The 144,179-nt window shown below is 36.0% G+C and overlaps 5 protein-coding genes and 2 pseudogenes across 7 annotated transcripts; 2 read left to right on the top strand and 5 right to left on the bottom strand.

Annotated features, from left to right (window-relative positions):
* Window positions 1-5,292: 5,292 nt before the first annotated feature.
* LOC143632724 (small ribosomal subunit protein uS8my-like) lies at window positions 5,293-8,151 on the bottom strand. Its single transcript, XM_077101159.1, has 3 exons — window positions 7,997-8,151; window positions 6,799-6,959; window positions 5,293-5,471 (listed from the first exon to the last, which is right to left on the bottom strand). The coding sequence occupies exons 1-3, from the start codon at window positions 8,124-8,126 to the stop codon at window positions 5,373-5,375; spliced, it is 390 nt and encodes a 129-aa protein (XP_076957274.1). The 5' UTR covers window positions 8,127-8,151; the 3' UTR covers window positions 5,293-5,372.
* Window positions 8,152-36,880: 28,729 nt separating this feature from the next.
* LOC143632723 (putative carotenoid cleavage dioxygenase 4, chloroplastic) lies at window positions 36,881-40,144 on the bottom strand. The gene is made up of 2 exons (XM_077101157.1): window positions 38,724-40,144; window positions 36,881-37,320 (listed from the first exon to the last, which is right to left on the bottom strand). The coding sequence occupies exons 1-2, from the start codon at window positions 40,142-40,144 to the stop codon at window positions 36,960-36,962; spliced, it is 1,782 nt and encodes a 593-aa protein (XP_076957272.1). The 3' UTR covers window positions 36,881-36,959.
* Window positions 40,145-47,436: 7,292 nt separating this feature from the next.
* Window positions 47,437-48,718, bottom strand: LOC143632738 (uncharacterized). Its single transcript, XM_077101170.1, has 3 exons — window positions 48,578-48,718; window positions 48,363-48,427; window positions 47,437-48,022 (listed from the first exon to the last, which is right to left on the bottom strand). Exons 1-3 carry the CDS (start codon window positions 48,716-48,718, stop codon window positions 47,437-47,439), a joined length of 792 nt encoding a protein of 263 aa, XP_076957285.1.
* Window positions 48,719-50,372: 1,654 nt separating this feature from the next.
* LOC143632737 (large ribosomal subunit protein eL13z-like) lies at window positions 50,373-51,619 on the top strand (annotated as a pseudogene). Its single transcript, XR_013153566.1, has 4 exons — window positions 50,373-50,402; window positions 50,448-50,507; window positions 51,097-51,255; window positions 51,348-51,619. The product of XR_013153566.1 is annotated as a large ribosomal subunit protein eL13z-like (transcript).
* Window positions 51,620-54,932: 3,313 nt separating this feature from the next.
* LOC143632736 (tyrosine--tRNA ligase, chloroplastic/mitochondrial) lies at window positions 54,933-56,337 on the top strand. The gene has a single exon (XM_077101169.1). It carries the CDS (start codon window positions 54,933-54,935, stop codon window positions 56,331-56,333), a length of 1,401 nt encoding a protein of 466 aa, XP_076957284.1. The 3' UTR covers window positions 56,334-56,337.
* A 22,782-nt stretch (window positions 56,338-79,119) lies between these two features.
* LOC143632735 (pollen receptor-like kinase 4 pseudogene) lies at window positions 79,120-81,971 on the bottom strand (annotated as a pseudogene). Its single transcript, XR_013153565.1, has 3 exons — window positions 81,317-81,971; window positions 80,019-80,603; window positions 79,120-79,844 (listed from the first exon to the last, which is right to left on the bottom strand). The product of XR_013153565.1 is annotated as a pollen receptor-like kinase 4 pseudogene (transcript).
* Window positions 81,972-83,657: 1,686 nt separating this feature from the next.
* Window positions 83,658-88,647, bottom strand: LOC143632730 (cyclin-dependent kinase F-4-like). The gene is made up of 17 exons (XM_077101164.1): window positions 88,577-88,647; window positions 87,177-87,413; window positions 86,557-87,065; window positions 86,392-86,470; window positions 86,218-86,286; window positions 85,853-85,942; window positions 85,633-85,771; window positions 85,442-85,544; window positions 85,290-85,342; window positions 85,136-85,202; window positions 84,924-85,032; window positions 84,741-84,806; window positions 84,585-84,653; window positions 84,423-84,486; window positions 84,216-84,338; window positions 84,034-84,135; window positions 83,658-83,946 (listed from the first exon to the last, which is right to left on the bottom strand). The coding sequence occupies exons 3-17, from the start codon at window positions 86,562-86,564 to the stop codon at window positions 83,750-83,752; spliced, it is 1,338 nt and encodes a 445-aa protein (XP_076957279.1). The 5' UTR covers window positions 86,565-87,065; window positions 87,177-87,413; window positions 88,577-88,647; the 3' UTR covers window positions 83,658-83,749.
* Between the last annotated feature and the right edge of the window lie 55,532 nt (window positions 88,648-144,179).

The raw sequence follows: 144,179 nt of genomic DNA, 5'->3' as shown, positions 1-144,179 counted from the left end.
CAAGAAGATGTGACTGTCAGTTTAAAGAACTTGGGGGTAAGATTGGGACTGGTTTGTTTTTATTATTGTTGGTCAAAAAGTCAATAATCTGAAATTGTTTGCGTTTACTTTGTGTACAGCTGCAGGATGTTTCGGAAGGCGTTAAGGATATCGAAGGTTCAAAAGTTGAAGGAGAGAATGTGTAAACGAAACCAAGAATCAAGAATTGTATCATGTGAGGCGGAGGCATATTGTTAATGTTCTACTTAGTATATGGTATTATCATATTGGTATTATGATATCCATGCTTTTGATGATTTTGAACATGTTCCAATTGTATTCATGGATCTTGTGATTGTATTCCATTTGACCTAATTATATTCATTGTAGTTTTAAATTTTAATGGGTATATTTCTCATTTTCTATCATTTTTATTATTATTACAACTTTAATGGCAAAGCTATAATAAAAATAGGTGGTGTTTGGATATGCTTTATTGCTGAAAATTGCATCCCTCAAATGGATGTATTTGGGGGGTTTTTGGTAAACAAAGTTTGATTATGATTAATTTGGAAATGTTAAAAGAAAATAGATGAATTATTATAAAACTTGATAACATATAGCATATCCAATTAGACGACCACCCCAGGCACCTATTACTAGGGGTTGACAGGTTGGCGGGTTAGTGTGTTGAGATTCTTCAACCTTAGCCTAACCCATATATTTATTTGTGTTTGTGTCGTGTCGTATTCGGGTTATGTTTTGAGTCAACCCATTTTACGTTTGTATACGAATATAAGTAATATCTAGTGACTTAGTAATATGTTAAAACAATTAATAACTCTTATATTCATATAAAACATTTGTTATTGATCTAATTGTTTTTTATATTTATCTCCTTCCCAATTAACAAACTTAGGTTCACATAATTAACTCAAGATAAGAACAAACGAATGAAAATAATCAGATAATAGAAAGTTAGAGCTAATAAATAATAATTTTTAGAAGTAAAAATTAGATAAAAGTAGTTTAAAAAAGTAATTAGTTTTACATTTAAAAGTTAATTGATGGATGAAAATTAAAATCTAACTATTTAACTTTAAAATTTAAAACTTCTTGTCTTTAAGTAAATATATATTAACTTCTCTAAAATTCTTAAACAGGTCAACTCACTTTTTAATTGATCGTGTTAAGCAACCCAAAACCTATATTTTTTCATGTCGGGTTTTGGGTCATGTAAAGAATTGACACCCCTACCTATTACCAATTTGTGTTGCCATTGTCACATGCTAATGCCCGCTACTTATCACCGCAACTGTCGTTATTGGAGGGGTATAAAATATCTGGTTCGACCTAAAACCCGAAAAATACCCTGAAAGCCCGGTTAAAACTCGGACAAATACCCGACTATATACCGAGCCAGTTTCTACTTGGTTCTGGTTTCTGAAATACCCGATTTGTGCACCTCTAGTCATCATCAAGTGAACCCATTTTTCATAGTTTTTTAGGCTCATTTGATGGTGGTCTCACTTTCATTATGACGTTTTAAAAAAACTACATGTTTTGACTGGAATTTGTTTCGTCTTATAGCTTCATCCAAACAAAGTATTCAGGTGCTTCAAAACTAGATAATATTGATAACCCACAAAATAGTTAGAATATTCAGAAACCATTGCAAAAAACATGTTGGAACGTTTACGATTTAAAATTTTGAGAATTTGGCTAATAATTAAAAAGGGAAAATCAATTACAAAAGGGATTAATTGAAGAGTTCACAGAACTCGACAAATTATAATCACAAAGAGATGATCGGTTATTGACATATAACATTCCTTTTTATAATTTGACATTTCAAAGTTCAATATATTATAGCATCTAAAATTATTGTCTAGTCTATTTTATTGTAACCACCCGGTTAAATTTTCTTATAAGTTTTCTAAATTATATGAATGAAGAAGAGAGTATTGATAGCTCAAGCAGATAAAATCAAACAATTAAAGAGAGATCAGACGATCGGTTGGACGTTGGTGGCTCTTGTCAAAATTATTAATATTCTTAAATGAATGTTATATTTCGTTTTTCTTTTCCATTCTCTTAATCTTAAAATATTAATATTCTTAAATGAATTAATATTCTTAAAAAATAAAAGATTATTATAAATTTAAAATCTTAATCAAATTTAAATATCAATTTTTGTATTTATTTGTTTAAAAATGATTAATAAAGATGCATAGAATTTATGGTAGGATGCGTTTTAGATGATCTTTACTAATATCTCTATGAAAACAAACGATTAGAGAGGAGGACACCTTAATACCTTGGTAACCTTGGCAGGCTGCATAAAAAATGTGAGAAATCCTCACCAATAGGAGGAGAGATGTCGCCATCAATCCATTGCAAAGGAACCCCATGAAATATTCCTCAGGTGGTACTAAAAATATCTCGTAATTTAGCAGAATAGACGTTAAGCAATAATAAACAAAATTTTGTAACTAAAAGATGTAATATCTTCGCATACTTACATATTCTTAGTATAATAACTTATATACGAACACCGCCCAAAGGATATTGATGGTTTCAGTTTTTGAAACACCTAGATGTTTTTGTTTGTGGCTTAATGTTCTACTTAGTATATGGTATTATCATATTGGTATTATGATATCCATGCTTTTGATAATTTTAAACATGTTCCAATTTTATTCATGGATCTTGTGATCGTATTCCATTTGAACTAAGTATATTCATTGTAGTTTTAATGGGTATATTTCTCATTTTCTATCATTTTTATTACAACTTTAATGGTGAAGCTATAATAAAAGTAGATGATGGTTGGATATGTTTTATTACTGAAAAACTGGGGATTTTGGGGTAAATAAAGTTTGCTTATGATTAACTTGGATCTGCTAAAGTTAAACAGATGGATTATTATAAAACTAGATAATCTAAAGCAGATCCAATCGGATGAGTGCCACCTATTATCAATTTGTGTTGCCATTGTCACACGTTGCCGCTTGTCGCTGTAATTGTCACTATCATATGAACCCATTTTGATAGTTTTAAATGACTGATTTTATGGTTGCCTCGTTTTTATTGTGACCTTCTTTAGGCTTGAATTAAAATTTTGTACGTTAAAACGAAATGTTTTGATTGAAATCTGTTTAGTCTAATAGCCCACTTGAGTGCTTTCCATGACTTAGAAAAAAACTTAAAAGACTTAGTTAAGAAGTAAGAACAACCTAAATCTATATTTTTTTTTTACTTTCTTAACAAAAGCTTCATCCAAACTAAAAATATCTAGGTGTTTTAAAAGCTAAACAATAATGATAAGCCACAAAATAGTAAGAAACATTGCAAAAAATATGTTGGAACGTTTCTGATTTAAAATTGTGAAAATTTGGGTAATAATTTTTGTATGAAATATATGATAGTAAGTAAAGATTAAAATCAGTTAAAAACGTTATTAATTGAGGAGTTCACAAAACTCAGCAAATGACAATCACAAAGCGGCAATCGGTACTAAAAATATGTAAATACAGTATGATTTTTACACCTTTTTGTTACAAATTCTTTCTGTTATTGCTCAACATCTGTGTCTTGTTATGTACATGTACGAGATATTTTAGTATCACTAGGGGAGTATTTTGTGGGGTCCCTTTGCAACAGATTGATCTTCTCCTATTGGCGAAGATATCTCACATTTCTTTTGCTTCCTAACAAGCCGTTAAGTGGTCCACCACTCTAACCGTTTGTTTCTAGAAAGATATTGTTGAGGATCTTCTAAGACGCATCTTACCATAAATTCTATGCATCTTTATTAACCATTTTCAAATAAATAAATACAAAAATTAATATTTAAATTTGATACATAAGTAAAATTTTAAAGTTCTAATAATCTTTTAGATGTTACATGTCAAATTATAAAATTACAACGATATTGGATACTCCAATCACAACACAAAAGTGGTCGACTCTTGTGTTCGTAGTGGTGTTAGGTTGCTCTGTGTTTGCGGATTAAGGGTCGAGACAGAAGCGATGTTTGCAGATTAAGGGTCGAGACATAAGCGATCCTACGATTTGAGAGATATATGAACTTGAAAGTGGATCAAAGACACATAAACCCGAGCATTACATGTTAAAATCATTACAACCTCAATCTTTTAGACCATTGCATGATAGTAAATTATCGATATGGTACGATTAGGTGCTAGGTGCTTATCGAGTGTTCAAGGTATAAAACTTTTCAAAGAGAAAGCATAAGGTTTTTCTAGTGTTTAATGCTTACCGAGGCCACAAGGCAATTTATAAGGTGTCAACTCGTTACCTCAATTACAAACGCATCAAAGCTAAGCAATCCTTTTTCATTTTTGTATTTGTAAATCAAAATATGAATCCTTTGTTAGTCGTTTAAAATAAAAAAAAATCAAAATATGGAGAGTTAAAACTTGAACTTAGTAAAATTTTTACTTAAGTATTTAATATTTAATAACCATTGAATGTTTGAACCACCTTGTCTAACATGTTTTGTTCATATACATTTATCATTTATGATCAAGTTATTCACCACGTGAGCCTAGTTCGGTTCATCGGTTGGTAACCCTGCTACCCCATTAAGTCTAAGTGAGACCATCCATGACATTCAGACTACCACATCTTCACATGTCAGGGTCAAATGAGCAGAGCTGCTCGTGAGCTACTCAAGCTCGGATTGATAAAAGGCTCAAACGAGCTTCAACCGAGCTTAGAGTTGGTTAAGATATTTCTCCAAATATATAAAAGTAATTACAAAATTGTATATAAACTAATTAATAAATAATAAACAAGTCAAGCCCGAGCTTGAAAAAACAACTACAATAGACCACCACAATATAAAGACATATATTAGCAAGTCAAGCTCGGGCTCGGCTCGCTTACACCCCTGTTCACATGTGTTCTGAGCATACATAGACCACTACAATATAAACACGTATATTAGCATAACTTGTTCTCTGTTGGGAATTCAACTGTATACCTCATGTTTATCCAAGTTCCATTTTGATATTAGACATTTAATTACTATACTTTGAAAATTCTAAATTCATTACAACGACGATTTATAGACCATTGTATAATAGTAAATTCAAAAAACAATGTTATTAACAACACAGTTGCTGATAACAGTCCCATTTGCCCTTTCAATTCAGATATCACTTAAAATAAGATTGATAAAAACAGGAACATTGTTAGGTATTTTCATACCTAAAAACTGCTATTACTAATGAAATAACATTTGCTGATTTTCATACTAATGAAATCAGCATTTGACGGTTCTTCACTTATAAAGGCACTAGTGTCTACTTGGAACTTCATAATCAACCCTAGCCTGCAGAGAGAAAGCTCTTACAGATAATTTAGTCTCAATAAAAGTAGCCCAGAACCTGACCACCAACGTTCTGTCGAATAGCCTCTTCATGGTCCAGTACGCCATTCGGGGTTGTTATCACCACATAGCCCCACTTCATAAATAACAAGAAAAAATATATTAAACGTATACTCAACCACTAGATGATGATGATGATAATAATAGTAATAGTAACAACAACAACAACAACAACAACAACAACAACAATAATAATAATAATAATAATGAATTAATGATGATGATGACAACGATAGTCGGGTTAGTTTTGTAAATATGACCAACTTTGACCCAACTGTGTCAAGTAACCAACTTTGTAAAACTCCCAAACTTTCAAAAGTTTGATTTGAAGCAGTCTTCAAAGCTGACATAAAAAGCCAACATGGTCAAAGGTAAAAAGATTACGTTAAATCAAATTTTTCTAGGGTTTTTAACAATATCTTTTTAAGCTTAAAGAGTTTATTCTGCAAGAAAACAATTATTGCCTTAAATTGTTGAAAGTAAGTTGTTCACGTTTTTATGCAATTAAACCGTAACATGCAGACACAATTAAGAAAATTGGGAAATAGTCTTTGACCAAAAGATTTTAATTGTAAATATGGGTCTTGACCTCTAGTCTGAAAAGAAGTTATATGGAGAGATGAAAACCTCTATAAAAAAATAAATATGTTCAAATATTACAAAAAAATGAGAAGGTCGTCGCTCTATGCATGCTTGCAGCTTTTAAAAACAACCATTTGTGCAAAGTTCTTGCGTCTCACTGTCTTTTAGCATCTCAATAGGTCTTACAAAATAATGCTTCATTAACAATGGACAAACAGATAAATGCAAAGTGTGGGTGCTTACATAATCGTGACACATGCAAGTTCTTTAGACTAAATATCCAAAAAAATAAGCTGAAGCGCTAAAAAGAACACCCACACATGCAATTATTTGTAAGCACACCCACACATTCGTATTGACATATCCAATAACCAGCATATCATAAATATCAAATTTTCAATGCATGACGTGACACTTACTGATTATACTACAAATGTAAGCATGCAGATAGAGAAAAACTGGATTGTTACAATGCACTAATACAAATCCCTAGTCATATTTGAATTTCAATATCCAAATGCAAGCATTTTCACACTGAAAGACCTCTTAGGTGTTGAGCCCTAATAAGCATACACATATGTCCTAACATGCTCTACAAAGTGCCTTCACATTCTGTATTAACCAAACTTTTTCCCAAATGAACCCAACCAAATAAGCTAAATCGTTTAAAATAATGCAAGCACCATTAAAAACAAACTGGCATCATGGAAAGCCGGGCATACATAACAAAGAAATGAAATGCATATAAGTCAACTCAAGTATGTATCATAGACAAATAGTCATATAAGTTAGAATGGTGTGTGAAGTTTTAGATGATAAACCTGTTGTGTTGGAAGGGTACGTAGTCTATAATTCTCTATCTCATGAGCTTTGATGTCTTGCCTATACGTAAGAGCTCGACAATCTTTAATCCTTCCCAGAAGTTCAACGTTTATCTTTCCCACTCGGTGAGGATCGTGCACTTCAAAGTTTTTCACATATCCTGTCATTCAAAAAAAAAAAAAAAAAAACTTGCAGCCTGATATGCGTGCACAATGACATCTAGATAATGTAACATGTTAATAACTCAATACAATAGAGTTACACATACTAATTTTACAAATATGCAATAAGATGAATTCTAAAATCATATATATATATATATATCATATATAGGCTGTAGGGTTGTAAACAAGCTAAGGCTAGTTTAACTTACAGAGAGCTCAACTTTGGCTCGTTTCAAGCTCTAGCTCGAGCTCAGCTAGTTTCAAGCTCCATTTCAAAATCTTGAGCTCGGCTCGTTAATTTTTTTTTCAAGCTCAAGCTCGACTCACTTCAAGCTCTATTTCTAAAGCTCGAGCTCGGCTCGTTAATTTTATTTTCAAGCTCAAGCTCGACTCACTTCAAGCTCTATTTCTAAAGCTCGAGCTCGGCTCGTTAATTTTATTTTCAAGCTCAAGCTCGACTCACTTCAAGCTCTATTTCTAAAGCTCGAGCTCGGCTTGTTAATAGTTTTTCAAGCTTGAGCTAAGCTCGTTTGTTATTAAATAATTAATTATGTATTTAAAAACATTTCCACATGTTTTCCAATTACAGATATTGCATATATTATTTACTTATTTTCATCATAAGTATATAAATAAAAGTAACAATAATAATAATAATAATTATTACTATTATTATTATTATTATTATTATCATTAAATAAATATATATTTATAAAATATATTAATAAAAATGATATAAATACTTAGGCTTCTTCGCAAGATGGCTCGGGCTCATGCTCAGGCTCGTTTATTTGACAAACACATACTTAGGCTCGAGCTTTAGAGCTTTTTGCGAGGCAATCTTTAGCTCACGAGCGGCTTGGCTCGTTTACACCCTAATCACAATTAGACTATGCAACAAAGTCATGATTTCATTGTGACATTTTATAATAATAATAATCGAATAAATAGTGTTAAAACCCTAACTTCAAATCATCATATCATAATCAAATAGGGGATTGGAATTTATGATGGTGTGTGTGTGTGTGTGTACCTCTATGTTTCATGATGGTGAGAAAGGAAGAGATGACATTGGAAATCGGCTGAAGCTGAGCCGACGCGAAGCCTCTCTTCTCGGCGTTCACTATCGTCCTCAATGCGTCGTTCAATATCCGCCGACCCATTTCGATCTAGTATGACAAACAAGCTCCAGAACAGAACAACCCTACAAAAAACACCACACCCGAACCTGCCCCACACAAATATGGATATTGGGCTCGCTTATATTTCTTACCCGACTAGTCACCTGGGCTGGGTGGATTCAAAAAGGGGTAGCGGCGCAGCTTGTTGCCCGTTTGCCTTCTGTTTTGATGTAATCTAAACATTAATAAACTAGTACTTTATTCGTCCGGTGGACGGGTATATCAACACAAGAATGTGATGACTACATTAATTTTAATATGAATGAGCGGAAGGAACGTTTGGATGAGATACCGAGGTCGTAGGAAACAAAAGTGTATCCATAGATGTATTTCGACGTGTTAACAGGTATCTTTTGGATTATTTCTTGCTTCGGTGTGTAATCCGTAGATGAAGTGATTGGCATGGCACGTCAAGAGTACTAATGTCATCAAGACTGGTAGTTTAATCAAAGTTTTATTGTGGCGATTTTTGAGAAGCAATGCCCTGCGATTAGGCTGTATTGTCACGTGGAGGACACACAGATAGATAATAAAACAAAAATAAATAAATATAATAATACAAATAACTATAAGCATTTTCAAATCCTATAACAAAAAATTAATTACAACATTTGTAGATGTATTTTTATCAAAAAAAAATAATATTCTAAGAAATTCGCTACTTTTTACTTTAGATAACGCTATGTTTTCGTGTATTACACGGGTATAAATTAAAAATTACATATAATAATCCTTGGTTTTATATATAAGGAAATCACAATACTAAACTCGTTTTCATAATTAAATCATTATAAATGAATTTCATAAACGCAATGGCTCGTCACTTTAGAAAGAGTGGAAATGACATTTAACGTAGGCTGTCGCGGTCTACTCAAATAATCAATTAAAAAAACTTAAATACCTATAAAAAGTACAGGTAAGTAAGGTCGTCTTCTTAGGGACCCAAGGAAAGTGCAAGTTTATTTAATTTATAACTAATTATTTAACCTAAGCGGACAGACGATGTCAAACAGTTTTTAGAAAAAGATTTAATTAAAACTAATGATTACTTAAAACGATTTATAAATAATATTAACGAAAAGTATTCATTCTAGGTTCGGGATATGTGTTCCATACGTTAATCACAGATTCTCTCGTCTTCGGTGTTATAATAATTGCTAGTCTTATGGTTTGATTTATGATGACAAACGTACCCTAACCGAATTGTTGACACATATGAATCCGGACACCACACCAATTCTATGTCTAGGACAATTAACTCAATGATAAGGTTTGATGATTCTAGTCCAATGACACAAAAGCTTAACCCTAAATTTTGATGAACAAACAAACAAACGTTACACAAATCAATAGTTGCAAACACAAACTTTAATCAACCAAATAACTAATTAAGCAAGACAAATTATATAAAATCAATCGAGCTATAACCATTAAGCATTAGAATCTGATCAAAATAGTACTTTCCACAAAACCTTAGCCTAGAACGAACACACACGACTAGCCGGACATCGACATAATCGTTAAAACACTTATCTTGATGAACATACGATCGTAGGACACACCGGAAGCTTCGGGATGCTGAAAATCGTCCTTGAGCACCTCTTCTGCCTTTGGAAGTCGTAATAATTCGAATGGGGAGGTTAAAGGGTTTATATAAGGCAAACCCTAATTTTTGCCGACTTTGAGCATCTTTGCGTATCGGGAAGATGATAGGCTTGCTCCTTCGCGTATCGCGAAGGACAAAATAGTCGCGGCCAGAATCTTGCAACTTTGCGTATCACGAAGTTGTTCCCCTGCATCTTCGCGTATCGGAAAGATGCAATTTTTTCAGATTTATTATTTTCTTTTCTTGACTACCTCGTGATGCGTGTACTTCCAATCTCTCACTTCTCGATCTTCATTACAAGCCCGTAAATATCCTTATTAAGCTCTATAGCTTCCAAGTTCCTGAAAACACATAAACATACTTGAAGTACCAATGTTCATTCGATTATTTAACTAAAACTAACTAACTAATATATAACATAAACTAAATTTTACCCAACCATCACATCCCCACACTTATCCTTTTTCGTCCCGAAAAAGATTTTGCAATGAAATCAGAATCAGAAATCATTCTCAAAATACTTCATAGATTATCTTAATTAAGCACAAAGAACACAAAAACCACGATTGCGATCCACGCCTTAATACTTATCGGGAAAAATAAAGTGCGACAGTTTTATTAGTTCATATGATTAAAATGGAACCCACAACTCAAAGCCCTGAAGCCGCCTTACCATGCTTCATTATAGTTTTACCTAACCAGACCACCCCAACTTGACTTAAATGTTAAAATTAGACGATCAAAATTTTGCACATTTGTACAATTTTTCAATCCCATATGTAATAGCTAAGACAATCTTGGATATTTTATCGAAACCAAAACCTAAACTTAAGCATTAAAGTCTACCAAAATGGCCATTAGATATGATTAAGGTACAATTAGGTAACCAACTAATAGATAGCCCCCACTACATGACATACCCCCGTTATCAAGCAATACCCCGAAGTCCATCACCATACGTGAGTAGGCACTAATTCATCTGTAGGGCTTACATATGACATGTCCCGTGTGGTCCGTTTCTTAATGGTAATGAGACGCGAGCACGGGGACCCATATGACTAACAGCGTGGATGATCAAGTCAGTAGTGAATTTGTACTTTTAAATCACTTTTTGTGATCATGTTTAATGACTTATGAATTGGCAGATAAATTGCGGGTTTGCTCTTTTTTAAGCTTATTTAATATGAATAAATCCAATTAGGATTTACGCATACCAGATGATAAACCGCATACCGACCCATGGTCTCCGTTCCCCGGGGCATCCCATCAATACAGGATTTAAGGCAATAAAACCATACGCCTATGAAGTGTTAGCCACTTAACATTAGCATACTCTAATGTTAAGCCTATCCAACCATTGTACTATAGACTATTCATATTAAAATATATTTTTGGTGATCAAATCTAATAAAAAGGCTTGAGTATGGCATAATCTTTCATTCCAGTCCTTACACAGGCTTAGCTAAACAAACAAAACCCTGAAGACGTTTCCCACTAAAAAATCAAGCATTTTAAAATTCAATTAAGTCTACAACCAAATTATTATTTCATTCTCAAGGATGAGCCTACAAATACATCCTAAATTAAGTGTGTTCCCGTTCTATTTATCTCATATTATATAATAATTTGGAAAAATAACCCCCAATTTTGCTATCATTTTCCATTATTGTGCAAAAATCTTAATTCAAGGAACATTAATACTTTTAAATTTTTTTCAATTTCTCCCCCATCCTCACACTTGAGGCAAACATTGTCCTCAATGTTTAAAAATATGACAACTAAAAAGAAGGACGGGGTTAAAATTTACTTTGACAATTTTAAAAACCGGGCCTAATGTGATGGTGGTTATTAAATATACAAAAATACAATCACACTCTTAACACAAAAACTAATAAAACAAAGAAGATTATGACAACGAAATCACCTGATAGAAAATAAACTCTCATGTGCAATTCTCGTGCCCTCAGTGAACCTTTCCTCCTCAATTCTCAAAATAAAATCTACAAACTCACACTCGTGTAGAAGCAAGCTTTTCACAAATGTTAAAAATATAGGTCTTTTAAACCGTTTGCAAAACCATTAATATTAAATCACCGACCGAGATTAATAAATTCATAACCAAATTTGTTAAATGAGTAAAAATATTAAAAGACCTAACTCTCTTTCGTTGGAATCACGGTTGCATTTAGCGTATGCAACAAGCCCTTTAAACCCCCCGGTAGCCCGGGTGGACGAGTATGGTCTCGTGAGCATTTATAGTGAACTACACTCACAAAGTTCTAATACAACAAAAATATACACGTACCAGAATACAAGGCCGGGTTGCCTCCCAGTTAGCGCTAAGTTTTTGTTAAGGTCTTCAGCCAGACCGTTACCTCATTTGGCGGTTATGGTGGTCTAAAGGAGTGCTTACCTTCCTCCATCTCGTTCTTCTTTATCCAACATAGTGGTACACTGTCCATGACACTCCATCTTAGCCCGAAGCATGCCAATCTTCTTTGTTCATTTTCAAACCCTGGTGGCTTCCTCACCTTCTCCTTCTTTGTCGATTTCTCCTTACTTGTCTTACCTATCTCATCATGAACCACCTTTTTTCTTACATGTTTGAAATCATCACCTGACTTTTGCCACCTCTGCAACACGTATCTCTACCGCATTTAGCTCCTCTTTTTCTCTCTCCTATTTCGACCTATCAAACACAAAACTTTCTTCTTTTGTGTCATACTCACTTATATGAGGAAGACACATGTTAGTAGAACCTGACCTAAAAGATTTATTTTCAAAAGAATAATCAAATGAATTTGAAAAGATATGCAAATCTAACTTACGATTACCAAAGGTCATACACACTGTTTCTTCTCGACAATTGATTTGCGCATTTGATGTTGCCAAAATGGTCTCCCAATATCACTCGCGACTCTTCTTCATTCTCTACCGGTGTATAATCAAGAACAAGACAATCTTCAGGATAGTAAAAATCACCAACCTTTACTACAACTCCAACCAACTTCCCTCGGGGCCGCCTTCGAGTGAAATCAGCTAACACCAATGTGGTGTCAACTTCTTGTAAAAGTCCAAACTCAAACCGGTGATAAACACTCCCCGGTAGAACACTTACACTTGCACCATAATTAACTAGCGCCTTGGTGGTCTTGAACTCTCCAATCTAAATAGGAATAAGTGGTGTCCCTGTTTCAAATTCTACAACTATCTCGTTCACTCCATGATCTTCAATTGTGATTGCACTCACGTGTACGCTTTTACCTTTTGATGAACTGCTACTATGATGGCTTGGATTCTTCACGGTATCACTTGGTAATTTGGATGGATTTCTCTTCAAACTAGCCATTTCTTCTGCAAGCTGGCTCACTTGTTTATCCCTCGCAGCATTGGCTTTCTCTTGGAGCTCTAATCTCTGATTCACGTTTTTATTCTGAGCCTCCTGATCTGTCTTCATTTGTTTCAAAAAATCCATCACATCCTTAATCGACTCCTCCTTGTTACCCGAAGAAATTCCTTGACCTTGAGCCGCCCCTTGACTTTGTTGACCCTACTGATAGCTCTTTTGATAACTCTTGTTGTAACCCCCCGACTCTCTTTAATTATACTCGCTTTGACCATTACCCCTCTCATTCCCATACAGCCTCTGATTTGACTGATAACCTGCTTTTTGGGAATTACCTTGAAAATATGGGCTTTGTTGTGTGTTCGGGTTCCCATAACTGAAATTGGGGTGGTTACGGAGGCCCGGGTGATAGGTGTTTGAATTTATAATATTGTCGTATCTCTTCTCACCCTTAACAAAGTTCACATCCTCTTCTTCCTCTTCTTCGTCTTCCATCACAACTCCACATGTCGCCACTACATGGCATATTCCACCACAACCCTCACAAACTGGATACGCCTTTCCTGACTTGCCTTTCTCTTTCACTCCCACACCCATCAATTGATCCAACTTTCTCTCCAACCTAGCTGTAACACCCCGGCTTAAGTGGAAACGCCTGAGTGTGACGTACAGATTGTTAAAACACACGTGACACTATTTCGTGACCATAATAACATTAATTCATTAATAAGCCAAGTAACACAAGTTCAAAAGTAACAATACAAGTTCAAACCAAAACATAACCATAACAATTGATCTTTTATTTAAATAACCTAGATATTCTAAGTGTCTTCTAGTCCTTCATCCTCTAATCACGGTACCAGTAACATATGTATAAAATAAAGTCAGCTATATATAGCCGGTGAGTTTCCACAGTTTTAAATACATAAATAAAAACCGTATAACTCATGGACAAGTGATAAACGAGGAAGTAAGTCCTTTCCAGTTGGTAACAACCAACGTACTTGAGTAATCGCGCAAGTAAGGTCATTTCCAATTGGTAACAACCAACGTACTTGGATAATGAGGCCCTTTTCCACTCGATACAAATGGACCGGAGTGCAAAGGGGGGCGTATGATCATACTTAATGAGGCTTCCCAACGTGCAAGTAATATTCGTGCATGTAATACAAGTAACACACAAGTCCATATACGAATTGTAGTTTTGTAATAGAATAAACAATACTTGAATTTTTATAAGGATACATATGCTACCCCAAAACAATAAAACATTAAAAAGGGGTGGTGAAAAACTCACCTTATGACTAAGGTAATTAAAGAGGCTTGTAAGCGTTGAAGAATGCAACAACCGAATACGTCACGAAAGCCGAAGCGTGTGATCAATACCAACTAAAATAGATAGAAACAAGACTCTATCGATAACCTTACGGGATTGTATTTATTGTAAAACTTGTAATGAACATTTTATATTATTTTCTATTCTTTGATTATAATATTATTACTTATGTCTTAACGGAAAATCGGTTATTAATATGATTTAAGTATTCTAACGTCGGGAAAATGAAGTTTAAACGTTCGAAATACTTGAACCATTGTTTATAAGTCGTAATTATAATTATTGCGTTAACGGAACGATTTCTACTAAATTAAAGTTTACGTTAAAATTAGTAGACGATTTTTAGTTACGGTTTACGAAAACGAGGAACTCGGTTTTTAAGTGTGAAATGGTGAGTTATGTTTTATATTTAATTTAGATAATTTTTATTTAATTTAAAAAGATTTTTATAAATTTATTTTGATTTTTAATTGATTAAAATGATTTATTTATTATTAATAAATTGGAAAAATGTTTAATAATAAAAAAAATATGGGATTGACCCGGGTTCGAACCCGGGTCTTGGTGTTAAAAGTTCTGGGTATTATCCAACCGGTCTAGATGGGACATTCGTTAAGATCATGGTTTTAAATATATATTTATATATATAGTATTATATTTTAATGGTTTTAATTAATATTAATAATGATAATAAACAGGTTATCAAAAGAAGAAAGAAATTTCGCTTGACCCGGTTTTCGAACCCGGGTCTGGTGTTTACAATACAACAGACTTAACCAGTTGAGCTGAGTGAGACATTCGTTATAATGTTAATAAAGAATATATATATATATATATATATATATATATATATATATATATATATATATGTATATAGTATTTTAGGTTCTTCTTCTTCAAGAAGAACCCTAGATTTTGCAATTGGGTAATTCGTTCTATGTTTGATAAATTAGTTTAGGGTTATTGTTTGTTGATTTAACGCCATTATAAAGCATATATCAATTACCTTTTAACGTTTTGATTTGTCGGAGAACAAGGGTCGTCGGAAAGTTAACGAAGAAACTCCCAATTACAGAAAAATCCGTGTATTAGAGGGGGATTAAAAGGAATGAGCGAGTTGTTTAGGAGCTTAGGCATCTATTTATCTACGGGGTGAAGCGTTTGTGCATTAATTCGTTTGATTTGGGTTGCGTGATTCGCGGATTTGATTAACGCAATTAAATAGTTGGTTATTTATTAATATTGACAGAGAATCGTTTTTATATAATTAATTTGCTAAAAAATGTTTTAAGGGGTGTTTGGAGTTCGCCGGCGCCGCCACTCCACGCGACCGGACTGTCGGTCGGAAAAACGTGGGGAAGGGACGGGGGAGGGTTGGGTTTGTTTATTTTATTATTATAATTTAAATAATATTTACACCTTGGCCCCTAAATTATCATAAACCTTTCAAGTTCTTTTAAGTTAATAATAAGTATTTAGAGTTTACATTTTTAGCCCTAAAGTTTATAATTAAATTCTATAGTCTTTGGTTTTGGATTATTTACGCGTTTTAAGCGGGTTATCGATAAGCCTCGTAGTAATAAATGAAAGAACGTTTGAACATAAATGTCGGAAATTCTTTATTAAAAATCATGAAAAAAAATTTACCAAATGACCCAATGGGTCGGGTTTACAAATACAAATACGAATCGAAAATTGACGAATGTCACATCATTCCCTACTTTTAAAAATTTCGTCCCGAAATTAGTTTTAATAATCCGTATCAAACAAATGGGGATACTTAGTTCGCATTTGGTATTCCTACTGCCAAGTAAATTCAGCGCCCCGTTTAGATTCCCAACGAACCTTTACCAAGGGTATACGGCTACGTTTGGTCTCTTTGTCCTTGCGGTTCATAATTTCCACCGGCTTCTCAAAAAGTGCATAGATTCATCGATGCGCACTTCGTCAAGTGGTATGTGGATATTTTCCTTGGCTAATCATTTCTTAAGATTCGACACGTGAAACGTCAGACGAACATTTGCGAGTTCTTGCGGAAGTTCAAGAGTATAGGCCACGCTACCAACACTATCGAGAATTTTGAAGGGTCCAACATATCGAGGAGATAGTTTACCTTTCTTACCGAAACGAACAATACCTTTCCAACGAGATACCTTGAGAAGAACACGATCACCAACATTAAACTCGAGAGGTCGTCTACGGTTATCCGCGTAGCTCTTTTGACGACTACGAGCGGCTAAGAGATTTTGTCGAATTTGAGCAATTCGATCAGTGGTCTCTTGGACAAGCTCGGGACCAGTGATTTGAGTTTCACCAATCTCATTCCAACAAATAGGGGAACGACACTTACGACCATAGAGTGCTTCGAACGGAGCCATACCGATGCTAGTATGAAAACTATTATTGTAGGAGAACTCAATCAAATGCAGATGAGAATCCCAGTTTCCACCAAAATCCAAAACACAAGACCTAAGCATATCCTCAAGCGTTTGAATCGTTCGCTCGGATTTCCCATCGGTTTGAGGGTGATAGGCGGTGCTAAGGTCCAAACGAGTTCCCAACGCGGTTTGTAAAGATGACCAAAAGTGAGAAGTAAAACGACGATCACGGTCGGAAATAATACACAAGGGTACACCATGACGACACACGATACGTTGAACATAGATTTAAGCCAGTTGATCAACCGAGAACTTTTCATTGATTGGAATGAAGTGTGCGGACTTAGTCAAACGGTCAACAATAACCCAAATTCCGTCGTGGCGGTTTCGAGTGGTTGGGAGTTTAAACACGAAATCCATGGTCACATCTTCCATTTCCAAATCGGGATGTGCGGTTGCACGAGTAAACCAGATGGTCGCTGATGCTCGACCTTAACCTTAGCGCAAGTAAGGCAATTTGCGACATACAATGCAATGTCTTTCTTCATACCGGGCCACCAAAATGTGGACCCTAAGTCGAAATACATCTTATCCGCACCGAGATGGATGGAATATCGCGACTTATGAGCTTCATCCATGATGAAAGTACGAAGATCGTCATGATTGGAAACGCACAAACGATTAAGGTAATACAACAAACCATCACGCTTAGTTTCAAGTTGAAGCTCAGCGTCACAGGACATTTCGTCATGCATATTACCCTCGGTGACAGAGACATGTTGGGCTTCAAAGATTCGGAGTTGGAGATCGGTTTGAACGGTCACACTATGAAGCAAGATAGATTTCACATGAGTCTTTTGACTAAGGGCATCGGCTACAACATTCGCTTTACCGGGGTGGTAGCGAATTTCGCAGTCGTAATCACTAAGTAATTCGGCCCATCGACGTTGCCGCATGTTAAAATCCTTTTGGTCAAAAATGTGTTGAAGACTCTTGTGGTCAGTGAATACCACACATTTTGTGCCATAAAGGTAATGTTTCCAAATTTTCAATGCGAAAACAACAGCACCGAGCTCGAGATCATGCGTCGTGTAGTTCGTTTCATGAACTTTGAGTTGTCGTGAAGCGTAGGCGATGACTTTACCTCGTTGCATAAAGACACAACCGAGGACTTGGTTAGAAGCATCGTAATAGACAACAAAGTCCTCGTTGCCCTCGGGGAGAGCAAGGATCGGCGCATCGCAAAGCATACGTTTGAGAGTTTGGAAGGCTTCATCTTGCTTTGGTCCCCACACGAAAGGCTTATCCTTGTGAGTCAAAGCGGTTAGGGGCAAAGCGATCTTGGAAAAATTGAGGATGAAGCGACGATAATAACCCGCAAGGCCAAGAAACGAACGAACTTTGGTAGGAGAGGTTGGAGTTTTCCAATTCTTAATGGCTTTGATTTTGGCGGGGTCAACATGAATACCCTTTTCGTTTACTATGTGCCTTAAGAATGGAATTTCGTTCAACCAGAATTCACACTTCGAGAACTTCGCCCAAAGTTGTTCCTTCCTCAAGAGATCAAGGATGGAATGAAGGTGCTTTGTATGCTTGGTTTTGGACTTAGAATATATGAGAATATCATCAATAAAGACAATCACGAATTTAACTAAGTATGGCTTGCATACGCGGTTCATGAGGTCCATGAATACCGCGGGTGCATTGGTTAACCCAAAAGGCATAACCCTAAACTCGTAATGTCCATATCGAGTTCGAAAGACGGTCTTAGGTACATCATCTTCATGCACGCGTAGTTGATGATAACCCGAACGAAGATCAATCTTGGAGAAGCAAGAAGCTCCTTGAAGTTGATCGAAGAGATCGTCGATGCGAGGCAAGGGGTAACGATTCTTGACCGTAAGCTTGTTGAGCTCGCGGTAGTCGATACACATACGGAAGGAACCATCTTTCTTCTTGACGAACAACACAGGTGCGCCCCATGGAGATGAACTAGGGCGGATGAACCCTTTTTCCGAAAGTTCTTGGAGTTGGGTGGACAATTCATGCATCTCGGAGGGTGCAAGACGGTAAGGGGCCTTTGCAATCGGAGTTGCACCAGGCACAAGATCAATGCATAACTCAACTTCTCGAACTGGAGGAAGACCAGAAACGTCATCGGGAAACACTTCGGGGTACTCACGAACAACCGACATGTCTTCAATCTTTTGCTCCTTCTTTTCAACAACGTGAGCCACGAACGCTACATACTTCTTGCGCAAATATGTTTGGGCTTGAAAGCAAGTTATGAGGTTAAGGCTCGAAGGAGAGGGCTTTTCACCAATAATACGAAGAGTTTGACCATCGGTAATCGGTATACGGATAATCTTCTCGAAGCAAATGATTTCGGCACGGTGAGAGGACAACCAATCCATGCCTACTATGATGTCGAAACTTCCCAATTGCATCGGGATGAGGTCGATTGAGAATGGTGGCCATTAAGATTCATCTTGCAGCTTCGAATAACGGAATCGATCGTCACGGATTTACCATTCGCTACTTCAACAGTGTACTAGCTCTTAAGTTTAGACCGAGGTTTAGCAAGCAAGGACTCAAATTCAAAAGACACAAAACTCATATCGGCACCGGTATCAAATAAAATGGTTGCAAAGTGGTCATCTACAAGAAACGTATCGTTCACCGCATCACCGTTTTGTTGCACTTGGTGGACATTCATCATGAAAGCACGCCCACGGTTATCTTGAGAAGCTTGAACGGCTTGAGCGGCTTGACCCTCTTGAGGTGCAGGTACTTGAATAGCTAGCAGTGGTGGAGCTTAATTAGCCATCAATTGAGGAACTTGTGGCTGAATCGCTTGGTAGGCTTGGTACGCTTGGAGCTGGAATTGCGAAGCAGGAGCCAGTCGAAGTGTGTTCACGTTTGCGAGTCATGGACATGCGTTGTAGAAGTGGTCAGGGTCGCCATAATTATAGCAATCTCTCATTTGGTTAATGGGTTGGACATAGGTACGGGTCGAGGATTTGGTGGAGCAGCCCGCGGGGGAGCCGCTGTGGTGGTTTCACGACAAGTGGAGTTATGATGCCCGTAACGGTTGCAACTGGTGCACTGTCGGCAAGAGGCATAGGCAGGATGATGACGTTGGCAGGTGCTACAAAATGGGCGAGGGCCGCTATAGAGTTTCTTTAGAGGTGGTGCGAGGTTGGCTTGAGGTTGGGGTTGTTGAGTTAGCGCATAGTTCTTGCGCTTCTTGTTGCCGTTGTGGGAGGAGTATGCAGGTTTGGATGATTCGGGTTTGGGTTCTTTGGGTTCAGCAGCAGGTTTATCGGTCGGTTTCTTGGACAATTTTAATGTTAAAGTGTCGACTTTGACATGGTTGTCGGTTTCTTGGCCAGATTGATTGCGTCGCCAAGTTCTTTAGGCAAACTACTGAAAATACTGTCTTGGATCTGTCTCGGTAGTCCCGTAATGTACTTGTCGATGGCTTGTGAGCTAGGGGTAACAAGATGCGGCACCAACACACTAAGTTCGTTGAAACGAGAGGTGTAAGCGGAGTGCTCACCACCCTCTTTCTTGAGGTTCCAAAACTCAGCCTCCAAATTCATAAGCTCATTTGGAGGACAAAATTGTTGGGTCATGAGATCCTTCAATTTGTTCCAGGGCAAGGCCATGGCAGCCTCAGTACCGTGGTTCGACTTTTCCTTGACCCACCATGTAAGTACGCCTTTCTCGAACATACCTGTAGCGAATCGGGTTCGCTTATCATCAGGACATTCAATTTGGTAAAACACGCTTTCCGTCTTTTCGTACCATTGAAGTAGGGCAGTTGCACCATGAGTTACATTAAACTTGGTAGGTTTGGCATCAGTAAAGTTCTTGTAGGTAACAACGGGAGCTGAAGGCGGGGGAGGAGGAGGAGGGTTAACGTTAGCCATGATGTTCTGGTGAATCTGAGTCATGATATTGGGGAGGATCGCTGTCAGGTGCTTAGTGATCTGGTAAGTTATCTTGCGGCTAGAGGGTCTAGATGATCGACGCTTAAGGTTACGGGAAGCCATTCTGCGAACAAGGGAAACGAAAATCATGAGACTCGGAATAGTGCATTATATATATAAAGAAAATAAATCTTTTTGTAAAGTTTGTAAAAAAATGTGAAAACCATAAATATAATATAAGTGTTGTGAGGGACTTAGAGTTTCATGAACCACCATGGACTATTATGTTCCAACACAAAATCGAAATTTTGAAAATAAATTGAACCAAAAGCTGGGGATTCATGTATCACCATGACTTGATAGGCTTTCGGTTAAAACACATTGTAAAACATTGAGGATCGGAGTCACACGTTACATGAATCACCATGACTTGTGACATCATAAGGGATGCAACCATATCCTTATCACAAAGAGGACATGATCATGGTTGAAAACATAAAGTGGTGACTATTATGGCATTTGGGTGGTATATTTTGGCCTAATAAGTTCCATGCCCTTCTCGAACTCTCCAAGAAAGCAACCGGGTTTAGCATCTGATTGGATATATGCGCATTGCTTATCCTAAGGTTTCAGGAACCTTGGTGTCAAGAGTTCGGGAAACAAGCACGTCCCCCTTCTCGTTACTACATTCCCGCCATGACGAATCATGTTTATGCAGAAGAATTATCGGAACACCCAAACGAAACTTGTTTGTAAATCCTTTGAAAATTTTGAGTTTTTTATGCCTAAGCCTTGGACTTGTGTGTGCTTTTGTGTACACGAGGCGTAAACGAATTAAGCAATATAGCAATAATAGTAAGTGCGTTCAAACAATCAAATAAATGCCACATAATTTTCTAATCATGCAACCTAAACAATTTAAATAATTAAGCTATAGCTAAACTAGAACACTACGTCTAATGTCCTATCTTATAGCCACGGCTCTGATACCAATATGTAACACCCCGGCTTAAGCGGAAATGCCCGAGTTTGACATACAGATTGTTAAAACACACGTGACACTATTTCGTGATCATAATAACATTAATTCATTAATAAGCCAAGTAACACAAGTTCAAAAGTAACAATACAAGTTCAAACCAAAATATAACTATAACAATAGATCTTTTATTTAAATAACCTAGATATTCTAAGAGTCATCTAGTCCTTCATCCTCTAATCACGGTACCTGTAACATATGTATAAAATAAAGTCATATATATATAGCCGGTGAGTTTCCACAGTTTTAAATACATACATAAAAACCGTACGACTCATGGACAAGTGATAAACGAGCAAGTAAGTCCTTTCCAGTTGGTAACAACTAACGTACTTGAGTAATCGCGCAAGTAAGGTCCTTTCCAATTGGTAACAACCAACGTACTTGGATAATGAGGCCCTTTTCCACTCGATACAAATAGACCAGAGTGCAAAGGGGGGCGTATGATCATACTTATTGAGGCTTCCCAACGTGCAAGTAATATTCGTGCATGTAATACAAGTAACACACAAGTCCATATACGAATTGTAGTTTTGTAATAGAATAAACAATACTTGAATTTTTATAAGGATACATATGCTAACCCAAAACAATAAAACATTAAAAAGGGGTGGTGAAAAACTCACCTAATGAATAAGGTAATAAAAGAGGCTTGTAAGCGTTGAAGAATGCAACAACCGAATACGTCACGAAAGCCGAAGCGTGTGATCAATACCAACTAAAATAGATAGAAACAAGACTCAGTCGATAACCTTACGGGATTGTATTTATTGTAAAATTTGTAATGAACATTTTATATTATTTTCTATTCTTTGATTATAATATTATTACTTATGTCTTAACGGAAAATCGGTTATTAATATGATTTAAGTATTCTAACGGCGGGAAAATGAAGTTTAAACGTTCGAAATACTTGAACTATTGTTTATAAGTCGTAATTATAATTATTGCGTTAACGGAACGATTTCTAGTAAATTAAAGTTCACGTTAAAATTAGTAGACGATTTTTAGTTACGGTTTACGAAAACGAGGAACTCGGTTTTTAAGTGTGAAATGGTGAGTTATGTTTTATATTTAATTTAGATCATTTTTATTTAATTTAGATCATTTTTATTTAATTTGAAAAGGTTTTTATAAATTTATTTTGATTTTTAATTGACTAAAATGATTTATTTATTATTAATGAACCGGAAAAATGTTTAATAATAAAAAAAATATTGGATTGACCCGGGTTCAAACCCGGGTCTTGGTGTTAAAAGTTCTGGGTATTATCCAACTGGTCTAGATGGGACATTCGTTAAGATCATGGTTTTATATATATATATATATATATATATATAGTATTATATTTTAATGGTTTTAATTAATATTAATAATGATAATAAACAGGTTATCAAAAAAAAAGAAAGAAATCGCGCTTGACCCGGGTTTCGAACCCGGGTCTAGTGTTTAAAATACAACAGACTTAACCCGTTGAGCTGAGTGAGACATTCGTTATAGTATCAATAAAGAATATATATATATATATATATATATATATAGTATTTCAGGTTCTTCTTCTTCAATAAGAACCCTAGATTTTGCAATTGGGTAATTAATTATATGTTTGATCAAATTAGTTTTGGGGTTATTGTTTGTTGATTCAACGCCATTATAAAGCATATATCAGTTACCTTTTAACGTTTTGAGTTGTCGAAGAACAAGGGTCGTCGGAAAATTAACGAAGAAACTCCCAATTACAGAAAAATCTGTGTATTAAAAGGGGGATTAAAAGGAATGAACGAGTTGTTTAGAAGCTTAGGCATCTATTTATACTAAGGGGTTGAGCGTCTGTGCATTAATTCGTTTGATTTGGGTTTCGGATTTTTCGGCGTAATTCGTGGATTTGATTAACGCGTTTTAGGATGATATAACGCAATTAAATAGTTGGTTATTGATTAATATTGACAGAGAATCGTTTTTATATAATTAATTTGCTAAAAAAAATGTTTTAAGTGGTGTTTGGAGTTCGCTGGCGCCGCCACTCCGGCGGCCGAACTGTTGGTTGGAAAAACGTGGGGAAGGGACGGGGATGGGTTAGGTTTGTTTATTTTATTATTATAATTTAAATAATATTCACAACCGCCCCCTTTTAACCATGCGATTCGACTGAGCTTGCCTCTTCGAGTTCATTGCATGCCTCTCTAAGTGTTGCCAATCTTCATTCTCATCATTAGTTAAAAATGACCCATTTGTAGTTGACTGAAGATCAAACTGCAACACCTCCTTGTCTCGAGCAAATCTCGTATGCATCAACCTAAAAGATTAACTGAACACACCAAACAAGCACACCCCACGTAAAATCAACCAAGAAAAGAAATTAAACTAAAATTATGCTAATTTAAACTAAACTAGCACTAAGCGCGTTGAGTCCCCGGCAACGGCGCCATTTTGACGTAGGCTGTTGCGGTCTACTCAAACAATCAATTAAAAAGACTTAAATACCTATAACAAGTGCGGGTAAGTAAGGTCGTCTCCTCAGGGACTCAAGGAAAGTGCAAGTTTATTTAATTTATAATTGATTATTTAACCTATGTGGACAGACGATGTCAAGCATTTTTTAGAAAAAGATTTAATTAAAACTAATGATTACTTAAAACAATTAGTGAATAATATTAACGAAAAGTATTCATTCTAGGTTCGGGTTATGTGTTCCATATGTTAATCACAGATTCTCACGTCTTTGGTGTTATAATAATTGCTAGTCTTATGGTTTGATTTATGATGACAAACGATACCTTAACCGAATTATTGACACAAATGAACCCGGACACCACAATTACCAATTCTATGTCTAGGACAATTAACTCAATGATAAGGTTTGATGATTCTAGTCCAATGACACAAGAGCTTAACCTTAAATGTTGATGAACAACTAAACAAACGTTACACAAATCAATAGTGGCAAACACAAACATTAATCAACCAAATAACTAATTAAGCAAGACAAATTATATAAAATCAATCGAGCTATAACCATTAAGCATTAGAATATGATCAAAACAGTACTTCACACAAAACCTTAGCCTAGAACGAACACACCCGACTAGCTGGACATCGACATAATCGTTAAAGCACTTATCTTGATGAACATACAATCGTAGGACACACCGGAAGCTTCGGGATGGCTGAAAATTGTCCTTGAGCACCTCTTCTACCTCTGGAAGTCGTAATAATCCGAATCGGTGGGTTAAAGGGTTTATATAAGGCAAACCCTAATTTTTGCCAATTTTGAGCATCTTCGCGTATTGCGAAGATGATAGGCTTGCTCCTTTGCGTATCGCGACGAACAAAATAGTCGCGGCCAGAATCTTGCAACTTCGCGTATCGCGAAGTTGTTCCCCTGCATCTTCGCGTATCGCGAAGATGCAATTTTTTCAGATTTATTATTTTCTTTTCTTGACTGCCTCTTGATGCGTGCACTTCCAATCTCTCATTTCTCGATCTTCGTTCGAAGCTCGTAAATATCTTCATTAAGCTCCATAGCTTCCAAGTTCCTGAAAACACATAAACATACTTGAAGTACTAATGTTTATTCGATTATTTAACTAAAACTAACTAATTAATATATAAAATAAACTAACTTTTTACCCAACCATCACATCCCCACACTTATCCTTTTTCGTCCCGAAAAAGAGCAATGGGTCATTTAAAAGAAGTGTTAGTTTGGTTCGGGTCATAAAAGGGTGACAACCAAACAGATATTGTTTTTTTTAATTAACCGTTATGACTTGTTGATTCATTTGAGATGACCCAAATAAACCCGGAAAACTTACTAAATGACTTGAAATTAACAAACCTGACATAACACGTGACTAGAAAATAACATTTAACAACGGGGCATTTACATATTTCCCCTTCCTAAACTTTGAAATTACATATTTTTCCAAACCATGCTTAAAGAGCATTGTATATTTTGCATTAAACACTTGTATTTTGGGGAAATGTAATTTCAAAGGTTTAGGAAGGGGAAATATGTAAAAATCTCTTTAACAAACACGCTATCACACCAACATTCTGCAAAACCTCCATTTCATATTTAAAAAAAGAGATTTTTGCATATCCCCCCCCCCCCCCCCCCTAACACAATTAAATTAAAGATTTCCCAACCATAAAATTAAATTACATTTCCCCTTTTCTTGTCAAATTACCTACGTATCCCTGTTCAGTTGATAGCCAAACTACGATTTACTTTGCTCGACCTTGAGAACCAAGACACACAGCTCTTGTTCTTCTCTCAAATTCTTTTGTTCTTTGTTCGATTATAGGTAATTACGTGGTAAAGGTCATCGATTCTTTTTTTTTGTGTGTTCTTTTTCAATTTGAATTTAGGGTTTTATTGAGTGATTTGTTCGTTTTCTGTTCATCCATTTTTTTTATTAGTATGCGTTTTGATCTTTAATTCCTTCTATGATTATTTGAACTTTCTTATGGAATTAACGGTATGGATTTTGAACACTCACGTGCCCTCCATGTGATGAGGAGAGAACTACATTATGAAAAAGTTAGTTTACATCTGTGGTTCCCAATTTTGCATCTGCCATGTTTCTCTAGGCTAAAAAACTATCACTCAAGCATTGAGAAGCAGTTATAATAATTTGTTTAGGGATGAATTAGTGATGAAAACAGCCATTGGAGTGCTTTGGGTGAGTGAGTTTCATCTCCTTCAATGTAGGGATGAGCTCGGTACCGTACCAAAATTATTCGGTGCGGACTTACGGTACCGGTACCAAAGGCAAACTTTCGGAAAAATACCGGTACTGTACCAATCCCGAAACCTCAAAAAATCGATACCGAATAGGTACCGACCATACTCGAGCTCATCCCTTGCTCAACACCTTTTCATTTGCCGGTTTTTGTATCATATTCTTAAAGTCAATGCTTATTTTTAAAGGTATTTGTCCAGTGTATGCTGCATATTTATGAAACAACAATAAATATAACTATTGAATAGTGGTATGAACAATTGATGTCGACATATTTTGTGCAAACACAAATTTAATTTAAAAAAATGAAATTATAAATTATAAAAAAAAATTAACCCAACATATTGGATATTTGTATCCTTAACACAAAGGCAACTTTTGACTTTTGGAGAATTGCAAATAATTTTCTACCTTGAATTATTGTTTTGTGTTGCAACAAATAACAGCCATATTTAACTACAAAATCTTCATTTAATTTACCTTATCCATGAGAGACATACGAATTTGACAGAAGCACGGGAAGTTGGGAACTAATGGCTTTATTTTGATACGAGGCGAAGCAAATACTTGTTAATTAATCATCTGAAAATTATTTGGAAAAAAATGTCACAATTCCATAACCAATAAGTGACCTCTAGCCCATTAATATCAGTTACAGTTGGTAAACTGAACAGGTCAGTGAGTTGGTAAACTAAACAATTGCGTATTACTATCTGCCCAAATGGGCCAGGCCATGTTGAGCCGACCCATTAACAGTCAATACTAATTTGGGACGATGAGCCCGCACACATACCTGGACCACGGGCCTTATCCCGAATGCCTTAACAGCTACACGTATGTTAGGATTGTCTTCCCATAAAAAAAAGAAGGTTACATTATCAACTCCCTATCCTCCGCTGCATAAAACTTTCATTCCCGAATCACCATATAACATACACGTTATAACTGACTAATCTTCATTTTATTAAGTTTCAAATTTTAATTCAGAGTTATTTAAAACCTTGAAATGTATGTGGTGAGGCGCCTATTGAAAGTGAAAATAAACTTGAAAGAAAATTCAAACAATATGTCTATATCACCCTTAAATTCAAATGCCTACTCAAGCGCATCAATAAATAATAAGAAAAGAAAAGAAAATTCAAGCAACTGTTTATACAATTTACAGCCAAAAATTAATTGAATAAATTGTGATTCAAATACAGCCCCATTGGGACTCTCGAGAACAGGGATTCATATTTGTGAAAATCATGTACTTTAATTTATTTAATAAAACTTTCCATTTTAAAAGAGACGATTAAGATCAAACAAAAAAACCATAATTTATTTAATAAGGCTTTTCATTTTAAAAAGAGGTGATTAAGATCAAACAAAAAAACAATACCTTTCTAATAAGGTTCATCTTAAAGAAACTTTCAGTGATGGGTGACCACAAACATGGTGACAAAAGCACTATGGATGAAATAAGGTATTCATGCAACCCAAATAACTGTTGTAGCCAATATCGCGGTGAAAACCATCGCATATTCTGAAGAATAAAGATGCATTAAACATTTAAACAAATAATCAGCGTCAAAGTACTAACTGAAAGAAAGATAAGTACCTATATCCCATGGGATTATATTCAATATGCACATAAGATATGATGAATGAAAGTCATCCATATTTGATTTTGCAAGATCTTAATGCTTGGTTTCCACTCTTATCCTGGAAAATGCATCCGAACTCAAATGTGGTGTGTTAAAAGATAAAACATTAAAAATGAATATTAAAAGGATTTTCATAGCATTGACAATTTACCATTTGGTTTCCACAACCGTTGGTAATTGCTCGATCTAATTCTCCTTCTTTTTATTCTAACTGCATTGTTACATCAATGGATATGAAAAACAAAACCCAATACCAAAGTAACACATAAGAGTATATGCCAAGGTTAGTAGTAAATATATAACAAAAATAGCTTAGTGAAGTGTACTAAGTTTGTATTTAATACATTAACAAAGTTCACATATTTGTGTATAGATACTCAGCCCTTCTGTTTTATCACATACATTTCAATTCTAAAACACTTATTGTTTTATAAAGCTAATTAATTTACTTACTTGGTATGTCAAAGTCAGGCTTGAGGTCAACAATCAACTAAATGTGCCTGAAGTGTTTAACATGTTCATCCACTTGTACTGTAGCTTTTTAATTGATTTCATGTAGTCCATCTGGCATTTCATTTTCTCCCTATACAAGAACATGAAACATTATAGATTCAAGTATCAAAGTACCAAGATCTGCTATCATTTCTTAATAAAAAAAATGCATATATATAAACTCACCTGAAAGAAAGGAATGGATTGTACTGATGCAAATGTCACAACTTTTATCACTTCAACTGTGTCTCCTTCACTTGCTAACCTTGCAACGACTGCTGATCTCTGCAAGAAAATAAAACGTATATTGAAGTAGATTTTTAGCATCAGCCATTAAACTATTGGTATAAGAGAAACACAAAACAAAACTCAAACAATGAATGAAAGCTCAGACTTTTTAATTGATGAACTATTTTCTGATTCATGGAAAGCTGCGCATTGCAGCACTTTAAGTAGAGAAGAAAATGCATAAAATAAGCAACAAACTAACGGTCACAAGGATAAACCTATTGACCGATTATTAAGCAACTACCTTCTAAAGTAAAGGACATGTACTAATGACTTATTCTTCAACTTTCCATGCACGTTTTGAGCTTCCAAATCAGCAACATTTTGAATCACTCTTCATCACACCCCCTTGATTCAAATTGTGTCACTCCCAGCTGTGATCTGAAATACCCAAAATTTTCCCTTGTCAATGACTTGGTAAGAACATCTGCTACTTGCTCATGAGTACGGCAAAATTCCAGCTGCACTTTCTTCTCATCAACCATCTCTCTCAGGAAGTGATACCTTAGTTCAATATGCTTTGACCTACTATGATGAACCGGGTTTTTTGACAGACTTATAGTGGATTTATTATCACAATAAATCAAAGTAGGAATTTTCTGTTCTAGACCCAAATCTTCAAGAACTCTACGCAGCCAAATAGCTTGACAAGTGGCCCCGGAGGCTGCAATATATTTAGCTTCTGTACTGGACAGTGCTACCGTATGTTGTTTCTTTGAGCTCCATGATACAGCAACACTACCCAATGAGAAAACATAGGCCAAAAGGCTCTTGTGATCATCAATGTTACTGGCCCAATCACTATCACTATAACCTTTCAAGGTGATATGATTTGACTTTGTGTACCAAAGCCCAAAGTCAAATGTCCCTGCCACATATTTAAGGATTCTTTTGGCTGAACCCATATGAATTTTAGAAGGTCTCTGCATGAATCTTGAAACTACATTAACTGCATAGGTTAAATCAGGCCTAGTATGAGTTAGATAGATAAGACCCCCACCCAAGCTTCTAAAGCTTTCTTCATTAGCTTTTTCTGCACCATCTTGAGCACTTAGTTTTTCATTACTATTCATTGGAGTGATTTCTGCTTTCTTGCTTACCACTCCAAATTTAGCCATAAGGTTCTGAGCATATTTTTTCTGGTGCATGAAAATACCTCGAGTTGTTTGTTTGACTTCAAGACCTGGAACAACTGTAGTAGTCCCAATTCGGTCATTTCAAAGGTGTTTTGCATTCCTTGCTTGAATTCTTTCATGAGTTCATCACTGGAGGATGTATAGATAATATCATCAACATATAAACAAATGTAAATAATATTACCTGTTGCAGTCTTCTTGGTATATAACGTTGGCTCATTTATGTTTTTTAGATAGTTATGATTAGCAAAATAACTATCTATTTTTGAGTACCAAGCCTTAGGCGCTTGTTTAAGCCCATACAAGGCTTTGTGCAACTTATACACCTTTTCTGAATGATCTTTGGAGATGAAACCTTCAGGTTGGTCTACATAAATTTCCTTGGTTAGTTCTCCATTGAGGAAAGCCGTCTTTACATCAAGTTGGTGAACACTCCAACCCATATGAGCAGCAATAGCAATGACCAACCTAATGGTTTCAAATCGGGCAACTGGGGCAAAGGTTTCCTAGTAATCAACACCATGTTGTTGTGAATAACCTTTTGCCACAAGCCTTGCCTTATGTCTGAATGGCTGCCCATCAACACCAACTTTAGTTTTGTACAACCACTTAACACCAACCGTTTTCCACCCTTGTGGTAGATCAATAAGCTCCCACGTACCATTTTTCTCAATAGCTTGAAGGTCACTTTACATGGCATTTACCCATTTGTCATCATGAGAAGCTTGGTAATAGGTAATGGGATCAGAGATGTTTAGAGCAAAATGGCAGGAAGTGAACTCGGTTTCTTCTTCTGAAAGACCCTCCCCACTGCAATAGTCGGTCATCCATGCAGGAGGTCGGGTTGATCTGCAAGGTGTAGGGTTTTCTTCGTTGAGGACAGCAGGGTTCGAAGGGTTCAAATTGGTTGTAGAGGCTGCTGGTGCTTGAGTGGATGATGATGGGTTTTGATTAGTGGATGGAGAAGAGGTTGAGTGTTGTATGGGTATAGGTGAAATGTTGGTAGGGCTTGGAATAGTAAAAGTAGGTGTACTATCCACTGTAGTCTCACATGGGAATGGGTCTGTGAATATAAAGTTGTTATCTGCACATGCCACATTAGTATTCCATTTGACATGTTCAAGAAATTCAACATCTCTCTTGGTACTGAACCTTTTTGTATCCGGGTTATATAGACGATACCCGTTACTTAAGGCCGAATATCCAATAAAAATATTGCGTTCAGACCGATGATCTAACTTCTTTCTTAACTGAGGAGGTACTAAACCGTATGCAACACAGCCAAAAGTTTTCATGTGGGAAACAGATGGTTTTTTACCTGACCATGCATGCATTGGTGTTTGATTTACAAGAGCCTTAGTTGGTGACCTATTGAGCGTGTAAACAGCAGTTGATACAGCTTCTGCCCAGAGGAAGTTTGGAACATGCGTCCCATGCAACATGCTACGAGCCAAGTTCATGATGGTGCGGTTCTTTCTTTCAGTCACACCATTGTGTTAGGGAGTGTAGGGAATAGTAAGTTCCCTTTTTATCCCAGCTGCATTACAAAAGGAGTTAAATTCTTTGGAGCAATACTCACCACCTCTGTCTGACTTGAGCACCTTGATTGAGCAATTGGCTTCATCTTCAATCATGGTTTTGAAGTGCTTAAATTTCTCAAAGGTCTCACTTTTTTGGGTTAAAAAGTACACCCAGCACATACGAGTGAGATCATCTATAAAGAGAAGATAATACAAACTCGAGGCAAGGCTGGGTACTTGCATTGGTCCACACACATCTGTGTGAACCAGTCCCAGTTTTGCTTTGGCCCGCCATGATGTTGAGTGGTGTGGTTTCTGAGTTTGTTTACCTATAATACAAGTTTCACATTGTATTGTTGGAATAATCTTTGGTAGTCCTGAAACCATACCTTTGTCATGAAGTTGCTTCAGCCCCTCAATATGCAAATGACTGAATCGGTTGTGCCACTTGAGTGTTTCTTCATCTTATTTTGACAATGATTGACTTTGTTTGGCAATGAGGCATGTAGCATCGACTACAAACATATTGTTGGCAGCCACAGGTACTTCTATGATGTTTACATTAGAGCCTTTGAGTTTAATGGTGCATGTGTCATCTTCAAAGAGGATGGAATACCTTTCTTCATCAATTGCCCGACACTGAGTAAATTGTACTCAAGGTTGGGAGCATAGTACACATTTTCAAGTAGCTTGTGAGTATTATTTCCTGTGAAAATTTTGATTGTTCCCTTTCCTTCAATAGCTAGGTGTTTTTTGTCACTAAGTTTCACACCCAACTTAAATGACTCATCCATGGTCACAAAACTTGTTTTGGATCCAGTCATATGGTTTGAACATCCAGAGTCTATGAACCATAAGTTGTTAGGTTCGGTTGACTTTTCCGTTACCGCGATTAAGAGAAGCTGATCTTCAGCCGATTCTTCAAGGTCATTAACAAGTGCTGATCTTCAGCTTTTGGTTCCTCCCTCTGATCTTCATTTTCAGCGAGATGAACTTGAGCCTCATCGTTATACCAACAATCTTTTTTCATGTGGCCGTATTTTTTGCAGATGTGACATTGAGGGACTTTGTTGCTATCAAATGTACTTCTGCCTCGACCTCCTCCTCTTCGAGTATTACAACGACCACGACCTCGACCCATAGGGGCTTTGGCCTGATCTTGGATAGTCGAGAGGGCATGTTCATCCGAATGTTCAGCCGTCTTGGTAACCTTGCTGGTAGGTGCCCGGTTATTCAATCGTTTTTCTTGGGACTGCAGTAGTCCCATGAGCTTTACCGGTGTCACTTCAGCCAAATCGAAGACAACTTCTATTGATGGAATAACATAGTCATACCTTGACGATAGGCTCCTTAGAATTTTTTCCACGATTTTCTGATCAGTGAGTTCTTCATTGTAGGAACGTTGCTTACCTACGTTGTCCATAACCCTAGAGAAGTAATCTCCCACTGCCTTATCATCGTTCATGTTAAGGTTTTCAAATTCACATCACAGGCTCTGGAGTTTCACAGACTGAACCTGTGAATCTCCTTGAAACTCCACACATAGTGTCTCCCATGTTTCTTTAGCCGAATCTGCAGCAGCAATACGAGAGAAAAGGTGATCATGCACACCTTGTTGAATAATGGACATGGCTAAAGCATCCTTTTTCTTGGCCTCTCTATGATCAGGGTTACCCACGTCGACCTGAAAAGGGGTGATGAAACCTCCCTCCACTCCCATGGAAACTGTCATTTTTGTGACCGGTCAATATTTAATCTTGGATTCTATTTATCATATGGTTAATATTCAATCTTGGATGTCCTTATCAGATGGTTAATATTTAGTCTTGGATTTACATCGGACGGCCAGGATTGAAACTCACTCTATGGTAACCTATTAATATAATTTATTAATCATAGCACGTGTTGAATTCAAAAAATTAAAAAAGATATTTTACTCGGATTGATCCCACCAGGCCAGGGTGTTTATTGTTCGGTTTTAAGCCGTGAAACCTTCTAACAGGTCATTGGTTTGGTTTTACGGTTGTGTTTTTTCATATCTTTCGGCCGGCTTTAAAATTTTCAAACCGTATCGAACGGTCTAATAGAAAAGCAATCGTATATAACCTTACCGGGCTGTAAGATTTATACATACAACGAGCTAAGCAAGTCATGAGTTACTCAAGGTCGGCTTGTGAAAAGGCTCGCTCGAGCCTTAAGTAAGCTCGTTTAATTCCCGAGCCCAAACTTCACTTGTCGAGCTCGAGCCGACTCACAGGCCTATCACTTTTATAATTTGTATCTCATACACACACACGCACACTTAAATCATCAATGAATGCAGGTGGACGTGAGGAGAGCACCACTAGGTGACCTCATGGGAAGTCTTAACCTGGATAACCAAAAACAAATCTGTGAGTTCTTCGTAAGCAAAACAAACAATATTGATGGTACAAATGACCAGATGTTACAATTTTGTACGAAAATTATAAAGTTTATATCTAGTTAAGGCCTTAAGTAGCTTTATTAAGTATAATATTTAAGTATGTACTTATAATGACGCTATATATTTCTCATATAAATATGAAGTTTTACAAGTATTTAAAACAGTAAGATTTGGATAGATTTCAATCTATAGATTTTGCTTCATCAATCATCATCAATTTTGTTTACTTTATTTTTAACCGAAAGGTTTAGGATTTCAAATCTTTGTTATCGTTAGAGTTTCGAAGTAAGAGGTTAGGTTATTGAAAGAAACAAGAACAAACAATAATAGTTGAATAAGAAAACGATTTCTTCTTTAGGTTTTCACATCATCTAACCTAGATTTGACGGTAAACAGTATCTACACTATTTACTTTCGTAAAAATGTGGTGACAAGGCATGTCAATATTGAGTTTCGACCTTTTAACCCAATTCTAGCATAACTAGTCAGTTTTAACTCTACAATATGAGTTATAAAAAAACAAGAAAAAATAAATAAATAAATAATAAAAAACTCGAACAAAGTCCGACTAAAAAAAACACACGTCACATATATAATCAATCATCTAACGATTGATTGGTTGCAACATAAATCATAAGGTTTATTGGATTTTAATAATCCCTATTTACTGGTATTAATCGATAATAATCCTTATTCATTTTACCACCGCTGGCGGTCCCAAATTTGAGAAAGTTGGCCCCCAATGGTCCCCCGTTAAAAATGATTTAACGGAGTTATACTTTTTTCTGAATTTCAAACTATTATTCCGATATAGGATGCGAGTCGATTGGCGTAAAACTTAGCTAGAAACGGTGATCCAAACGACTTGATTTTTGTTAATTGTAAGTTCAAACAACCGAATTGAAGCATTGTTTCGTCGTTTTGGAGCACCGTTTCAAACGAAACTTTACATCGATCGACTCGTATCCTATTTCCAAACAAAAGCCCAAAAACATTAGTTTGAAATTCGGAAAAGCCGTTAAGTCATTTTTAACGAGAGACCATTGGGAGCCAACTTTTTTAAATTTGGGACCGCCGGCGGTGATAAAATGAATAGGGGTTATTATTGGCCAATACCAGTCAATAGGGATTATTAAAATCCCATAAACCTAAATCATATGATAATTTTAAGATTATTTATTATTATTATTAGTATTTATTATTATTATTTTTGTGATGCGTTTGTTGAATAGAATTACACAAGACTATTAGGTAGTGTTTGGTATAAAAGAATGGATGTTGGAATAAAATGGATCATTCCAAAGAAATAGAATTAAGCATGTTTGGTTGTCATGTATCAATGAAATAGATCATTCTAAAGGAATGTAATCATTTTCATTTTTTTTCATTCCTTGAGATAACGTGTTTTTTTTTCATTCATTCAAGGAATGAAATGAAAGAAAGTCATTTATAATAATAATAATAATAATAATAATAATTAATATCATAATTATTATTTTATTATCAATATTATTTTTTATATCACAATATAATTATTATCATTATTATAATTATTATTTTGTTATCGATACTACTTTTCTATTATAATATAACTATTATTGTTATAATTATAATTATAATTATAATTTTATTTATATTAATATATCATTGTTATGTTATTTCATCTATTAATTGATGAAAATAGTATATGTGTGTAGTTTACTATTTAAAAAAATAATATAAAATGATTATTAATTTTATTCCTAGATGGTAACCAAACAAGATAATGGAATGGTAATGATCTACTTTATTATTTTGTCTATTCCATTACCACGCTCATTTTATTCCCCCATTTATTTCATTACCTCGTACCAAAGATAACTTTAGATGGTTATCATAGGACGATTTTCAATCAATGAAGGATTTTGTGATCAAGAAACAACACTGATTCAAACGAATTATTTGAGCATCTCCACCAACAACTTTTTGTTATAAAAAATACTAATAATTTGAAAAATTTTGTTTAAAAAAAAATAATATATATATGAAAAGGATACAATTATCCAAACCAAATTATGTTAAAAATAGAAATAGTAGATTTTCATAATCATAACTATGACCTGTTGGTCAATAATATGGCATGTTTATAGTTTAACCAATAATAATCATAACTTTCACTTTTGTTGCAAAAAAACAATTCCAATAGCATAATCATAATAGATTTATAATTGATTTTCACTTGATTTCTCTTACAATGATGATTATGAACGAAATAGAGAAACCTTAGTGAAATAGAGTGTAAATCAAATGTAATCTAAGTGTAAAATTTATGGTGACTATGCTACTAGGATTGTTTTGAAAAATAAGTGAAAGAAACGGTTATCAATGGTCAAAGTCTAAGTATGAGTTATTATCTCCCAATAAATAATAGTTTGAATTATTAAGATTCAATTTCTTTAAAATAAGTATATATAATATTTAAAGTGTGGTTTGGATATATGACTATCATGATATTCAAAGGTTTTAGAGATCGATCGACGATAACCTATTTTATTAAAGGTTGAACTCGAGCTCTCCTAAATAATACTAAACGAGTTGAACTCAAGTTTAAAGAGGTACTGGCCTCTATTTGTTCGATAAACTACTTTTTGGGAAACTTAATCACCGATTTACTAAAGTTTAATTAACGACTTAATTTTCTAGTTAAGAACAAACTTATTTATTCTAGTTTAACATCAAAAGTCGTTAACACATACTTAAGTAATAATAATTCCCATATATACTCGGAACATATTTTACATGAAAAATCCAAGTGTGTTTTACATTATTGATTCGATCACAATTGCAATATGTATATACACATACATGTATATATGCATATATGTGGGTGTGACTGCAAAATATCTATAGCATCTACTTTTTACAGTAATTTTGGATCATTCATCTTTCACAACTTGTTAATGTCACTTTCCCTAACAAAGAGTCCATGAAAGCCATATGGCACCCGTTGTGGCAGCTTCACGGCAGCAACGATCTCAAGTGTCGGTGACTTAGCGTCCATCACCACAAACCTCGACTCACCAGTGTTCTCGTTATGCACATAAGAGACCACATACCCATCATCCTCATCGGCATCAGGGTTGTCTGGTTCCCTAGCCACAAAAAATGGTTCACCCCCGAAACAACCAGGGCCGAACATTTGACTAGCAACTATGCATTCACGACGGTCTACTTCTGATAGTGACACGTCTAGCTTGACCACACCGGAGATCTTAGGCATTGGATCACCAACACCACAGTAGATATACCTGCATGATTCGTATCTCATCTCAATATTAAGAGACTAATTCTAAAACTAACATTTATTTTATATATGGTGATATCCTGTAACAGAAGAAACAAATCTAAATCGTTTAATTTTTCTCACAGAATTTCATAAGTATGCTTCATAAGTAAAACTAGCTATCATATTAATTTGTTCATATATGTTTTAGTTTTGTACTAAAATTAATCGATCAATCAAAAACTAATTTATTTGTATTAAAATTTTTTAAACACTCAGAAATGAAAGCGAGAGATAATAGCCGTTGAAATAATGCAAAATTTTCCAATTTTATATCTAACCAAGTGAAAAAATATCTAACCAAGTGAAAAAAATATAGATGATTTAGTTATTAAAAAATATAGATGTTATAATAGAAAATATGGTTTTTGTAGGAAGCATACGAAGTAATATAGTCCATTTATTTTTAATATGGATGGTTGAGATAAGTTTATTGGTGAAATCATGTGTTACATAAAGGGAAGGGCATAATAGAGATAGAACATTTATTGACTTTTTCTCCCCACATGCAAGACACATATTAATTTTTCCATCATTTTAAAACATTAATAACTTTTTTATACGAGATTTAAAAAAAAACAAAACAAAATCACCATAATAACAAGTGTTTTTTAATCTTTTATATGAGTACCATATTGTTATATAAAAATAAAAAAAAATTAGTGAGTTTTTTTACAAATTGTGTTTTATCAAATTGTGTTTCTCATTTTTTTTATATTGTATTTTTCAATAGTGTTTTCCATTGTGCTTTTTCCGACGAATATTTTCCTACAAAAATTCCCGGCGACTTTTCCGGCCAAAAAATTTCGATGACTTTTCCGACGAAAATTCTGATAACTTTTCCTGCGAAAAGTCCTGGTGACTTCTCCGGGTAGGTGGTGCGGTCGATGATGGCTGTAGTAGCGATGGATGGTGGAGTGGTGGTGGTTATAGAGGATGAGTGAAGATGTAAATAGATTTTTGAGATTTACATAAGTCCGTTTTCGAGATAAATTAAATAGGGTTTAAGATTAAAATAGTGAAACAAAATACTGTCATTTCTAGCCTTTCTAGAAAAATTAAATTTTTTATGTAAACCCAACCAATAATATTCTTTAAAAATATCTTCTAGGCAGTAGGAAAGATGGAAACATTATCTTATGTAATAATTATTTTCTCCCCTTTTTGTCTATATACTCATTATTGTGCCACCAGTTTTTAAAACATTTATATTCATTCAATATTTAAATAAATGCCTTAAATTTGCAATTCAAGAAACAAAAATAAATTATCTTATGCAACAATTTAACGTTGTTTAATTTAATAAAATAATTTAAAAACTGTGTTTATAATGTTAATAACTAACCAACCCCTAAAAAAAAAACAAACCTGTTCTTTGAGGCAACAAAGGCCGGATTAATGACAGCAAAATCGAGATTCCGAGTTGAAAGTGGGTGCCTAGATACCATCCCAGTTTTCAAATTAATCTTAACTTTCTCAACTGATGCATGAATCAAATCCAGTCTTTCCAACGTATGTTCAACCGATAATATGTTCGGTGCCACCATCGCCACCGTATCTCCGCCGTCTTCCTCCCACGCATTGATACAATGTATCACATTAAACCCCGGAACCTCGAACCACTTCATCTTGGACTCGTCCTTAGCGTACCGAGGGATTAACCCGAGCCGCGGTATCTTCCCAGAGTCCGCACTGACTGGGGACCCTCCCCTGAGCATCTCCATCGGGCTCATCCCGATTTGGATCTCGGGGAAAATGGCGTAGTTTTTGGATATGGCGAAGTCGTGAAGAAACGATGGGCTCGTCATTGAAAAGATCGGCACATCTGCTTGTTTTTCCCCGTTCTCGTTGAAACGGAAAAATGTTAGGAACGGAGGAACAGGGCCGTAACGAAAGCCAAAAGCTTCTTTCGTTACGGGGTCCACTTTTGGGTGAGCAGTCATGCTCATAAATAGCTTGCCATCAAAATCCTCGCGTCCGAGAGTGACAATGTCACCATCGGGTGCGAGCTTGACGGCATATGGGAGATCTGACTCTCCCAGTGCAAAAAGCCTGTTGCCAAAATAGGCCAGACTAGTATTGGCTAGACCAATACCTTTTGTAGGGTCAAACTGGCCTGCCAAAAATCGGCCAACTGTAACTGCCATGCGTGCAGCAGAGGCGGTCACACCATTAAACCCTGAAAACACATTTGGGATAATTGGGAATCCCGCTTCTTTCTCTATCGAATATTTATACGTTTTCACATATCGGCTACACAACGTAGCCCTTCCATTTGATATACGAATCGCGTGGAGCATGCCGTCACCGTCGAAGAGGTGGTAGGGCCCACGGGGGAGGAATTGCGGGTTTGGACCGTTACGAAAGTAGGCACCGTCTAGACTACTTGGAAGAGCGCCCTCGATGACTTCACACTCAATCGGAGGGAGCTCGTCAACGGGCGAAAAGTTATCCGACAAAACATGTTTGGGATCAACCGATACCCTAGTTGGCGGATCAATGAAGTTGTTAATAATGCTATCGAAAGCATTGAAGAGGGTTGCGGGTAGTGACTGATCCGCCACAACCAGTGAACTTTCACGCTTTTTGATAGTCGTCAATGAGGTTGTTGGCTTTTTAGTTCTGGTGGTGGTGGTGGTGGTGACGACGGTAATCTGTGGTTTTTCTTCGGTTCTAACCGCTGAAACCCTGAAAATAGACGGTGACGTCGATGGTGGTGGCGATGGGTGGGAAACAGTTGGATTTGGTCGAGGAAAGATTGAAATGAAAGATGAGGAAAGAGAATCCATTGAATGAGATTCCACATATTGTTAGACACATGTTTTTATAGCAAAACCTTGAAAAGAACCCATCAACCATACGAAATACTTCCCTACTACGATATTTGCAATTATTCCTTCAGTAATTTGTTGTATCCATACAAAATTCATGAAAATATTTATGATTCTACGGATATTTTTGTATCAAATTTTGTCTAGTTGTTTTATTTACCAGAGATCTTAAATGTGGTTATGAGGGCGCATATATATATATATATATTAATGTTGCAAGTATATTATAATTTTAAATGGACTTCATTTGGCTAATATGTTTCATTCATACAAATGACAAGATATTATAGATGCAAGGATGTAAATGAACCAAATGCTTACTCAATCTTCTTCATTTGAGTGAATATGAAACATGTTTGGTTTGATTTTTTTATGTTCGTTTACATATATGTTAAAATTAAGTTAGTTATTTATTAGCAATATGAATTGGTCTATCATACATCAACCTATCATCCAAATCAAATTTTAGAACCAAGTCTCGAGAAATCTGTCAACTAATTTATATTCTTTGTTCGCTATTGGTTGTTTCATTTATATTTGTTTATGTTTGACATTTACGCGTTGGAATTATGGACCGGTTCGGGTAAGTTAATACGGCAAATCGGGTTATGACCCGTGAGAGTTACGCAATAAGGTAATGAACAATAAACCCGCTTAAGTTAGTTAACCGAGATAGACACTTTAGCAAGATAAAATTACAAGGAACTAGGAGCAAGACATGGACTTATTGGTCCATTGGGTTTATAACTAATTAGATTAGTTAAACTTAATTGAGGGTTATATAAATGGGGAAAGTGAATATGGGACTGTTAAGCATCTAAGCTTAAACGTGAAACTATCAAAACGACGTAATTTTGATTAAAAGCTAGTCAAATCTTAATTTAAATTCCTATTTTTATGTGCAAACAAAATTGCACACGCCAGGCAAGGTTTTCTCTTGATCCCAATGATGCTCTAATTCAATTATAATTCATCACTTCCTGATGATACACATAATCCATTCTTCATAAATAATTCATCACATCCATTCTAATTCTAATGCACAAAACAAAATTCTTCATAACCACATCTGGGCATTAAAAACTGAAATTAAATTGATATTACATGTCGTCGTAAATAGTTCTTAAATCATATTGATCAAAACGCGTGATTGGTTTACCTATATGGTCAATCAGTCGAAGTTTGCAAGCCTTTTTTTTTTAAAAAAAAAAACAATCCTGATTTTATCAAAGAGTAGTCTAGACATGAATCGTAATCAAGTTAGGGATGATCGGATAAGAATTTCAAGATCAGACTGAATTTGTAACCCGGGTAATTGAAGATCAATTGTGATTTGCAAATTGAAGAAGATGAATTGCTAGACATAGCTGCTTATGATCAACAAATGATATTAGGCATTTATGAAGTTTTCCTAAATTAGTGGAGATGGAACAGGAACAAAATAAATAAAATGATTTTCTTTGCACATAAAATAGGAATTTAAATTAAGATTTAACTAGTTTTTAATCAAAACTACGTTTGTTTTGATGGTTTCACGTTTAAGCTTAGGTACTTAACAGCCACATATTCACTTTTTTCTATATAAATATATGATATTTTATAACCTTAACCTTAATCCTAATACAAGTCCATAACTCCTTCCTCCTATACCCTAGCCGCCGGTCAACTCCACCACCGCCACCCCTTCATCGCCGGCGACTGTTCACCGCTGCCGCCCGTCCAGCCATCGCCGCCGGACGCCACACCGCCTCCAGACACTGTGCCCAGCTGCCGATGCCAAGCCGCCACTGCCTCCAGCTTCCGCCGCACTCCACCATCGCTCCCGTGTTGCCGTAGTACACCGCCACCATTGGTCGTTGGTCTTGTTGTGTCACCTAGCTCAGTTCGTTAGCCTTCGGTGTCTCAACTGGTTATTTATTAACCGAGATAAACTTAAATATATCGTTAGTCTTAATTATATATTTATTGTTTGACTCGTACTCGTATTGTTGGTATCCGGATCCTGTTTGGTTTAGTTTCGGTACTGATATGATTACTTTTCGCTGCTTATAATTATTAATTAATGAGATTAATTATTATTTGCCATGTTTATTGAACCGGTTTTAATAAACAAAATTTTAACTGATCACCACTGAAACCTAACATTACATTCGTTCATTTATGTTCTTTTAGAAGATAAACGAGCAAACACAACAAACACGTTCATTTTCTTACAAAAACACTCAAGTTTTGGATTTCATATCTGCATGACAGCTTTCTGAATCGTGTGATGAAAGGGGATGATAGGAATGATGTAGACATTGATTAGGATCGGAAATGGTTACCGCTTATGTCTCGAAATGCGGAAAACAACGAGATTGAACATCACAAGTAACATTAAGCTCATATTTCATTGATAATAACAAACGATTACAAGATAGACAGTTTGGACACTTTCTCTCTCTAACAACTGAAATGAATGACCTAAAAGCTACTACTAGCGCATAAGATCACCTATTTATAGGTTTCACATTAAATCACATAGGGCGTATATCTTATATGGCGCATATGTTATGCGCTGCATAACATATGCAGTCCTATGGCGACTTATACGCTAATCATTCAACACAATTGACAATTTAGCATACTACCTAATATAGATCCTAGCTATAGACGTATATGATCTAAAAGACTCTCCCTAGGATATAGCTAGATCTATCTTTCGAAAAACTATACATCAAAATTTTCTTTAGAAATTATAAGTGGTCATCTACTGATGTAGTGTTGACAGCGACCAGAAGATTCAGTAAGTAAAATATGATCAGATTATATATATATCTGATCTGTGATATTTTCCTCCATTATGTGCTTATGAAGATGCTTAACAAAATATGATATTGGAAAATAGAAACTTGTTCTTTCTTTGTAAATTCTAGAATTCTCATTTCTCTCAACATATTTTCATCTTCATCAGGATCATCTTCTTCATCAGCCATCATCTTTTAAACCTGCAAAAACAAAACAGTCCCGTATAAGTGTTTGTTATACATTTAGGCTCCGGATATGATATGTTTACGGATAAGTTGATCAATCACAAATATGACTCTTGTATATATCAACGAAAATCCTCAATTTCAGTTTACATCAAGATCTAAGAACTTATGACTCTGACCATCAGAATTGTATCAAAAACTGAAATTTTTATTTGAATACAAGACACTTCATTCTTTAAACATATTCAATCAATTATATATCAAGAATTAATACATGGTGTTATAACTCAGACCTGCAGATATGCTAGCTAAAATTTCATATAGATTGAGATTGACAGAACTAGATTACTATATAAAGAAATATCTATTAATAGCAATATTCATAACTCTCAACTGCTTATCACTGTTTCAATTGTGACTTTTATTGCATAATAATCCGCATCTGTCAGCACACCAACTTAACCATTTTGTTTGTATGTGCGACGGATAAGTTTAGTATAAACCTCTACATATGCGGCGCATAAGTCAGAAACTTATGCGGCGCATAACTTATGCCCCGCATAAGTTATATGACTTATGCGTTGCATAAGTATGTCTAAATGATTCTTGAAAATTCATGCAATTCACACTAATGTGATGTCCCAAGTACAAATTAATGTCCTTGTACATCAAATCAATAACTTAAATAAGCTCATTTTGAAAATTCACTGTTTATCAAGTCCAAATTAATGACCTTGAATAAAACAGATAAACGTTTTGATTTCTTTTGATTTGATTTGAGAAATACAACAAGTTTCATTGTTCATGAAAACCCCAGAGATAGTTCACCCGCACATAAAAAGTCGAAAACTAAATCATAAATAAAATCATTTTGGTTTTTCAAATAAGAACAATAACAAGTAATCAAATGAAATTCAAAGCTATTTACAAACATTTAAACAATTTACATATTTTTGTGAGTTTGAGCAGGGAATTATATTGACCAAATTGTCCTTCCATCACAGTTTTATTTTTAGCTTTTATTATGACTGGTGTTAAGTCAGTCATTGATATTGTTGTCCACCTAAATCTTCCAAACAAATGATTCAGGAACTTCTGTGATACTTTTAATTGGTTCAGTTAGGCATAAGATATCAAGATTTATCAGTTCTAATCTTGATTCAGACATAATTTGATTTTTACACAGTCATTCCAACTTGACTTAAATCTTAGAATCAGAAGATTAAAAGACTTTCATTTTTAAGCATATAAGCAAATAATCACCACTACAAGACATACCCCCGTTATCAAGCAATACCCTAAGGTCCTTTCCCATGGATGAGTATGCACGATTTCATCTGTCGGCTTGCATACACTGTGTCCCTTGTAGTCTGCTTCTTAATGGTAATAAGACGTGAGCAAGGGGACAATGTATGTCTAACAGCGGATTTTGATCAAGTCAGTAATGAATTTAGTACATAAGTACTTATGCGATCAAGTTTAATGACTTATAAAGCAGCTTAGACTACGGGTTCACTTTTTAAAGCAATTTTAAATATTCATCGAAATGAATACCCAGATGATAAACCGCATAAAGACCCGATGGATCCAGGAACCTTAAAGCATCCCATCAATACAAGATTTAAGACCATAAAACCATAAACAAAGGCTAATTTTAATCAAATAACTCGTTTAAGATAACTCAATCAATTAAAAATTAATCAAAATTCGTTCTTGAGGAAGGGGCTAATGTATGTGGACATCTACTAATTCTAGGAGGGTTTTCTTGGAGTTTAAAGCACACGATTTGGTCCAAAAATAAGCGATTTAGCATTAAAACACGAGATTAAGACTTAAAATAACAAAGGCTTGCTGATCTCATGGTCTGGTCGCGCCACGCGACCAAACATAGCCTCCCACGTCACGTGACGCGATGTGGTGGTTACTCTGATCTTTCCTTTTTGTCCATTTTGGTCCCTGATGTTCCTAAAATGTCATTTTTTTGGCATTTTTAAGAGTTTTTAAGCAAGAAATGGTAAGTTTAAATAACACAAAGAATATAAAATGAAAATACATCAACAAATACTTATAAATGCATGACGTCATTGATAATAAAGATCTGAATCACGTCCCCGAATTGATAAAACAATTACAAATATGATTACAAAAGATCCGAAATATTACAAAACGTCCGCGCAAACTCTTCTTGGTGCAGACTTGGCCCCTCCACTTCTGAGATCTTCTAAGGTCTGCAGAAGGTTAAAACACTACACCCTACCAACACTCACTGTCCACCACTACTTACCGTTCGCCACCACCACCATCTACCACCACCCACCGTTCGCCACCACCACCGTCAACCGCTACCCACTGTTCGCCCCTACCACCACCACCACCACCCACCACCCATCATCCGCCACCACCACTGTCTACCACCAATGTCCACCACCCACCACCGCCTTCTACCACTGTCACTGTCCCCCACCACCCACTATCCGCCACCACCACCCACCACTACCACTATCACCATCCAGTAGCACCACTATCCACTACCACAGTTTTTATACCACTACCAGTTTGTTTTAACAATCTACAGACGTTAAAAAACAAACAGTTTTCTTCTTGCAGACTGCAAAGGTTTGGTCTACTTCTTCTTCTATAAATCTCTACAGATATGGTTCACAGACTACAAGCATTTTACCTCTAAAAAAACGACCATCACCTTCTTAGTAGTGAAGAGAAAAAGATAAGATAATATCCGGTTTTACAAATGATTTAATCAATAAACAAAAATATTTTAATTCCAATATTGTCTTTTCATCAATCTTACAGATATTTATTTTTTGAAGAAACCCACGCTCCACATATTCATGAACTAGAAATATGTCCACAAAATTTTGATTTTTCATGTTATTGTGGGCCACTCTCGTTGTCGCAGTTTAAATAAATTAATGTCACCATGTAAACCATTTATCTATCCAAGTTGGCTGGTAACGTATTCTTTACTTTCAAGATAAATTATTATTTTAATTAAAATTACATTTCTAGCATGGCCTGCCTTTACTTTAAAAAACACGTCTTATAAAAGCTACTGAAATTAAACTTGGTGTAAATGTGATAGACTAATAATATTCGCATCATATGTAGCAGAATTAATGTGTTCTAGTATTAGATTTAATTTAGCGTGTTCGAAAATTCTAATTTAAGTTTTAAAGATAAGAAATTTTCATTAGCTTTCAAGTTATTCTTTCATCATTTATTATTTTCGTTGACTTACCCAATTTAACCCAACCCATTCCTCTCTATCCCACCCTTATCCAAATAATAATAATAATAGACACACGCCACTAGGTGTTGGTGTTTGTGCAGGGTGGCTGACGATGGTGATTTTTTGATGATTTAGAAGCGGGTGATCGATTACAGGTATTGTGAAACAGGGGATACAAGTTTTCATTGGTGCAAGATGGTAAAGGGCGTCATGGTGGGGTTAGACAATTCGCACTCAGGGCGTCTGTAAGCTCATAAGTGGCATGCGAAGGATATAGATTACCCATTTAAAGTCTAGTGTATATATTTTTAATTTTTTTTTGAATATGTGTATATCAATATGTATTAAAATTTAATGAAATAATTTTATTAAAAAGGTGTATGAACTCTAATAATTTTTTTATAAACTTACATTATTAATTTATTTAAAAAAATGTGTGGAAGATTACGCAATGGAGGCGATTAAAGTGAATGAATTAACTCGTCTGATAGGTACGAAGAAGGCAAAATCCAAGAGATAATTGAAGGGTGAATGCATAGTAGATGCTACTCTACTTGATAATTTGTTTGTTTTGAAGAAGTCAGATTGTTGATTGATCGGTCGGGTTAACCCACCAATGTGCCCACAATCAACCGAAATTATTCCGGGGCATTTTGAATTGATTGGAAAAAACAAACTTGAAAGCGAAGTGATCAGTTTAGAAGCTGAAATACGCAAGAAAAGAATAATCTTGTTCTGCCAGCCTTAAGATTATTAAGGGCGATAATTGTTCATCTTTTGTAATGTTTCATTGATATATTTGGACAAAACCATGTAATGACAATGTTGATTATTGTAATGGCAAATGTTCCTTCTTTGTGATGAAAGACTCTTCTGTTTAAAATTCAACACATGTTATGAGAGTTTTTCAGCAACTAAAGAAAGTTAATTAAATAAAACCACGAAAACTAAAATTCAAAACGTTACATTTTTTTAAAGATTTATGAGTTAAAAGACCAAAAATACAATATTAGTATGAAGAGACAAATATCCTAATCATCCTCTGCTTGTGTATCATCTGATGTTAGAAGATGACCAAGAGCAACCTTTGCCTTCTTAGTTCCTACACTTGCCTCATTCGTTGCATCATCTTCAACCTTCCTCTTGTTAGACACGTCCTCTTTCCCATCGTCACTTTCAGAACCCTTTGTTTGACCTTCAGAAACCGCCTGCGGTTGACCACCATCATTCTTTGACTCAGCTCCATTCTTATCGTTTTCTTTTGCTTCAACAGGGCTCGTTAACAATGAACGAATCTCATCAGTGGTTGCAAGATCAAGCGGGCTCTTCCCGGCTTTATTTTTAATATTTATGTTTGCGCCTTTTTTAACCAAGTATTTGATGAGATCAGTATAGGATCCTTGCACGGCATAGTGAAGTGGAGTCATGCCCTTACGGTTTGTGGATTTTACAGTGACCCCGGATGAAACAAGGGTCCTAACAACTTCTAAATGGCCTTTTTGAGCAGCAAAGTGCATTGCACCTATGTCATCCATGGCGGCTGCACCAATATCTGCCTTGTTTTTGCAAAGGATGTTCACCACCTGTGTTTGACCAGCCCATGCTGCTAAATGTAATCTAGGGGTTTACATGTTTAATTAAGGAAATGAACAAAACACATTCGTTAAATAGCAAGCTTAACCCAGGAAGCTACAAATCAGTCAATTTTGGTTACGCCTTAGCTCTAAAGCACAAAACAAAGAAAAACCAAATAGCTTAGAAGAAAACAGATCAAAATTCATCCAAAGTGGGACTTTAATGCAAAAAAAGCCTACAATCTACATCAATTCTTGATAGTATGTGAGAGTCAACTTAAACCATCATGTAACAGTATTTATAAAACTGAACTGTCCTGAAAAAGTACAACTATTAATGTTCGAGAGGAGATATTTAGATTAGCCGTTTTCCTAAAATTTACCTTGTAGTATTAGTCAACGAAAATTCTCTGCAATATAATTTCTTGCCTATCATTGCTCGGTTAGACTAAAAAATGTCAAAGGAAGTTGTCTCAATGTATAAACAGCCGCCTAGTCCTTATAATTCAAGTAGGGATACTTTCCCGGGGTCCAAACACATATAAAATGATAAAAATGAGCAGCTAACTTCTAAGAAAACAAATACCTGAAAACTCACCTGATCTGTTACAAGTAGGGATGCTTTCCCGGGGTCCACATATATTGGACTCGCTATAAATTGCATTGGCTCGGTCAACCAAAGATAGCAAGCTAGTATGTTACCTCCAAGAATAGGCATTTGAAGCCGTTCAATAGTCATTGGAGAGCGGGCATGCTTTAGAAGGTGTAGGACAGTAAAGCATTTAATCAAGAATTTAAGCAAACGAGTAGATTTCATAGACAAATAAAATACTACGAGTACTCTATTATCACTAAGCGTGCCCCGCCAAACCGAAAAGAACAAACTAACATCCAAACCTAGCTAGATGGAGTGTAGTATAGGGCAACAAGAAGAGCATAATAACTTAACGCAACGACTACAAGAAGCATACAGATTATGTACAGAGTACCGAAAACAGACGATTAATCTTAAAGTGCCCAACCTAGATGCATAAGCAAAAAGCTTGTGTAAGTGTATTATCTTACTGGGCCTGTAATTGACAATTAGCACAGAGGCAAAATCCTAAACACCCCCTTCAGTTTTTAAACATCCAATTCATTACGATCAAATATTGAAGTTGAAAACTATCTTAAGTAAATGTGAGAGTAGAGAAGAGGATACGGGGTCCTGGAGTTAACAGACAGAGGATTAGAGCTGATAATCGTCTGTACGGCAACCACATCACCTGCTCCGTGTATCTCTGGTGTCGAATTTGAGGGTTTTTTCCCCATCTTTTTTCCTTTCTTCTTCTTCGTCGTCGTCTTCTTCTTACAGTGAATGACTGAAAATTTTGAATTTTAGGGTTTGTTTTGTTTCAAAGGGTTTGACCAGTTCTAGGAGTTTACAAGGTGAGATTTTGAGTGGTCAGAAAATTTATTTATTTTTTTTTGTAAATTTGGAAAAAGTGTGGTGTTTTTTTTAAATTATAGGGTTGAAAGAGAAAACTGTAATGAATGAATTACAAAAAAAAATATTATTTAATTAAACGGAATAAATAAATGTAATATGTTTTAGTATAATTATAGAGATGGGGATAGAGGATCGGTTGAAAATGCTCTAACTTCATAATGTTTGTTAGTTGTTTTTCCCCGAAAATAGCATATTGAATCGAAAACAAACTGTCTTAAAAGACCCTAAAAATCATATTTTGGTTCAGAGTTTGAGTCAAAAATGACCCAAATCTACTCGTGCACACCCCTAACAATAATATTGTCCCCAGTTGCTAACTAACACGACGTTTCAAGTCCACACACAAATGGACTAAGTCCAAATGGGGTAGTTTGGGATCAACAATCATAGTTACTCCGAGATACTATGATCCAGACCACCAATTATAGACTACCGATGACAAACTTATTATGGTACCCAAACCATATACTGACTAGCGCATGCCAGGTGAAGACAATTACCATTGATGTGAATAACATGGAAAATTTATGTGTCAATTTTCTCCATTCAAACTGTTATAAATACATCAATTGGAATTACTATCTGTAAAAAGGTGGTGGTGTGTTAGTTTTTGTGCAATAAATATTTTACTCTATTATACATTCAACTCTTAACAAGTAATGAATGGTTCATCTTGTTTCTTTGCAGTCTATAAAACCATGCTACTATAATAATAATAATAATTTTTCTATTGGGCCGTGTGTCAATTAATATTCGACTCTGCTTGGATGATATGTTAGCCCTGGGCCATAAAAGCCCAATAAGCAAACGAATCAGGACCGTTGATCAAAACATGGTTTAACCAGCCTTCTCGCAAAACAAGGAACAAACTTTCAGATTGTTTCCTTTTGTATTAATTTTTACAATGGCTTTTGTGTCGCACCTAATGTTATATGTAAATTACAGCTAGACAAGCTAAGGCTGTTAAGGTTTTCCCCAGGTCCATGGTCAAACTTTGAAGCATCACGAGGGCCGTGGATTCTCTCTCGATGAGTTGAAGGTTTGTTTAATTTACACTTTTCAGTTAGTGCTATGGCTATAACTTTTGGTTTTTTGTTTTTACAAAACCGTTTGGCTTCAGGTTTTGCGGTCTTGCTAATTGGGATAGTAATTTTCAGGCCAAAGATATTTGACCCATGATATGTTATATTGGGCCTATTATTTATTTAAAAAAATTGTTAATTGACAGAAAATTGTATTTTTTGGTCTAGAATTTAAGATTTAATTATAGTTACTTACATTTGAAATGATTTAATCTCATTTAAATTGACAAAACATAACCTATTAAGTATTAACATTAAAAATAAAACAAATATCCAAGTTTATAAAACATAGAGGATTCAGTGAAAAAGTAATTCAACAAATTGGTTTTTTTCGGTTTGCTTTTTACAAAGCATAAACCGAACCAAAACCGTATTTCGGCTTGTACTAAAAATCAAGACCAAACTGTTGGTTTTTAATTTAGTTTAGTTTTTTAGTTTTGAGTTGGTTTTTTTGGTTTTGTGCACCTCTATTATTGCATTTCAAACATTAAGTTTAATGTAACTTCATTGGGCAACCTTGTCTTAAACTTGTGTGTTGTTAAATAGGCTGCAGGTATCCCAAAGAAACTTGCTCCTACCATTGGCATTGCTGTTGACCACCGTCGCAGGAACCGCTCATTGAAAGGTCTTCAAGCTAATGTCCAGAGGTTGAAAACATACAAGGCTAAATTGGTTGTTTTCCCAAGAAGAGCCAGGTAGATTAAGGTGAGCCAACATTTTTAAATCATTATATTTTTTTTAACTGTTTTGAGTTTGCAAGATTAAACATTTGGGACCCACTATTTATTTTGATGCAGGCTGGTGACTCGACGCCCGAGGAGCTTGCAAACGCCACCCAGGTTCAAGGACCAGTGCTGCCGATTGTCAGGGAGAAGCCAGCAGCTGAGTTGGTGAAGGTGACAGAGGAGATGAAGGCGTTTAATGCCTACTCTAAGTTGCGTCTCGAGAGGACCAACGAGAGGCACTTGGGTGCAAGGCTCAAGACGGCGGCCGAGGCCGAGAAGGAAGAGAAGAAGTAAGAGGTTAATTATCTGCTGTTGGTTGTTTTGTTTTGGTGATATGTCTTTGGATTCGTTATGTTTTTAGTTTGGATTATGGTATGTTTCGTTGTATGATTTGAACTGATTGTTACATAATTTTGAATTTTGTCTTGGATTTTATATCTACATGGTCTTTATCTCACATTATGCTGATGGTTTTTTGTATAAAGTTTGAAACTTAAGATGAATGCTATTATTGAAAGAGTTTTTAAGGCTTAAAGAGTCTTTATCTTGCATTATGCTGATGGGTTTTTGTATAAAGTTTGAAACTTAAAATGAGTGCTATTATTGAAAGAGTTTTTGAGGTTTGAACTAGCTGCATAACTGGATTTTTCACATATGCAAGATGTGTAAATCTAGTGGTTAAACACAGCAAACAATTTTGTTTTTGCACTACAATAATAAATGTTTTATTGTAGCTAAGAAGTGGTAATATTGTTGTAATTGACAAGACCAGTGTAGGTGACAGTAAAATATGACTTCATGAAATGAGAGAAATACACTGGGGCCAGGGTATAAGTCAGTTAATTACTGGAGGGATAAGCATCAAATAAAACACATCTTTTGATTGTCTTCTTCATATAGATGTTCTTGAACACAAGATTTTTTGAAAGGCGGTGTTGTACTAAAATTTTTTGAAAGACGCTATTGTGTTAAAACAGGGGACTAGTAATTGTTAGTCACCAAACACAAGCATATATAGTGCGTGACTTCTAGATTTATATACCATTTATTCCAATTAACTCCAAAGTTCTTTGATCTTGAGCTACATAAGCTCAAGATAACTAAATCAATTGAAAACATAAGCTCGATGATAATTAAATCAGTTGAAACTGAAAGAAAACAGAGTATATGATCTTGCCGTTGAAAGTAGTTGTGTTCATTATACTTTTAGTAGATATTTCTTTATGTAGTAAAGATAATACTAAGAAACTCGTAACCAACAGGTGTTCATAGAACAAGAACGAAATAGCATCTCAATACGATAAATGCTAATATAGTTTTTCTTAATACTTAACCTCTAATACATTAATTTTGTAATATATTAAACTCTAATATATTATATAGATGAAGTCTAAAATATATCTGATGGTAAATCGGTAATAGTGTATTACCAACACCTTAAACCTTCACTTCCTAGAGTTGTAAATGGCTTCTCTCAATGCTGTCTGGATCAATCACCCCTATATTTCTATTCATCGATAATTATTACCTGATAGGTATCAAGTATATCAGTTAAGTTGCTAAATTTTATATCAATCACACGATCATAAAGTAAAGAAAATGTTTACAAGTATGGTTCAGGTAAACAACTATTTATGTATCAAGTGATGTGTCATGCCTCTAAAAAAATATTTTAAAACCAATCTCATATCCTATACCCGTATAAGTTGAGATATTTCAAATCATGTCCCTATTCTTGCGTCATGTTAATGTTTATGAAAAACGAGAAATGATTTGGCTCGTTTTAGTATTCTGGAAAGCACAACCAACACTACACAATCTATTTTATATTTGGAGCATCTCTGGATGATAAATCCATATTTAAATGTTGATGGTTGAAAAATTGGTGTAGTTTCTCTTTACAAAAGTTAGGGTGTGTGTGGTGTGGTTTTGGGCTAAAACCAAAACTTATGGTTTTTGATTTTTTGAAATCACCCGGTTTTGGTTTTTTTCAGTTTCAGCTTTTCGATTTTCATTTTGGTTTCGGTTTTCTTGGTTTTTGCCATTTTGAGTTTGAAAATTTTAGGCCGAAAAAAAAGCTGGACGAAAATAATGAATTTATGTATAAATAATTTTAAGTGTTTACAATGTATTTGGGCAAAAGTATTTGAATTACATGTTTATTAAATTACTTAAAACAAAAAACAAAAAATAATAATAATCTAGAAATTCGGTTTGGTTTTTTTGGTTTTTATCACGCGCAAAACCAAAACCGAACCATTAGTCCGATTTTTGTGCTTCGCGAGAGATTAGGGGTGGCGAACATAGCAGACAAGATAAGAGAGTGGAGATTGAGATGGTTTGGACATGTAAAGAGAAGACAGACGACGAATCCTGTTAGATCCGTAGAAAACATTACTATAGAGGGGAGGAGGGGTAGAGGACGACCGAAATTGACTTGGGATGAGAGGATTAGGCATGATTTGATAGACCTAAACCTCTCTGAGGACATGGTTGAGGATAGGAATTCGTGGAGAAGTAGAATTAAAGTTAAGGATTTTTAGAGAGAATTGAATACCTTAGGGCTTAGACTTAACTTATTTAGGTCACATACCATAATGGTATTTCCCTTACATACTTTATTATTATTATTATTAGCTTTTATATTGCGGTTAAACTGTGACCTTTTTATTAATATTATTATAATTAGTAGTAGTTTTTTATATAACTGTTAAACTTTGATTTCCTTTTTTTGCTTCATACACATGTTCTTAGAGCCGAGGGTCTCTCTGGAAGCCACCTCTTTATTCCTTTGGATAGAGGTACGGTGTGCCTACATCCCACCCTCCCCAGACCCTACCTATAGCTCTGCTGTCGGTGGGATTTTACTGGGTATGATTGATTGATTGATTGATATAGTCCGATTTTTACAAAAACATACATCAAACTGTTAGTTTTTATTTCGGTTCGAAATTTTTGATTTTTCCGGTTTAGAATCGGTTTTTTTCAGTTTCTTATGCATTACCCATGACAAAAGTTAAGGGTATAGGGCCTATACGAGTCGTATAGGCCTAGCATATTAACATGCGTACGTAGGTGACAGGTTGGCAGCTTTTTGCAGTCTATACGAGCCGTATAGACCCTATACGAGTCGTATAGATATTCTTGTTCGTATAGACCTATACGAGCCGTATAGGGTCTATACGACTCATATAGACAGCATGTCAGCTGTACTTTGGCCAGATATTTATAATTATTTTATGGTCTATGCGAGCCGTATAGATAGTATACGACCCGTACAGGCCAAGTATCAGTTTTTCTTGCTCCAAACTTAATTATTTTTATGGCAGTTATATTTCAAAAGCTTATATATCTCACATGGACGTCAGCCAAAATGGATTGCATGACCACATATATCGTTACTCAAAAACGCTCATGTTGTTCGTATGTTTTTATGTATATAGCAAAATATTTACTTTTAAATTACGTGTTTCTATTTTGTAAACAACTTGGATGTTATTTTTAATATTTTGTAATTTTAAAAAAACCAAAAAAAAAAAATACTATAGGAGTAAAACAGACTCTATATAAGTGGCTAAAACGAGTGGTTTTTATTCCAACTTCCAAATGCGTCGTCATCTCCTCCTTATCCCGATCTTAAACTGTAAACCCACACCAATGGCGGCCACTACCTCCATTCTTAGGTCAGCCTTCTTCCTCTTCAAACCAAATTGCATTCCGACAACCCGAACCCTCGGCCGCCGCCATTTCCAACCCACCCGTCAATTCTGCACCCGACCCAACGTCATCCAAACCCTAGAACAACGAGGCCTCCTCGACTCCCTCACCGGCGACAGCCTCCGCTCCATCTGCTCCCACTCACCCGTACGCGTCTACTGCGGCTTCGACCCCACCGCCGAGAGCCTCCACCTCGGCAACCTCATCGGCCTCATCGTCCTCTCCTGGTTCCTCCGCCACAACCACTCCGTCCTCGCCCTTGTCGGCGGCGCCACCGGCCGCGTCGGAGACCCCTCCGGTAAGTCCCTCGAACGCCCCGAACTCGATATCGATACCCTTAATAATAACATTGCCGGTATCTCAAACACGATTGTTAATATCCTTAAACAAAACCCCAATGCCAACGACTCGGTTATGGTTTTGAATAATTATGAGTGGTGGAAGGATGTTAAGCTGTTAGATTTTTTAAAAGACGTCGGCCGGTTCGCCAGGGTTAATACGATGATGGCGAAAGAGAGCGTGAAGCGACGGTTGGAGTCGTCGGATCAGGGGTTGAGTTATACGGAATTCACTTATCAGTTGTTACAAGGGTATGATTTTGTGCATTTGTTCAAATCGCATAATGTGACGGTTCAGATAGGCGGGTCGGATCAATGGGGGAATATAACGGCGGGTACGGAGTTGATTCGGAAGCTGCATCAGTCGGACATGGCGTACGGGCTGACGTTTCCGTTGCTGTTGAAGTCTGACGGGACGAAGTTTGGGAAGTCAGAAGAGGGTGCGATTTGGCTCTCGCCGGCATTGTTATCGCCTTATAAGTTTTACCAGTATTTTTTCTCGGTGCCGGACGAGGATGTGATTCGGTTTTTAAAGATTTTGACTTTTTTGAGTTTGGATGAGATTGAGAAGATTGAGGCGGGTATGAAGAGTAAAGGGTATGTGCCGAATTCGGCTCAAAGGCGGTTGGCGGAGGAGGTGACTCGATTTGTTCACGGGTTGGGTGGGTTGGAGGAGGCGGTGAAGGCGACTGAAGCGTTGAGGCCGGGGTCTGAGACGAAGTTGGATTGGGAAACGATAGAGGGGATTGCGGAGGATGTGCCGTCATGTAGTTTGGTTTATGATCGGGTTTTGGATGTCAGTGTGGTGGACTTGTCGGTTGAGACGGGGTTGATAGAGAGTAAGTCGGCGGCTAGGCGGTTGGTGAAGCAAGGGGGGTTGTATTTGAATAATGGGAGGGTGGATAGTGAAGGGAAGAAGATTGGTGTGGAGGATATCGTTGATGGGAAGGTTTTGCTGTTGTCTGCTGGGAAGAAGAATAAGATGGTTGTGAGAATAGCTTGAGTTATGCTGTTTCATATGTTTTTTTTAAACAATTTTTTGGCACATTGAATTCGAATTATAAATCGAAAGCGGATATTTATCAATTCTCATGTTCTATTAGCCTCAAAAAATTTAGGACTGAGCAGAGAAACTGAGTGACTGAGAGTTGATTGTAACAAAGTTAATCCACAAAACCGAACCAAATGAAGAGCTGATATTTTGGTTATGTCATGTTATGAATTTTGCAAAGTTACATCCAGTTGCAAACTACACAAAAGTTGTCCCTTTATCATGGAGATTTACCCGTCACAGAGATGCATAGAGGAACGGAACAAACACGGTTTTACGTTTGGTTGTGGTTTGAGTCATGACAGTATAGCAGAATTGGTATGCTATGTTTTTGTTTTAATTACTGTTGATTGATGTTATAAAACCTTTAAATGAAGGCAAAGTTTAAATTCAAGGCTAAAATATGTTAAACGAATGTGCTCGCTTTTTTTACTTTTAGCGCGTTTGGGTCCAGCAATCCTTTTCAGGTTAGGGGTTGTTTGTTTAGGTATTTATGGAACCATTAAGAGGTCAACATTTGATTCGCTCAGATGCAGACCGTTTGGCTGTTCAAATTAACACCACTTAATGGTTAAGTGCACCTCAAAATGGTCTAGCTTCCAAAACTTGCTGAATGGTTCGGATGTCAAATATACCCTATGCCCTAATATGCATCTTCGTATCCCATCCACTTCCTCACCACCAATCTTCACCTCATTATCCATCGACCACCACCACACATCATGCTATGACAAAGTTTGTATTTCGATTGTAAAAGTATTTGGCAACGATCGAACACAATGATGATTACCCCCCAAAAAACAGTTCAATTCCATTTGGCATCAACACCGTAGATGAGCTCCTCAGCCAAGACGTCAGTAATTTTATCAACTCATCGTATTGTTGTATTTCATGTTTCTGAATTTTTGTTATCAGATCATATATTTATTATTAGTTATTCGGTATCTATGCCATGCCTAAATTCTCAATTGAATGTACATTTCTTTGATACGATAATCAATTTGATGTGCACACCATGTGTTCGACAAAAATGCCCCATACAAGATAGTCAATACATGCCTTCATTTTAAATTTAATTGTCTCGATCTATTTAATTTTATCATATAACACTTGAATTATTTTTCATTATTCAATTATAAAGTTTACTTAAATACAAATGAATATTTTGCTTGGTTTTGTCTTGGAAATATGATGTTACAAAACTATACATAAATACATACACACATGCATGTTTCTTTTTTTCCTTTGATCGCTTTGAATAATAATCTATCTACAGTTAAGGTGTAGTAAAGAAAGAGGTGAATACAATTAAGCTTCACGCATTCTGTAAGTTGCCACACTTTTGCTGCTAGCTTGTTCATTGAGCATGTAACAAAAACTTGGTTCATAAATGTCTGCTCAAGTGTCAGTTTAACGTTTGATGATTTGTGGGTTCAGTTATGATTTATTTACCTTGTCGAACCTGGTCAGCTAGAAGCGAGTATTGTTATCCATAGTGCATAGTTGCGGGTCGAGGGTTATTTCGGGGACTAAAAAGTGTCGGTTTTATATGAAATCTGGATTTGACATTCTTCAAGCATTTGTTAAGGCCGTATATAAGGTTTAAAGTCAAATGGGTTCAGTTAAGATGACCAAACAAATTTGTAAAACTGATTTATGCATGTTGTCCGAACCAGGTCAGCCTACTTGCGGGTGACGTTTCGGGGCCTTAATCATGTTCTTTTCGTATGATTTTTGGTAAGATGTTAGTTAATACCATAATTGAGTTTATGTAATTTTTATAGATTTTTCTGAAATCGTTTGTGGTGGTTTTGTGAATTGTTTATTAGTAAAATAAGGATTTTCATCACCCAGGTCAGCCCATTTGCGAGTGCACTTTCGGGGTCTGAATCATTTTATTTCGACATGATTTTTAGTAGGAAGTTAGTTAACATCATAAGTTATTTTATGGAATTTTTTTTATAATTTCTGAAATGGTTTGATATGATTTAATGCGTGTTTCATTAATAAAATCATGATTTTCAGCAAAGTGTATTAATGTCGTAAATCGGTCAAAGTGTATACGTGACTAACCAAATGATAACGGGCCAAGCGGCTGGATATAATCCTTTACTTTTATATATTCACAAAGAAATTATATATGCGTATAAGATGTAGGGAATGAAAGGTAACGATAAAGTATAGATTGATTTTGACCTGTTTGGACGGATTTGGTTTATTGTAACAGCCCATGAGCTGTAGGGGACGTAGGCCACACCACGATTTGAATGACTAACTTGTGTGGGTGTTTGTCTTGGGAAATGTTCAAGGACATGGTGTTGGATGATGATCAAGGGCTCGGGACGGAACTAGAACACACATCTACAAGTTGAAACTTCACTTTTACTTTAAAAGTTGTATAGTTTTGTTTTGATTAAGTGTCGTATTGTATAGTTTTGTCCGGATATAGCTTAAGCCGTGTTTGATGTTTAGGGGTTTTGTACTATAAGTGTATTGTTAAGTTATTTGTGTCAATGCTTTGTTGAACTATTTTTAAAATGTATTTGGGTTGATTATAATAAAAGTTTGTTTCAAGATGTATTTTGGTTGGCTATAATGAAAGTTTGGTCATTTAGTACAATTATTATGCACTCTGACTAAACAAATATATTTCATTCAGCGCTAAATAGTTCAAAGGGGTAAAATAGTCATTCTGCACAGTCATTCAGATGTCCAACCAAACAACATTTACTAGTTCAGCACTTATTGGCTCAGAGCCTCTTAACTATTCAGACCTCTTAATGGTTCAACACTTAATGGTTCAGCACTTGCCAAACAGCCCCTTAGTGAAAACGTGGTTAGCTCAGCATTATTCTTATTTGGGTCTGGAGGTGAATGCTTTAAACCGACTGCTGCTCCAGGACCAGTTGGTCTTAGACCATTTATGGTGCGGGTTCTTGTAACACATATAGACGTGTAGTTACTTATGTGATGACCCGGCTTATGGGGTGCGGGTCGAACGACCTCACACCTAACTACCTTAGATTTTTTTTTTACCAGCACCTTAGACACTTGAATCAAAGAAATTAGATTCAAAGTTCAAATCTTAAAGTCACATTAAAATAAGCCTAGTAATGATCATCCACCCAATGACTCATGTCCATACATCTAGCAAGAAGCTAGAGCCAAAACAAAAAAACAAAATTACAAAGAGAAATTGCACCAATCTTTTCAATTTATAGTTTTAATCAAGGACCAACTTTTTATCCAAAGATAACCCAAATACTTGATATCTTCTTTCACCTTTGAAACCGCAACAACTTTATTTTCGAAAATAGCCTCGTTTCTCAATTTCCTAATACACCAACACGACGTCATTATGATTCCATGCAAAACTTCATTTCTCTTGTTTCTTATTGGGGCAATTTTATGAATCTCCAAGAGATCGCGAACCGTAAAAGCATATATAAGGGGATATTGCACCATGAACTTATAAAACTTCAAACTGTTGGACTCGTTATGTCCAAGACACATATTTTTATTGATGTGACTAGTACGTCATGATCCAATTTGGGTCATACCCAATAACAAGCTAGACAAACACCAACAATATTTGTTTACATATGATATGATCATAATAAATGAATATTAACACTAGAGTTATTTGGAAAGGGGTTTCCAAATAAAATGTACTTGTGAAATAAATAAATCATGTGGATGATTTATACTTTAAGAAAGAGTATTCCATATTGTTGTTTAAAGGGTTTAAGTAACAATATGTCAAGCATGTTACCTATATTGTCTTATGTTGGGAGATAACACAATTGTGTTTTATAACATAATTAGAAAGGTTATAAAACAAAATAATAATAATAACAAGGTAGGAAAGCCCCCCCCCCCCCTCTCTCTCTTCTTGTTGGAATATTTTATTATTATATCTTCTTAGTGGGTACATGCATAAGATTTGATTGGGTGTCTTGGAGGTGGCTCTTGAAAGACTTTAAACTCTACTCTTTCTCATAACACAATACAAGATACAAAAGTTTTTACTACTCATCTCCCTTTCTCTCTATTAGTCTCGGCCAAGAGGAACCAAAAGGGAAGGGAGAAAAACTTCAAGTAATACAACACAAGAATAGAGGATAAATCCTCTACTCACTCTCCCTTTCTTCCTCTCTTTGGACGGCCATAGAAAAGGAACCAAGGAGTGTTGTCAAGTGAAAATCCTAGCTACAAGTGGTGTTTGTTGGAAAGCTTGGGGTATGCTAGCTTGAGGAGCTTCATATTCAAGTTCTTGCCTTCTTCATCATCATCTCCTTCATCTTCCTTGGATTTGAAAGGTAGCTTTAACATGCATGTACTTTTAGTGACATGCATGTGTTTGATAGTATGTATTTCGTATTTGGATCCGGGCTTGGGTTTTGCATGTGTAAAATTGGTTTTATACATATCAAATTAACAAGATTTAAAACTTATATCCGCTGCGTTTTTGGTAAAATAGGGATTTTATCACTTTGATAATCTTGCTAAAACCCAACAATGGCATCAAGAGCCGCTTATACGGATGCATGCTTCATTAGACCCAAAAAATTTTCGGGTTTATGGTGGGGTTTTACCATATGGCCGAAAATTTTGGGGGTTTTGGTTGCCCCATGTTTTTTCAAGGTTATACTTTACATGCATGTGGTAATCTTGAAAAACTAAGTCATTTGGATGATTGATTGTGTTGTTTGGACAAAACCCGGAACTTTCGGTTTTGTCAAGTTTGGCCGAAAGTTTTAGGGTCAAGGGGAACCATTTTGGGTCATTGTGTTATTACATATTTAGATGTGTAATAGATGTTCATAACCTAGCCATGGCCTTGTGTTTGGTTGAATATTTGTGTTGTATTATTTATTCATTCGATATGGTTGTAATTTATTTAGGTTGTGTAATCTATGTATTCATTTCAATTGGTTTGTAATAATAAGTAGATTAGATGCATTTCTTTTACTAGAGAAAAATGTATTAGGATATATTTTTGTAAAAGAAGATGCAAAGGAAGAGAGCCCAAATAAAATGGATGGAGACCACAACACGGGGGTAAACACTTGGAGCATTTAGATGCGGGATCAAGTGGGAGTTCACTGACACAAGCTTGTGTCATTTTGAGTCCCTTAGGAGAGACTTTTTGACACACTTGTCTTCGATCAACAAGTGTGGTCAACATTAGGAGGCTATGGTTATGAACTTGTGATTGTGTATGTTTATGCTTGCATGGTTGATTTACTTTTGTTTGTGTTATTGCAATGTGGTTTGCTAAACAACTTAAAATTAACAACTAGCATAAAATTGGTTCCTTGGAAATCATTAGGTAATAAAAATAGGTTTTATTAAAGGCTAATGATTTCATAATAAAATGAGTTTTATTAATAGGAACTTTGAAAATGGGTTTTTCAAATAAGTACCATACGTTTGAATGCATGCAAATGAAAGGTACATAAAAAGTTTTCCAATCTAGAATTTAGACAACTAAAATCCCTTTTATAAAATAAGTTGAACACCATCCTTTTATACGACACTCGAATCACTTGGGAACTCGGTGTGGGATAAAGGTCACCTAACCTCATTAGAGGAAACTTGTGAGTTGAGGTGGGTTTGCCATATTTGTGGGATAAAGGTCACCTAACCATTTGTATGTGTAAACTCACACGTGTGTGTAAGTAGGACGACTTAAATTGGAAACCATGTGAATAGGGTCACCGAAGCATGGCTTATAATGGTGTTGATGGGATTAAACATGCCAACTAAGCATGAGATGCTTAACCGATCCCATAAAACTAGAAGTTGCAAAGGGTTGCAATCGTCAAACGTTGACTACCTTGTTAATTTAAATAGTAGGATAAAGGTCACCTAACTACTATTTGAATGTAACGTTGGGTTCTAGATTTTAATCATTAATTGTCTTGGAGACAAAAAAGGGTATTAACGATTAAAATAATTGATATCGAACATACTAAAATTGAGCTTTGTTATGTTTGTAGATGGCCGCAATCAACAATCCACCTAACATTATTATTCCACCCGTTAATAACCTATCACTAAGATCTATTCTCGATAAGGATCGTCTAAACTATACCAACTTTATAGATTGGTATCGAAACTTGAGAATCGTTCTCAAGCAAGAAAAGAAATACTATGTATTAGAAGATCCAATTCCCGATGAACCTAGCATTGACGATGCCGAAGACCATAACAATTGGGTTAAGCACAATGAGGATTCGGTGCAAGTTTCTTGCCTCATGTTGGGAACTATGATTCCCGAGATTCAAAAGGATTTTGAACTTCATGGGGAATACAAACATGATCACCCAACTTAAGGAAATGTTCCTTACACAAGCTAGGGTGGAACGCTTCGAAACGGTTCGAGCGCTTCATGCATGTCGTATGGAGGAAACCCAATCGATCTCATCTTATGTACTTAAGATGAAAAGCCACATTGAATGTCTCGAGCGCCTTAATTGTCGCGTCTCAAACGAGTTAGCCACGGATTTGATCCTAAATGGCTTAACCAAGAAGTTTGAGACTTTTGTTATGATTATAACATGAATGGGTGAGACAAGAGCATTGGTGAGCTTCACGCAATGCTCAAGACAGCCGAGACGGGAATGGGTAAAAGGTTTTACCCGTTCTCACGATCAATGAGGGAGGCAATAAGAAAAGGCATCACCCGGAACCCAAGGAAAAGGTTGCCAAAGGTAAGGGACAAGTCAAGGGCAAGTTCAAGGGAAATGCTAAAGTGGAACCACCCAAACCAAAGAAGCTAAAGGTTAGCTCGGAGGATCCGTGCTTTGGATATGGGGAGATAGGGCATTGGATGAGGAATTGTCCAACCTATCTCAAAGAGTTGAAAGCTAAGAGGGATGCGGGGCAATCCTCGTGTACAACTTTCATGATTCATATTGATCTTAATCTTATTTCCTCTAACACATGGGTATTGGATACCGGATGTGGAACTCATATTTGCAATTCATTGCAGGGGTTCAAGGGAAATAAAGGATTCAAGAAAAGAGATATTAGTCTGTTCATGGGCAACGGAGCAAAGGTTGTTGTCGAAGCCCGAGGAGACTATACATTGAAGCTGCCAAATGGTTTGGAAGTTGTTTTGAAAGATGTTTTGTATGCTCCTAATTTGACTAAGAACATTATCTCCGTTTCTTTGTTAAGACAATATGGTTATGATTTTAAGTTTATGGATGATGGTATTTGTGTTTTCGTGAATAATGTCTTTTATTTTAAAGCAATTCCGTCTAATGGCATTTATGAATTAGTTCATGATAACACATCCTATGATAACATGTTGTACCAATCAAGCACCAAGAAACTCAAAATGGATTTGAGTAAGACTTATCTTTGGCATTGTCGCCTTGGTCACATAAACAAAGATCGCATACATACACTTCAAAAGAATGGTCTTTTGGAATCAAGTGAAGATGATTCATTTGATAAGTGTGAGTCTTGTTTACTTGGGAGGATGACCGAGGACCCTTTTAGTGGAACAAATGAAGGGGCAAAAGACTTATTGGGTATCATACATTCGGATGTATGTGGTCCTTTTAAGACAATGAAAAGGAATGGTGAAAGATACTTCATTACTTTTATCTACGATTATAGTAGTTATGGGTATGTGTACTTGTTAAGACACAAAGATGAAGCCTTTGAAATGTTTAATGTCTTCCAAAATGAAGTACAAAATCAACTCGATAAAACCATCAAAGTACTTCGTTCAGATAGAGGAGGTGAATACCTAAGTGATGCTTTCCGAGATCATCTTAGGAATTGTGGGATCATCTCACAACTTACTCCACCCGGAACACCACAACATAATGGTGTGTCCGAGAGGAGGAATCGAACTCTATTGGATATGGTTCGATCTATGATGGCTAGAAGCACATTGCCTCTATCATTTTGGGGTTTTCCTTTGCTCTCCGTGGCCCGTATTCTAAATATGGCCCCAACCAAGAAAGTGGACAAAACACTGATGTGCCTAAAAGTGGTATATAAAGATATTGCTATTAATCAACCTAGCACAACGAGTAATAAAAACCTAGAATACCCTGAACGAAACCACTAGCAACAGGCAAGTGAACCTATCAGGTGTAGAATAGTTATGGGAAGTCCGGGAATATCGAACCCTAGAGACACTTATTTAAATTAACGAACCTAGATTCTAAAAGCTAAATGAACTAATAATTAAGAAAAAGATTCTTTTTGGATTTTTATTTATTTTATTATAAAACTAATTATTACTTAGACTAATTTAAACTAATAAATTAAACTTAAAATTCTAAAACTTAGACGAAAACACTAATGAGAAAGGTGTTACCTAGGCAAGGAATCCGAATTGTGATGACTCGGGCTTTTATCGGTTACGGGAAAATGCTACTGGAACCGGGAATCTAAAAATATGAACCCTATGAAACCTAATGGATCCCTAATCACTCTCAAGGTGTCACCTAAGAGGAAATCCTAAAGATCATGTAAAAACACCGGCTTATTGGCTCACCTGTCAGTTCACCAATTATGACTAATTACCCTAAAAAAAATAGCTAACCCGTCGGTTTCACTATCTCAATGCACCTAACTACATGGGGTGGTCTAGAAGAGATTTAAAAGACATGGGTAAACCGTGAAACTAGGGAAAACTAGGCAAACTTCCTGTCAGACATTTCAACCTAAAACCCTAATAACAAAGACAAACCCGACAACTTATCACCCGTCGGATATCTAAGCAAGTAAGAATATAAACTTCTAATAATAAGCTAAAAATCAGTTTCTATGGTGTATGAGCTCAATAAACCATAAACAAGTTGCAAACACACAGTAAACAACCCTAACATGCACCTATAATCGAAAGACATTCAGTCAAGCGACATGTGAAACATTCATTCAAGCACAAATCAAAAGTAAATACGCATAAATAACATCCAATAAATCTGATCAAAACTTTTAATTAATCAAAACCCAATAAACAATTCCCGAAAACCGTTTAAACCCTTAATCAATCACAAAACATCAATCCAAGCCTAGATAACTAAAAAGGTTTAGCCAATAGTCATGTTTAAAACAATAATAAAATAAATTAGTTCAAAACCTAAGTTCATAATAAAAGCAATAAAATCAAACCAATTATGAGATTAAACCCGGACACAAACCGCCTTCTTGTTTCTTTGTATGATATTCCTCACTTTTGCCAACTTTAAGAATAATAAAATAATGATTGGGAATCTGTGTGACTTGCCAAAGCAATTCCTAGATGGCGGATCCTCTTTGTTCCAATCTTCTGCTCTGTTCTTTGACCTCCAAACCCAGCCGGCTGCTTCTGTCCTTGTTTTTCTTTCTTTTTTTTTTCTGCTCCACGAAAGAAAATGTTAATATATAGATAATACGGTTTACAGCCTCCTTGGACTTTCTAATCATTTAGTGGGCCCTGCCCATTTGTATTATGACACAAGAAAACTTTTCATGCAACCAAACTTAATTATTATTGTATTATTATTATTATTATTATTATTATTATTATTATGTTAAGTTAACTTGTAAGGCAATTTTTTTTTTCTTTTTTTTTTCTTTTAAGTACTTTAAATAATTATAAAAATAATTAGTATTATATATCAAATGCTCGATTCGTCATTCGTCGGTCTCAAGTTTAGTAAAAGTGTTTCATTTTAGCCCATAGTTTCTAGAAACCATTTAACTCACACATAAACCAGTTATTAATAATATTCAATAAAAACTTGGCTCAAGAGTATCTAAAATGTAGGAAATATTCATATATTTATATATATATTTTTAGACCACATCAAACACCTTATGAAATATGGAATGGAAGGGTTCCATCATTATCATATTTAAAGGTACGGGGTTGTGAGGCTTATGTCAAGAACAACACCCAAAACAAACTTGAAAGTCGATCCACTAAGTGTATCTTTGTAGGATATCCCAAAGACTCTATGGGATATTATTTCTACAACCCAAACGAGCAAAAGGTGTTCGTTGCTCGAAAGGCTGAGTTCTTGAAAACTAAGTTCCTTATGGAAGGTACTAGTAGAACGGTGGAACTCGAGGAGGACCGAGAACCACAAGCCGATACACGTTTGGTTGACACTAGCAATCAACAAGAGGACGTTGATAATGATCAAATGGTTGATCAAGACACCCAAAACGTTCGCAAATCCGGTAGGATTAGTCGTCCACCCGAAAGATATGGATTTTTCATGGATGGATGCTATGTGGTAGATTCGGATGAACCCATCACATACCATGATGCAATGTCACAATCCGATTGTGACAAATGGCTTGAAGCCATGAACGTTGAGATGCATTCCATGCATGACAACCAAGTATGGGATTTGGTTGTACCACCTCTTAATTCCAAACTGGTTGGAAGTAAGTGGGTTTTCAAGAAGAAAACCGATATGCATGGAAACTTGGATACTTATAAAGCAAGACTTGTAGCAAAAGGTTTCACTCAAACTCAAGGGGTTGATTATGATGAAACGTTTTCTCCCGTAGCAATGCTAAAGTCTATTAGGATATTGTTTGCCATAGCCGCACATTATGACTATGAGATATGGCAAATGGATGTCAATGCCGCTTTCCTAAATGGGCATCTTGAGGAAGATGTCTATATGGTACAACCTGAAGGTTTTGTAGATCCACAACATCCTAACAAAGTATGCAAGTTAAAGAAATCAATCTAGGATTGAAACAAGCATCTAGAAGTTGGAATCATCGATTTGATGAAGAAGTTAAGAAATTTGGATTCATCAAGAATGGTGATGAAGCTTGTGTGTATAAGAAAGCTAGTGGGAGCATCATTACCTTCTTAGTATTGTATGTTGATGACATACTACTATTTGGGAATAACATTCCAACCATGGAAGGGGTAAAAGCATGGCTTAGAAGTTGTTTTTCTATCAAGGATCTTGGTGAAGCCGCCTATATTTTGGGAATAAAGATCTATAGGGATAGATCAAGGCGGTTGATAGGTTTAAACCAAAGTGCATACATTGACAAAATCTTGAGGAGGTTCAAGATGGAGAACTCTAAGAAAGGTTTGGTACCTATTCAAAGAGGAACGATATTGAGTAGGTCTCAATGTCCAAGCTCAAAGGATGAGCAAGAGAAAATGAATGGAATTCCATACGCATCGGCTATTGGATCCATCATGTATGCAATGGTATGCACTAGACCGGATGTGTTATGCGCTTTAAGCATGACAAGTAGATTCCAACATAATCCGGGAAGTAGCCATTGGATGGCGGTCAAGAGTATGTTGAAATACCTTAGAAGGACTAAGGATATGTTTCTAATATACGGTTCGGGTGAGGAGGAACTCGTTGTAAAAGGTTACACGGATGCGAGTTTCCAAACCGATCGAGATGATTCTAGATCACAATCGGGATATGTTTTCGTTATGAATGGTGAGGCAATCTCTTGGAAGAGCTCAAAGCAAGACTTGGTAGCATTATCCACCACGGAATACATCGCCGCCTCATTGGCAGCTCAAGAAGTTGCGTGGATTAGAAAATTCATTGCTGACCTGGGGGTAGTCCATACCATTCAGGACCCTCTAGAGATCTTTCGTGAACCTCCGCTCAATGTGCCTTGTCTTTTGTGACAAAGAAGGTGCGATTTCTCAAATCAAGGAACCTCGTGCACATCAAAAGACGAGGCACATTGAGCGGAGGTTCAACTACATAAGGGATGAAGTTGAAAAGGGAAAGATATGTATTCGCAAAGTTCACACCGATCAAAACATTGCGGATCCACTCACGAAGCTCCTTGAAAGGCCAAAGCATGAGGGTGATACTTGTGCCTTAGGACTTCGGTATTCTAGTGATTAGATATGATCGAATTTTGTATATCGAATTTTGTATTTGGATATCGGAACAATTTCTATTTTGACTCATTCATATGATTATGGTTTATGATTATGAAATTTTAAGTTATGTTCTATTTTAGCATGTTTAAATCCGTGAATAAGTTACTTATTCTAAATGTCCGTAGTCGCTCATATTTGTGGGAACAAATATGAAGGTAAGACTATTATGAACTTGGATTGGTGGATATTCATGGGATATGAATATAGAGCAAGGGTTGATGCCAAAGTTCATAGATATTTATGGGTTATAAATATTAGACTGACCCGCTCTCAAATATTACTACATGGAATCCTTGTGATTGATCATAAGTAAATTTGAGTAAAGGCGAATAACATAGTATCCTCTGACTTGATATACATATTGGGTCTTGATATTCACCAAGTATTATACTTTGACTTAGTTCTTCGCTGCTCTGAAACATGACAGTACATAAGGCTAAGATCAGGTATGGTACAAGGTGATTGTGAGAGACGTATGTAGTCAAGAGGGGATTTGTCCCTCTTATTAATTGAGAGTGAGATGTCTAAGGCCTAAAAAGTTAAATCAACAGAGAATGATCACTCTGTGTCTCTGGATTTGACATGACATCTGTGGCAAAAGGATAAATAATCGATGTACCTAAATCATTTCAAGTAAGGGACTTGAAGGGGATGATGTTATTGAATGGCACTTCGTCATGCGTATTAGGGGTAGTAAACCGTAGTTAGGCGGTATTTGCTACTTGCATCAATCTTCTATGTATCTTGTGCAAGTGGGAGATTGTTGGACTCGTTATGCCCAAGACACATATTTTTATTGATGTGGCTAGTACGTCATGATCCAATTTGGGTCATACCCAATAACAAGCTAGACAAACACCAACAATATTTGTTTACATATGATATAATCATAATAAATGAATATTAACACTTGAGTTATTTGGAAAGGGGTTTACAAATAAAATGTACTTGTGAAATAAATAAATCATGTGGATGATTTATACTTTGAGAAAGAGTATTCCATATTGTTGTTTAAAGAGTTTAAGTAACAATATGTCAAGTATGTTACCTATATTGTCTTATGTTAGGAAATAACACAATTGTGTTTTATAACATAATTAGAAAGGTTATAAAACAAAATAATAAGAATAATAACAAGGTAGGAAAGCCCCCCCCCCCCCCCCCCCCCTTTCCCTCTTTTTTGTTGGAATATTTTATTATTATATCTTCTTAGTGGGTACATGCATAAGATTTGATTGGGTGTCTTGGAGGTGGCTCTTGAAAGACTCTAAACTCTACTATTTCTCATAACACAATATAAGATACAAAAGTTTTTACTACTCCTTCCCTTTCTCTCTATTAGTCTCGGCCAAGAGGAACCAAAAGGGAAGGGAGAAAAACTTCAAGTAAAATAACACAAGAATAGAGGATAAATCCTCTACTCACTCTCCCTTTCTTCCTCTCTTTGGACGGCCATAGAAAAGGAACCAAGGAGTGTTGTCAAGTGAAAATCCTAGCTACAAGTGGTGTTTGTTGGAAAGCTTGGGGTATGCTAGCTTGAGGAGCTTCATATTCAAGTTCTTGCCTTCTTCATCATCATCTCCTTCCTCTTCCTTGGATTTGAAAGGTAGCTTTAACATGCATGTACTTTTAGTGACATGCATGTGTTTGATAGTATGTATTTCGTATTTGGATCCGAGCTTGGGTTTTGCATGTGTAAAATTGATTTTATACATATCAAATTAACAAGATTTAAAACTTATATCCGCTGCGTTTTTGGTAAAATAGGGATTTTATCACTTTGATAATATTGTTAAAACCCAACAAACTTGGGCAGCGATTCGGCAAGAGATGAGCAAATGATCTGTAGTCTCTTGAATTTCACCACATAGTCCATAATCACCCGAGTCATTTTCAAAAATTAAGAACTAACTTGTTAGTCCATAAAAATTGAAAATGAAATCGATTTTGAAATTAAAATCATCTTCAAATTTGAACAAGTAAACACATATGAAGAAACGGAAGTCATCTTAAACCCCATTTGAAGTTAAGAAGTGACGTACCAGAATCTTGTTGACTAGACTAAATCTGAAAATCTTTTTTACTGACCAGACTTAACAAGAATCCTTTTAATAGACAAGCAAACACCAAAATATTTTACTACGGTGAAAGTTCACGGTGTTGCCTTTATGATCACATGATACATTAGTAACACCGACAAATTTTCTAACAAAGTTTCCCATGCAATAAGTATTAATAGCAGAAAGAGGTTATCGTATATAAATTTTAGGGTTATCGTATTAAATGTTAATAGAGGCATGGTGTGATGGTAAAATGCATTTCCTTTGACTCCAGAGGGCTCAACTCCCGCGTAGTGGGTGTGATTCATATGAGTAGATAAGACCTTAAGAGTAGGTTATTTGCCTTTAAAAAAATGTTTGTCATATTAAATGATAACATACTATACTCTAGTTTCAACTTGCAACTATATATATTAAAATTTTCTTCGGGGATGTAACATATAACGTGTTATAGTTAACGGTATTTTGTAATATATTTTGTTTAATAAACCGCACATCATCATCGTTTATTGTTTATACTTAAATAATATTACAGTACTAGCTTTAGAACCCGTACATTACACGGGTTAAAAAATACACACTTTGTAAGTCAAAGTCTATAAACACTAAACAGGACGACTTTATTTGCTTCTTAAAAAAAGAATACACATTTTTTTTCTTACAAGAAATGAAACATCCATCTAGTATACAGGAAATAGAATCTAGGATCAATGCTTTCCTTTAAAAACATGATTCGTTCTGCATATGCTTGCAACGTCTACCTCATACTCTGCTTTTGTATTCTGAATTCAGTTCATGAATTTATTAAATATTCAATAAATTGAAAAGGAAAAAATAATAATAAAAAGTGTGACCAGGTTCGCCTGGCCCGTTTTAGTCAAGAATATGAATCAACCTGCTTTGATTCATTTCACAATCTTATATAAAACCAAAATAAAAACATACAAATAAAGTATTTAGGCTAGCTACACGATTTACTATATTTTTTATAAACTACTTTACATTCAAAAATAAAAATTATAATTCATAAATTTGTCTACATGAATTTCAGACCTGATTCAGAAATGCGCATTGCCCATTTTGCCACCTCTAGACTAATATAGAGCTGTTGAGTTTATAAGCTATTGTTTCAATGTAAAAACAAACCATCGTTCTTGCTAAAATGACAAAAATAAAATAGAAATATCATAAAATTTTATCTTATTTATCAAAAAAAATAGACAAAATGTGAACGGGTTGGCATGACCTGTTTTGGCCCTGACCAGAGTTGCACACAGAAACCGGTTAACCGGTTTCTAACCGAAAGTCTAACCGGTCCAATCCTAACCGATTACTAACTGATCCTAACCGCCGGTTAGTAACCGGTTAATATTATTGATTTCAAAACCGGTTACTAACCGGTTAACCGATTTTTTTAAATTATTTTATTAAAAAAACGGTTTTTAACCGGTTTTACCCGACCGGCTAACCGATTTTTTTTTAATTAATTTATCAAAACCGGTTAGTACCCGACCCGATTAACCTGTCTAACTGGTTATTTCCCGCCAAAAAAAAAACGTTTAGACAATTAACCGGTTATAGGTTAACCGATTTGTGCACCTCTAGCCCTGACTATGAATTACCTGTTTGAGAGTGTGCATGAAACCGAAATAACTGAACCCAACCCAAAACCAGCGGTGTAGTTTTGTGTTTTTTTCAAAAACCGAATTTCTGCTTCGTTACACTGAAAATCAAAAAAACAGATCCGCCTTTTATAACTGTAAAAGACGAAAACCACTGACTTATGTTATTGAATTTATGAATTATAATTTTTATTTTTGAATGTTAAGTAATAAGTAGTATATAAATAAAATAGTAAATGGTGTAGCCCAAACATTTTAGGTCCAAGTGTAAAATAATCAATTAATAATTAATTAACAAAAATGACCCGTTTTGACATGTTATCCAACCCGCATTACAAGCCGTTTAGCCTCTCAACCATTACTGACACTTGATAACTTGTTTAATGCTCCCATCAATTTGCATGAAGTAGGCCTGAAACACATCCAAAAATGCCATTGTTAAACCTTTTTTCTTGTTGATAAAATTAAAAAAAATGGACCGTAGAAAAATGAAAACAAATGAGATTCAGTTTTCACATATTATGCACACAGCCATTCATTAATCTGTTTTGACACTAACAAAAATTGACAACAAATGAGACATTACATAAAAGATATGGGTGCATCTTAAAACAACACAATAAACCACAAAGAATCAGCACCATATACATATAAAAGAAAGATACTAAAACAATCAATTTGACACATAGTTTACTTAAAAAGTCTTAGAATTAGCAATGATAACACAACCATACATCAATATTTCTTTACCTAGCAAGTACATTGATTTTAACGGCACACCCAATTAAGTAACCCCAAATTCGATTGATCTATGAGATATTTTATTATTTGATACAACAATTAGACTATTAGAGTGCATCTTTCAAATGACACCAAAAATCATGAAAGAGTCAGCTCCATATTACGGATTTTATACTTATATCCATATAAGAATATAACATATAAAGATGTCGAAGAAAATAAATTTTAAACCATCTTAAAACAAAAGAACATGACATGAAACCGTGAAAATTACACATAATGACCAGGAGCCATTAACAAAGTCATAGTATCTAGAAAAAAAAATACTCTAGTAATAACATGTGCAGGTGAAAACCGAGACGGGGGACACATTAAAACTGGTCCAAAATCAAAATAATGTACCTAAAAAATACGAACGGTATTACGGTTAGATAACAATTACAATTCAAGTTTAAAATTAATACTTGCTGAGAGCCCCAACGAAACTATAATTTGCACCAGGAGAAAAGAATATATATATAATTATAGCTGCAAGGCAACACAACCTCTATGAGCTCCAACTTTATACAATCTAAAAGAATGATGATATCAAAAGGAATTCGTTTACTGACTTTTTCTCATCTTACATGGGAATGAATATTACATAGAATAAATAATCAAAGACAAATTGCTATCTATGGAATATAGCAAAAGGTTAGGAGTAAATCAAGGAAAAGATAACAAGGAAATGATCGTAATAAATCTCAATACTCCCTCTCAAGTTGGAGCGTGTAAATTCTTGATGCCCAACTTGTCAAGTAAAAATGTTAGTTGTTGTGCCCCTAAGCTTTTTGTCAAAAGATCGGCAATTTGCATCTTTGTATCAATGTGTCAAGGCTGAATTTCTTGTGAAACAACTCGCTCTTGGACAAAATAACAATCCATTTCCACATGTTTAGTACGTTCATGGAAAACTGGATTGTTAGCAATGTGGCGCGAGCTGCTTGATTGTCACAAAATAAGGGGGTAGGTTCACTTAACAAAATATCCAATTCCTTCATAAGCCACCTTACCCATAATATCTCGCTCACAGTGGTAGCCATGGACCTATATTCGGCCTCAGCGGATGAACGGGAAACGACCGATTGTTTCTTTGTTTTCCAAGAAATCGGTGCTCCACCAAGGAGAAGTAAATAGCCGGTTCGAGAGCGTCTTGTGATAGGGCACCCCAACCAATCTGAGTCAGAGTAAGCGGTGATATTGCATCCACCTGTACGGGGAAAAAGAACGCCTTGCCCTAGAGTAGCTTTAAGGTATCGTAAAACCCTATGTGTCGCGTCCATATGAGTTTGTCTAGGGTCGGCCACAAACTGGCTAAGCACATTGATGGAATAAGCGATGTCAGGGCGTGTTGCTTGCAGGTAAAGAAGTCTCCCTATGATGCGTCGGTACCGGCTAGCGTCGACCGTTGGTTCGTTTTCTCCTTTGTCCAGCTTGAGATTTTGTTCCATAGGGAAATAACTCGGACGACAGCCTAGTAAACCACAATCTTCGAGGATGTCAAGGGTGTATTTTCTTTGACTTAGGACTAATCCTTCAGTAGTTTTAGCAACTTCAATCCCAAGGAAATACTTTAAACCGCCAAGATCTTTGATGCTGAAACGCCTGTCTAGTTCGGCTTTGATTTCTTGAATTTTCGCAGGATTATTTCCAACTATAATTACATCATCGACATATATGAGGGCTGCTATGAAATCGCTCCTATTTCGCTGAATGAAAAGTGAGTGATCAGCTTTGGACTGATTAAAACCATGATGAAGCAGTGCATTGGTAAACTTTTGATACCAATTTCTTGAAGCTTGTTTTAAACCCTACAAGGATTTTTTCAGTCTACAAACTCTTGTCTCCCCTTCTTTAGCAAAACCCTAAGGAATCTTCATGTATACTTGCTAGTTCAAATCTCCATGCAGGAAGGCGTTGTTCACATCAAGTTGATGAATTGCCCAATTTCTTTTTACTGCCACCGCTAACAAAGTTCTGACCGTTACCAATTTGGAAACGAGGGCAAAGGTATCATGATTATAACAAACCATAATAAAGAATAAACTAATCAAAGAAAGAAATGAAGAAATGAGAAAGAAAAGTGAAGAAATAAAAGGAAGAATGGAAAATGTAAAGGAAAATTCCATCCCACATTGGTGGAGGGAAGAAAATAGAAGGCTTCCACCATGGTATAAATAGGATTTCTAACTCTTGTCCCACATCGCTAGATTACAAAACTTGTAAGCTCTTTATAAGGAAGAGAGTTCACATGATAATATTCTTATGTGCCAAATCAAACCCAGTAGTCCTAGCGGAGGGTGCGAAGCACCCGACGCGCACGCGCACGGGCACGGGCGAAGTGCGATGGGCACAATGTGGCGCTTTGATGGCGCACTTTGCACGCTCGCATCGCCGCTTAAGGGCCGCCTTAGTGTTTTTGCATCTTCGCGGAAAGCTACGCAACATTGACACGTGTCGCGCCACGTGGCATAGCTAGGGCGGACTCAGCAACCCTACTGCAGCTTCGCGATACGCGAAGATGCTCAAATTCAAGTATAAATAAGGCAGCAATCTGGATTTCACAAACTCGTCCCAAAAATCATACTTTCTCTCATATTTCTTATATATAAGGCTAGTATTATACCAAGTAATTGTAACGGTACCTCTCCGATTGAAAGAAACTTTTATAACACGAATCCAAAAGCTCTACCTAACCAAGGTATGACATTGTGCTATCGTGTAAAGTTTCATGTCTCGTGATTATCATTATAATTATGGGTTTATACTAATATAAATATACTACATTGTGTTTAATCTAGGTGCTTAATACCAGAAGGCTTGTTAAATATAAACTTGCAAGGTGAGACATTCGAAATTTTTGCGTAACTCACATTTGCGTGTGACAATTGATTTTCCAACACTGTCATGATGCTTTTCCAAAACCATCAAACTCATGACGGATAGTTTAAATATTTTCAAAGGATTTAAACTACATTACAGTGATTAAGTCTCTGTAGACTTACGGGATGGTTACTACTGGTATTGTGGGGTTTTGTATACAAGGCTTGCCTACTGGGCTATTACACGTTACTTATTGGACAAGTGTTAGCCAATAAGTAATATGACCACAGTCACAGATACGGTCGAGTGACAAGTACCTTTCGATAATTTGTAAGCAGACAGATGTAAAAACATCTTAATGCTGTAACTGTAAAATGTGTCACAAATGAATGTACTCACCAGTATTTCCTGCTGATCAAATATTTTTAAACATGTTTCAAGTGACTTGTTAGAGACAAAGGAATGATGCCTGCGCTTCCAACTTAAATAAGTGGCTTGTCATCAGAATAAAGAAACGTGTTTTGTAAATTAGGGTTTATCCCTATAAAACTTTTGTTTGTATAAAAATGGGTTTTTATCCCAGTTTATGAAATAAGAATTTTGATGTTTTTATAACTCTGATTAATTTTCCTAACTATGGTTCTGATGAAATATTCCGCTGCAAATTATTTTAATAAACATCGATACCACCACTCAACGTTCACGGCTCCCCTCCCGGGGTATAGGGGTTGGGGCTGTGACAATGATAGTCAACGCCTTCCATTTGAGTGAAACCCTTTGCTACAAGACGTGCTTTGTATCTTTCGACTTCTCTGTTCGGCTTGTATTTCACTTTGTACACCCATTTGGAGTCAATGACGCGTTTTCCTTTGGGCAAGTTTTCAAGTGTCCAGGTACTGTTTTCTTTGAGTGCACGTATTTCTTTTTTCATTGCCTCTTTCCATCTCTCATCTTTAACAGCCTGATGGAAAAATTTTGGCTCATCGTTTAAATCGATAGCCGCTAAAAAAACCTTATGAGATTAAGAAAAACTGTTATAAGAGACAAAATTAGCTAGCGGATATACCGTAGAGAAAGTTTGAGTTGCCGGAGTTTGTGCGTGATCGACCGATGGGGGTAATTTTACTATGTAGTCATCAAGATGCTTTGGACGAATTTTGTTGCGTTTTTCTAGAACTGGTTCATGAATTGGATCTTGTGGGCTAACATTTTCTATGATTGGGCTTGCTGGGGAACTAGAACCGTTTTGGTTTGAACTGGGCTCAGCTTGCTCAAAATGTGAACCTTCCAAATTTTGATCCTCCTGACTTTGGCATTCATTAATGGGCATTTGGCCCACTTCAACTTCTGTGACATTTTCTTGAACTTCAATGGTTTGTTTGAAACCGGTTTCCCTTGGACTTTCTTCTTCTACAAATCTAACTTCAAGGGGATATTCCATGGGAGTTGTTTCTTTTACATCTATACTCATACCCTTGAAAGGAAAATTATCCTTATAAAATTTTACATCTCTAGAAACAATGATTTTCTTATTTTCAATGTCATAAACTTTATACCCTTTAATACCTGATGGGTATCCCAAAAAAACTCCGGGCCTTCCCTTTGGTTTGAACTTGTCTCCATGTGTTTCGGTGCTTCTATAATATGCGAGACAACCAAATATTCTAGTAAAATGGTAATCCGGTTTTTGACCGAATATGGTTTCATATGGGGTTCGGTTTTCAATAACTATAGAAGGTAATCGGTTAATGAGGTATGCTACAGTCAACACACATTCACCCCAAAACCGTTTTGGAAGATTGGCTTCAAATCTAAGTGCCCAGGCGGTTTCAATTAAGTGTCTATGTTTTCGCTCCACAACCCCGTTTTGTTGTGGAGTATGAGGACAAGTTGTTTCAAGTATCATTCCTTGTTCATTGTAAAATTTGCGCATATCATTAGATGTGAATTCACCACCGTTGTCACATCTAATGCGTTTTACTTTATTTCCCAAACTGTGTGTTTATCATTTTGCAAAAAGACTTTAGGCATTTGCTTGCTTCATGCTTATGTTTTAGTAAGTAAACCCAAACGCCCCTACTAAAATTGTCAACTATAGTCAAAAAATAACTTGTACCCGAAAAGGATGGAGTGCGATATTTTCCCCAAATATCACAATGTAGCAAGTTAAATCAACCGTTCGTTCTAGTATTACTTTCTTGAAAAGGAAGACGGGTGTGTTTAGCTTTTGAACAGGAATCACACAATTTATTGCAAGAAAATTTACAAAGAAGATCAATTTGAGCTTGTCCCAACCTCTTGTGCCATGTATCCCCAGATGTCATCATTGCCTTTCTCTTGTTGTCAATTAACTGCATTCTGTACAAACCTCTTCTGCACTCACCTGTGCAAATCAAGTGTCTCGTGTATAGTTTTTGCATTACACAAAAATAAGGAAAAAACGTTATAGCCAATTTTAAATCATTGCTTAGCCGGCTAACGGATAATAGGTTGCAAGTAAACTTTGGTATATGTAAAACGTTTTTAATCTTTGTCCCTCCCGGTAAGGTACATTCACCTCTCCCTTCAACGGATATAGCATCGCCGTTGGGAATTACAACAGGGTTTTCGAAGTGATTCCGTGTTCTATTTTCGAGGATACCGATGTTGTGAGTGATGTGCTCGGTAGACCCCGAGTCCACTACCCAATCATCATTGTCATCCCTCTTACCTGTCAAGTGACTGGTTGATTTCATCTCTTCTATGTTCGGACCCCTGATTTTTGCAAAGTGTTTAACAAGCATCTCATATTGTTTGTTTGTCAAACCCTCTATCGGTCTCGATCAAGAATGTTTTGGGTTTAATTTCTTTCTGTTTTCGGTTTCCGAGCCACCACTCGGGGTATCCGATAAGTTTGAAACAGCCGTCGTAACTATGTCCATCCTTGTTACAGAATGTGCAATACTTAATGACGTTGCCTTGTTTTGGTTCCGTTGATGTTGGTTTGTTCGAATAGTATCGGGAGTTCGAGTCACGAGACTCTTCCCCGCTCTTCTGTCCGTTGGCAGCATCTTCTCTACTACCAACCATGGTGATCAAGTTTTGATTGCGATTAGATTTTGGGTTGAACCTGCTTTGATACCATCTAAAAGAATGATGATATCAAAAGGAATTCGTTTACTGACTTTTTCTCATCTTACATGGGAATGAATATTAAATAATCAAAGACAAATTGCTATCTATGGAATATAGCAAAAGGTTAGAAGTAAATCAAGGAAAAGATAAAAAGGAAATGATTGTAATATATCTCAATATACAATACATTTGTAAGTGTTTGCTTTGTTTTTATCTTCATGTTTCCCATTACCCACTCCTCATTGAATTTACAACTTAAGACGATCGTATAACTGATTGTGCTAGACATACAAATGGTACGTACCCCCAATGCTTTAGAGTGAGTTAAAAATCTACTCATTCATGAGTGTCATAGTTATTATATCTAGTATCAATACCCCTCATTGAGCACATTCACGAATTAACAAACAAAACAAAAAATGTAACATAATAAATTACAAGAACCACATAAAACCAATATCAACTAGGGTATCCATCCCAGTCCCAGACTTAGAAAACGAAAAATCATCATCAGTCACACCTTTAGAACAAGAATACACATCTCCATCACTCGTACAAGTCGAATACTCCTCCTCGCCACCCTTCTCCGCCACGGACAACTCCCCAATCCTCGCCACGGCCACCGTCAAATCCCACCGCCTATCCACATTCCACTCACAACAACACATTCCAATCTTCAATAGCTTCAACATCTCCCCTTCACTATTCTTTACCCCCCTCATATCCTTATCAAACACTTCACCCGTCCACTCTTCCCGAACCACCGAGTTAACCCACGTCTCCAAATCCGAACTCCCACCTTTCCCTTGCTTCAAATAGTTAGCTGGAAACTTGCCAGTCAGGAGCTCGAGAATGAGGATGCCAAGGCACCAAACGTCGGTCTTGGCTGTGGTCCGGTTGTGGTACGTGGACTCGGGTGACTTGTAGGCAACCATGTGCTCTTGTGCATGGTGTTTAGTGACTATGGGACTTAGCGCGTAATCGGCTAGAAGAGGGTTATAGGAGTTGTCCAAAAGCACGTTTGATGACTTGAGGTGACCATGTGGTGATGATAAGTGAGGGAGTTCCTTGTGGAGATAGGCGAGACCTTGTGCTACGCCTTTTATGATTTTGAGTCGTGTCGGCCAGTCTAACCCGGGCTCGTTCGCCTTTCGTTTGACTGAAAATTAGCGAAACAAGAAAAGTTTTTAAACGGTTTCTAGGTCAAATTGTACGCAAATATACAAGAATATTCATTTTAACCCCTTAACCTGACCAATACCAAAAAATATTATGTTTTGTTACCCATTAATCGAATTGTTTCTCGATTACGTTTTAACCAAACATAACATACCATGAAGGTGGCTAGCCAAGCTCCCATTTTCAGCAAAATCCGAAATCAAAAGCTTCTCATCTTTCTTGTAATGAAAAGCCACAAAGGGAAGCAAATTAGGGTGTGAAAATCTTCCAAGCCTTGTCATATGAACATAAAACTCCTCTTTTCTCACATTATTCATCTCCCTAAACCGCTTGACCACCACCGCGGTTTGACCACCAAATAGCACCGCCTTATACGACGATCCAAAACTCCCACCACCCAAAACCTCAGCCGAAGCCCTTAACAAATCTTGTAACTCGAACCGTTCTCTATCACTCCTCACAAACTGAATACTACCATTACTTTGAGGCCATTTGCGGTTATCTTCTTCGTCGCTTGGCATTTGGAGTCCCTTTTTGCTTGTTTTGTAAGGATTGTTGCGGTCTAGCTTCGTTGTTTGATGGTTTTTGTAGTCGTTTTTGGGTGTTTTTCGTTGGAAAATGAGAAAAACGATTAATAATATCGGTAGAACTCCGATGATGGCAAGGATTAATGTTTTGTGAGTGTGCTTGTGGGAGATCCGACATTTGGTGGCTACCGGACGACCGCATACATTGTTGCCTGCATGCATGGGCGAATAATAATAATAATTATTATTATTATTATTATTATTAAATAATTGTTATAAGTTTGTCACACCAAGTCAAAATGAAGGATACAAAAGATCGAACTCGACGTGTGCAAGACGTGCCTTCCACTTTTAATCATTTTATTCATAATTTGTGTTAATTAAATCAACAAATACAAATAAAATCAAGTGTAATATTATAAAAAAAATATTTTCTCAATATCACCTCATGTATGAGATTTGGTTTTAAAAAATTTCAAGGGTTTGGGCCGGGTATTTTTTAAGTGGCGCCCATTCGATTACTCTAATAAGTCGTTTACAAGAATCAAAATTCAATATATGAATATTAAATAAATTTGAAAAACGAAATAAAGATTGTGTACGTTGATGTTGTCGGAAATTAAATATTTGTTGAGTATATCAAATAAACATTGTTATGTAAAATAGGTTTAGGAACTTTGAAACAACATACTTCTGAGAAGTAGTAATTTATACTTTCTTATCAAATACCTTTTTTAAGTTACAAGTATGTGTTTAATGTTCAGCTAGTTATCTATTACCTGAATTTAACAAATCACTCAAATATAATCGACCCATTAGTTAACAAATTTGTTACACGTCTACCTGTCTTTTTATTAGTAATAGAATCCTTTTGAAAAACAATAAAAAGAAAAGAGATTAACATGCAACGTTCGAGATTTCATACCTGCAAATGAACTCGGATCCTGGTTCCTAAGCCCGGGGGGTACCCGACCCGAAAGTCTGTTATTTGCAAAATTCACTTTCAAACCATTCTGCTCAAAATCCGGTATCTCCCCCTCAAACTCATTATCTTGCATTTGCAAATCAACAAGAATACCCAACCCGGTTAGCGACCCGGGTATCCGACCCGAAAACTTATTATTCTGGACCTCTACTCGTCTCATCGCACTCATTCCCGCAAACATATCGTCCCTGATCGCCCCCGAAAAGCCATTATTCGACAAGTAAACGCCACGCAACAGCCTGATCTTACTCACATCAGGCATCGGTCCAACGAAACTGTTGTTTGCGAAACTTAGAGTTCGAAGGCCGGGTAACTCAGACAATGTGTCCATGTCAATGGTCCCGGATAAGCCCATGCTCTCGAGGCGTAACCCGAACACACTCCCATCTTTTCCACATATGATCCCAGCCCAGTTCTCTTTGTCCATGCTGCATGGTGCAATATTCGGGTTCCAGTTAAGTGCTTTGGTGTTGTTTAAGGAGGACTTGAACGTAATGAGCTTCGTGGTGTCGCTAGCCTCGGATAATATTGTGAATGCTTGTAACATATGGAAAGTGATTAGGATTTGGTGATATGGTGGGGTTTTCGAGCCCATAATATTGGCGGTAACCCGCGGGTTGTGGTGGAGAATGAAGGAGAGATGAGGAAAGTTAAGGGGAGAATGTTGTGGGAAATGGATATGAAGAGATTTGAGATGGTGTTTGATTCAAAATAAAAAAAAAACAAAAAGGATTGACACAGACTTTTGGATGATTAGCTGTTGAAAATGGCCGGCAAAGGATGTTTTTTTGCCGGTTTGTATTTGACTCCAAGTCTCAAGGGGTTGCAGTTCGGTTGTTTAAGGTTAAAAGAGAAGCGAAAACCAAACAAAGTGGTCTAGATATTCTCATTCTCATGCTCATGCTCATGCTCATGCTCATGCTCATGCTCATGCTCATGCTCATGCTCATGCTCATGCTCATGCTCATGCTCATGCTCATGGGAATATTACTTATACTTAGTTGCTACAATGGTAATATGGTATATATGATAATAACCGTGCCATGAGATGGCCTTGTATAAGACTTTTCCATTGGGATGGGATGTACCGGTTGGTATAAACGAGTTGAATCGTATGTGAGCTACTAAGATCGAATTGTTAAAGCTTGAAGCAAGTCGAGCTTAAGAGATCTTAAACCGAGATCGAGCATAAGTTTCATTTTATGTGGAAAGTTAAGTTGAGGTTCATATTTCGATTTTTATTCAGTTCGCGAGCCTAAACGAGCATACTTGTAACAATATTTATGTGTAATAATATAAATATATAATACACATCTCTAAAACACTATATATACACATACACACTAGATTGAAACCCATATGTACTGCACATATTTCCAATAAATCAAACATAAATTGAATAACCGCACTAACAAAATCGAGTATAAGTCAAATGTAAATTGAATGTAAATTCATGCTACTAGGATTCCTCTTGCAACGAAGGTAAATGTCAGTGTAACTATAAATTATTATCGACCAATATGTTAGTTTAAATTATTAAAATCCAATTTTCCGAATTTTCATTTGCTTATAGAGACTCGTCATATTCAAGACTCCATCGCTAAAGGACAGCCGGTGATTAATGAATCCAAAAATGAAGTACCATAAATCTCCGGAGCAAGGTGGTTACAATGAGAGCCACAATGTTGTAGAACCATTACAATCATCCATAGAAGCGCAAGGACAATGACATCCTCTGGAATGTGGCATCAGTTACAATTTGTAACACTCACAATATTGATTCGAAGCAGATAAAGGAAGATGATCCTGGTGTTAATTGCAAGCAAAGTTTCTAGACGAAGCTTGTGTCGTGTCAAATTCAAATTCGGGTAATCTTTTTCTGTTAAATGGCTTTTGTTTTGTCCCCTTCACCAGTAAGGTTCTTGAATGTCAATGTGCCATGGATGGTCAAAGGTATGGTTTTATGTTGATTACACCTTGGGTAGCCTTCAACCTGCTCGACATGCACGTTGGGCCAAATCTTATATGCTGCTCTACATTTAGATGTCAAATCAATTAATGTAACTTTTTTGGTCAAATTTAATGGAAGACATTCATACTAGGTAGCATACCCACACGCTTACCTGTAAAACTTGAAAACAAACCAATCCACAACAAAAACTAGTACTTGTAGCACGACTGACCCATAAACCACAAGTTACAAATACATGACGTTTTTGTAGAAACAAGGCAGACGATATGTCAAAAGTAGTTGGAACAAACTTCGGTTAAGTAGAAAAGAGGCAAACACATGACATAGATTCAGAAACTAACAAATAACATTCACGAGTTTATTTTAAAGAGGACAAATAGCATTTGATGTGAAATCTCCGATCACCCGGCCACCTTGCTGCAATAAGGTCTACCAGGCTGCATATCACAAGCCTTCCTAGCTTTTGCAGGTGGAGGAATATACACATGCTGCTGGTTCTGGGGTCTAGAAGCACCATATCCACCTGAACAGATGGCCATGTGCGCAAACCTCTCGGCAGTGTCAGAAGCGCCTCCACCTTTTCCCATCAATCCCACTGCTTCACCAAATATTATTAATATTTCAGTTTAAAATAATTTCTTGGACACCATAAAAAGTCATTATTTGTAAACAAACTTCATCTTACTTGTATTGTACTTGGCAGTAGGTTGGTATTTTGGCTGTCTGGGGGCGGTCTTTTCATAATTCACTCCACCCTGATGATTCATTTCCAGTTTACGATAGACTCCTGAAATAGAAACTTAATGAAAAACTAAGAAATTATGATAGTATTATTATTGTGTAACCATCTCATCATTTATACATTACCTGCGCTTAAGGAAGCAGGAACTTTTGCAGATGAAGTAAGACTGCCAGCTGGCTTCACCTCAGGCAAATGACCAGAATACCCCACTGCATAGTTCTGCCTCATAGCTCCTCTATTTAATCCAACTGAAAATGCATCAACCAGTTAAAAACTCATTCAACGGGTTATTCAATTTGCAAAAATTGAAGTATTAAAGAGAATTAACAAACCAGATGGAGACGCGTTGGCAGTAGCAGGCTTATGGCGAAGAGATGGAGGTATATAGTAGCAACTCTACATATTCAAAAAAATTAAATTACTGTTTTAGTGGTAGTTCAAGAAATTTAACAGCTATTTTTATTAAAATTTTATAACTTGATGGCTATGGGTACCTGAAAGAAAGGATGCTGAAGAGCTTCCACAGCTGTCGGTCTCTTGCACGGATCCCAAGAACAGAGAGACTATCATGCAAAGAAACCAAAAACAATGTAATTAAGAAACATTCTACTGTACAATAAAATGGCGATGTTTTAATAATTAAAACTTACAGCAATCAAATTGACTGCATCCTTGCTTGCGTATGGTATTAGTGCACCAAGATCCACACCAGCAATCTGCAAAGGAAATTATGATTCATGGTTTTATACGGTTACATTTCAGTTTCATTGGATCTTGCAGCTGAAATTAGACAGGTCATAGAATAATATGATGCAAAATCAAAGCAAACTGACCTCTGGAAACTGATAATTAAATTTACTAGCAAGTTCAAGCCCCTCACGCCAGGTTCTCTCTGTTGGGCTGCCAATCACATTGCAAATTTTGTAAATTTCGTCCGCTTCACTGTACAGTATACATTCAGTTACCACATGCCCTCAAAACCACATAAAAGAAACCAAAATGGTATATGTCATTAAAAAGAGTATGGCAAGATTAGGTCACATACCTTGAACCGGGGAAAAGCGGATTGAGCGTAAATAATTCAGCCATGATTGCGCCCATTGCCCATAAATCTGTGATTGAGAAGAGCCAGCAAAATTAAAACCACAAAAGTTTAACATGTTTACATAAACGTCACAGTATAAATTCCATCAACTCACCAACTGCAGGACCGTATTTTGGCGACTGAAGAAGTACCTCTGGGGCCCTATACCTGCAAGAATCCACATTTTTGTAATCAGTAACCAGTTAAGTATCAGGTGATAACAATTAGGAAGATATGACAAAACTAAAATGAAGCAACAAGACTCACCAGCGTGTTGAAACATACTCAGTGTAAGGTGGTTGAGACAAGATCTCACGAGCAAGACCAAAATCAGCTATTTTAATCAGCCCCTTAGAAACAAGCAAGTTCTCTGACAACAAGAACACAAAATATTCAGCTAAACAACAAACCTAACATTTCCTTACAACATAAAAAAACAATTTCATAAAACTAAATACCTGGCTTAAGATCACGATGGAAGTAGCCATGTTGATGCATGTATACAAGGCCTTGAAACACATTGAAGCACCAGTTTCTAGTTTCGGTTTCTGAGAAAGGCTTCACTCTGTCTTTCATGAGTTCGTACAGATTACACTCCTGAAAAAAAAATAATTATTTACAGTAAAGGAATATGATAGCAAAATCCAATAAACACATATAAAGAAAAAATCTACTTACCATATACTCAAACACGAAATACAAAATGTTATTTTCTCTGATGACTTCCTTGAGCTCAACAATATTTGCATGATTCATCTTACGCAGTGACTGTCATGAGTATGAAAGTCAACTTGTCAAATAAATGCTAGAAAAGAGAAAAATTTGGGCCATTTACTTACGATTAGATTGATTTGGGTTAATGGTTACCCCTAAAAGGTCACATGGGTCCAATAAAAGATAATTTAAGAGGGAAAGGTGTCAAAAACATCTCTTTGGAAAATGGTATCAAAAACATTTTTTATGCTTACAGAATATATTATTATTGTAATCACAGTTTTCTGTTATCATATTTATATCAAAAGGATCTCTTTGGAAAATGGTACCTTTACTTCCCTCAAATTTAAGCATTCTTCCCACGAATAATACTTTCTCTTCATTTTCTTAATGGCAACCTGTAACCAGAATACATCAACTTTTAGAAACACCACCACTTAGTTTTGAAAGTTAGTTAACATGGCTTTCAGTTCCAGAATATTAAGCTTATCAAAAAAACCTACCACTTCACCATTATGCTTATTTATAGCCCGCCAGACAACCCCAAAAGTCCCGCTACCAACTTCCTTGATTATCTGGTACCTGAATCATAATAACAAAAAAAACTTGTTTTCAGTTTTAATTTCACATCAAAGATGACTCAAAAGCATAAATGAAAGTCAGCCTACTTATCCATCTTTTTGTTCACAACTCCACGTGGCACTTTATTTTTGAAGGGAAAAAAAACACAATTTATCTAGAAAACAAGAGACGATATTATAAAAATATAAACTTCCAGCCTAGATGTAGTAGCTGGATCCACCTCCTTTCTTATTGCATGAGCTGAACTGCACGATTCTGATGAACAGTCCTCTCACACTTATTCATAACACAGACATCCAATCAAAGAAACCAAGACATTGACAAAGCAGGTGCAAAGACAACTGGAAATTGCAGAGCATCTTGATACTGATCCACACATAAGCAGAATACTTGTAGACACAAATCCTCCAAAACACTGACTTATAGTTGAAACGACTATCTTTTTTCTCCTACTTGAGTTTGGACTCAAGATATTTGATTAATATTTAACTGATACTCATCAGAAGGAAGAACGACTATGCTAAAACTAAGATCAGACTGACAATCTCATTAACTACTCGACAGTAAACGTAGCATTTACAAACGAGGTTCAGCCCTGCAGTAAAAACAAGATGATGTCAGAACCGCAACACATATACATTATTATAACAATAAAAAGAAATTACATCAGCACTAAATTCGTCAACAAACAAAGTAAACTACTTACTTGTTAACTTAGATGGACAATCCGACACCTGTGTCAGGAAAAAAAGGCATTATGCCTGCTTAACTGCTGAAATAATGTAGATTCACTAAGTGCAGTTGAAGAAGACAAAACAATAGACTCCAAGTACGAAGCAACGCCAATCAAGCACTTCCTGGAATGAGAAAACCTGTCTCTGAAAACAACCTGACCAAGGGCACACTTGTTCCATTCTTCAAAAGAGATTAAAACCTTTCCAAGCTGACAAGATAAAATGAACATATGTTAGAATAACATTGAGCAATACAACTTACAACTGATTCACAAAGTGAGCTAAATGACTGATTATCAACACTATACTAACTAGTAAACAAAAATCATTGACCGGTGTTCAATGACGTTCACAGGTAAAAATCAAAGACAGTCAAATCTAACATCACCTGAAAATAAAAAGCACCAGAAACAGATCTAACCAACATGAAATCAATATATCAATAATCTTGATTCATCAATTTCAATAACTTTTTCAGCCTTTGTAAACATAGAAAACCACCTAACTAAACACAAGATCAAATCATGAATATAAAGTAATTGATATCCAATTTCATGAAACCAACAAGAAGCAAGCAATTAAACCTGATAACCAAGTAATTGAGATTCAAATTCATTAAATCAACAACAGATAAGCAATCATACCTAAAACTCTTAAGTAATTGAGATCATACTTTATGAAATTAACGACAAACAAGCAATTATAATCAATTACAATCAAATAATTGAGTCTCAATTTCATGAAATCAACAGCAAACAACCAATTAACTAAATTAACCCTAATAAATAAGCGAGATTCAACTTCACGAAATCCACAACAAACAAACGATTAACCCTAAAACTCAATTCCATCAACTCAACAAAAACAACCAATAAACCCTAAAATCAATAGCATATCAATCGGACATCACCGAAACGAATAACAAAAACAATGAATCGAGAGATAGAATTGAAACAATACCTGGCATGGAGCAAACGGCATATGATTAAACTTAAAAATCAAGTAGCTTAGATCCAATTTCACAATATCACCAACAAACAACAAATTAACCCTAATAATTCGGTCAACTCAACAACAAATAAGCAATCAAACCTAAAATCAATCGCATATCAATCATAAATCAACAGCAAATAGGCAATCAACCTAAATAATCAAGTAATTGAGATCCAATTCAATGAATCAACAACAAACAAGCAATTAACCCTACAAAAATCAAGTAATTGAGTTATAATTTCATGAAATCAACAACAAATAAGCAATTGAGACTCAATTCCATAAAGTCAACAACTAATTAATAAGCAATAAAACCCTAAATTCAATCGCATATCAATCATAATTGAAAATCAACAAAACGAAGGAATAGAAAGAATACCTTGCGTAGGGCAAACGGCATATGATTAAGGAAGCCACGGGATGATGATAATAATAATAATAATAATAATAATAATAATAATAATATATGATGATGATGATTGATAAACCCTAACGCACCCACCGGTTTGAATCTTTCTGAGCACGAAAACGAATGGCTGGAATGGAAGTCGGTATTATTTATTTATACCAAGGAAGGGGTTTTGATTGGATGCCGTGGGGTGTATGGGCCCTATGGTGAGGCCGACACACGTAATATGCTTCCGTGCGTGAGTATTTTCAAATTTTCAAAACGCCTCCGATTTTTCAAAACATGTGGTTTAAACCGGTTAACATCAAGGATTGTTTTTGAATTGGAATTTAAGTATCTCTTTCCAAATCCTTGATTTGTTTGGTTATAACTTTGTTAATGAAATTGGAAAATAGCTCAAAAAGACACATTTGCCCTTAAATCAATACATGAGTCAAAGAAAAAAAGGGTCCGACATATCCTCAACCAAGTAAGCATCCTTCTTCGTCTCTAAAGCAGCCAACCACCGTCTCCGGCAACAACTGGCGTCGGCAGCCACAACACCTACCCCTCTCTCACTTCAACCTAACTCTTTCTTTTCTCTCTTCTCATAACCGGTTGTTGCATGAATATTTGATCCGAAAAAACGTGATAGATCTGAAATAATGTGACAGATCTCTAAGCGGAATTATGTTGGTGGAGGTGGCCAGAATTTCGTTGTTGTTGGTGGTGGTGGCAGGAGAAATTGTCAGTGACGTCTACAAAGAGCGTTTGCCATCGGAGTCGATGCCGATGGTGTCACACCCCAACCTACGGCGGAATATGCCGGGGCGCAACATAATTGTATCATAGCTCAAAAGACACTAAAATAAATCCACGTGTCAATATCTAAATTATTAAATTCATATTATTCAAATACGCAAAAGCACAAACATTGTCTCATATAAATAAACATGACAATTAAATATAAAGAAGTAAATAGTCTTTAATTAATCATGCATCCTAAGATCCAACTACTCTTTAATCCCTTGATTCTTCATCCAATGTAGCTACCTGGGCCATGCGGGAAAATACATAGTGTGTCAACATAAAGTTGAGCAAATAAACACAGTTTTTGAATACGTGTAATATAAAAATGACAATTCCTTGCGATAATATGAAATACTACAACTAGCATAACGACAATATAACAATAATATAAAAATTGTTTTTTCACTCAAATCACATGGATAACGAGCTACTCCGACGGCGTATGATCATACTAATGAAGATGAGGATGAGATACCAACCACCAATGCATAAATTAAACACATAGTCACATTCGCACGTATAACTAATTGAGCAATATCATAATACGCAAATAGTGGAATTGTAGTGAAAATGGTTTAACGCATAACGCCCCCAAAATATAAAACGGTAAAAAGGGGGATGCGAATTACTTACCTTTAGTGAGTAGATTAGTGAGGATGAGATAATAATAACAAGAAAATGAGGATGAACTCGTCAGGCCTTCGAGATACGTCAACAAAAATGACCTATTTGTTAACAATATTATTAATAAACGACGAAAAACTAATAAGACATAATGATTTGAGATTTGATGGGATATTGTTAGTTTTAATGCCTTATTTCGATTTAATCAGTTTGAAAGACTTGGCGTCTTTTAGGGCCTTAAAACATTATATTTATTATTGTTAGTATTTATATTATTATTATTATTAGTATTATTTGTGTTAATACTATTATTTGGTAGGCGATATATACTTTCAAGTAAATAGATCTTAAATAAATATTAACCGATATTAAGCATTAATAAACATTATATACATATATAAATAAAACATTAACTATATAAAAGAAGTTTCATATTATCCTTTTGTTAGTTATTTATGCATAAATCTATTTATATAAAAATATATAAACCATATACATTTATAGATAGGAAATTATGATGTGAAACCACGGGCAAAATAATACTTTCGAGATTCGGTTTATTAAATTATCATTTAACTAATATTATATATACATAATATTAATAGAAAATCATTTAAAATGAATTTTTAAAGGTAAATACAAAAAATACCGGGCCTGGGGAGGCTCGAACCCGCGCCCCAAGCTGGTTCTGGCATATACACGAGCGCACAAACCACCAGGCCAGACTGCCTACTTGTTAACATCATGAAACTGATTACATAAATAAACCAGTTCAGTTGTTCATCTCCATTCACATAAACCATAGCTCTTAGTCGCGTTAATGGTTAATTGTTGATGCGAATTGAGTTAGGGTTAATGTTTATTGCTTAAAAACGAGTATAAACCATATATCAATTACCGTTTAATGTCGCGAATTAAGGGAGAACGGGCAAGCACAGTTAGCGGCTCAAACTTGAATTTGACTAGGGCCTGAACGGCTTCGTTAGTGCAATTAGGTTAGGGTTTAGCGTCGGAATATGATAAGGATCGTGTGTGCACGTTTAATTGTAGTATAATTGTGTTTATATAGTGTTTTAGGTGTCAATAAGGCCGCGGGTTTGACCTCGCGAATTAGCCTTGATTTTGATTCGTTTTCCATGATTAGAACGTCGGTGTGATGCGTTTTTTGGTAACCAACGATTCTATGAGATCAATTTTGTTTAATAAGGCCGAGAATTGAGGAACAAGAAATGGTTTGAGGTGGGTATGGTTGTCGGCGGGTTTAGGAGAAGAAGAAAGATTATTTTATTATTATAATATTTGAATAAAATTGCAAATTGATCCTTGGTCTATTGAGTTGGGTGCAAACATATCAAATGTTTAGTTAAGGGGTTGTTTGTGCCATTCTTTGATAGTTATATAAAAGAAATAATTAAAAGAAATCTTTTATTGATAATTCACCTGGACACGAACTGGGTCAGGTACAAAACATGAAACGAAAAAAAAAACCGAAATGTTACAGATGGTGTTGCTTGGTGATGGAAGGGGCTGCGACAATGGCGATGGCGAGTGACCTGCGTTGGTTGGTGGTGGGTGGTAGTGTTGATTAGTGCGGCGACGGTTTGGATCTGTTGGGAGAGGTCGAGGGTTATTTATGTTCGTCACACACAATCCCATGAAATCCTTCAAAGTAATGAAGTAATCTGAATTCCTTCATTTTTGTGATTTGGTTTGAATGAATTCCAATTCCAAATCCTTTTGTTAACCAACCAAACACACTAAGGGATGGAATTTAAATTCAAATTCCATCGAAATCCCTTGAATTCCATTCAACCAAACAGGGCATAAGTATCCGTATAATTAATTAAAACTAAAAAAGTCATAACTAAATTGTCACACCCCCCCGGCCGAAGGCGAAAACATCGCGGCGTGTGTAGATTGAAATCATGCACATGGAATTAAATGTAAAAACTCATATTAAGATAAACCAACAAATTATTCAAACCAAATATAATCCAAATAGAAAACATGACATAACACTTTATTCATTCAACTTCTAAGTTTGACTCATCCCCTATATGAAACTTAAAGAATCTTTATAACTTAATTTCCATCACCTGAAAAACATGCGAGAGTGTCAACTAAAAATAGTTGGTGAGAACATAGGTTTTAAAAAAAAATAAGTTTTATGTTGAAAACATTCCATATGTGTTAAGTTACTTGTATACTTTTGTGATTACAACCAAACCTCTGACACGTTTAGTGAGTCGTCTAATCCACGATTAGACTATTATGTTTAATATTTAACGATCTTCGGATTCTGAACACACAGGCCTCTACCCGAGGCCTGCGTGGGCGGGTCGGGCCAATAGATCTATCATCATACTACCATGGGCTTAACAAGTTAATGGTTTTACATGTGATTAAGTATACACTTGTAATGATTACACATAACGAATATAATGAAATAAAGCTTGAATCAAATGGCATGTATAATACGTAGAATAAATAAGTTGCATGTTTTCTACCCCGAAGTAAAAAACGTTTAAAAGCATTAAAAGGGGCTATGAACTCACCTTGCTTGACGGATGAACAAGAACACGAGCAAGTGTCTGTTGAACCGGTTACGGGATTCCCTAGATTAAGTTTGATTTTTAAATTAGTTAGAGTGTCGCATACTAGAATGTTCTAAACCAAGAGCATGACCTCCAGCAAGTTGATTCCCAAGTAACAGTCACTGGTCCAATGGGATTATTTACGCCACTCTTGCCTTCTACAGAACCGTTTGCTTGTCAAGTACATACATACCCGGTTTATACTCTATTTGTATACTAACTCAGAATGTTTTAGAATGGTTTTGATAAATAATAAAGTATGAGGTTAAAAGTGTAATATCATATAGTTTGGGTGTTTATTGACATTTAAGAAAGTATAGCGTTTGAAGTGTAAATATTATAGTTTAGGATGTTTATCAACATTTATGAAAGTATAGGGTTTAAAGTGTAAATATTATAATTTATGATGTTTATTGATATTTTATGAAAGTATAGGGTTTAAAGTATAAATATTATAATTTAAGATATTTGTTGACATTTATGAAAGTATAAGGATCAATTATGTAAATATAATTTTTGAAGATCATAAGAATATTCATAGTTGTTCATGAAAAAATTATACTTTGATCCAAGATTTTAAGAAAATATTTATGATTTTTTAGAATAACATAATCATCATAATCTTTTAGAGCAAGAAGTAAGGGTTTTATTAACAATTTATGATGATCATGGTGAGGATATATGAACAACTATGAAGATTCAAAATAAAGCTTAAAAGCATAAGAACAAACTAAAAGAAATTCATAAGAACAAGATCAAAATCAAATAAATATGAAGAACACTAAAGAAAATATGTAAAACTTACTTGATTATGCTTAGAGAGAATGAGATTTGAGGTGAAAAATAATGAGAATGAGAGGCTCTATTTTTAGTAGAGGATAGAAGGTTTGAATATAATTGAGATAGAGATAAAATTGATTTAAAAATTAAGAGATAGACTAATAATAATAATGATAATAACAATAATAATTTAAAAAAAAGTATATATGTGTGCATGCACAAATAATGTGCACGGCACACATTAAATTTATTTATTTTTGTGTTTTTTTTTTTTCAAATTAAAAAGATATAGATAAAACTAAAACTTAAGGAACAAGGTGAAGTTAGAAGGTTCTAGAATGTTCCATTTTTTAAATCACATGATTAATTTAAATACTTAGGATAAAAATAATAATAGCAAAATATTTTGTTTTTTTTTAAAATACTAATCTAGGCATTCCGGTTCAACGTGTCATATTAACGATTAAGCATGATTATAAATAAATAAACATAGGATTATATAATTACGCATGCGAAGTTAATGTTATTCCATAAATAACATTTAATTCATTAAAATAAACGTAGATGATGAAATAAATACGAGAACTTTATTAAATACGAGCACAAAATACTAGCGTTTTTGCAAGAAAATCCATAGATATTACATATATAAAAAAAGAATGATAAATAAAGCTACATATCTTATACCTCTATAATAAAGAAAACCAAAAAAAGACGGCTGTCCCCTTCACAATCACCTAGAAATTTATTTTCTCACCCATCACTTATTAAGTGTTTATTATTAGAAACAATTACCTGTAACCAATACTTCCAATGCTCTCACTAACTACGGTTTTTAACAATTTGGGGTTTTCAAGGTTCATGTACAACAAGTCTGTAATGTCAATTCCATTCGTTCGGTTAATCATAGCAAGCGGTTCCATCTAATACAATAGCGACCATAAACAATTCCAATCATCATCCATCCAATCATGAGTTCTCGGTTTATACAGTACGTTCTATCTCTATTAACCCGATTTCGATAAGGTGTTATGTATGAGCAGTAACATATTAATTCATATAGGATATTATGATTATCTATACTATATATAATACATGAGACATGAGCAAATTAAAACACCTACTTTTTAAGTAATTTACAACTAATGTACACCTTCTATAGCATGTAAGATATGGAGTTATGGACAACCTTGTCCATTAGAAAATATGCATAGAAATAGTTACAATATTGCCCCCTCAACTTTACTCAACTTTTATAAATTTAAGAAATAGTTAAAACTTTGAGCATTCATCTTTACCCATGTATTCCTTTTGATTTTAATTATAAACCAACTTCTCACCAACGATTTTCCAACGGCCGTAACTTTTCATACATTAATATATTATTTTAAAAATTGCACCATAAAAATGAGCATTTTATTGTCTTTAATTTGGGTATGGTATTGCTATAGTTTTTTTCAATTAAAAAAATTAACATGTTACGTATGGGCGTTCACAATTCGATTTTAACGGTTTCTAAGTTCAAGCGTGAGCCAAACCGTTGGTTTGATTCTTTTATCATTGAAAACCAAAACAGAACTGTTGAAAATCTAAATTGAATCATTACTAATGGTTTGGTTTCACGCATTGAGCTTCAATAATAAGTTTACAGTCCTGTCTGATTTTATATGGTCGATTTTCGGTATAAACCGTAAACCAGACCATTTGCTATGATTTGAACATTCAGAAACCGGCTGACCATAAGTGGAGACTGGTTAAACATTTTCAAGGTTTCAAACGAACCTTAAGCATCCATAATTGTTACATGATTAGTAGGATTTTTATTTCCTGTCGCATCACGTGGGCACCTTTCTAATTAATTCTATATATTTGACTTTGATTGATTCGTGTTTTACAATTTTTTGTAAATTTTAGGGTTCTGTTTTAATTGATGACATTATGAGCCTTAATTATGATTGTATTGTTTTTAAATTTGGGTTTCATGACATTATTTTTATTACTTTGGATGATTCTTAAGATATGGCATGTGTGTTTGTTCTAAAAAAGGGTTGTTTTAATCTGCACACAAGTTGTTTGATGAATTGCCTCAATGAGATTTTAATTTATGTTAGTCAATATATAATATGGAGCATCACACCATATATTTATTTGATGTAAGCCATTGCCTCTTGAAAATGGGCTTGCAACGGCATGATGAACCGTCTTAATTTTTATAATTTGAAGATCTTGTGTTTTGGTTGTCCCGACAACATGGACATGAAGGATGGACCTTTCATTTTGTTCATTTATTTTTACTATGTACTAATTTATTTACATATCTAAGTTTCTCTTTCTGGTGAAGGCTAATGCAACCATACATTGCCGGCAATGGGGATTGATTTTGAACAAAGATAGGCATTTTCATTACTCAAAGGATAGAAAATTTCATATATTATGATAACCAGGTACAGATCTTTACAATCTTTTTGAAAATAAATTTTATGTTTTGATGTATGATATGGATAATGTTGGTTTCTGATTGGTTCATACCCAATGTCCAAGCAGCACATGGTTAGTGTGTGTGTGTGTGTGTGTTTTTGTTAATCTCATGTTTGCTCACTCTTAACCTTGATAGATTTAACCATGCCTACTAAAACAAATTTTCGTTACAACAAACAAATAATTAGTTTATGTTGTTTTTTATGAACTTCTAGTCATATTTTAAAATGTCCAGGTAATTATTTTATTTTAATTTATTAACTTTCAATATGATGGCAATTTAAATTTGAATTTGTTTATCATCTTACTCCTATCTTTACTCTTATGAACTTCGAGTCATATTTTAAAATTTCCAAGTCATTAGTTATTTTAATTTATTAATTTTTTAGATGACAATTTGAATATGAATTTCTTATCATCTTACTCCTAGCTTTACTCTTTTGAAGTTACACTTCCCTTTTTTCAGGAACTGTTTATGATATACGCAGCTATAAGTCAAAGACTACTGGATGACACACTTGCATTTCTACACTTCTGGTTATTGTTAATATCAACCAACATGTCAATATCAACCAATGAAAAGTAACTCCTTGGCAATACCAGGTAAATTTTAATTCATTATTTATATTCAAATATTAACTGTTGATACGTAAACTGTTTTCTTTTTTCATACACAACAACACTTTCGAAGATGATATTCAAATTACCATACTCAACAAACTTGATGTGTCAACAAAGGTTTTTAATGTCAAGGTCTGTATTATTCGGTTGTGGAAAACTATGAACTATAGGTGAAGTTCACACTATTGAGATGGTTTTAGTGGATGAAGATGTAATTTAATGTGTATTGGTCAGACACATATTTTTAATGCTTGCTATTTGAATATTAACGTCATGTATTTTTATGTTTAAATGATAGGGAAATAAGATGCTAGGTAGCATCATTAACGAACATTGGCAAAGTTTTAAAAGCTTGACTGAACTCAACTCTACTATCTTAATTACTAAGGCGTCTCTTGCTGAAAATCATGCTACCAATAAGTTTATGGGGAATCCTAGCATAGTATCTTTTAATCATGAAACTAATATTGTTGAAGTTAATGATTTCTTAGGAGAACCGTGTCACACCCCAACCTAAAGCGGAAATGCCGGGGCGTGATCCCATTGCTCACATCTCGAAAATACTATCATAAATGTGACAATATCTATTTAATTATTTTATTTCAAATGTACATACAATATCTAAATATAACAAAACAATTCAAATAAATATATATAACAAATTTAAATTCATGTTTGTCTTCATTAAATCCCTAAGGTCTTTCTAAGTGTACATACTTCAATTCAATAGCACCCTGCATATGCGTAGAAAACAGAGTTTGTCAACAACACATGTTGAGTGAGTTTATCACTAGTTTTGCAATAAAATAATGTTAATATAATAAATAAAAGAAATAAGCAAGACGTGAAAATGCGGTAAATGAATCAAACCATGAACAAATACGTTGTTGATTAAACCATTGCCAAGCGAATCGGGCGCCGGTAAATCAACCATGAGCAAATAATAATAAGACCGTTGCCAAGCAAATCGGGCGTTGGTCAATAATAATGAGAACCCTACACAAGGGGATATGCGGGACCTCTCCGAACACAAATGCACACATAGAAAAATAAGCACATAACAAGTATATTTGATTAATCACACACACACGTTTGCTATTTGTTTTATATACACACACACACACACACACATATAATATGATATGCACATATGTCCGCAAAACGTTTAGTAAACTTAGTAAACTAGGGGAATGACAAAACCCACCTTAGATTAATGACAAGCGAATATAAATACAAATAAACGAGTTAACGAATAAGCGAGTCGTCCACTACACATCAAAAGATATAAATGATCAGAACCTAAAACTTTGAGATATAATAATATAAGTAAAAATGAACTCGTGGTCGCTGAAATCAATCCAAACGGATGTTTAGAACTCAAATTATGTTATATTTAAGATTTAAGCGAGCTGGTACTGAACAGAATCCGAACAGAGATTCGGAAGTCGGGTTTTGGTCAGTAGCCTTAAAATTTCGTTACGAGAATAAAAGTCTTTTGGATCGAACGTCGAATGACCAGAAGTATGAGTAAACCTAAAGTCAAACTTGTTGACGGATTTGCCCTTTAACGAGTTTTAAGCGATTTGACCAGTCAACACCCTTCAACCACCGAAATTGATTAAAGGTTATTGACTAGGGAATATATATGAACGATTTTACAGTTTACAATTTACCCGGAATGTAACGCCCGGAAATTTTGTTAATCAGCTCAGTCGTTTATAAAAGTTTGTTTAAAAAGCGGGGTTTCATCTTTCTAATTTAGGAGCCTTGTAATACGTTTTAGAAGTCCATTTATCCATCCTTTTGCTCAAGACATCACCTCTGTGACACCCTGAATTGTCACATTAACTCCGTTATCTTACACGTCATGCATAACATTTACACGAGTCAATAACGAGCCACACACATGAGTCCGTCAGTACGCATTGGTGGTTAATGTCGATTCAGATATGTTTAATAACTTGGATATTATTGTTATGTGCTAGATGATTTATGTGTTACACGATTTAGTGCATTATGCTCGCTTAACATGTTATTAGTTATTATATAAAAATAATATCTCGATTCTCGAGCATATGTTTATTAAATCATCTATGTGAAATTACACGTTAAAGGATTATGTGTTTAGTTCATAGTTTGTTGTGTGAAATTTCGATCAATTGCGCGTTAAGTCATACGATTTCAACTTTTTACAAGAATAACATTTTATGAAATAACAACGAGGTTTTTTTTTATAGACTTAGGTTATTATGTTAGTCATAATGATTGGTTATAACCCGGTTTGAAGTTAAAAAGGTTTGTTCAAGCCAAAGCTCATTGTAAAAGGGTTATACTTGTAAATATGATTAATAATAATACTAATAAAATTAAAACCCTAAATTGATCACACAACCATCGATCCCTTCTCTCTTTCACGCACCTCCCATCCCTAATTCATCCTCAACTCAACATTGGTTATTGCAATTGGTGGTGTATTTGATTGATTCTCATCATTCCTAATGCTAATTGGTAGTATTATGTATCAATTTCATGTTTTGATAAGTTCTTAATAAAGCCTAAATGCTCAAAGTGCTGTAATTTTTATGATTATTATGTTAATTGATGAATTAGAGCCCTAAAGATGTCATAAACATGTTAGGGTTTGAGTTTTGTTAATAACAGTTTGCTGACAGATTCGTACTCGTTTATTCTTTGGTCTGTAACTCGATGATAATTCATTGTTTTTAATCTATTCTTGTTTCCATGATGTTCTACTTTGAGTCTAGTTTCTAGAAAGATATAATTTGTAATTTTTGGACGATATTTGAATGGTTTTTATGATTTTATAAAAGGATGTGTCAAAGCTAATGTGGGGAGTCGAATTCTGGTCTGTCTTCCCGACATCATAACGTTTTTTGACATGTCCAAATGGGTTGGTTCCACTTCTGGAACTTAGTATTATGGGTTTAGGAGACAACCCAGTTGGCCTTGCATAATTTGGATAAATGAGTTAAGAGAACCATTAAATTACTTTTTTTTGCGCAATCTGCTGAACTGTTGGTACCTATCTGCAATGAATGAATTATTGTGAGTTTTATATGCATGATTAAAATATAATAAAAATTGTTTGAGAAACATAATTCATATATTCTACTATGGTAAATTTTTTAAAATTTAGTTCTAAGTTTTACTTACTAAATAAAATCCGTTTGTTGATACATGTTTTGTACGTCTCGGTCTTTATCAGTTTATTATTATATTATGTTTTAATGTAAAGGGCATTTTGGTAATTGTATAGCCCATTCGCCTTAATTGTAAGGCACATTCGTTACCCCGTAACGAATGTGTCCCATTCGTATAATGTAAGCTCCATTCGTTAACCCTGCTTAACGAATGAAACATAACGAATGAAGGGCTATTCGGTATGTGTATTGTATAACGAATGAGTTGGTTCATTCGTTAGTCTTTAATGTAACGAATGACTCATTCGTTAAGGTTATCTTTACGAATGAGGTCATCTCCCTATATATACCTTGTAAGATTATTTGTAACGAAATAGTTCTTATTATTATCACTCTCATGTCGTTACTCTGCCTAAATTTACTCTCAACAAACACAGTTAACCGTATTCGTTCATAATCGTATACCTAATCAATGAATAGCTCGATGTCATCATAAGATCTAGATCGTAAGGCTCTCTCAATCTCATGTGGTATCAGAGACATTTGATCTGATCTTCGATGTTATTCGTTGCCTATTTGTATTAATTCATCGTTCATTGAGTCAATTTGAGTATGAATTGATCTGAATTGCAGTTGATTAAGTTCCGATAAAACAGAGCTTTGGATTAATTGTAATTAGATGGTAATTAGGATTGTTCGTAAGGTACTTTGTAAGGCCCCGTTACCGGTAACCATACTTTGGTGTTGGATTTACTCATAAACATAGTTCTAAAATCAGAGTAAATTAAAACTTCGCGGAATAATTAAAAACTTCAAACATCACATTACAAAACATTCATTCGTGTCTTAACATACAAATTGTCTTTTCATAATTAATTAATTAGAACAGTCATAACACTTCATCATGGATGCTAGTCTCTTCAGTCCATGCCATGTGTCCCACCTTAAGCCAGCTGCCTCAACCTATTTGCTTGCGTGCATACTAAAAGTCAGCTATGCTGAGTGAGTTCTAGTTAATCAATTAACATACAATACATTCATACCCTTACTCATACGCGTCTGAAGATACGTATTCATACCTTAGTTTTCTATTACTCCTTTCATATATACATGCATACGTACTTACATACTTTCTTTCATAAAACCCTATGGTATACCATAAGCTATTCTACATTAAACATCACAGATATTGTAAGGGTCTGGTCCCTATCATCACAGATATTATAAGGGTCTGGTCCCTAACATCACATATATTATAAGGGTCTGGCCCCTAATATCACAGATATTATAAGGGTTTGGTCCCTAACATCACAGATATTATAAGGGTCTGGTCCCTAACATCACAGATATTATAAGGGTCTGGTCCCTACTGCCTCGAATAACCATACATTTATCATACGTGTGTATTTTACCTGTCTCATGTATATAATATATATATATATATATATATATACATGCTCATTCATACTATCATTATATAGTAATAACATCCAATACATAATAATACACGTATCATACACTTATCAATTAAGTAAATGTATTAACTATCACATAGGAGTATGCACACAACCCCGAAAACATTTCAAAGAGAAATGGGGCTAGAACTCACCTGGAGTCGATTTCTCTCGCCGTTAATGGTAATTCCCTTCTTTAGTTGTGCACGGCTAACTGTACAATACATTACACGTGTCAATTATCTATTACCACTACTTCCTACTTCTAAATTTATGAAACCCTTAACTAACGGGGGTCCGGGGGCAGCGCCCCTGGTAGCGGGGTCTAGGGGCGGCAGCGCCTAGCAGGGTCCAAGGGGCAGCGCCCCTGGCTGGGGTTGAGCTTAAACAATTTATCGGGTCACATTTTAATAACAACTTAAACAATTTCGCATGGGAGGAATTTCGCAAAGAATTTCGCTTAGCATAACCTGTTTTTCTTCTCAAGGCTGAGCGAAGCGAAATAACTGTTTCGCTTGTCATGGCTGAGCGAAGAGAAATACCTGTTTCGCTTCTCATGGCTGAGCGAAGCGAAATGCCTGTTTCGCTTCTCATGGCTGAGCGAAGCGAAATCCCTGTTTCGCTTCTCATGGCTGAGTGAAGCGAAATGCCTTCCTTTCTTTGATTTTACCATTTTAAAGCCATTTACTTCGTGGCTCCTCCTCAGGACCTGATTTTTACTCTTTCTCAACTTTCAACACATTCTGACCCATGCACCTGATCCTGAACCCATCTCTCTCATAGTCCGAACGCCACCTTTTTATCTTAAAGTGCACCCAAGTGGTTATAACTTACCAAGTTTATATTTTTTTTACACTTCACAACCCGATCTATTATTATATCTGTTTGCATGCCGGTTCTAACCATAAAACTTAACCATTTAAACCGAAACCTAGCTTTTGCTTCGGGTTCGAGTTCAGATCCGGACAATACGTAGATCTGGACATGATTCTTGTTGTTTGATGATGTCTACACACTAGATTCTTCCTTCTTAGTACACGGATTTTGATCCAGAATGTAGAGAGAAAGTGTGTGTGTTCTTGAGTGTGTGTGTGTGATGAAAGGTAATAAAATTGTGAAAAGGATGGAGAGGTTAGGCTTATATAGGGGGCCATGGGCCCCACAACCCACTCACAATTCCAAATCCAAATATTATCCAAACACTTCATACACGACTAACTTAACGACACAAAGTTAAATAACAAAACTTTCCGTCATTTATTAATTAACAAAAAGTTGGATGTTACAAGTCAACCCCCCTTAAAAGAGGTTTCGTCCCCGAAACCTAACCATTACTACTAAACAAAACCGGGTAAAACTTACGGATCTCTTCTTCAACTTCCCAAGTGGCATCCGATCCCTTACGGTGCTTCCATATCACTTTTATTAGGGGAATAACCTTACGAAGAAGCTGCTTCTCCTTGTGGTCGACTTTTTCAATGTGCTGCTCGACATAATTCAATTGCTCGTCCACCTCGATGTCCAGTAGTGGCACATGGGATGTGTCGTCAGCTAGACATTTTCTCAAGTGAGAAACATGAAAGATAGAGTGAATTCCTTCTAGCTCGTCAGGTAGATCAAGCTTGTAAGCCACTTCGCCTACACGGGCCACGATCTTGAACGGTCCAATGTATCTCGGACTCAACTTTCCTCTCTTTCTGAAACGAGTGATCCCCTTCTAGGGCGAGACCTTAAGCATCACGTGGTCTCCAACATCAAACTCAATGGGCCGTCTCCACTTATCCGCATATGACTTCTGGAGGTCTTGAGCAGCTTTCATCCTGGCCTTAATCTGATCAAACTTCGAAGAGGTTTCTTGCATCACTTCCAAACTTCCAATCTCCTTTTGACCAATCTCTCCCCAACACACAGTAGTTCTACAACGTCTTCCATACAACATTTCGAAAGGAGGCATGCCGATACTTGAATGATAACTGTTGTTGTAAGAGAATTCTGCCAAGTGCAGATGATCATCCCAACTTCTTCCAAAGTCTAACACACAAGCACGTAGCATATCCTCAAGGGTTTGGATAGTCCTTTCAGACTGCCCATCTATTTGAGGGTGATACGCCGTGCTGATGTTTTGTCTTGATCCCATGGCTTCGTGGAACTTCTTCCAGAATCTTGAAGTAAAGCGGGTATCCCTGTCTGACACAATCGATAACGGCACCCCATGCTTTGTAACCACTTCTTTGACGAACACGTTTTCCAATGTTTCTGACGAGATAGCCTCTCGTATAGGCAAAAAGTGAGCACTCTTAGTCAAACAATCCACAATCACCCATATGGTATCATGACTTCTAGCTGTATGCGGTAGCTTAGTTATGAAATCCATGGTGATGTGTTCCCACTTCCATTCTGGTATCTCCAACAGCTGCATCTTTCCATACGGTTTCTGGTGTTCGGCCTTAACCTGTAGGCAGGTTAAACACTTATTGACATAATCTACTACTTCATTCTTCATACCCGTTCATTCTTCAAACCCGGCCACCAGTAGTCTTTCTTCAAGTCTTGATACATCTTGGTGGATCCTGGATGAATCGAGTAACGGGACTTATGGGCCTCATCTAGGATTCGACCTCTAAGTTTCCCATGTCGTGGGATCCACATTCGGTCAAACCTGGTCTTTACACCATGAGTATTATCTATCAACTCGTTCTGCTGGCCAAAAATCCTTTCTTTCTTCATCAACCCTTCATCTACCAACATTTCCGACTGAACCTTGCTGATCTCTTCAAAGAAATCTGAATTGATTATCAGCTTATAAGACTTTACAATCGCGATAAATTCTGCGTTCTTCCGGCTCAAGGCGTCAGCAACCACATTAGCCTTTCCCGGGTAATACTTGATATCACAATCATAATCCTTTATCAGTTCTAACCACCTTATCTGCCTCATGTTCAGCTCTTTCTGCTCAAAGAAGTATTTCAAACTCTTGTGGTCCGTGTATATAGTACACTTGGTACCATACAAGTAATCTCCAGATCTTAAGAGCATGTACTACAGCGGATAGCTCTAGGTCATGCGTCGGGTACGTACATTCGTGAACTTTCAATTGCCTAGACGCGTAAGCTATGACCTTCCCTCTTTGCATCAACACGCAACCTAACCCCTAAGCATCAGTGCAAACTACCAAATCTTCTTCTCCATCAGGCAGAACAAGGATTAGAGCTCGCGTGAGCCTCCTCTTTAGTTCTTCAAACGCCTCTTTTTGCCACCTACCCCAATCGAACACCACAGTCCTTCGGGTCATACCTGTCAATGGTGCGGCTATCTTAGAGAAGCCCGGAATGAATCTCCTATAATAGCCAGCTAACCCTAGGAAACTGCGTATCTCAGTCGGGTTTCGCGGAGTCTTCCAATTCTTTATCGCTTCGATCTTGGCTCGGTCCACAGTAATCCCCTCTGAATTGATTATATGAACTAGAAACTACACCTCTCGCAACCAAAATGCGCACTTTGAGAACTTTGCATACAATTTCTCCTTCTTCAAAACTTCTAGTACTTCCCTTAGGTGCTCAACATGGTCAGACTCGGTCTTTGAATAAATTAATATATCGTCAATGAAAACGATAACCGTCTTCTCTAACATCGGCCAACATACCCTGTTCATCATGTCCATAAATGCCGCGAGAGCGTTGGTTAGCCAAACGATATCACAAGGAACTCGTAGTGTCCGTACCGCGTCCGAAATGTTGTCTTAGGGATGTCCGCCTCTTTCACCTTCAGTTGATGGTAACCCGATCTGAGGTCTATTCGCGAGAACCAACTAGCACCTTGCAACTGATCAAACAAATCATCAATCCGGGGCAACGGATATCTATTCTTCACGGTAAGCTTATTCAACTCCCTGTAGTCGATGCACATTCTCATACTCCCATCCTTCTTCTTAACGAATAACACCGGCGCGCCCCACGGGGAAACACCCGACCTTATGAAACCCTTGTCGAGGAGTTCTTGCAGCTGGGACATCAATTCCTTCTTCTCAAACGGCGCCAAACGGTAAGGTGCTTTCGCGACGGGCTGTGCTCCTGGTATCAATTCTATCTGGAATTCCACTTCTCGCTCCGGTGGTAACCCCGGAAGGTCCTCGGGAAATACTTCCGGGTAGTCACACACTATAGGAACGTCTTTCACTTCCTTCGTCTCGGCCGTAGCTTTGACAACATTCGCCAGGTAGGCACTGCACCCTCGCCTTAACAAACCCTCGGCTTTTATCATCGAAATGACGTTAAGCCCTGTACTTTCTCTATCACCATAAACCGTTACTGAACCACCATCCGAAGACTTCAGTCTTACCAATCTACTCCTGCACACTATCTAAGCTTCAAATTCAGACACAGTTCCCGGTAACCCTACTTCGATGTTGGATTTACTCATAAACACAGTTCTAAAATCAGAGTAAATTAAAACTTCGCGGAATAATTAAAAACTTCAAACATCACATTACAAAACATTCATTCTTGTCTTAACATACAAATTGTCTTTTCATAAGTAATTAATTAGAACAGTCATAACACTTCATCATGAATGCCAGTCTCTTCAGTCCATGCCCTGTGTCCCACTTTAATAAGCCAGCGGCCTCAACCTTTTTGCCTGCGTGCATACTAAAAGTCAGCTACGCTGACTGAGTTCTAGTTAATCAATTAACATACAATACATTCATACCTTTACTCATACGCGTCCGAAGAAACGTATAACTTAGTTTTCTATTACTCCTTTCATTTATACCTTATATACATGCATACGTACTTACATACTTTCTTTCATAAAACCCTATGGTATACCATAAGCTATTCTACATTAAACATCACAGATATTGTAAGGGTCTGGTCCCTATCATCACAGGTAATATAAGGGTCTGGTCCCTAACATCACAGATATTATAAGGTTCTGGTCCCTAACATCACAGATATTATAAGGGTCTGGTCCCTACTGCCTCGAATAACCATACATTTATCATATGTGTGTATTTTACCTGTCTCATGTATATAATATATATATATATATGCTCATTCATACTATCATTATATAGTAATAACATCCAATACATAGTCATACACGTATTATACACTTATCAATTAAGTAAATGTATTAACTATCACATAGGAGTATGCACACAGCCCCGAAAACATTTCAAAGAGAAATGAGGCTAGAACTCACCTGGAGTCGATTTCTCTCGCCGTTAATGGTAATTCCCTTCTTTAGTTGTGCACGGCTAACTGTACAATACATTACGAGTGTCAATTATCTATTACCACTACTTCCTCCATCTAAATTTATGAAACCCTCAACTAACGGGGGTCCGGGGGCAGCGCCACTGGTAGCGGGATCTAGGGGCGGTAGCCCCTAGCAGGGTCCAAGGGGAAGCGCCCCTGGCTAGGGTTGAGCTTAAACAATTTATCGGGTCACATTTTAATAACAACTTAAACAATTTCGCATGGGAGGAATTTCGCAAAGAATTTCGCTTCGCATAACCTGTTTCGCTTCTCAAGGCTGAGCGAAGCGAAATAACTGTTTCGCTTGTCATGGCTGAGCGAAGCGAAATGCCTGTTTCGCTTCTCATGGCTGAGTGAAGCGAAATGCCTTCCTTTCTTCGCTTTTACCATTTTAAAGCCATTTTACTTCGTGGCTCCTCCTCAGGACCTGATTTTTACTCTTTCTCAACTTTCGACACATTCTGACCTATGCACCTGATCCTGAACCCATCTCTCTCATAGTCCGAACGCCACCTTTTTATCTCAAAGTGCACCCAAGTGGTTATAACTTACCAAGTTTATATTTTTCTTACACTTCACAACCCGATCTATTATTATATCTGTTTTGCATGCCGGTTCTAACCATAAAACTTAACCATTTAAACCGAAACCTACCTTTTGCCTCGGGTTCGAGTTCAGATCCAGACAATACATAGATCTGGACGTGATTCTTGTTGTTTGATGATGTCTACACACGAGATTTTTCCTTCTTTTTACACGGATTTGGATCCGGAATGTAGAGAGAAAGTGTGTGTGTTCTTGAGTGTGTGTGTGTGGTGAAAGGTAACAAAATGGTGAAAAGGATGGAGAGGTTAGGCTTATATAGGGGGGCCATGGGCCCCACAACCCACTCACAATTCCAAATCCAAATATTTTCCAAACGCTTAACACACGACTAACTTAACGACACACAGTTAAATAACAAAACTTTCCGTCATTTATTATTTAACAAAAAGTTGGATGTTACATACTTGGAACTGGATATGGATGTTTGAGTTCGGATTGAGGTGAATTGGTTGATCGATTGATTGAATTGATAGTGAATTAAGGTTTTGACTCGGTTGATTAATGGCGAGTGGTTATTTTGATAATTGAGGTCCGGATTTGAGAGTTAGTGATTACGGACTAACATAGTGAGGTTCGGATTTGAGTTACGCATTGTTTGATATAGGTTTCATTGATTTTGGACTAGTATGGACTAAGATCTGTATGATTGAAGACTTGAAGATTTGAATACTGATTCGTTAAAATGGTTGAATGTTGATTCGTTAACTGGTTGAATCTTGTTTCGTTAATCCATTCGTTACCAGATAACTGCTCATTCGCTCAAACTTATTCGTTAACTTCAACTGAACATTTGCTAAACATTTAATCACATTCGTTCAAGTCACTCATGTCACCATTCGTTATCCGCAATCGTTATATTTCTTATTCGTTAACCACATTCGTTCAACATATTCGCTAAACCTTCCATTCGCTAATCCAGTCATCACTCATTTGAACAGTGTCTCATTCGTTAGCATTCTCACATTCGTTATTCTTTCACTCGATAAACAAGTATTCACATTCGTTACTGTTCTCTCATTCGTTTGAACAGTAATTATAACTTTTAACATTTGACAAGTTTAGTTCTTGACTTTTCAAACTTGTTATCTCATGGCTTCTCAGAATGCTTCGTATTATGCATTAGCATCTCAGAATGCATTAATGCAACAAATGCTGACAATGGACAACGAGATCGGTAGTCATAACAAGTGTCCAAAACTCCTGAAGCTGTCAGCGTTTGCTCGGTGGGAACAGAGATTTCGTGCTCATTTGGGGTTGGTACATCCAAGCAGTATACGGTTTCTCGATGATGTTTATGCAGCACCTCTTGTAGGTAGTGATGCTCTTGGTTGGACTCCGAAGGAACATAAATCAAAGATTTTGAAAATGAGACAAAAGCCTATTCGACTCTCACAATGGCTTTGCCCGAGCAAATCTTTCACTAGTATAGCACTATTAAGACTTGTGCGTCTCTATTTGCAACTCTGAATACTAGAAGCTTGGGAAATACGCTCGAGAGTAAGAAGACTCTTGTAAAATTTCAGTTTAGAAATTTTACTTTGCTGAAAAACGAGACGGTGGAAGAGATGATTAATCAGTTTTGTCATTTGGTCGTGGAAATGACAACTGTGAATCTTGAGCCGAATGAAGATGACAAAATTGATACCTTGAAGAACGCATTGCCACCTTCATATTCTACTTTCCTTTTGGTGTTAAAAGAGAATGGTTACTTTCATAACACCGAGCTCACTACCCAGCAATTTATTAACAAGATAGAGGAAATAGAATTTGATTTGAAGTGCCAGACCTCATTGAAGGATAATCAAAATCAGAATCCTTCTCTTTATGGTGGTGCAATGCCTGCAAATAACTCTTCAAGCTCAGTTCCAATCACAGCATTCTTCACTCAAGCACAAGAAGAGTCAGCTAATGTAAATGGTTCACCTAACGTATGCTTCATGGAAACTGGTGCAAATTCTGGTTCAAATGCAAGTGCTTCAAGTTCGTTGCCTAAAGTAAATCTTCAAGAAGCTGAACAGCAATTTGCGTTTGTGTGTGTGTTCATGACTTCATATGAACAACTGGTTGGAAGCAAGATTGCAACAAGTGAGTTGGCTGATGAAGACTATGACCAGATTGATCCCGATGACCTTGAGTTAATGGATCTCAAGTGGAACATGTCAATGATTGTCAGAAAGGTAAAAAGGTTTATGCAAAGAACGGGAAAAGACCTTCCTACTCTTAACAAGCAAGTTGGGTTTGACAAACTGAAGGTTAAGTGTTATAATTGCGAGGACTTTGGCCACTTTGCCAAAGAGTGTGACAAACCAAGAAAGGAGTATTCGGGTCCACGCAATTCTGAGAGAACTTCGGGAAAGAATTCATCGGGAAGTGATCAAAGTAAGAAGAGTTCATCAGAGGGTGACCAGAATAAGTCAACCAACACTCAAGCTCTCGTTGAAAATGAAGGTGTAGACTGGTCTCAACAGTTATTGGGAAATCAAGCTAACCTTGCTTTTGTTGAACCAGTAGAAAAGTTTGAAGATGTTAGTGGAGACAATCTGACCGAAGAAAGTGACACCTCAGATTCGGAAACTGATTTTGATAAGAGTTCATCTATGCAAACCGAATCAGAACATTCGGTTCCTGAGAAAATCGAATCTTTTGCCTGCATGGCAAAAATTGAAGAGGTATGTCCTACACCAATTAATGTATCTGAATCTTTAGCTATTGTGACTGAGTGTGCTGAATGTGCTGAACTCAAAATCAAACTTGAATTAGCCTTACATCAGAACACTATGCTCACAAAAGAACATTTCATGATCAATGAATGCTATCAACAGAAATCCAAATTACTGGAACAATCTACACTAAAATTTAAAAATCTGTCCGAAAGCAATCATGACCTCAAAGCTAAAATTCAATGTAAGATAATAGTTGTTGAACAACATCTCAAGGAGATTTTCCGACTCCGAACCTGCATTTCAAACCTAGAAAATGAAGTTTGAACTGAAAAACAAACTTGGAAAATTTCGAGATTCCTCGTTTCTTTTAAATGAGATTATTGAAGTTAATAACTCTCAAAAGAAAAATGGGAAAGCGGGTTTAGGGTACGTCGAGATTCCTCCTCCTTTTAAAGGAGATTACTGTAGCATTCCTGGTGTGGAACAATGTCCAGAAATGCCTACTGTTGAATCTAAAAATGTTGAACAAACCAAACAACTCAAGAACCGATTCATATTAAAAGTAAATCAGTGTTTACCAAAAATGAATTGGACAGTTCTATTAAAAAGTTGTTTGAACCAGATGAGATTGTCAAAAACGATAACATACCTGTTAACAATCAAATTCTATGTGAACCCGAGGAATTTGAACAAGCAGTATATGGTTAAAAGCCTTCGGGTGTCTCATTGAAAATTCCTAAGGTAATTCCTAAAGTGAAGAAGTCAGACAAGCCTTCTGTGTCTGATGAGGATTTGATGAAGTTTATCAATCCTCGGCCTGAATCTTCCAATGGGAAAGTTTTTAAATTAAAAGGGTTATCCAAAGTCTTTTCGGATAAGGAAGTTCCTTTGAATCTTCTAAAACCCGAAATGATAGAGAGTCTCTTTCAAGATGACACTTCGAAGGTTACTGAACCTGAACGGAAATTCTATCAATCCAAAGCAAATAATGTTCAAGTGAAACCTAACACTAATGTTTTCAAACCCATTAAGTTTGTCAAATCGTCAGGTTTGGGGAATTCATCGAATTCCACAAATCTTGAATTCTATAAAACGAAAAAGGGATTAAAACATGAAGTTTCAAAGACACTAACTTTTGAAAAACCCAAGGTAGATATTCCTCAATCTTTGCATATAAACAAGACTTGTACTTCACCACAAAAATCTTTAGACACACGTTTGTGTTTTAAATGTGGTGAACCCGGTCATGTTTCAAAAAAGTGCAAAGCTAAGGCTAAAAATATCAGGCCATCATCAACTCGAAAGACTAAAATGACTTAAACTTTGAAAGAAAATCAAGTTGATGAATGTTTTATAATGTATTCAAATGTCAATCCGAAGAAAGTCGTTCGGGTTGAAACTTTTAATGTATTACTCAATTTGTTGACCGTGCTCAACCGATTTGTGAAAACAACGATTTGGGAATAATGCGTGATGGCTACTTAAAGAAGAAAACTAAGAAACCCGTCACCTATTCTCAAGTACCAAATGCAAGTGTTAATTTAAATGTATCTCTAAAAATCTCAAAAGGAGAGCCCAAGACTGAGGCTTGGGCTACCTTTTTGAACTAATCATTTTACCCTTGTTGTGCAGAGTTCATCCAGGTCTGTTTTAAATCACAAATGGATATTGGACAGTGGAGGTTCTCGACATATTACCGGCCACCTTGATCTTCTTAACAATGTTAAAGATATTCAGGGAGGGTATGTAGCGTTTGCGAGTAACAATGGTGGGATGATTACGAAGCAAGGAGAGGTTTCAAACGGGAAAGTTACTTTTGAAAAGGCTAATTATTGTGAAAAAGTGGATCACAATTTGTTGAGTGTTTCACAGTTCCGTGATAAACACTACACCACGATTTTCACAGACAAGGAGTGTGTTATTCTTCAACTGGGATACATAATTCCTGAAGATATGGTTGTCATGCAATCACCTCGATCAAATGATATTTATATCCTCGACATAAATTTTAATGTAAACATTTCACCCTCAGAAACGTGTTTTGTCTCCAAGCCAACAGAGAAAGACTCGATTCTATGGCATCGACGCATGGGCACATTCACATACGCAAGATGAATTTTCTCATTTCTAATGAATTGGTGGATGGTGTTTCTCTTAAGAACTTCAAGATTAATGATCATTGCGTTGCTTGCAAGAAGGGGAAACAGAAGAAGTCACATCCGTGTAAATCGATTAACTCGATTGTTATACCACTAGAACGACTTCATATGGATTTGTTTGGTCCAGTGAATCGTGCTAGTATTGCGGGTGATTTTTATTGCTTAGTTGTGACAGATGAATTATCACGATATTCATGGGTGTTAATTGTGGGTTCGAAAGATCAGACGCCTTTGTTAATTCAAAACCTTATCACGAAGATCGAATCACTTTACAAACTGAAAGTGAGTCGAATTCATAGTGATAATGGAACTGAGTTCAGGAATAATGTATTGAATTTCTTCTGTATCCAGAAGGGTATACATCGGGAATTCAGTGCGCCGTATGTTCCTCAACAAAACGGCGTGTCTGAGCGGAAGAATCGTACGTTGATTGAAGCTGCTAGAACAATGCTTGCTGATTCTAAGCTTCCCGTTCAATTCTGGAACGAAGCTGTGAATACGGCTTGTTACAAACTGAATCGCGTACTAACTGTAAAGAGGTTCAAGAAAACAAGTTACGAACTTCTGAATAATCGTAAGCCGAACTTAAAGTATTTGGAACCTTTCGGGTGTCCGTGTACTGTATTGAAGACAGATGCCGGGAAGTTTAATGAAAAGGCATTCGAGGGATACTTTTTGGGATACAATTCTCCTAAGAAGCGGATCTTCAATATCCCTTCGGGTTGTGTGGAAGAATGGTATCACGTTGATTAACAAAGTTATACTACTCCTCCAACTGGTACGGGTCCCGATTGGATGTTCGATTACGATGGGTTATTTAATTCGTTTACGTCATCGGTTGAATAAGTCCTTGAAGATTTAGTTCGATCGTATTTGGAAGAACGATGTCTTCCTATTTCTAGTTCTTCTTCGGTTGATGTAGATAACTCTCCTAATGTATCAGAAACGTCAAATGATGTTTCTGAATATTCGTCTTTTGTGCCATTAGATGAAGCTCCAGAAACAAACGAGCTGATTCTTATTGATGATGACTCACCAACAGTCTCTTTAGACACAGCGGAGGACAAGATCACCAATCTAGGTAATAACGTATCTGTGCCTACTAATCCTTAGTTAAGGATTCACACTAATCATCCGTAGGAATAGATAATTGGTGATGTGAACGACAAGGTTCGTACAAGACACCAATTAGCTAATGTATGTGATGACGTAGTTTATTGTAACGTATCTCCTACAGATGATCCGATTGTATGTGCTTATGCGGATTTGCACTCATCGGGAATTCTTAATATTGCACGATACACCTGCCTTTTATCCCAGATCGAACCGACAAGTGTCACGATGGCACTCAAGGAACCATCTTGGGTTGAGGCTATGCAAGAGGAGCTGCAATAGTTCGTGAGACTAGGTGTATGGGATTTGATTGATAAACCCGATCGCGTCAAACGAGCGATACCGACGAAATGGGTTTTTAAATGCAGGAAAGACAACCGTGAGGTAATCGTGAGGAACAAGGCACGATTGGTCGTGTTGGGTTATAATCAACAAGAAGGCATTGACTACACTGAAGTATATGCTCCTGTGGCACGACTGGAAGCTATACGTATTTTTCTTGCCAATACAGCCTTCAAGAACTTTAAGTTTATCAAATGGATGTGAAATCGGCATTCTTAAACGGCGAGATCCATGAAGAAGTGTATGTGAAACAGCCTCCTGGCTTTGAGGATCCAGACTATCCAGAGCGTGTTTACCGTTTAAACAAAGCTCGTTATGGTTTACATCAGGCCCCGAGATCCTGGTACAGCACGTTGGCTGACTATCTACTAGATTGTGGCTTCAAGAGAGGGACTGTGGATTGTACATTTATCTACAAGAATGTTGGTGACGATCTGCTCCTCGTCCAAATTTACGTGGACTACATTATTTTCGGTTCGATAAACGACAACTTGTGCAAAGACTTTGAGAAGACGATGCAAATTAAGTTCGAGATGAGTTCGATGGGGGAGATGAGCTTTTTCTTGGGTTTGCAAGTTCACCAGTCAGATTCAGGGATCTTTATCCATCAGACCAAATATGTGAACGATGTGTTGAGCCGATTCAAAGACCAGATAAGCAAGACGAGATCATACTTCAGCTCACGTGCAATGTTGAGAGTAAATTTGGGCAGAGCAACGACACGAGAGTGATAATAATAACAGAACAAAGTCCGAGAATCATCAGCCAAGGGGGAGGTTGGTATTACGGCTGATGATATGCAGTTAAAGTATTCACGGTTGAAGTATTCAACCTTAACGTATTCGACGTTAACGTATTGGAGGCTAAAGTATTGGAAAGCATTCGACAGCTATGGACAAGGGGGAGTCTGTAAGTGCACGGATTTGGTGTCCGCAACTGTTCGAATAGGCTAGGGGTAGTTTAGTCTTTAAATTAATGTATAAAGGCACATTCGCTAAGGATGTTTAGCGAATGGGTCTCATTCGTTTAAGACTAGGCTATTCGTTAATGTAAAAGCCCATTCGTTACTACAGTGTAACGAATGGAAGCTCATTCGTTAAGGTATACCCATTCGCTAAGGGTGTTTAGCGAATGGGCTATGGAAAGACCTTATTCGTTAACCTTGTTAACGAATGAGAGGTCTCATTCGTTACTACTGTTCTAACGAATGGGACATGCCTATAAATAGGCCTTCCATAGTAGAATTGCACAAGAGATCTGTGTCATATTTATGTTTATGTAACGTTATGCTGCCGGATTCTCTCCAGGCTTAATGTATTGATCTTCATAATGTATTAACACGACTTACGTATCGATTTGTGACTATATTCCTGGCTCGTAAACGTTTCTAAAACGTTTTTACACCGTTTGTACATGCTATAATCTATCTTGCAAACTGCTTGATGAGAATTTGAATTATATGACAATTGCTTGATGTTTTGATCATGGTGTGACATAGAATGCATGTTAGAACAAGTTGGAACTACCAACATTAATTGAAATCACCAACGAGTCGTTGAGTCAATTTTGTGTTGTGTGTGAGTCCATACGTGAGTCTTAGAGTCTTGTGTTGTTGAACACACTCTCAAAACATAAACACTTGTACTAGGTATCTGTTAAAAAGTCAAGTGCATTCCTTTGACTTTTATGAACTCATTTTATTACCAATATTACTCGATTTTACTCGTTAAAACTATTTGGATGGCATTTCATAGCCTTATTATTATTTGTACAATTATGGAACTAGGTGTGGACTATATTCTATGCCTTAGGATATCTTGGACTCGTTTTGGTCATAAATTCCTTAATGGTTATATATGTTGTTTATGGTCTAGGGTTGGGAATGTTATTAGGCCTGGTACCAACTGAATACGAGTAGTCCTACTTACCTTAGTTCATATTTTTGACGGACTTATATAAATATTTCCTTGTAGCCTACGATTGTTGATATTAATTAGTTCCTTGTGACTAAGACTTATGTGAGTAGGCCTATTGGTGTGTGTGTGCATGGTGATTGTGGCCGGGTCAAATATATTAATCGGGTTCTTAAATCCGGGGGTGAGGAGGACCGTGTTGCATAATCATCATTAAGGCGGGTCAAATATATTACTTGGATCCTTGATTTCTTGTCTCGTGATTCGGGGAGAATAGGCCCTTCGTTTACTAAACTGTGATCGGGTCAAATACATAACTTGGGTTCTTAAATCCCAGGGTGAGGAGGCCCGCATCACGTGTTTAGTTTTGTTAAGCCGTGTCCGAGTCAAATATATTACTTGGGTTCTTAAATCCCGGGGTGAGGAGGCTCATGTCACGTGCTTATGTCTTACCGCGTTTGGGTCAAATATATTACTCGGGTTCTTAAATCCCAGGGTGGGGAGGCCCGTACGCGTGTTCGACCGTGAATATATTATTTGGTGATTATTTATTTATTTATTCATTTGCCTATTATTACCCATACTGTTTTATACCTATATCCTTTAAAATGATTTATAAATGTTGTTATTAAAACTTGAACTGTCACACCCCGTCTTAGGGCGTAGGTGTGTGACCAATAGTTGGTACCTGTTTTGTAAATATATCAGAGTTGCGGGTTGATTTAGCGGAAGACTTTATTTAAAATAATTTATTATTATTATTATTATTTAGAAAACTTCTCGGATATTGAATATCCGAGTGCTTACAAATAAAATATTAATTTATTTCGAAAACTTTTTGGAAAATGAATATCCAAGTTTTTGATTTATAAATTTTGATAAATCTGTTCATATTATTTTTATAATTAAAACTAAGACATCTCCATATAGCTATCTTCTATCTCCATGAGTAACTCAAATCCTTGCTACTTGTACTATACTTGTTTTCCGGAAATGTTGGGAAAAATACATCAACTAATATACACTCAAAATTTATATATATAGGGAAATCTTATCAGTATAACTTGTACAATCAACTTTCTTTCTAGTTGATGTATAATCTGATTATTCATATCCCCTGATATACACTTAAAATTTGTATATATATGGGAAATCTTATTAGTATAACTTGTAGAATCAACTTTCTTTCTAGTTGATGTATAATCTGATTATTCATATCCCTAATATACACTCAAAATTTGTATATAAATATTGGAAATCTTATTAGTGTTTAGGATTAAAGTTTTTTTTTTTGATATGGTTGACGAGACATATTCATGTTTTCATTTATTGTCGTTAATCAAAATAATATATCAAGTGTAATTGCCAATTTATTTCATCCGCGTATTTTATTATTTCCCATAGTATTTCATAACGTATACTGTACGTAGATGAGATCTATTTTAACTATGTTATAAACTTATTTCCTAAACGTCTTAATTATGTTTCTGTCATCGATATAACTTATTGCACAATTATGTTATAAACTTATTTTTTATCCATTTTATTTTATATATATACTAGATTTTATCCCCGTTATTACGGGGGTTGTTTTACATTATTCGTTTTTAATATTTATATATATATATATATATGGATTTTAATTTTATTTATTATAAGAAAGTTAATAATAATATACTTGAGGGTTGATGATAAAATGGTTTCACAAATAAATTATATGTTATAATCGGGTTTAAAAGCTATCTGAGTTTGGTGATACCCATTGCCCGTTTATTTTCTTTATTATAAAATTATTTCTTAATTATAAATAATATATTTTTTTTAAATAAAATAGGATATTAATTTTTAGTATATCCCTATTTTATAGGATTTTCATATCAAATATTTGATGAGATTAATTTTTAATATAATGAGATGTTATAACCTGTTTAAGAGCTATCTGAGTTTTGTGAGACCTTTACCCGTGAATTCGGGTCAAATGCGTGAGACGCCTTCATTTACAAATAAAACAATCTGATGGCTTGAGAGAATGGTTGTTTTACATTTTTCGTTTTTTAATATTTATTTTTTGGATTTAATTTTCTTTATTATAAGAAAGTTAATAATATACTTAGGGTTTGATGATGAAAGTGTTTTATAAATAAATGATATGTTATAACCCGTTTAAAAGCTATCTGAATTTGATGACTCATGACCCGCTTATGTTTTTTATAATAAAATTGTTTATTAATTATAAATATCTTTTTCTTTTTAAATTGGATATTAATTTTAGTATATCCCTATTTTATAAAATTTTCATATCAAATAATTGGTAAGATTAATTTTTAATTTAATGAGATCTTATAACCCGTTTAAGAGCTATGTGGTTTTGGTAAGACCCATACCCATAAATTTGGGTTAAATCAATGAGAGACCTCCATTTAAAAATCAAACAATCTGGTGGCTTCCATAAAATGGGGGAGCGACCACATCGCGATACGTAGGATTTTAGGGTTTTTATTTATATATTATATATATATAGGGTTATGTTAGAATAAAAACCCACTTGAGTTGTGAAAACTCTAGAAAGCCATTCTCAACCACATGTTTTTAATTAAAGATTAAATCTTGTGGTACACAGTTAAAGTTAATAAAAAATGTTAAAGTTTATTTACATTTTCTCTCTCCTAAAAATATATATAAAAATTACTAAAAAAATGTAAAAAAAAATAGCAAAACATTTTTTTTATGTTTTCGATGTTTTGTATTAAATGTAACAACATATATTACATGTAACAAAAAAAAAACGACGTTACATAGGGTTTTCACGGTTTTCTAAACTTAAGAGGGTTTTCAAACTATACTTCTCATATATATATATATATATATATATATATATATATATATTCTTGTTTACTCCTTAAATTAATGAATGTTTTTTTTACTTGTCTATAGTTTTGTCTATAATTTACAATAAAAAAAATAATTTCCGATGTTCATGTACTAATATGAAAACCGATTCAAGATTATTTCTTTTTTTGTTTTGAACGAGAGTTTATCTTATCATGTTTCTATAATCCATTTAAATTTTGGTTAGGACTTTTCGTCTCATGTTTATTTTGATGATTATTTTGTAAGCGTCTAATAGCTTAAACCATATTTGTATTTTGATTCTAAACAATCAATTGTTTTTTTTACATGTAGTTAACCAATTTCTTTTCTTACTATCCGTTACATTTGCCTATTTAATATAATTATATTAAAAGTGTAATCTTTAATAATTAGTTCTATTTCTTTTCCAGGCCATAAATTTTTATATGATCTCTTTCTCTATAATCGAAAGGAATTTCTTTGGCGAATAATTCTCGATTTTTCATCTTCTTAACTTGGTAAGTTAGATCTATCATATAAAATTATTTTCAGATGTTAGTCTTTTTTTTTTTGTATGTTTGGCTCGAGTTTCATTTTCTAAATTATTAAGTTGCTTTCTGTTTCTTACAAAATACTGTCGGGTGTATTTTTTTTTAATGAGCCTATGGTTGATAGATTATATATGTGTATGGAGTAGATAATTCATGTAGTATCTAAATCGGGGATATTCAACAAGATTTGATAAATTTGAATATTATGACATATTTATTTATGTGAATTTTGTTTTTCATTACGGTGCATCCAATCATATAGTGTTTTTAAAACAATTGTTTTTTTTTCTTTTTCTTTTTTCTAACCGCTATTTTAAATTGGTTACTTAGATTTACTTAGTGTAGTTTTATAAGTAGCTTAACTTAAATTTTTATGCAATTTTAAATTGGTTACTTATTTGCTTGGTTTAGTTTTATAAATAGCTTAACTTAAACTTTTATCTGTATTACGCATTTCCGACTCAATGCAATAAATTATAGAAACTTTCAAATAATTTTATTTGTTGAATAGTGTTTCAAGAACACTATTGATTATTTGTCAGATGATTATATTTATAAATTTCAGGACCCTAAAATAAAATTGTCTCTATTTAGCTCTATCCATATACTCTAGAATGAGTACTCAAATGTGGTCATTAGAAAATACATCTTGTAATGATTACAAATTAACAAGGAGTTTTAGATGTCATGTCAGATAACAATTCAGAATATGACGAGTAATGTAAATTGTTAATAACAATGACCAATTGTAATTAACTATTTACTTTACTAATTTGTATTCTAAATATTTTCTTTCATGATTCATACTCATAACTGGATTTCCTCTTTAAACTTTCTTGAAAGACCATTAAGTTATTGATATGAACTAAATTGATTAATACCGATACTAGAGTGGTAATAATCATGCTATGATATGCTAATCTTGTGTGTATATATAAGGTGGAAAAATTTGAAAAATCTTTTCTTCCGCCCCCCCCCCCTTTTTTTAATAGATTCTGACTCCACCGTGGTAGAAGCGTATATTCCGTTTTAGATTATCATCGGTTTTGGAATTTACACTCATATCCTAGACTTTCGAGAGTGACTAGGTTTAGCGTTTGTGGCAATTCTGTTAGGTCGCAATATAACACGTTACCTGACACATGCCAAAAGGCGGTTAGAACGTATAAGTCATTAGTTGTGGCAGACAAATGGGTGATGTGCCAAAAGTAGTCTAATAAAAACACGCTAATCTAGACACTAAGTAATAAATTCTAGACTCTTAACTTAACTGAAACTACTAACCGGCAAGTGAACCGGTCGACTCTAGTACAGCTAAGTAAGTCCGGATATCGAACCCACGAGACTCTTTAAATTACGTAAACTAACTAATTAGACTCAACTAATACTGACACGACTATTTATTTGTTAAAGGGGGGTTTTGTTTAAAATACTAAATTAAAACTAATTAAGAAAAACAAGTAAAATAACGAAAACACAAGTTTGAGTAAATAAGATGATGATGAGAAAACTACTTAGGCTAGAATCCCTTAAATTTCATTTGTTAATTAACCAGGAAAATATTAAGTTATGGACTAGGATCGTAATATAGACACTTAAGAGAAAACCCGAACAGGACCCCTGACCCTTATCAAGAGACACCTATGGGATTCTAATAAGTTTTAACGCACACCTGTATTAAAAATCAAGTTTCCTTACGGTCACCTAATTATTTATGACTTAGTTCCTTTATGCGAAATCCTACCTTACAGCGTGGAAATCAAATGCAGTTTAATATATTTAATTGATTTAATAGACAATAATAAATAATCAAACCTAGACGGACTCCTTATGAAGAACTAAATCTAGTAAGATTAAATAATAAAGATTTATCAATAACCTAACACTTTACAGATTTTAGGTTAGCAGCACACTTAGGTTTATTTAATTAATAATTATTATTCTTATGATCTAATAGCGAATCAATCATAAAATAGTTAAAAACACAAAGTAGATGACCTAATAGCAACCTATCATAATGACAAACAATGATTGAGGCAACTATGGAATAATAACAATTAATCAAACAATCCTAGATATCCATATGCATCAATTTAATATAATTAAATCTTTTACTAAATCATAAAACCATAATAATAAAGTATAACATTCGTTACTTTTCAAACCCGAAAACACGACCCATTTTAAATTTTCGGTTTTGTTCACACATACATACATACATACATACATACATACATACATACATACATACATACATACATACATATATATATATATATATATCTCAAGTTTCGTTTAATGCATATTATATTCCCCGATTTTTTATTGAATTAGTTAATCGGCCCGATTTATCATTCACGCGTATTCATGTTCATTATTTATCGTTAATATTATATTCACAATGATTTACGGTTATCGTACGTTCATTTCCTATTTGTATTGAATTCCGAGTATTTACGGATATAGTTTGGCGTTTTCAATTCATTTTGTTCAACTAACGAAACTCTGGGATTTAAAGTTCCTATTTAAACGATCCTCAAACTACACGGGTAAAATATGAAATTTATCCAAGTATATTATAACTTTTACTTCATTTCTTATGCATCTCAAAGTTCAGGGTTTAAATTGTAACTTTATTTTAAATTCTATCTTTAAACAATATGAAAGTATGAGGGCTAAAGTATAAATATTGATTTAAATTAATTATCCTAAAATAACATTCAACCATCACCATCTTTAATTTCGTTTTTCCGTCACCGGTCGCCGGAATCGACGTCGGCGAACTCTATTAAACACTTTAAACGCTTGTTTAAATCAATTAAAACTCATAAAAATTGTTAGTCAATAACGACAGATAATAATCTTCACTTTAATCGCGTTATAGCAAATTGTAATTGTGTGTTTTAACCTGGTAACCGCCGGATTTTCAGCTATTAACATTTAACATCAATTAACGAGTTATGTTGCAATTACATGTATAAATAGGGTCCTAACCTCAAGCTAAACTCGTACAAAACATCAAAACAACCTAAAACACTCTCAATAACTTGTATTAATCCATCGAATTTATTTTTCCGGCGAGCTCTCTTTCTCCAACTTCCCGTCACTAACCCTAACAATCAAAAACCCTAACATGAATCAACCAAACATGGAGCAGATTATGTGAATTGAAATCTAGGTTTTGTTAAGGAAGAAGATGAAGTTGTAGTAATAGATAATTAATTTTGTTTTCCTTCTAATACCAAATAATCATGTTGGTTCACTGGTTAAGACATAAGGCTTTTACAGACTAGACCCGGGTTAGTGCACAATATTAATTGTTTTGTTTCCTTTTAACTCATTTATATTATTATTATAAACCATATATACGTTTATAAATCATTTTAAATTAATAAAAATTATTCTTATCACATAAAAATTTTTACAAATTAATTTTACCAAAGTTCATCAAAAAACGAACCAATTCTTTTCGTGAAAACCCGTCAATATTAATTCATAGTTTCTTTTGCGTTAACTTTATAAATTTAAAATCCGATAGTTGTAATCCAACAACATAATTATTTTTTGGATAAAATCACATGCTTATAATCAGGGCTTTGTAAAGACGAATAAAATTCCCATGTTGATAACAAGTTATTATATGAAATAATATTTATGTTAATATTATAATTCCTTTTCGTTAAATCATTAATATTAGTCTCGATAAACTTTAATTCGTTTCTGATAGTTTATTAACTTTAATTTGTTAATTCATTCGTTAAACTTTAACTCGTCTGCTTTTAATTCGATAAACTTTAATTCGGTAATGTTAAGTCGTTAAAATTTAATTTGTTAAACATTAATTCGTTAGCTTATAATTCATTAAATCGTTAAAGATAGATTTATAACTCGTTAGCTTTTAAATCCTTTAACTTTAATTCGTTAACATAAATGTTCTTCAAGTTATGATTACTATTTAAAAATCCATTAAAGCTAGAAAATAGTATAATATTATAACGCCATAAAATGCTAATAGAATATATTAATCAATGCAATATCCCATTAACCAAATATATATATATATATATATATATATAAATAACATTTTCAATCCCGATGGTTAGATTTTGTTTTTGTTTTAATTATAGTTTGAGAAGTTCAATCGTTTCGGATTCTTTAACGCACTTTCGATTGCTTTAATACCGTTATTGTGCTTTCGGCCTTTATTGCAAGTTTATCGTCGATTTTGAGGTGAGTTTCTCACAACCCCTTTTTAAACGTTTCCGTATTTTGGGGTGGCATATGTATTTATTATCAAACTTCAAGATTTACAATTTTGCTTACAAACTACAATTCATATCATGGGCTTGTGTGCTTACTTGCTTATTTGTTATATACGTGGATTTCAAGTGGTTGCCTCAATAAGTATGATCATACGCTCCCTTTTGCACTCAGGTCCATTTGTATCGAGTGGAAAAGGGACCTCATATCTGAGTACGTTGGTAGCCCCAACTGGAAAGGACCTTCGTTTGTTCTTTACATTCAGGTCCATTGCATCGAGTGTAAAAAACCCTTATGTGCTCATTTCACAAGTTTCATGGAATTATATGATTTTTACGTATTATATCAAACTGTGGGAATCTCACCAGCTATGTTTATAGCTGACATTATTTTATACATATGTTACAGGTGTAAAGATACGAGGATGAAAGTTAGAAGACACATAGCATGCCTATGGCTATAGGATATTCAAAAAACAACTTATCATTTGTTTATTTATTTGTTACAACTTGTATTAATTGATAAACTTGTGTTACATGAAGATTTAAATGAAATAATGTTATTATGGTCACCTAATAGTGCCACGTGTGTTTGAACAATTTGTACGTCACACTCAGGCGTTTCCGCTTTAGCCGGGGTGTTACATAAAGAAATCCTAAATCAAAACACAACGTCAAAATAGGTTCATCATAAGCCTAGGCAGTCTATAATGTTTAGCCTATCATAGTGAAATCAAACAAAACAAACATCGAAGAATTCATGGCGGATATAAAAGAAAACGAAAGAAAACAGAGGATAAAACACGTGTTCTTCGTCTTCAACCAATAAGTGCACCACCGGATGATTCTTCAACTCCAAAGTCACCAAAAGTAGCAATCCTAAGTTCGGGAACTCTCTGAATTCGGCTGGCAACTCCAGGTCTGATTAAGGGTGAGATTAGGGGTGTTTATATAGTAATTAAAGCCCAAAACCCCGAATATTCTAGAAATTAGGTTGGTCGCGCCACACTACCAAAATACCCCCCCTTGGCCGCGCAGCGTGGGCAATTTGGCCGCGCTACGCTACCAAATCCCCTTATTTGGCCGCGCAGCGTGGCCAAATTAACTTGGTCCCGGTCCGATTCATTCCTGATCTGGTCCGGTTCGTTTCCTGATGCGGTCCAGTTCAATTCTGATGCTTTGGTTCACCGGTTTGGCTTGTTTTAGCTCGTTTTTTTTTGCCCTTTTTAACCACGATAAACCTCCGAAACCTACATTGTTCAAATATGTTAGTAATATACAAATTCTAATAGAAACCGAACAAAAACCAATAAAATATTATATAAAATATACAAGGGATTTATATATATTAAGCATTATATCAAATATCCTCACACTTATCTCTTTTTCGTCCCTGAAAAATTCTAATAAGAATTGGATCAAAATCGGAGAAACACGATCTTAAAAACATATTAGGTTATCTTAAAGCTAAGATAAACGTCAAAACCGCGGTTGCCGATATTGTTGTCCACATAAACCCAGCCACAAGCCTATCAAGCCCCCACGCACATTCAGCATTTAAGTTCATGTGATATAAAAAATCTATGGGTCTCACACCTTTAGAGTTTAGATCCACCTACCCCATCTCAAGCATAGTAAAGACAATTAAAAATAATCGAGTTGAAGCAAACTGGTTCAACATATCACCTTAAGATAAGAACCCCTTAATGGTAAGAAGAAAATGCACTTAGATGGAATTAATGGATGAGAGGTCAAGTGAGGTTGTACGATAAGAAAATATTTATTGACTAGAAACTTTCGAGCCCCAATAGTGTATCCCCAGAGTCGCCATCCCCTTGGTAACACGTAAACTCTCAGTCTCATCTAGTATGTGCACTTTGGCCTCTTTTTCTATTTTTGAGAATGCTTCTTTGGCATTTTTCATTACATAACTTTTCTCACATTTTCTTTTCAGATCAACGTTTGGAATGCTTATTTATTTATTTATTTATTTTTTCATTGTGCACTTAGGCATTTTTAACCTAAAAATATATAACTAAAGACTAAAGCTCGTATAAAATTGAACATTTGCGGGGCGCCACCACTCTTTATTTATTTTCATAAAACGGAGTGGCGTGCTAATTTTAAAGTGCATTCAATTCTCATCACCTTAGGGTAATCAACTTATGGTAATACTCCTTATACCTTATCGAATTTCAGCTTCACTATCCCCCCTAGGATGAGAACACACAAAATCTAAGATTTAATTAGGTTTATTAAGAATATGCAATGGAAAACCTTTCAAGACTAGTTGGGCCTACCGACACATCCCAAGCTTAGTACGTCTTCTTTAATATTATCTCATATTATTAGTAGTTTGAAAAACCGATTCCCGATAAGTATCCTCACCTCCCATTTAAATGCAAAAAGAGACAAAATCAAGGGACATTTTTCAAAACTTTTTTTTTCAATTTTTTTTAAATCTGATTAAAATTTAACTATGTCCCAAATGTCATATCCCCACACTTTTAGCATTGTCCTCAATGTAAGAATAAGGACGAAAAATAAAAATAAACTCGAAATACAAAAACCTGAAAAGAAAAACAAAAATAAAAATAAACAATCAAGATAAATAATGGAAAAGACTTAGCTGGTAGTATGCGCATGACGATATGAGGCCAAAGTCTTCTTCCGAAGCAGCCCTCCAACTCCAAACGTGTGCATCAAACAAATATCCCTTTCTCTCACACACGAACGGAAGTTGCAAACATTCAACAAATAATATCTAAAACATATCTTATCAACTTGATAGAGTTTAAACATTCAAAGTATTTCACCAGACCAACTAACCCACCCAATATATATAAACATGAAAAAATAGCAACAAATAATAAAAAGTATACAGTTCGGCCGCTCCATCCCCACACTTGAATTTTGCATTATACTTCGTGGGGGTCATTCTTCTAGCTCACTCAATCCTGCAAATCTTAAAAACAAAAACAAAGAAAACTACAAAAATCTACGTTAGTGACTCGACGCGACTCAAAAATAAAGATAGGACAAATATACAAACTCTACAGACACTTTCCTATATGAACTACTCTACTATTAGAGTGGAGATTCCTCTACCACGGTCAAACTCCATGGTCCTCCAAGAAACTGCATCACGATACGACCATTCATCTACAATCTGATTCCTCTTATCTCCAACTTTTCCACACTCCACAAACTTTTGCAGACGACCATCTCTCTCTATATCAAACTCCATCGACTCTTGAGAACTCGCGACTTCTCTCTCCTCCTTCAAACAAATTCTGACGGAACGGGGGTGCTCAAGACGTGGATCCATGCCCGGAATAAAAGATTCAATCGCATAAACGGGATGACATAGATCAATGAGACCGTCTTGACCACTCGTGTGTCTCATGGATTTAGCAATATAAGTGACACTATTGTCGCCGGCTCTAAGAGTGATCTTACCTTCAAATACATCAACAAGTGCCCTAGCAGTACACAAGAATGGACGACCTAAAATAAGGAACTCTCTCATCGGCCTCCATATCTAAAACCACAAAATCTACGGGGAAAACCAAATTATCGACTTTCACGAGCAAGTTTTCTATGATTCCCATAGGGTACTTCACCGAACGGTCCGCTAAAGACAATGACATATGGGTGGGTGTAAGTTCTCCTAGGCCTAACTTTTCAAACAACAAATATGGCATTAAGTTTATGCTAGCTCCTAGGTTAGCTAACACTTGGCACGAGGTATCCCTACCGAACAAACATGGAACAGTGAAAACACTGGGATCGGGTACCTTATTAAGAACTACTGCTGAACACTCTCCGTTCAGTGGAACGGTCGAAATCTCCTCCAGAGTTTCCTTTCGTTTAAGAAGATCTTTCAAAAACTTGGCATATTTCGACATATGGTGGAGGGTCTCGATAAATGGAAGATTAATCAAGCTTCCTAAACATATCTAAGATGTTCCCGTACTCTCTACTAAATTTCTGATTCTTAAGACGGGCAGGATACGGTACACGAGCATGATCTATAAGCGGTGAAGGCTTAATATCCCTCGGTTTCTTCTCTTCACTCCCTCTAACTATAGGCTCACTGGTAGGTGCGGTACTTGCTGGCCCTAGCCTAAGATGCACCCTCCCAGGAGTCTCCATCACTATCTTCTCATCAACTAACTCATCTCTCTCCTCTACCTCAATCTCTTTCTCCGGACCTAAAACCCTACCACTACGGGTGGAAATGGCATTTAACTGAGCTGCCGGATTTTGCGGAGTAGAACCCAAAAACTGATCTGGGGGTCTCTCATCTAAACGTCGGGCTATATCACCTACGGTTCTATGAAGATCTAAGAGCGCGGACCGGTGATTCCTTAATATTAAATCATGATCGGCAAATTTTTTCTGAGTTTCCTGATCCCTAACAAGTATTTGCTTCATCATCTCTTCTAATCTACCAATACCACCACTCAAGTCCTGCCTATGACTCCCACCTTGACTACTTTGATCCCCACTAAACGACTGATCCTGCCCTCGGTTAGGATTTAAATTTGGTTGGAAACCAGGGGTGCACCGGAGGAACGCAAATTCGAATTATAATTATTATTTTTATAGACGTTCTAGTTTGAATTATTATTTCCATTAAATGTATTAGGAACCCTGTTCTGCCCTCCTACGAACTCTACCTGCTCCTGACTCATCAACGGACAATCTAAAGTCCCATGCCCTCCTCTACACAACTCACACTTATCTACCTTAGCCTTAAGTTCTCCAATCTCACAGGTTAGGCTTTCTAAGGTAGCAGCCACACTAGTATCCAGATCGACCTGTTGCACACCTCGGTCGGATGAGGATGTAATGGTGACGGGATTTGAATTCCCGTTATGTGGCTTTTTAGCAAATTCGGATTGGGCAAAACTCTCAAATAGTTCGTTACACTCAATTACGTTTTTCTTATCCATTAAATTACCTCCAACTGCAGTGTCGAATCGAGCCTGAGTCTCATATGTCAACCTATTGTAAAACTTCTCAACAAGGGCCCACAGAGTAAGACCATGCTGTGAACAACAGGACAGTAAGTTCTGGAAACGCTCCCAAGCTTGATAGTATGGCTCATCCAGCTCCATGTGGAAAGAATGAATCTGATCTCGGAGACGAGATGCTTTGATAGGCGGGAAGTATTTCTTAATAACTGCAGTGCACAGCGCCTCCCAGGTAGTGAATGCTCCAGCAGGTTGCGAATCGAGCCAAGTGGCGGCACGACCCGTAAGTGAAAACAGGAAAAAGTGAAGGAAAATTGCGTCTTCATTAGCACCTTGCAAGTTGAACGTTCTGAGCACACGGGTAAGACGGTTGATGTGTGCTGGTGCGTCTTCATCGTCACGGCCATGAAATAGGTTACTCTGAGTTAGATTGGCTATGACGTACGAGGGAATCTGCCAGGAATTAGGGTTATCGATTACGGGGGTGATGATGGGCGAGTAGTCTCCAATGAAACCCTCGAAGGCTTGTTGGTAAAAGGTTCGTTTGTCGGCCATTTGAATATCGGGAATGGTTCTGGGACTCAATGGCGGTGAACTGTGTGGTGATGACTTCGGTAGAGAATCTATGATGATCGGTGATGACGAACTAGCTTCTGACTTTAACGGAGGTGGTCCTTGCGAACGAAGATGTGACATAAACCTGAAAAACTCACAAGACCAAATCAACAGACACTATGAAGATACGAAAATAAAACTAAGAATAAATAAAATAAACTCGACTTAAAATTAAACTAAAATTAATTAGACTCCTACGACTCAAAGACAAAACAAAACAAGTAGCATGTATGTAGCAGATAAATCTAATCAAAGCTAATAACGCAATCGCCAAGAGTCCCCGGCAATGGCGCCAAAAACTTGATGTGCTAAAAGTAGTTTAATAAAAACACGCTAATCTAGACACTAAGTAAATAAATTCTAGACTCTTAACTTAACTAAAACTATTAACCGACAAGTGAACCGGTCGACTCTAGTACAGCTAAGTAAGTCCGGATATCGAACCCACGAGACTCTTTAAATAACGTAAACTAACTAATTAGACTCAACTAATACTGACACGACTATTTATTTGTTAAAGAGGGGTTTTGTTTAAAATACTAAATTAAAACTAATTAAGAAAAACAAGTAAAATAACGAAAACACAAGTTTGAGTAAATAAGATGATGATGAGAAAACTACTTAGGCTAGAATCCCTTAAATTTCAGTTGTTAATTAACCGGGAAAATATTAAGTTATGGACTGGGATCGTAAATTAGACACTTAAGAGAAAACCCGAACAGGACCCCTGACCCTTCTCAAGTGTAACACCCCGGCTAAAACGGAAACGCCTGAGTGTGACGTACAGATTGCTCAAACACATGTGATACTATTAGGTGACCATAATAATATTATGTAAGGCCCCGTTACCGGTAACCCTACTTTCGTGTTGGATTTACTCATAAACACAGTTCTAACTATCAGAGTTGATTAAAACATTTACGCGGAAAATAAAACTTTCATAAAACATTACAATATTTCTCAACTTGTCCCAAAACATCCCTTGTCTTCCACATTAAAACATTAAAATTAAAACATTTAAGTCTTCAGATGCCAGACTCCTGTTCAGTGCCATGTGTCTCCTCAAGCGAGCTGCCTCATCCTACTCACCTGCGTGCATACTAAAAGTCAGCTACGCTGAGTGAGTTCTAGTTAATCACATAATCATACAATACCTTCTTACATTTCATACTTAATCTCTTAACTTTCTTTCATATACACCTAAGTGCTCTTACCTTCATTTTTACTTTCTTACTTTCTTTACATACATAATCATACGTTCATTTTTACCTTCATACTTTCCTTACATACATAATCATACTTTTTAAAGAGCCTTTCGCCCTATAACCTCACAGATATTATAAGGGTCTGGTCCCTAGTTTTCGAATATTAGAAGGGTTCGATTCCCTAACATCACAGATATTATAAGGGTCTGGTCCCTATCATCACAGATATTATAAGGGTCTGGTCCCTAGTTTTCGAATATTAGAAGGGTTCGATTCCCTAACATCACAGATATTATAAGGGTCTGGTCCCTATCATCACAGATATTATAAGGGTATGGTCCCTAGTTTTCGAATATTAGAAGGGTTCGATTCCCTAACATCACAGATATTATAAGGGTCTGGTCCCTATCATCACAGATATTATAAGGGTCTGGTCCCTAGTTTTCGAATATTAGAAGGGTTCGATTCCCACTTCGTTACCATACAACCATACATCATACCTCAAGTATTATTAGGGCTCGGTACCCTTTTCGTAACCATACAACCATACATTATCATTTCTTTCTTCTATTATCACTACCATGCTCATATACATAACATACATAACATTCTTACCTATACCTAGCGTTACAACCTGACAGTACGTGCAATATCCGAAGATCGTTCACGTACCATCAAGCAATCATTCTTACATAACATATATATCACATAGGGCATACACTTATCACTTAGGATAAATGTATTAACAACACATCAAGTATGCACACAGCCCCGAAAACATAACAAGGAATGGGGCTAGAAACTCACCTGAACACGGTTACGTTCACCGTTAATCGTAATTCCTTTCTTCAGTTGTGCACGGCTGACTGTATAACAAGTATACGTATCAATTAACTATCACTTCTCATAATGTATTTCTATCTTTATATGACCCACAACGAACGGGGGTCCGGGGGCAGCGCCCCTGGCAGCGGGGTCTAGGGGCGGCAGCCCCTAGCAGGGTCCAAGGGGCAGAGCCCCTGGCTGGGGTCGAGCTGCCAGGTCAGCTTGGAAAAATTTTATTTCCATTAACTGTCTTAACACATTTTTCATTAGATTTTTAGTTTATTTTCTAAACGAACTTGGCTTTAGGCGAAGTTAAACCTCAAGCGAACTTGTCATCAGGCGAAGTTAAACCTCAGGCGAACTTAGCTTTAGGCGAAGTTAAACCTCAGGCGAACTTAGCTTTAGGCGAAGTTAAACCTCAGGCGAACTTAAACCTCAGGCGAACTTGTCATCAGGCGAACTTAGCTTGCAGGCGAAGTTCATCAGGCGAACTTAGCTTGCAGGCGAAGTTCATCGCTTGAAGGCGAAGTTGCCCAGATGAAGGCGAAGTTGCCCAGATGAAGGCGAAGTTGCCCAGACAGCCTGCTGTTTGGTTTCTGTCCAACATTTCGAGCGATTTTAACACCCCCGCTATGGTTCAATATCACCCCACTACGCTTCCCGACCATTTCCGGTCACTTAACACTAAAAAGCTTGGATCTTTAAACTTCAAAGTTCAAGAATCTTACCTTTTTGAGCTTGTTGGATCTTGTTTCCTTGCTTAATCACAACCAACCGCTCTCTCTTCTCTCTCGGATCTTGGTCTCTCTCTCTACGGCTCTCGGCCTCTCTCTCTCTCCTCGGATCTCGGCCGCCGGTCGGCTTGTGTATGGGGTGTGTGTGTGTTTTGGAAGTGTGAAGGAATAGATGTAAATGAAGATATTTTTGGGTTTAGGGGATATTTATATCCCTTAAATCCCATTCTCATTTAACCCATCTCAATTAATCCAAGTCCCTGATCCGCTCCTACCCGATATTAATAATTAAAAACGCGAAATCACTAACATAACTTTCTTTATTCAACATTATAAATTTTAGGATGTTACAAGTCTTCCCCCCTTAAAGAGGTTTCGTCCCCGAAACCTAACTATTACATAAACAAACTAGGGTAAAACTTGCCCATCTCATCCTCGGCTTCCCAAGTAGCATCTTATCCCTTACGGTGTTTCCATATCACTTTTACCAAAGGTATAATCTTGTGACGAAGCTGCTTCTCCTTGCGGTCGACGATCGCTATCGGTTGCTCGATGTAGTTCAATTGTTCATCAACCTCAATGTCCATCAATGGCACGTGAGACGTGTCATCAGCTAGACACTTCCTCAGATGAGAAACATGGAAGGTTGAATGAATTCCTTCTAACTCATCGGGTAAATCCAGTTTATAAGCTACTTCACCCACACGTTTTACAACCTTGAACGGTCCAATGTACCTCGGACTCAACTTTCCTCTTTTCCTAAAACGGATAATCCCCTTCCAAGGCGAGACCTTGAGCATCACGTTGTCACCAACGTTAAACTCAATTGGTCGTCGCCGCTTATCTGCATAAGACTTTTGTCTGTCTTGCGCGGCTTTCATTCTTGCTTTGATCTGATCGAACTTTGAAGACGTTTCTTGAACCACTTCTAGGCTTCCCATTTCCTTCTGACCAATCTCACCCCAACACACCGGGGTTCTACATCGTCTACCGTACAGCATCTCAAACGGTGGCATACCAATACTTGAATGGTAACTGTTGTTATAGGAGAACTCTGCCAGATGCAGATGATCATCCCAACTTCCACCAAAATCTAAAACACAAGCACGTAGCATATCCTCAAGGGTTTGGATCGTCCGTTCAGACTGTCCATCGGTTTGAGGATGATACGCCGTACCGATGTTCAACCTCGTCCCCATAGCTTCATGGAATTTCTTCCAGAACCTCGAAGTAAACCGTGTATCCCTATCAGACACGATCGATAACGGTACTCCATGCTTGGTTACCACTTCCTTGATGAACAAGCTTGCTAACGTTTCTGACGAGATGGTCTCTCGTATGGGCAGAAAGTGAGCACTCTTGGTCAAACGGTCCACAATCACCCAGATGGTATCATGTTGCTTAGCTGTACGAGGTAGCTTAGTTATGAAATCCATGGTGATGTGTTCCCATTTCCACTCAGGTATCTCTAGCGGTTGCATCTTCCCATAAGGCTTTTGGTGCTTGGCCTTGACTTGTAAGCAAGTTAAGCACTTACTAACATAATCCACTACATCATTCTTCATTCCTGGCCACCAGTAATCTCTTTTCAGGTCTTGGTACATCTTTGTAGCTCCAGGATGGATTGAGTACCTTGACTTATGAGCTTCATCTAAGATTCGACTTCTAAGATCACCATGGCGTGGAATCCACATACGGTCAAATCTAGTTTTAACTCCATGAGTGTTTTCCATCAACTCATCTTGCTGGCCATAAATCCTTTCTTTCTTTACTAACCCTTCGTCTACTATCACTTCTGACTGCACTTTGATGATTTCTTCAAAAAGACTTGAGTTCATGATCAACTTATATGACTTCACTGTTGCAAGGACTTCCTCATTCTTACGACTTAACGCATCAGCGACCACGTTAGCTTTACCGGGGTAATACCTAATCTCACAGTCGTAATCCTTTATCAATTCTAACCATCTTCTCTGCCTCATGTTCAGTTCTTTCTGTTCGAAGAAGTACTTTAAACTCTTATAATCGGTATAGATAGTACACTTAGTACCGTACAGATAATGCCTCCATATCTTAAGAGCATGCACTACAGCTGCTAACTCCAGATCATGCGTCGGATAAGTACTTTCATGGACCTTCAACTGTCTAGACGCGTAAGCTATCACCTTCCCCCGTTGCATCAACACGCAACCTAACCCTTGATGCGAGGCATCAGCACAAACAACGAAATCCTCGTCGCCATCGGGCAAAGTAAGGATTGGAGCTTGCGTGAGCCTCTTCTTCAATTCTTCAAAGGCTTCATCCTGAAACTTTCCCCAACTGAATACTATCGACTTTCGGGTCATACCGGTCAGCGGTGCGGCTATCTTGGAGAAACCTTCGATGAATCTCCTATAGTAGCCAGCTAACCCTAGGAAACTTCGTATATCAGTCGGATTCTGCGGAGTCTTCCAATTCGTTATCGCTTCAATCTTAGCTGGGTCCACGGTAATCCCTTCAGGATTAATCACGTGACCTAAAAATTGCACTTCTCTTAACCAGAACGCGCACTTCGAAAACTTGGCATACAACTTCTCTTTCTTCAGAGTCTCCAGTACCTCTCTCAGATGCTCAGCATGTTCAGACTCGCTCTTTGAATAAACCAATATATCATCGATGAAGACGATAACCGACTTATCCAACATCGGTCGACACACCCCATTCATCATGTCCATAAATGCTGCAGGAGCATTGGTTAGACCGAATGACATTACGAGGAACTCGTAGTGTCCATACCGCGTTCGGAACGCTGTCTTAGGGATGTCGGCCTCTTTCACCTTCAGCTGATGGTAGCCTGATCTGAGATCTATTCGTGAGAACCAACTTGAACCTTGCAGTTGGTCAAACAGATCATCAATCCTTGGCAACGGATATCTATTCTTTACCGTCAGCTTATTCAACTCACGATAATCTATGCACATTCTCATACTTCCATCCTTCTTCTTCACGAACAAAACTGGTGCGCCCCACGGGGAAACACTCGGTCTTATGAAACCTTTGTCGAGGAGTTCTTGCAGTTGTGACATCAATTCTTTCATCTCGGACGGTGCTAGACGGTAAAGCGCTTTCGCGACAGGTTAGGCTCCTGGTATTAAATCTATCTGAAATTCTATCTCTCGCTCTGGTGGCAACCCCGGAAGATCCTCAGGGAATACTTCTGGGTAGTCGCGCACAATAGGAACATCTTTCATTTCTTTCGTCTCGGCCGTAGCGTTGACGACATACGCCAGGTAGGCACAACACCCTCGCCTTAGCAAACCCTCGGCTTTCATCATCGAAATGACATTAAGCCCAGAACTTTCCTTATCACCATAGACCGTTACCGCGCTACCATCCAATGACTTTAACCTTATAATCCTACTCTTACATACTATCTGAGCCTCAAACTCAGACAACCAATCCATGCCCAAAACCACATCGAACCCTCCCAAGGTCATAACGTACAAGGTAATCGGGAACTCATGTCCTTCCAATTCTATCTTACAATTCTTAACCACTTTTGTTATTTTAACCGAAGTGTCACTGGCGGTTTCCACCGCAAAAGTTTCAGACACTCGGCAACATTTCATTTTAGCTAGTTTACTAAATGGTGTGGCTACGAAACTTTTGTTTGCACCCGAATCAAATAATACAGAAGCGGAAACACCGTTCACTAAAAACGTACCTGTGACGACATCCGGAATCTGCTTGGCTTGCTCTTGGGTCAGCGTGTAGGCTCTAGTTCTTGGCCTAGCTTGATCGGCATCCTTCCTTCCACTACCTCCAGCTTCACCATCTGTGCACTCTCTCGCCATGTGGCCTGGCTTGCCACATTTGTAACATGCTGGCTTTGCACTGCACTCATTGGCATAATGCCCCACCTTCCCACACTTGTAACACACATTAGACCCCATCCGGCATTCCCCACCGTGGGCCTTTCCACATTTGAGACAAACAACTTTTACTCCACTTGCACTCACCACCATGCATCTTTCCGCAGGTCTTACACGATCTCTTCTCCCACACTCTCTGCTTCTTATCTTTGGGGTTCCATAACTGAGTACCGGGTCGTTTAGCAGGAGCGGCCCATTTCTTCTCCTTCTTCTCGTCTTCCACCACCACATCATCCGCAGTCAGGTCTGCATAGACCATTTCTGCGAGTTCGACAGCAGAATCGAAAGTAGTAGGTTTACTTGTCCTGACTAACATGCGGACTCTCTGGGGTAATCCTCTCACATAACACTTGATTCTCTTAGCCTCAGTGTTGACCATATCGGGTACTAGCCTAGACATTCGATTGAACTCGGTAGTGTACTCACGATGTGTCATTGTCCCAGCTTTCAAGTTCAGGAACTTCATCTCCGCCTTTTCAACCTCGGCGTCAGCACAGAACTTCTTCATTACTAACTCCTTCAGATCTTCCCACCTCATCTCTTTGATCTCTTCTCGGGTCTTTCTTTGCTCCACACTCTCCCACCAATACATAGCCTCATCCTTGAATGATTGAGTAGCATAACCTACCGCTTGATCGGGACGGCACTCGCTAATGCGGATAACCTTATCCATGGCGGTTATCCACTGAAGAGTAGCGATCGCGTCTCCTAAACCAGTCAGCTTCAGCGGGTCGCATCCTTTGAAGGACTTATAGCTGCACCCACCTTGGCCTCTTCTCCTGTCATCGACTTCCACAGACTTATCCTCACTCGAGGTCCTTCTTTCTCCTTCCCCATCCTTTCTACCATCACCACCCACCCTTTCAGCAGTTCGTTCACGGCTTCCAGCAGATCCTTCGGGATTCAGGTTCTTCACAGCAGCAACCACAGCTTGAACAATGGCTGCTTGAACTGCAGGGCTAAGTTGAACTTCCTCGTTGTTTCCCGGGCTTCTTCCCGCTGCGCTTCCTTCAACTTCGGTGTTGGAAGCGGTCTCAACCGAAGGTTGCCGGACACGACGAGGCCTGCCACGTCGTCCAGTGCGACCTCCAGCTCCAACAATGTCTCCAGCTCCAGTCATCGTATTCTAAAAGGGAAAACACAAACATCATCACTCAAGGAACTATTTAGTACAAGGATAGCAAGGCTAACAGGTAATAACAGTGGCCAGTTGTGATTAGCTGATCACGTTACTTTCCGTGTCCTATACACTTCCCTTTATGAGTCCATTTGTGCTGGTTCTACTTAAGCAGTTTGTCAAATCAAACAATCAATTATTCCTTTCCCTGTCGTTCACATATCTTTTCTTTCCCATTAACATATATCATTTAATCATACCATTTACCTTTACTGTTCTTGCTTGAGCGACACATGGCATTCTCGAACTGGCATCTTCTTTTCTTTCTTACTTAAATCCCATACTCTGTTCGAGTCTAAGCATGTAGGATGCTTAAATCTCTCGAACTTATGCTCTGATACCAACTTGTAAGGCCCCGTTACCGGTAACCCTACTTTCGTGTTGGATTTACTCATAAACACAGTTCTAACTATCAGAGTTGATTAAAACATTTACGCGGAAAATAAAACTTTCATAAAACATTACAATATTTCTCAACTTGTCCCAAAACATCCCTTGTCTTCCACATTAAAACATTAAAATTAAAACATTTAAGTCTTCAGATGCCAGACTCCTGTTCAGTGCCATGTGTCTCCTCAAGCGAGCTGCCTCATCCTACTCACCTGCGTGCATACTAAAAGTCAGCTACGCTGAGTGAGTTCTAGTTAATCACATAATCATACAATACCTTCTTACATTTCATACTTAATCTCTTAACTTTCTTTCATATACACCTAAGTGCTCTTACCTTCATTTTTACTTTCTTACTTTCTTTACATACATAATCATACGTTCATTTTTACCTTCATACTTTCCTTACATACATAATCATACTTTTTAAAGAGCCTTTCGCCCTATAACCTCACAGATATTATAAGGGTCTGGTCCCTAGTTTTCGAATATTAGAAGGGTTCGATTCCCTAACATCACAGATATTATAAGGGTCTGGTCCCTATCATCACAGATATTATAAGGGTCTGGTCCCTAGTTTTCGAATATTAGAAGGGTTCGATTCCCTAACATCACAGATATTATAAGGGTCTGGTCCCTATCATCACAGATATTATAAGGGTATGGTCCCTAGTTTTCGAATATTAGAAGGGTTCGATTCCCTAACATCACAGATATTATAAGGGTCTGGTCCCTATCATCACAGATATTATAAGGGTCTGGTCCCTAGTTTTCGAATATTAGAAGGGTTCGATTCCCACTTCGTTACCATACAACCATACATCATACCTCAAGTATTATTAGGGCTCGGTACCCTTTTCGTAACCATACAACCATACATTATCATTTCTTTCTTCTATTATCACTACCATGCTCATATACATAACATACATAACATTCTTACCTATACCTAGCGTTACAACCTGACAGTACGTGCAATATCCGAAGATCGTTCACGTACCATCAAGCAATCATTCTTACATAACATATATATCACATAGGGCATACACTTATCACTTAGGATAAATGTATTAACAACACATCAAGTATGCACACAGCCCCGAAAACATAACAAGGAATGGGGCTAGAAACTCACCTGAACACGGTTACGTTCACCGTTAATCGTAATTCCTTTCTTCAGTTGTGCACGGCTGACTGTATAACAAGTATACGTATCAATTAACTATCACTTCTCATAATGTATTTCTATCTTTATATGACCCACAACGAACGGGGGTCCGGGGGCAGCGCCCCTGGCAGCGGGGTCTAGGGGCGGCAGCCCCTAGCAGGGTCCAAGGGGCAGAGCCCCTGGCTGGGGTCGAGCTGCCAGGTCAGCTTGGAAAAATTTTATTTCCATTAACTGTCTTAACACATTTTTCATTAGATTTTTAGTTTATTTTCTAAACGAACTTGGCTTTAGGCGAAGTTAAACCTCAAGCGAACTTGTCATCAGGCGAAGTTAAACCTCAGGCGAACTTAGCTTTAGGCGAAGTTAAACCTCAGGCGAACTTAGCTTTAGGCGAAGTTAAACCTCAGGCGAACTTAAACCTCAGGCGAACTTGTCATCAGGCGAACTTAGCTTGCAGGCGAAGTTCATCAGGCGAACTTAGCTTGCAGGCGAAGTTCATCGCTTGAAGGCGAAGTTGCCCAGATGAAGGCGAAGTTGCCCAGATGAAGGCGAAGTTGCCCAGACAGCCTGCTGTTTGGTTTCTGTCCAACATTTCGAGCGATTTTAACACCCCCGCTATGGTTCAATATCACCCCACTACGCTTCCCGACCATTTCCGGTCACTTAACACTAAAAAGCTTGGATCTTTAAACTTCAAAGTTCAAGAATCTTACCTTTTTGAGCTTGTTGGATCTTGTTTCCTTGCTTAATCACAACCAACCGCTCTCTCTTCTCTCTCGGATCTTGGTCTCTCTCTCTACGGCTCTCGGCCTCTCTCTCTCTCCTCGGATCTCGGCCGCCGGTCGGCTTGTGTATGGGGTGTGTGTGTGTTTTGGAAGTGTGAAGGAATAGATGTAAATGAAGATATTTTTGGGTTTAGGGGATATTTATATCCCTTAAATCCCATTCTCATTTAACCCATCTCAATTAATCCAAGTCCCTGATCCGCTCCTACCCGATATTAATAATTAAAAACGCGAAATCACTAACATAACTTTCTTTATTCAACATTATAAATTTTAGGATGTTACATATTATTTCATTTAAATCTTCATGTAACACAAGTTTATCAAATAATACAAGTTGTAACAAATAAATAACCAAAATGATAAGTTTTCTTTGAATATCCTATAAGCATGCTATGTGTCTTCTAACTTCCATCCTCGTATCTCTACACCTGTAACATATGTATAAAATAAAGTCAGCTACGAACATAGCTGGTGAGATTCCCACAGTTTGAAATAATACGTAAAAATCATACAATTCATGGACAAGTGATAAACGAGCAAGTAAAGTCCTTTCCAGTTGGTATCAACCAGCGTACTCGGGTAATCGTGCAAGTAAGGTCCTTTCCAGTTGGTAACAACCAACGTACTCGAATAATGAGGCCCTTTTCCACTCGATACAATGGAACTGAGTGCAAAGGGGAGCGTATGATCATACTTATTAAGGCTACCACGTGCAAGTAAATTTGAGCAAGAAATCAAGTAACACACAAGTCCGTATAGTGAATTGCAGTTTGTAACCGAAATCATAATACTAGAATTTGTAATAGATACATATGCTACCCCAAAATATGAAAACATTTAAAAAGGGGTGGTGAGAAAACTCACCTCGAAATAGAGAATACATCTTGCAATATAAACCGAAGGCATGATAACGAAACCGAAGTAACCGAAAATGCATTAAAGGATCCAAAATGATTGAACTTCTCGAACTATAAGTAAAATAAATACGAATATTTAAAGACCAAACTAACGGGATTATTAAAGTCAATTATTGATTTGGTTTTAAGAGTATTGCATTATTTGAATATTTTAATTTAAGGCATTTTTGTATTAATAAATATTTTTAAGCTTAACAGGATTAAACTAGCGCTAATATGGTATATTACAAGGCACATATTTTAAATAGTGATCTTATCTTGAAAATAATTATGATAACGAAATAAAAGCTAACGACTTATAAACTCATTTTAACGGTACTTTTATCTTGAAAAAATGATTATGTTAACAATTTATAAAAAGGTAACGAGCTATATAGTTAACGAAACGAAAAACATAAAATAGTTTTATCGGGTTTAATGAAGGTGAAGGTTAGTTTTTAGTTGAAAAATGTTAAATTTAAATTTATAAATAATTTATTTATGTTAAAATGATTTTATTTGATTTAAAATAATTTTTAATAATTTATTTGGTTTATTTAACAATAAAGACGACTTAAAAGAATTCGGTTCATTTCTGGTCGGACCCGAACCAACTTTAGGTTGGGTTCGTTTCCGACATGGTGAAAAGTATTATATTTTAGAAAGTGAGATGAAAAGAATTAGTTTTAGGTGTTGGATAAATAAAATAACTAAATCAAACCGAATAAACACATAAGCGAGTCAAGATCGTTTTTGATGAACTAACACTAATGTTAAATAAATATTATAACATTAAGTTCTAAACGACCCGAACAAGCAGAAACTAAAAACATACCCGAAACAAGAACTTAGATAATTAAAGAAAAAATCTTGAACTTCACGGTTTGACTTCATAAATCAAAGTAGTTGAAAATCATCAAAATGAAAGGATAACAAGAATCTTTTGTAAATTGAGTTGTAAGAAAATGAGAAGGAATGAAGCTCTATTATAAGTAAAGTGAGCTAAAATTGTTTCAATTCTATTAATTGGTCAAAATACTTAATGGGTCATAAATGTCATTTAAGACTTGTAATTGGTTATAAAAATTAAATTGTAACCGACAATTTATATTCAAACACATTTATTATCATCATAAAGAATTTTTGACCAAGGTTTAAATGTAGTATAAATGTATTTTTATTCATCTTTTAAAACTAAGTAAAAAAATGTGACATAATTAAATAATAAAAAAATATACTTTGGTTATGCATAAATAATGGTATCTATGCGGCATTTGAATAAAGAAAAATAATGAGTGTTATAAATTTATATATATATATATATATATAGGGGTGGGTTCTAGTAAAAACTGCTCTTAAAAAGAAAACTTAAAAACTCCTAAAAACTTCTAAAAAACTATTTTTAACTTTTTTTAAAATTTTTTTAAAATTTTTTTTTGAAGTTTCTTTTTTTCCCATTATTCTTATATGTTGTTATTGGTTCAAAAAAAAAAAACTTGTCGGCAACCTCGTCGGTATAGTGCGCATGTGTAATAGTGTGCATTGCATATATGCAAAAGTGTTTGTATTGCTTAGAATACAACACTATTGCACATATTTGATACACACTATTGTATATATGCAATATAAGACTAATACACACATCGAATACACATTAGTACGTATGTGTAATACAACATTAACGCACATGTGCACCACATCGACTTTTGTTTTATTATTATTTTTTTTCATATAATACAACACTACTACACATATACAATACACAAATATTGAATATATGCAATAAAACACTATTAAACTCAAAAATACATAGTAATACACATGTGTAATACAACGGTATCGCACAGTAATACGTATGTGCATTACAGCGGGTTTTTTTTTTGTTTTTTTGTATTTTTTTTATATTTTTGAGTGAAATATAAGAAAATATAAGAATAATGGCTAAAACAAAATTTTGAAAATATGTTTTTATTTTTAATTAAAAATAATTATTTAGGAGTTTTTTAGTTTTCTCTCTAAAGGTAAGTTTTCTCTTGATCCTCTCCCTATATATATATATATATATATATATATAAGTAATGATTAATGGGGGAAGGTTGATGTGCATTTTAATCTTAACATGTGAACGTAGGAAATAATACCAATTTATAAAAAAAATGAAAACGTAAGATACAATACCAACTACAATACCAATCTACATAAACAATGATTTATAATAACAAAGAAAAAAACCAAAAAATTACAACAAAATAATCAAAATCAAGAAGAAAATAATAACAGCATATACCAACACATACTTATAACAGCAAAAGAAAAAAATCTAATAACAACAACAAAATATAAATCATCAAATACTTATAACGTCTCATACTAAAAAATTAGCAAATACGAACAAAAAAGAACAGCAAACACCTATAAAAATAAACCTAATAATAATAGCAAATTGGTTCTCACTGTTCTCATATTAAGAATAAAATGTATTTGATCCTGTTTCATGGTTAATGTATTTAAATAACTTTAGAAAAAGCTATTACATACGAAATATGTAACATATGATTGTATTTATAACTAAATGAATCACATTGACTAATAAAACGGATCAGTTTTCAAAATATATTTACTCTTTAGTCCTTGAACTTTGAGGTGCGATCTATTTGAAATAGAATTTATATAACTTGGATGTTTTTATATTTTACCCGCATAGATTGCAACTTTAAAATTTTAACTTTCGTTAATTGCGCAAAATGAATTGAAAGTGACAAATGATAACTGTAAACCCTCGGAATTTAATACGAATAGAATGAACATATGATAAACGACGAACAAGAGTACATTAAAATGACAAACTGGGTCGGTTTAACGAATGCAATGCAAATTTAAATTCAAATAAAATAAAAATTAACGAACGTTACATGAAACGAAACTTGAGAATATTATATATATATATATATATATACAAAACCGAAAATTCGAAATGGGTTGGGTTTTCGGGTTTGAAAAGTAACAAATGTTACAAGATTCACAACTTTTAGAAATTTTATCCCGAAATTAAAATTAAAATGAAATTTTAAAAGAAGACAACTGATCAAGGAGTTGTAAAAAAAGTTTTAACAATTTTACAAATACATAATTAAATAAAAACAATAACGTCGATCTTTGAATGGCCCGAAAGACGCCACAAATGGGAAATATGGCAAGGACACTTATATATAGGATGTACGAGAGGCGTATCCACCATGCCCTTATCATACTTCATTTGCCCTGTCTTTCAAAGTCATTCCAGGTTTCGAGTTATTGCACACAACCGGACTCATTATCTCTTTCATGCGAGGACTTGGATAATTACGTGTCGACTCATAATTACCTTTATCGTCGGATGGTCCACACAATCTGTCCCATTGTGTGGGTTTTAAGACATAAACAATAAATATGATAAATTTTTATATGAAAACTTGAAAATCAAGAACAATGAACGATAGGAATCATCATTAACAAAATTTATAAGCAAATCCTTGAGGTTGTTAAAGTTTAACAAAACATATGATGTTATTGAAGTTTAAGCGGATAAGCGAGATAATAAGTGTAATGGATGAAAACATTAAGGTCTTAAACATCATTGTAATTAACGTAACATGGAACTCGAGAATAACAGGGTAAATAAATGTAGCATTTAACTAGCGAAATATAAATACGTAAGTCGATAAAGAATTGGGTCCGAGAATAATAACGAAACTTTAAAAGAATCAAGTAAGTTCTTGGAGTCAATAATGAATCAATAAACAAATGAAAATATCAACATGAATAAGGTCGACATTTGAGATTAATAAATAATTGCAATTTCGAGATCAAAGTCAAACGTTGACCTCAAATCGGTAAAACATTGAGAATAAAATAATTGAAATTTCAAGATCGAATTAAAATATTGATCTTAAATTTGTAAAACATTGGGGTTATGAATAACAAAATGATCCGAACCAAACGTTGAGCATAAATAGAACAATATGACCAAACTATTCGCGTAACCAAAATAAACTCAACATGTGTATAAACATGCTCATAGTCTCCAACTTCCACTATACGATTTTGTATATGGGAAATTGGTTATAGACCACGAGAATGAAATAACAAAGTAAACCGATTCTGAATGTAATTATGAATGGAAATAATTAACCAATTAACGAATAATCAAGCTTAATATTAACTTCATACAAAACTCTTGAGAGGAACTCGATACATAAAACTTCATGAAAATGCCAAAACAGAAAAAATATCTATAACATATGAAAGAAAGGAAAACAAAAAAGGTAACTTGCGATGCCCGTCTTCTCGAAATGGTTTTGCGGTATGAAGGTTATTGTGGTGCGGTGGTACGGTTTACTAATCCGAAACTCGTTCGCGATGACAAAAACGGGGGAACAGAAATGATTGATGACATTGTTTGTGAAATCGTTTGTAAAGTCGTGATGTTTATAACCCAAAGGAAATTTATGATAATAATTTTGCATATATACTTAACTAATTAGAAAAAACTTTGGAAAACTTTCGATGTAAGGGATTTTCCGGTTGGGTGGCGTTTTAAAAAAATGAAAGTCGTTAGATAAAATAACTCGTTGATTGCCTCACGGCTTAAGAATTGTTTAAAGAGAAATATTTTATTTTAGTTTAATAGT

This window comes from Bidens hawaiensis, unplaced genomic scaffold (genome assembly GCF_021521415.1).
Source record: "Bidens hawaiensis isolate Kalapana, Puna unplaced genomic scaffold, B.hawaiensis_p1.1 tig00006521_1, whole genome shotgun sequence".
In the NCBI taxonomy this organism is placed as follows: domain Eukaryota; kingdom Viridiplantae; phylum Streptophyta; class Magnoliopsida; order Asterales; family Asteraceae; genus Bidens; species Bidens hawaiensis.
Note: the sequence above shows the minus strand (reverse complement) of the source record. Positions and strands in the feature narration are given on the sequence as shown.

Excerpts from the sequence above, each read along its gene's own strand:
- LOC143632738 (XM_077101170.1), bottom strand. The coding sequence starts at position 48,718 with ATGACTATTGAACGGCTTCAAATGCCTATTCTTGGAGGTAACATACTA. Across the intron at positions 48,428-48,577 it reads CCCTACTTGTAACAGATCAG|TCTAACCGAGCAATGATAGG; the intron begins GTGAGTTTTCAG and ends GACATTTTTTAG. Across the intron at positions 48,023-48,362 it reads TCGTTGACTAATACTACAAG|ATTACATTTAGCAGCATGGG; the intron begins GTAAATTTTAGG and ends GTAAACCCCTAG.
- LOC143632736 (XM_077101169.1), top strand. The coding sequence starts at position 54,933 with ATGGCGGCCACTACCTCCATTCTTAGGTCAGCCTTCTTCCTCTTCAAA.
- LOC143632723 (XM_077101157.1), bottom strand. The coding sequence starts at position 40,144 with ATGGATTCTCTTTCCTCATCTTTCATTTCAATCTTTCCTCGACCAAAT. Across the intron at positions 37,321-38,723 it reads TTTGTTGCCTCAAAGAACAG|GTATATCTACTGTGGTGTTG; the intron begins GTTTGTTTTTTT and ends CGAATCATGCAG.
- LOC143632724 (XM_077101159.1), bottom strand. The coding sequence starts at position 8,126 with ATGGGTCGGCGGATATTGAACGACGCATTGAGGACGATAGTGAACGCC. Across the intron at positions 6,960-7,996 it reads CACCATCATGAAACATAGAG|GATATGTGAAAAACTTTGAA; the intron begins GTACACACACAC and ends TTTGAATGACAG. Across the intron at positions 5,472-6,798 it reads GTACCCTTCCAACACAACAG|TGGGGCTATGTGGTGATAAC; the intron begins GTTTATCATCTA and ends TTATTTATGAAG.
- LOC143632730 (XM_077101164.1), bottom strand. Across the intron at positions 84,807-84,923 it reads TTAATTATCAGTTTCCAGAG|ATTGCTGGTGTGGATCTTGG; the intron begins GTCAGTTTGCTT and ends TTTCCTTTGCAG. Across the intron at positions 84,654-84,740 it reads ATGCAGTCAATTTGATTGCT|TCTCTCTGTTCTTGGGATCC; the intron begins GTAAGTTTTAAT and ends TTTGCATGATAG.